General features: G+C 48.3%; 8 protein-coding genes and 1 long non-coding RNA gene across 18 annotated transcripts in view; 3 read left to right on the top strand and 6 right to left on the bottom strand.

The window, feature by feature from the left end:
• Positions 1-21800: 21800 nt before the first annotated feature.
• On the top strand, positions 21801-41204 carry RAD54L (RAD54 like). The gene is made up of 18 exons (XM_087732429.1): positions 21801-21903; positions 22040-22126; positions 23195-23314; positions 24080-24140; positions 25929-26064; positions 26845-26914; positions 29386-29674; positions 30147-30271; positions 32074-32224; positions 34141-34267; positions 36390-36464; positions 36893-37023; positions 37134-37244; positions 37390-37513; positions 37832-37910; positions 38006-38185; positions 39632-39795; positions 40990-41204. Exons 1-18 carry the CDS (start codon positions 21901-21903, stop codon positions 41189-41191), a joined length of 2235 nt encoding a protein of 744 aa, XP_087588555.1. The 5' UTR covers positions 21801-21900; the 3' UTR covers positions 41192-41204.
• A 1393-nt stretch (positions 41205-42597) lies between these two features.
• Positions 42598-51089, bottom strand: LRRC41 (leucine rich repeat containing 41). 6 transcript variants are annotated; one of them, XM_087732426.1, is made up of 10 exons: positions 50687-51084; positions 50508-50594; positions 49765-50003; positions 47952-49119; positions 47290-47535; positions 46226-46390; positions 45782-45880; positions 45166-45288; positions 44153-44228; positions 42599-42884 (listed from the first exon to the last, which is right to left on the bottom strand). In XM_087732426.1, exons 1-10 carry the CDS (start codon positions 50880-50882, stop codon positions 42650-42652), a joined length of 2634 nt encoding a protein of 877 aa, XP_087588552.1. In that variant the 5' UTR covers positions 50883-51084; the 3' UTR covers positions 42599-42649. The 6 variants fall into 6 exon arrangements, 3 of the variants coding, with proteins under 3 accessions (XP_087588553.1, XP_087588552.1, XP_087588554.1); XM_087732428.1 differs by having other exon boundaries at positions 49933-50003; positions 50687-51081; XM_087732427.1 differs by lacking the exon at positions 44153-44228 and having other exon boundaries at positions 42598-42884; positions 50687-51086.
• Positions 51090-51106: 17 nt separating this feature from the next.
• UQCRH (ubiquinol-cytochrome c reductase hinge protein) lies at positions 51107-52624 on the top strand. Its single transcript, XM_087732431.1, has 4 exons — positions 51107-51240; positions 51342-51365; positions 51685-51846; positions 52351-52624. Exons 1-4 carry the CDS (start codon positions 51199-51201, stop codon positions 52381-52383), a joined length of 261 nt encoding a protein of 86 aa, XP_087588557.1. The 5' UTR covers positions 51107-51198; the 3' UTR covers positions 52384-52624.
• Positions 52625-53901: 1277 nt separating this feature from the next.
• On the top strand, positions 53902-57839 carry NSUN4 (NOP2/Sun RNA methyltransferase 4). Of its 2 annotated transcripts, none has more exons than XM_087730152.1 (6): positions 53902-54039; positions 54752-55182; positions 55343-55497; positions 55663-55817; positions 56508-56632; positions 57413-57839. In XM_087730152.1, the coding sequence occupies exons 1-6, from the start codon at positions 53923-53925 to the stop codon at positions 57684-57686; spliced, it is 1257 nt and encodes a 418-aa protein (XP_087586278.1). In that variant the 5' UTR covers positions 53902-53922; the 3' UTR covers positions 57687-57839. The 2 variants fall into 2 exon arrangements, with proteins under 2 accessions (XP_087586278.1, XP_087586279.1); XM_087730153.1 differs by having other exon boundaries at positions 53911-54039; positions 54762-55182.
• Positions 57840-58414: 575 nt separating this feature from the next.
• LOC104015406 (vitamin D3 hydroxylase-associated protein) lies at positions 58415-74539 on the bottom strand. Of its 3 annotated transcripts, XM_087730151.1 has the most exons (18): positions 74074-74539; positions 72077-72252; positions 71101-71195; positions 68682-69606; positions 67206-67319; positions 66714-66857; positions 65623-65756; positions 65025-65231; positions 64501-64541; positions 64149-64273; positions 63386-63511; positions 62454-62551; positions 62179-62278; positions 61268-61311; positions 60743-60782; positions 60150-60258; positions 59651-59796; positions 58415-59005 (listed from the first exon to the last, which is right to left on the bottom strand). In XM_087730151.1, exons 4-18 carry the CDS (start codon positions 68889-68891, stop codon positions 58880-58882), a joined length of 1764 nt encoding a protein of 587 aa, XP_087586277.1. In that variant the 5' UTR covers positions 68892-69606; positions 71101-71195; positions 72077-72252; positions 74074-74539; the 3' UTR covers positions 58415-58879. The 3 variants fall into 3 exon arrangements, with proteins under 3 accessions (XP_087586277.1, XP_087586276.1, XP_087586275.1); XM_087730150.1 differs by having other exon boundaries at positions 68682-69241; positions 69359-72252; XM_087730149.1 differs by having other exon boundaries at positions 68682-71195.
• A 1753-nt stretch (positions 74540-76292) lies between these two features.
• On the bottom strand, positions 76293-80731 carry LOC148052107 (uncharacterized). Its single transcript, XR_015698534.1, has 4 exons — positions 79692-80731; positions 79474-79513; positions 77750-78150; positions 76293-77274 (listed from the first exon to the last, which is right to left on the bottom strand). It is a non-coding gene; the product is annotated as an uncharacterized LOC148052107 (long non-coding RNA).
• A 63-nt stretch (positions 80732-80794) lies between these two features.
• LOC104015534 (vitamin D3 hydroxylase-associated protein-like) lies at positions 80795-88797 on the bottom strand (the record flags this gene model as incomplete). The annotated part of the gene is given in 13 exon segments (XM_087730224.1): positions 80795-80879; positions 81524-81642; positions 82410-82535; positions 83315-83466; positions 83469-83683; positions 84014-84059; positions 84062-84146; positions 84481-84624; positions 84969-85082; positions 86061-86343; positions 87404-87519; positions 87658-87869; positions 88568-88797. Coding segments are annotated over 10 exon segments (1296 nt in total), but the record flags the coding sequence as incomplete, so codon positions are not given.
• Positions 88798-88997: 200 nt separating this feature from the next.
• Positions 88998-100730, bottom strand: LOC104015404 (fatty-acid amide hydrolase 1). The gene is made up of 15 exons (XM_009468143.2): positions 100220-100730; positions 98833-98946; positions 97976-98119; positions 97523-97656; positions 96254-96460; positions 95792-95832; positions 95102-95226; positions 94743-94868; positions 92269-92366; positions 91796-91895; positions 91456-91496; positions 90576-90615; positions 89914-90022; positions 89430-89575; positions 88998-89342 (listed from the first exon to the last, which is right to left on the bottom strand). The coding sequence occupies exons 1-15, from the start codon at positions 100388-100390 to the stop codon at positions 89214-89216; spliced, it is 1725 nt and encodes a 574-aa protein (XP_009466418.2). The 5' UTR covers positions 100391-100730; the 3' UTR covers positions 88998-89213.
• Positions 100731-134916: 34186 nt separating this feature from the next.
• Positions 134917-137786, bottom strand: part of DMBX1 (diencephalon/mesencephalon homeobox 1) — a 6882-nt gene continuing 4012 nt past the window's right edge. Inside the window, exons 2-4 of one of the 2 annotated variants that reach the window (XM_009468142.1) lie at positions 137332-137510; positions 135789-136143; positions 134917-135317 (exon numbers count right to left, since the gene is read on the bottom strand). In XM_009468142.1, coding sequence (XP_009466417.1) covers positions 134917-135317; positions 135789-136143; positions 137332-137510 — 935 coding nt within the window. Of the gene's footprint in view, positions 135318-135788; positions 136144-137331; positions 137528-137786 lie in introns of both variants that reach the window. The other variant, XM_009468141.1, reaches the window with a different exon arrangement.

The following is a 137786-nucleotide window of genomic DNA, read 5'->3' as shown; positions in this document are numbered from 1 at the left end:
GAAGCCAGGCATGTGTTTTTTGAACCCTTGAAATTCATCCTCTGGGGTGAGGAAAGGGAGGAAACTCAAGATTGGCCATTCCTTTAGCCAGAGCAGGACAAGCCTGTATCTTGGAGGCTTTAATGGTATATATCATTTATTTAATCATCCTGTCGCTCCTGGCAGAGATGGTCACCATGGCATGAGCGCCGTGGGGACAGGATGACATGAATCCATATGAAGCCAGGCTTCGTTACTCCTGCTTTCCAGAAAAGCAGTGCTGATGGTGCTGAGCAAACAGCCCAATGTGCATCCCAACGGGCACGACTCTGACCTGTGCTCATGACCCCGTGCCGTCCCCGCTGCACACTTGGGATGGGCAGCACAGCTCCGCGCGTGAGTGGGAATGGGGACAGTCCAGCTGGACCAGGATCGTCTCCAGATGGCTGCTGTTGTATGCTTACGTCCTTACATGGCTTCCAAGGAATAAGAGTGATTAAACACAACTGTGGAGGAGCCACATTTAACAGTGTGTTTCTCTCACCCCTAAGTAGGTACTTGAGGAAAAGTTCCATGATGTCAAGGGATGTAGGCAGTGGGTAGGTTCTTTCCCTCTTGGAGGAAGGATGATCTACTCAAAGGCACAGACTCCCCAGCCCTTACTGAAATAATTAATTTCCAGTTTTTAAGGCTCTGGGCTTTATTATGCACTCAGTAAAACAGGACTAACAATCTTTGGTCTGTGTATTTACACTGCAAACTTTTCCATGTCAAGACTATTCTCCTAGTTTGTCCATCTGGGAATTGGTGGTCTAATTTTCAGATGGAAACTCTGCACATACTGCTTTGTAACAAACAGTAAAGAACATTCCCATACGTCCCTAATGACTTGAATAGGCAGGATTATTCACTCCAGCTTCCACCCAAACAAATACGGGAAACAGCTGTCACAACCAACATACCTTTCAAGAGCTGCAAAATCTTTCCGAGCATGGGCTGGATTGGAAAGCTCAACATTGACTTTCATTGCACTCCCAAACTACTTAACTCTCAGCATGGGTCAAGTAGTATGTTTCCTTTAGATACTCTGATATGTTTTATTTTCTTTTTAGCTAGTTAACCTTTATTTGAACTTATATTTTATGAATTAAATTAATTGAATTAAAAAGATTAAACAATTAAATAAAAAATGCTGATGTATGAAACTGGGTTTTTTTATTTTTACAACCATTTGAAAAAAAAAAAGAATGTGGACTAAATCATAGTGGGGTTGTCTTTTTTTTTTCTTATTTGAGTCAAGATAGCTGCCTTCAGCAAGCTTTGGCAAACATCTGGCAGGGTGACCCACTTTTGACACTTTTCCCACCTGTAGACCCTCATTAGGACAGCCCGTGGAGTGGAGGAGAATGAAGACGGGTTCAGTCGTGGTACAATTTACCTACTCACTAGTAAACACCCGTTACTGATATGAAATTATTTCCAAGACTTAACCAGGACTTCAACTCAATGCTGAACAAGCTGCCTCATTTGCCAGACAGCACAACCCAGGAAATTCCTTCACATTCAAGTGGTAAATATTTAACTACTGGTTTCACCAGCAAATAGCCCCTGGGCCAAAAAGGGCTTGCTTGGTTTATTTGTTAGAAGTTTTCCTTTATTGAACACAGCTGTACAGAGAAAAAGGAGAAAACATAGCAATAATAAAGAGGTAGCTGACTGGATGTCCCTGGAGGATCCAGACTTAGAAACCCTCTCTTATCATCAAACAGGAGGGATTCAGATAAGAAACATATAGAAATTAGTGCTGGGAAGTTCTTTTGCTTGACCTTAGTGTCCATTTGCCCAGAGATGCCCACAGATGCTGGGGTTAGACATAGGGCAAATTAAAAATAAAAAATAAGATTTTTCCTGGCCAACCCAAGATAAGCTGTATTTTCTGGCATACTGTTTATATACACTCTCCTCACCCTTTGTAATCCAGCTCTGGAGGATGGCTCTAGCATATGCCTCTTTTGGGCCTCTGGTGCTGAACACCACCTTGGTGGGCTGGCTGGGACACATCTACCGATGGAGTGGATATGCCGCTTTGATCACAGGAGGGGACTGACTACATCAGGATAACCTGCCCTAAATATCGAGAAGGATGGGAGAGAAGCCTGAATGATCTTGAACAGCACAAAGAAAAGGCAATTAGTAAGTATATTGTGCTCCTTCCAGGAAAAAAATAGGGGCACCAGTGAGAGGATCAGAGGATTTGAAATAAGGAAAAGGACATACTTTTTCACACATTGTGTTATTATATTATGAATATTATTTCTCCAGGCAAAAGTGTAATAGATCCAAAAGCAGCCTCAGAATTTAATGGGAGCAGCATCCTTCAGGGCCTGTTAATAGCTGTGTGTCAGCCTCCGCTTCAGGAGTCCATCAGCCACAAATTCCTGGAAACAAGGAAGAAATTCCAGGGAAGGATCACTCCAGACTTGTGTTTTTCCCCGTAGACCCCTGGTAGAGTCCCCTGCCAGTGCCAGACAAAGGTGCATCACAAGATGGACTTCTGGCATATCTTTTTTGGTTTTATGCTCCTAATTGGCAATGCCTTAATTCCGACCGATGGCAGAGCTTTTCCTTCCACTAGGCTGGAATTTCTCACCATGATGTGGCCAGTCTGTTGGCAGGAGAAACGCCAAATAGGCTCAGACCACCAAGCCTTTGGAAGCCCAGGCCCCCAAGTTAAGGTTTTGACTTAGAAACCATGAACATTGAGCTAAGCTCTTCCTGATGACTGAACCAGGTTTTACCCAAAGCTTGTGCTGAAACATTTTTCTGCCCCCACAAGAGCAAGGAACTTGGATTTTCTTGCTATTAAGAGACAAAGAAGTGCCAGACCACTTTATACATATACCATGCACTGCAGGCTCCTAAACACCACCTTGGAACCAACCCAGCTCCTCTCTCGCTTAAGCCTGTTATTCAACTCCCAGCTGAAGGCACCCAGAGATACCAAGTGCTGTTCTCCTTGAGTTTGCTCTTCCCGTTTATCTCTCTCTCTGCTAAAGATACGCTCCCTATGTCTTATTTGCATTTGTCTGGCTTCATCTCTCAGCCATTGCCTCTTGTTCTGGCATTCTCTGATAGATTAAAAAGCTCTTTAGAAACTGGTGTTTTCTTCCGCTGACGGCACTTATGCACTGTAATCAAATCACCTCTTGACCTCCTTTCTGATAAGCTAAATAGACTCTTTCAAATTCTCGTTGAAATTTTTTCTCTTGCTCTCAGATTATTTGCAAGCTCTCTCCTGCAGCTCTCAGCCTGTACGCAGCACTCTTGGCCTCCTCCCAGGATGGGGAGGGGGGAAAATGGGTGTTTTAAAGAAATGGGAAAAGCTGTCTCATGACTGAGGCTTTGGCTTAGGGTCTAGCCTCACTGCAAGGGCATCTACCTGGTCCATAGTCTACCTGGTACCCATAGTCTGTTCCCCTCTTCATCTCCACATGCCAAAGCTCACCCTTCATGAAATTGATCACACTTTGCCCTCCTATTTAGGGCACAAATGGTCTCAGCACACGGCAGCCCCGATTCCCAGGCAGGAATGATTCTCCAGACAATGGACCAAGACCAGTGTACACCCACAAAACAGAGGTGATCTGCTGAACTGTCTCTTGTGGACTTGGGACAGAGCTGTGCTCCACCACACCTGGGTGCTTGCTGCTCCTCTCTTGGGCTGTCTCCTTCAAGAGCACATCTTCTTCCTCTCTTCTCCTCCACCTGTCACTACTCCACCTCCTTTATGGACCTGCAACCCTTCTTCTTGGGGCAAAACAGCAGCATTCTTGACTTGGATGTATCCCTTGTAGAGGTGTCTCCCCTCCCTCAGAGCCCTTCCTTTGCCGCAGGATGACCAAGCATCTTCTCTGCAGTATTATAAGAACTGCTGGGATGTGGAAGATCCTTCTTTCCACAGCCAGATGTTGTCAGCCTTTAGTTTCTAGCTCCGTCGTTATTAGAGATCCTCCACTGCTCCCACAGCTTCTGTATTTTTTCAGCGATGAAGCAAGGAGCCATGAATTTGAAGCCGTCCCTCAGTGTGTCAGACTTGGAATGACTCCACCGTCTTTTCCCACTGCTCGGAGGCATTCAAAAGGTATTTAATTAAGCCCACATCAGAGAGCTGTTAGCAAGCTTTCTCCAATTAGCAAGGTGGAGAGGACTACATGTCATGGGGGGAAATGAGCAAACATGAAATGGTTTTGTTGCCTATGCCTTCCTCAGTGTCAGATTAATTGGCACTTTTCTCCCAATTTGAGGCAGAGCTCTGGGCACAGAGAGGTCACAGCAGCACAGTGCAATCCCATCCCATTTTCCAGTTTCCTCTCTCTCTCTCTCTTTAAATATGATTGAAAATTTCCTTAGATGTGTTGGTCTCTGTCTGGCAGGGCAAACAAAAAATTAGTGACACTCAGATTGCTCCTAGATGTAGAGTTCTTTTAGGATCTCCACTCTCCTCTTCCTTACCTGTTCTGTGTGTGTCGCCTTTTTCTCTTTTAACACATGCCCCAAACTACGACTGGCTGTAAATCAACCTCATATGGACTTGCAGCTGCTCAGGCCCTCTCTGTATGGAGTAAGTTGAATTAGTCAGATGGTGATCCACCGTGACTGAGGACCTGCCTGCATGGATGTCAATTTGAACTTGCAGGAAGCCACAGGGATCAGATGCAAGGAGAAATGTCTCCTTGAAAGCAGTAAGAGGAGGTTTGCCTAGCAGAGGCGCTCCCCCTGCCTCCCCCAAGGACCTGCAGGCTCTCAGGATGTGCGTGTGATACTTGAGTCCTTTACATGCACTGTCACAGCCCGGTGCTGTGTCCCAGCTGGGGCTGGCACAACCCTGTGGTCACTGTGGGCCTTTCCGACTGGTTACAGTTGGTCAGTTCTGCAAGAGTCCCAGCTGTGGCACTGATCATAAGCTTCTTCCATGTCTGAACATCTCCAGATACTTAATGCCCCACTCATTATTCACCTATACATACTTGGGAGAAAATGCTTTGGAAGAGTTTCAGGTTTAAGACTGGGTTACTTCTACAGCTAAGGCTAGAAATGTTGTGTCTTTTCAGTAGGCTCAGTTCTTGTGGCATGTTTTGTCATGGGTCATTGGCACACTGCTGGTTTAGATCTCCTCTAGAAACCCATGCTACCTTTGGACTGTGGTGATTACACAAAGAGAGGCTTGAAAGGTGCAAGAGCCCTTCCAGACCTATGTGGCTCCCTATGTGGCAAGCACGGCAAAGAGCAAATTTAAGTAGCCAACAAGTTGGAGTGTGATCAGGGCAGCATTACGTGACATCACATGACATGACATCAAACCCCACAGCCTCGCATCCCACTTAGGATCCAGCTAGTGATCCCAGCGCACAGTGCCAGGATGACTGGTGGTCAGCACAGACTCAGAGCAAGGTGTGGACCTGTGGCTCAAGGGGCCGAAGAGAACCATGTGCTAGGACTGGTTAAATAACCAAAGTCCTGCTCCTTGGGCCATGCTGCATGAGTAACGACACAACGCTGCCAAAGAGCATGCTTCCTTTGGAAGGGGAGGGACCCCAACTCTCACTCTAGAGGATATAGAACCAAATTTAACAGCTCTTTTCTGTGACTTCCAAAATCAAAGTCAAATCTGGGCTGCATTTTCATCCTTGGAAATCCTCACAGGGGTGTCCTAAGGGTGTTGACAATCATCAGCTCCGTTTTCCCTCACACATTTAAATGCAGTTACAATTCCAACAACACAGCAAATCCTCTTCTATCAAAGCAGGGCACTGAGTTTTGTTTATTATTTGCAAATCACAAACAAGCACATACAAAAGAGCCCTACCTCAACGTGCGAGCCCACGATGGGGACATGCTGCTATGACAACAACATGAGGCTGAATCATCCAGACAGACAAGACACACATAATTGTGTGATCACCTGTTCCTGCTTGTTCAAAGGAAATTTTATTAGCGCTGCTGAAAATACATTAGAGAACAAAGCATAAAGCATCCACACATCAATCAGGGCACAGCTAATCAATGCAGGCACCGCCTGAGCCCGGTGCCTTACTGTTTGGCCATTCAGCATTTCACAGGCTTCAGGACAGCATTTACAGAAACTTGTGCTTGCATGTGAAAGATCAAGAAAAACTCAATTTCTACTAAACCGAAACATATATGGCTTTTGAATCTTGCTGAGAACACCAGATTTTTGACTGTAGGATGTTTGTGGTCAGTGGAGGGACAGTCTGGATCCAGGATGATGGTTAGAGAATGAGCATGACTGATGGCAAACATGCCTTTTTTAATATTTTAAAAAACCTCCAACAATAATTAAGAATGGCAGGTGGGAGAGGAGAGCTGGTCTATTGTGTTACAGAGAAACAGGAATATGCAGGGTCATAATTCACTCAGCCATACCTATAAATCCATATGTGTTTATTCTGGGCATTAGCCACAGCATCCATTTCCAGCTGGTGAGAGAGCAGTTTCACTTGGTTTCCTCGCTCCCTTGTTTCTCCTAACACAAGGGCACCAAAATCATGACTCCCGAATCTTAAGACTGCTTCATATGTCCTTTTTTAGCCATGTAACCCCTAGGCAGCAGAAAAATGGCTTAATGTCAATTCCAGAATAACCCTAAATGCGAGTGTCTGGCACTCTTTTTTATGCTCTGTCCTTTCCAAATCTATTGGTGGTTTTGCTTCCTGAAGTCTTTCATACCTTAATCTCGTTCACCCAGAAGACTCCAGCAGGTATAAAGGGCTGTTCAAGTGGAAAGAAGCCCATTGTATTTATTAATCACACTCTTTCTGAAAAGGTGGTCAAAACATTCCAAAGGATTTTTTTTTTCAAGCATTTTGTCAAGATTTCAACACTCAGTGACAAAAAAAGCAATTTCAATAGGGTATTTACAGCATTTGAAGATTTTCTACTGAAGCATCAATGGCATTTTTACACAACTTGAGGAGCTTTCTGCCAATGCTCCTTTCTAATACTGACCAAATGAATATCAGTCGAGTTCACCCAGAAGCTGGCAGGCAGCATTGCTGGCAGCAGCAATAAGAGCTGAGATGTTTTCCTCCACAGATATTGCATATGCATGAGTGTCTCACTGAGAACATTTCCATCTGCTCCATGGTGAACGGAAGATGTGGGTATTCCACGAGAGCCATGCTGAGACCACTCAATCAGCCACCAATAAAACCAGCCCCAGAGTAATCTGAAAACAAGAGCTTCAGATGCACAGACATGAAACACTGCTGAATGAACCCATGCTACAAGCCAGAGCTATTCGCTTCAGTGACAGAGGAAATCATGAAAAGCAGCATGTCTCACCACTTTCCTCTGTATGTGGCACCAAGGTTTAGCCAGGTGCAAGGAGGGACTGTTTGAAAGTCAGCTTCAAAAGGCAGTGAGGAAGAAAAAAAAAAGTCCCAAGAGGGAGGATAGTGAAGCATGACAACAGATTTGCAGACAAAAGCAAGACCTCTCCCTTGCAGGAGCTGAGCAGACAGTGAGGTGCATTGAAAACTGGCTGAATGGCCATACCCAGAGGGTGGCAATCAGCGGCACGACGTCTAGTTGGAGGCCAGTAGCTAGCAGTGTACCCTAGGGGTCAATATTCGGCCCAATCTCGTTCAACATCTTTATTAATGATCTGGATGATGAGGCAGAGTGTACCCTCAGTAAGTTTGCTGATGATACAAAACTGGAAGGAGTGGCTGATACACACCAGAGGGTCATGCTGCCATCCAGAGGGACCTTGATAGGCTGGAGAAATGGGCCGACAGGAACCTCGTTCAGGAACCAAGTTCAGCAAGAAGTGCAAAGTCCTGACCTGAGGAGAAACTACCCCAGGCACCACCAGTACATCGTGGTGACAGAGCACTGGAACCAGTTGCCCAGAGAGGTTTTAGTCTCCATCCTTGGAGATATTCAAAAGCCGTCTGGGCATGGTCCTGGGCAAACAGCTCTAGGTGGCCCTGCTTAATCAGGGGGGTTGGATGAGATGACCTCCAGACCTCAACCATTCTGTGACTCTGTGATTCTGTGGAGGTTTTAAAAGGCAGGTTCAACAAAGGTATTTTCAGACTGATTTAGGAAGACAGACTAACCTTGTGAAGGCTCCTCCAGCCCTGCCTGGATCCTGGCTGGGGCTGAGAGAACTACCTTCACACCTGGTTTAGGTCCACACCAGTTGGCAGTGTCTCAAACTGCCACTGGAGTAGATCTGGCAGCTGCATTAGGTGAATGACACTGTGCTGTTAACAGGAATCTTCAAGATCAGATGGTGCCGTAAGATTTCTGCTTAAGAATGGAGGAAATCTCGAATGCTCTGCTAGTATTTAAACCAAAAGTGATCTGGAAAAAAAAAAAAAGAAAAAAAATCCACCCTCTTTTTGATTTTGGATCCCCTCTGCAGCCATAAGATCTTAATTTCTCTGCATGGCTGCAGAAGAGCAGGGGGACCCATGGGCATGGCTGTCACCTCTTTGCATGTTCTCAGTGCTACAGATTCTAGTTAGAGAGACAAATTGTAAAGCAGGAACTACAGAGCCTCAAGAAAGACATCAAAAAGCAGTCCTATGTCCTTGCACTGCTTAGAAACCTGGGGGTGCCTTTTGATGGGGTCCCCTTGCCACAGGTGAGGAAACCTTGTGCATCAGGCTTTAAACTCAGTTTCCTTCCACGGCTTGGCAGACAGATTTCATGATTTGGAAAGGGCTGACTGAGCTGTAGAGAATGGATCTGCCTCAGATCTCTTCCTTGAACCCCTCCCCTGGCAAACAAAGCCGGTGAGGGTGCAGGTGATGGACACAGCGTGAAGTGTGGGGGTGGCTGTCATTCTGCTACATCATGTTATCGGTCATCTCCTCTCCCCCACCAGCCTGACTTCAGAGAGATGGGATCCTTTCTACCTGTCTCAGTGCACAGAGCCAGGCGAACACACACACACACAGAGCAGAGAACAAAAATAACCTAACCTGGCAGAAAGCAGACACGCTGTCACACCACCAAGGGGAAAATTGATACAGGCTCTTGCTTCTGTTTCAAAATCAATCTCAAGCTGGTTCCATGAAAGAAATGGCATAAAGGGCATTAGGTCTGGCAACACAGGCTGCTGTTCCCGGGATGATGGATGGGAGATGAGTACAGTTACCTGGACGCCAAGAGCTGGTACACAGCCTTTTCTGTTCAGCAGGCTCTGGCTGTCCTTCCCCATCAGCAGGAAGATCAAAACAAACTCTGCAGAGCCTCTAACGGGGCTGAGCTTGTCTCTGCTCCAGCTATCTTGGAGAACGGAACAAGGAGCAGCAGTGTCAGCTGCTCAGAAAGGACCATCTGTAACGTTTTGTCGAAGATGATGGGCTGTACAGCGATGCAAGGGAACTTCTCATGCATCGGCAACACAGTGCCATGGCTGCTCTCCTGCCCTCTGCTTCCCCCATCCCCTGAGCTGCTGGTCTGCAGTCCCGTACAGGGTCCTGTGCAGAGAGACCCTGCTGACAGCACTCTCTGAAGCAGCAGCCTGACCTCCCTAAATGAGAGCTGACACCTCCCAAATGGTGTACCCCATGTCAGCCTTCACCTTGATGGTGTTGATGTCAATAGCATCAGTCACAAACTCTTCACCGGGTTATCTACCAAAAGGTCCTTGTGAGTAAAAACATAGGGTTGTGTTTACACTAGTTGTAAGAGGTGATGTCAAAGTCATGCCCACATCAGTCAAGCATTGAATCTGATTCCTTCTTCCTGATGCCCTGGAGCTGTCCCGCTGCTCATCCCCAAGGCTTGGTTACACCAGCACTCCCAAAGGCATTTCCAGCATGGGCAGTCTGTTGGCAGCAATCCCACTGGTTCCCTACGCCTGCCATCTCTCCTCTCCTAAACTCACCATCCCCTTCCCTTCTGCACCTGATGAGAGGAGCAAGGCGGAAAATGCAAGACCAATTCCAACATGCACCCTCTTGCAGGTGCTACCTTCTTTCCTTTGGAGGCTCACCTGGAGTTGGCATGGACATTGGGGCCATCATGATCTTGGGCGGAAAGAGATGCTGAGGTCCTGGCACCATCCACACACCCAGTGCTTTGTGGACCACCCATGGGATTGCAGAATGGGGACACCTGCTCGCGGATCATATGATGCTCACAGAGTTGGCTGTGCAGCAGGGAGCTGGAAGAGGGCAGCCTGGAAGAGGCCAACATGATAAACCGGCTGTACACATTTAGCCCCGGATTTCACTTCTGTGGAAGAAGGAGACATGAAGGGGCACGGTAGGCAAGGGGTTGCTGCATTCCCCCCTGATTGGCAAGGGACTTCCACTGGCTTCTTAGCTCTGCTTTTGTTTGGAGGTCAAATGCAATAGGAAACGCCAGAAAGTGGCAATTCAGAAGTTGTCACCAACTGCTGGCTGTGTTTTTTCTTAGGCCTGTGAAAGGGCAGGGATCTATAACCAGCTTTAAGAGAGATGGGGACCATGGCATCTCATGTTATTTGGTGAAACTAATGAAGTCTAGTCTTTTTTTTTTTTCTCTTGAAAATTGAAATGCTTTGGGAAAACTGTATCCTCTGTCTTGTGGCTGCAGGCAGCTCTCCTGAATAAGCTATTGTCAGGCCTCAGAGATGTGAGTCAGAGCATCTTTAATCTCTGGGCAGGAGCGTTCTCCATGGCTTTCATGCTTTTGGAATAAATCTTCAGAGACATTCCCAAATTAAGCACGATTCGTTTCTAATCTCCTTGCACTTCTTCCTCTCACCATTTTATTAGCCAGGCTCAAACACATTCAGCATGGCCTACTTCGAAGCAAACTGATTAATGCAATCGCTTCAGGTTTTAGGAGGGATCAGTGCTTACAGAAGGGGAAAGGGCTCCTACTGTTGCTGGCAGCCCCAGCTCCACAGCGGCTTGGGAGGCTTATAGAAATCTGCCTGTGAGCAGAGCTGACAGCAGAGGGTGGCAGCAGGGATCACACACTCACACAGGCATCTTCCAAACTCCAGCGGGAGCCTGCTCAGTGTCCAGGCAATTCTCCGTGCTCTCGAGGATCAGAAGCTGCATCACGCTGCATAATGCGGCTGGTGCCTCCTGGGCTTGGGGGAGAAGGAGAGAGAGGAGCTGTTGGTCTGCAGAAGGGACGTGCTGTGCTGCTCAGTGGCATCCCTGCCCTGCAGCAGCTGGGTACCACAGCCTCCGCCTGCTCCTTCAGCCAGAGGCAGCTGCGCAGAGGATCGCAGCACATGCTGCTCAGATGCAGCTGGCACACATCTGGTGTAGGAGAGGGTTTGCATCACCGCCACGTGGGATTTGGGCCTGGCTGTAGGATGTGAAAAGCCTGAACTGGGGAGCAGTTGTCTGAATATCACGCTGCTACAGGACAGGGGTAGAGAGGGATGTTGAATGGGGGGTGGTGAAACGCTGTGGGAGAAACACTAGCTCTGCATCCCTATGTGTGTATTGATGTTGTTTGCTGGAGAGAAAACTGCTCCTCTTGGCTTTTGTGAATCAATTTTCTGATAAAAGATGCCATCTCTCACTGCCAACCTTGCCTGCATTCAGCTCATCCAAGTCATCTTCTGTTTGTCTGATGGAGGGGCTCCTCATGCACGGTGTCCTTGGATAGCCCCTAAGAGCTCACAGCCTAAATAGACAAAGGCTGTGCAATGATTAGCTGCATTTTACAGACGAGAAGCTAGAGATGGAAGAATTATGCAGAAGGGAATCTCCTTCTGCATCTGCAGTTTTGAAGCGACAGGATTCTGAATCCAGCTTTGGCGTTACATCTGCCTGGGGCTGGGAGATACGAAAGTGTAAGTGCTCTTTGATTTGTCACCAGGCTTCCCAGGACCAGAGTGGGCCAGGCTATAGTTTTGGACGGTGAAATGAAATAATAATTAAAATGCTGAACTAAATAGTCAGTGCATTTTGGATGGGTAACACCAAAATGGGACATTGCCTACAGAAAGCTGAAGCTCATGGAGCACAGTGGATGTTGATGTAGCTGCCTTTGCCTGCTTGAGTGGGGTGGCGAGGAGCCCTACCAGCTCCTGCCTTTGCAGTCTGGCCCATGTGTCTACAGTCTTGGTTTTTTTCTTGATTGACAAGAGTGGCGGACCCTCGTGCTTTAGTGAGTGTATAATGGCTGCCTTGATGTCATTTATTGAAGCTTTGGAATAGCTGTGCTTTCTAATTACTTCTTCCCGTCTGCCTGAAGAGCACCTTTTACTTTCAGATTAACTTCTTGCTGTCTCTTTGAACTTGTGCCTCTGTACTCCAAGCACCCTGGGTTTTGTGAGATCAAGGCAGGCTTGGTTAAGGTAAAAGGCAAACAGTGATCAAGGTTTTTTTTTTTCCTTTTCTGCACACGGACGTGCCAGGTTTGCTGATTAGACTGTGTGTGGCACAATCAGCTGACTTAGGGTCCTTGTGCCTTCAAAAGAGACTCTCCAAGAAGAATAAGTTAGTAGGCTGCCTTCTTCCCGATGTTAAGAGGGGCACTGGTACTGTCCAGCATGTGCATCCATATGCCCTGTGCATATATTTTGGACACGTGCAGTGGCCTCTTTGCTCTGGCAAGCAGGGAGATTTTTGGTCTGTGTGATAGGTGCTTCCTAAGTGAGTGCAGTTTTACAGTTCAAGCTGAAAGTGCCGATTTACTCCAGACAGTCAAATGTCCTGGACAGAAATGGCAAAGCCCAGATCCAGACTGAAAATCTCCACTATATCGTGGGATAGTGGTTTGGCCAAGTTTAAATTAGTAACAGTTGCATTGTTCTTACCAAACATAGATTCAGCAGCGCTTTTAAAATGCTAATTCACTGTAGTTCAGCTGTGGCATGCACGAAAGCCCCAAGGTTTTCCTGAATACAGATAGGAAATTTAGGCATGAATGATAATCTGGAACTTGCAGCATCCTTATTGTCCAGAGCAATGGGGCAGGAGTTGTCCTTGGGCTTTGTGCAGCACAGAGCACACCAGGCAAGCTGACAAACTGTCATCCTCACATCTAAGGTTTGTATCCTGCCCATCTGTTTCAGGCAGTGCATTAAGCTGCTGGTGGTCTCCTCACCGATGGTGGCTTCCTTATGGAAAACTAGAAATTAGGTCAGAAGGGAGGTCTAGGGGTCACATCCACCCAAAGCATAAACCCAGCTGAAGGGTGTATTGCTTGCTCTTAAAAACTGCAAGGGTGGAACACCATCCCTGTCCAGACAGGATTATTTTTCCTCTTGGCAAGGTTTTCCTTAATTTCTAACCTATATCCTCTTGGGCTGCAACTGAAGCCTGCCACATCCTTTCTCACCTGTTGTGAGCACAGAGAAGACTCCCTTCTTCACAAGAACTTTTTGCAAATTTGCAGATTGCTCTCATATTTGCCTTTTCTGAGACTAAACCAATCGCCGTCTTTTTCAGTCTCCTATGTTTCCTGTTTTCAAGGGCTCCGATAACACTGGTCACTCTTCTCACCTCATGACTCATTGAGACCGGGTATCCAAAACTGGGCATGGTATTGCAGCTGTGTAGAGAGGAAGGATGCCTTGATGCAACCGATGGCTTATGCCTGATGATACACCCCAGGATGTAACAGCTGCACATGGGGTGGCTCCAGCACTTCAGGACTAAAGAAGCCCTGAGCACAACCTCCTTCCATGCTAGAAATCAACTCTTTATTGCTGCTTGCACACAAGCATTGCTCCGAGAAAACGGCAAAACCTTGCCGTAAAGCAGGACAACTTACTCGGGAGACAGACGGGCTGAACCAGAGCAGCCCGTTTCCCATGGAGGCCGAGCTCTGCCTGGACTCCATGGTGCCCAGTAAATGAGATGTTTCATGCACTGGTGTGGCGGTCGACGAGAGGCATTTTGCACTAGTGGAGTTTCTCTCTGCTCTCCCCAGCTGCCTGTTTACTCCAGACTTGTCAGAACTGCACGTCTGGTCCCCCTGTGAAAAAATTTAGTGCAAGCAGCCAAAGGATTTAAAAGTTATTAGGAAAAAAAAAAATAGAGAACAGCGGCATAATTCTGCTTCCTTCAGAAATAAAGCTTAAAAAAGATGAAAGGTATTTGCCTTGACTCTCTGCAGGCTCTACCTTGGTACCCAGCTGGAGAGACTTTGGAAAAGCAATTCTAGGAGCCTGGAGCTCTTAGTGTCAGTAAAACCTGCTGCTGGGACAGCTGAGCTGTCTCACTGCAATCAGCTCTCCTCTGCTTCCTGGCAGTTTCAGGTTTTTTCTAGTGGTTTTTGGAGCTGAGAGTCCCCCAGTAGCTTGATCCACTTCCCATGCAAGATGGCAAATGATTGCCCACAAATGGCAAGCAAATTCCTTGCCTGGCAGTCCAGGTTGTGGCACTGAGGTTCTTCCTTTTTGTTTTATTGCTGCAGAGACTCATAAATGAGCCCCGTGCCCCCAGAAATGCAATTGCTAGCAGACTGAAAGTGGGGGGAAACAAACAAGGACGACAAACCAGGTATCACAGCTTTGGTGTACACCCTGGAGGATGGCTTGTGGTGGGGCTGAGTGTCCACAGCGTGGCTGGTTTGGATGAGGCTGGTTTGGAGAGCACCCACACTCAATTACTCATGTCCCTACTGAAGGCTGTGGACAGAGCCTGAAAGTTTCAAAAAGCTCTGGCCCACACCTCTTTCTTTTTTAGGCTCTTTCCCCTGTGACTGTAGATGCCGCTGCATATGCCAGCCCTCCTGGACTTCTTCCATGACAATCCCAGGGCAGTGAGGGGCATTAGGACATTTTTTCATCAGGGCACTGAACCTGGAGGCCGAAAACTTGGGCGCAATTTCTATGTGACTGGGATGAAGGTGCTGGAGTGTCCATCCTCAGAGATCTTCAAAGCTCAACCAGACAAAACCCAGATCAAACTGATTTAGTCTTTGAAGTTGGCCCTGCTTGGAGCATGGGGTTGGACCAGAGACCTCCAGAGGTCCCTCCTCACCTAAATGAGTCTGTGATTGCAGGCATGGTTTAGGGCAAGACTCATCTTTCTGGTCCTCAGGTCTCCATCTCTGGAAGAAGGAAAAGTCACCTTCCTGATTCTGCATTATCCATCCAGCCAAAATCATAAAGCAGAAAGTCAAAAATAAAATACCCAATCCATTTTTTCAAGGCTGGGAAGACTGTTGTGCTTGTCAGACATTTCATTTTTTATGACATTTTCACTGATTTTTTTTCTTGAAAATGTTATTGCTTTTTAGCTCGACTGAAAAGCCTGCTTTCAGAGAAGAGAAACTCTCAATAGCCATCTTGATAATGCTGTGTGGTTTGTTTTTTTTTTTTTAAATGATTAAAAGCACTCATTACAAGTGCTGAAAATCCCTCATAGTCTGCCTGTTTTGAACCCTGCAAAATAAGAACAACAGATATTTCTGTATTTTTCACAAAATAGTTTTTCCCCTTTATTTTTTAAGTCCTTCATTCAGGCTGTAAGCTTTTCAGGGTAAAAATTGCCTCTTTAACAATGTCATTTTCCAGCTCCCACCTCACCAAGGTTTTCAATTTGGATGGGAGCTCTAAGTCAGATAATCATTCAAGACCACAATGTCTCTGGTTTAAAGCAATGCTGACCATTTTAGGTCACAATTCCAAACTAAGACTTTCAGTTTATTAAAGAGCTACATTTTTGAAGGCTTTTTTTTTTTTCGCCAGTAGCTGAGTTCACTGGTGCCCTGCTTGTTTTGTAAACTATTATTAAAAAATAATTATTTTTTCAGGGAGACACTGTACGTTCTCTGCTTTTCATGAATTGCAGCTATCAGAAATTATTATCTTAGTGCCTAAGAGATCTGTCATGTCTGCCCCTTCCCTTAACACTTACAAACATGTATCATGTTGATGAATTTAGATGGTCATTTAAAGGCAAATTGCCTGTCCTAATTTTGCTTCTTATTGATTGTCATGTAATTAACTGATTCATTTCGTTAATATAATCCAGAGTGTCTGCAACCCACTTAATCAGCAGAGCCTGATCAGAAGACTACGGTTTAATTAGACCGCGCTAATTGCCCCAATGAAATGATGTTTCCTCTGTCCTGAGACATTACTTATAGGAGCCAGATATTTTTTCCTATTGAGATTTAAGCAGGAGCAGAGAGAATAACATTTTGCCTCCTGCCAGAGGAAAGACCTCTCTAAGCAAAGACAAAGCAGTTGAAGAGAGTCACAGATGGCTAGGGGCGACACTTCCCTTACTAGCTCAGGAGTATCTGGTTGTGCAATGTGATGGTCAGTCCGCCTTGTGCTTAAGGTTGCACGGTCCATACTGTGAGCTCCCAAGCTGGCCCTGGAGCTCACTGGAGCCATACAGGACCTGGGGCAACTTGGCACTGTAATGGGCAGGTCTGGGAAGGACCATGTGCTGCCACAAAAATAATTTGAAATCCCTGTTGCTTGTGTGTTATACTCAACCCCTGCCAGCCCCTCTTTAAATAGAGGACCTGAAGTGTTTGGGGACCGTGCACACTTCAGAAGATGACTTTTAAGAGACGTACCTCCACCACCCATCAAGCCCGTTTCCTCAAACCCAGGTCTCGGCGTAGAGGGCACCTCTGCTGCCAAGAAGCCTCGCTCCTGGCCCTTGGAGTTTGTATAAATCATGAAAATCATATGCAGGGGCCAAGCTGTTCTCACAAGGGAGCCAGTGCTTGGTTTCTGTGGAGCTCAGGCAGCAAGGAGGGAAGCAATTTCTCCTGCCCTGGAGAAAAACCCATTTGCAGAAAAGTCTTTCTTGGTCATGCAAGCTGATAAGCAAATATTTTTAAATGTGGTAGAGGGTGCTTGGTAGATTAACTGTTTAGAAAGTAAGTGTGTGCGTGTATATATGTTATATGTTCATATATATTCTGTCTTTCACACCCAGAATTACTATGGTGGGTGTTTCTCTGTAGATCATAAAAGTGATGTGATGGAGGTAGCCGTTGTGGGAAGATGGGTGCAATCCTATTTATTTCAGTCCTGGTCCTGCAACCGGACTTCCATAAAGGTGTATTCGTACCCACAAGCAGCACCCCTGAATGCAGCCCCAAATAATTCTGGTGTCGGTGCTGGGTGGTTGGTGAGGACCCAACAGGATCAGGGGCTGTCCCTTGTCCATAAGGCTGAGATCTGCCCTTGGATTTGTCCTACATCTCTCTGAGTGCTCTGTAAATGTCTGAGCTTGGCAAGGAAAATTGCAACTGATTGTAAATTTCTTGCAAAAATGGACCTTCAGCAGAGCTAAACCAATTTGCAAAATCAAGCTGAATTTGGGAAGTCATTTCAGCCTCCCCTCTTCCCCTTAAGAAACGAAGGATGTGTTTTTGGAAGTGCCAACACAGCTTGACTCTGACGTTTCCTAAAACCAGGCTTTTTAATGTTTGCAGGTTGTGTTGTTGGCTTGCCTGTGCTTATAAAGGTGAGGGAGATAAGACTGGCTAATTAGCTTGTAAACAAAATAGAACATTTTGCTTTGCATCAAATGAAATATTTCGGGTTGCTGAGTCAGACTCATGCATGCTTAAAAACATTTTGGCAAAAAAATTAAATTAGAAGCAAAGGTGGTGCGGGGGGGAAGTACCCCGTGGGGACAGCCTTCCTCTTGAATGAAGGGCTGGCTCTTGAAAGCAGTCCCATGGAGTGGGAAGCAGCTGAAGCACTCAAGTGGCTGATGGTTTTCTCGGAGCAGGGGGGGATGTTGCTTTGTAGGTGAGCAATGCGAAACCCAAGCTGGTGAGTGAGCCTCTGCTTCCAGATACTCTTTAGCCAGTGCCATGAGCCTGAAAAGGAATCAACTGCTTCATGTCAAATTAGGGACAGAGAGACTGTCATTAGTGCTGGACGCAGCAACAATGTTGAAGGAGAAAGCCCAGGGCTTAGTCCCTGGAGGAGATTGTTGCGTTACCTGGAGGCCACCAATCTTCTTATTTCCCTGTCTCTGTGCCACCGGTCCCTTCTCTACCTCATGGCTTTCAAGCCACGGCGTGTGGCTTAGCATGGTGCAGAGGTCTCTGGCTTTGAGGGGAGGTTGTCTTGATTTCCAGCACAGGGGCAAGAAGGTATTTGGAGAGGGAAGCAGGTGGGTGTGCAGCACTTCTGGGGCTCAGAGCTCACTGGAGTAGCGGCTGTGGAGATTTTTCCCTGCTCCTTTTGCCTTTGCTGCTTTAAGGAAATAGGATTTTGTGGGTCTTTTTTTGTAAATAAACAAGATTAGCAAAGATTTATTTTTTCTCTTCTAACAGTAATAAGGATTAGGTACCACTGGGGCCAAAGGGACAGAAGTCATAAATGAATCAAAAGAAACTGTGAAATCTAATATGTAATGCGTGATGGTGAAGGGCTCCAAGAGCGAAGCGGTCAGTGGCTGCCCAGCTGTACCACCCCGCTATGGGACACGAGAGCTGTGCCTTGGGTGTGCTTACCACACAGAGGGGTTGAGGCTGAAGCGAGTGCTGTACGGCTGCAAGGGAGGGTACTGCAGGGATGGCTGGGTGGGATGTGGGTCAGCCCCGTAGCCACGGCCCTTCGTACAGGCATAAGTGCTCAAGCGCTGTGGCAGCTCAGCAGCCAGACGGCCGGGGGTGGGAAGCGTGTCAGCCGCCCAACTCGCATCAGTCTGGGCTCATGACTCAGTTTTCTTTCGGGTGATATTCACGCAAACGTGCCAAAAGCAGCTGGGATCCTTGCTGCTGAAGCTCTGCCTCTGTCCAGCATGCAGCCTGGCTGCATGTTGAATGGCGCCTGACCTCCAGAAAGGAAAAAGATTTTTCTCCCTGAAGTTAATATTTTTAAAGCACTTAATGTTTCCTCTCTCAATAAGTGGCTTTGTTGGAAGGGCAGTTGAGCTGTCTCTGTCGGTGATGAAATGGGATCACAACTCCAGCTGACAGCAACTTGGTGTGACCGTACTCAGTTTCCCTCTCGTGGTTTGCAAAGGAATTAACTGGAAGGATATTTAACTAATTACTTTCCCAGCTGAATATGGCCAAACTATGCTGGTGCACAGGGGTCTTCATCCTGCAGTTCTGGTCCCTTCAGAGCTTCACCTGAGAAGATCCAGGTGGCACTGCTGAATTTTGCTAAAGCTCTGCCCTTCTTATCATGATTACAGATTTTCACCTCCACGTTTCATTGCAGAATGGCTGAAGTGGTTAGACGAGGTCTGAGGTGTCCTTCCATCAGGAGACATTTTCTCACATTATCTCTCCCTCATGCTGTTTTCTGCCTGCTACAAAGGTCACAAGCTCATTTGGGCAGGACCTGTCCTTATTCCTGCCTGCAAAGAGCTGGATACGAGACCCCAATTCCTGCAACACATTTCTTAAAAGTTTCTGTGGGAAACTGGGGAGGGCCTGTGCTCCACAGCCAAAGGAAGGACCCTCAGAAAAAAAAGGGGGGTGTAAAAGAAGGGAGATCCCACAAATCAGGGAGGTCACTGGAGAGCCACTGTGTTCACCAGGGTCTGGGTGGAACAGTGGTCCCACTGAGGTGTGGTGGTGCTTGACACCGAGGGAGCGCCATGAGTTCATACCATGGTAGTGACTGGAAGACAGGCTCTGTTTGATGATTTTTAATTTTTTTTGGACTGTTGTCTTGGCCTAATCCTGTAGAGTCCCTGAGGAAGATGTTTGGCATCCTCCCCTTTCCTTGCTCGTACTGGAGGGACTCAGCATCCTGCAGAGACGGCAAGGGAAATCACAGGATTATTCCCATGGTGATTACCCTATGATCTCTCAGGGCTGTATAAATGGGAGCTGATTACAGCTAGAAAAGGAGTAAATTGTGTAATTAGAAAGGGGGAAAAGGGGAGGACTTAACCTCTGCCTGAAGGTGCCAGTTTGGAGAGAAGAGTAGCAAAGAGAGCGCTGAGCGGTGTCTGGCACTGGCACCCACAGCACAGGAAAGGGCCATCGCTGGCCTTGTCCCTGGCTGCTCCTGTCGCCTCGGGCAAGCCCTTCAGTCTTCCCCTCCGGAGAAAAAGTGAAATATTTCTTTTTGCTGTGTCTCTTAGCCAGTTCCTTTGGGAAGAAAGGGGATCTCCACCGTGAATGCCCACCTTGCCCCAGGCTCGCAGCGTGGTTGTTTTACAAGTGGGCTGGCTGTGCTCAGGCGTTAGCATCACCCCAAATTTCCCCTGGGACTTGTCACGAATGGTTAGAAGAGAAAAGCTGCCGCAGGATGGAGTCCTCAGCAGTTCTGTGTTGGGTGTAAGATGACTAACATCTTTCTTGTCGCTCTACATGGAGCAGGAAGGAGCATTTTGCCTCCCCTTCCTCTTATTATTGACCCTGCCTGGCCTGGGCCAGAAAATGTGTCTGTTCCCATCGCAGGCAAAAAGCACACAGCAGAACTGCTCTTGAAGCTGGGGTGAGGGAGGCTATTAACGTGAATATTATTCATGCCAGGAAAAATAGCCAATTACCTTCCTATAGAACCACTCTCTGCCCAGTGAGCCAGTAATTGCAACATCTAGCATTCGTCATTGAGCTCTGAAAGCACTTCGGGAATAAAATACTGACAAATGGATTTAGACTGAAAAGAAAAAGACAGGGGAAAAAGTAAAGTTAAGGTACTAGATATTTAGGAGGTGTAAATGGCTGCAGGGAATCTATGCCCACTTGCACATCATGTCCTAAAGCTGCAAGAATTTGGCTTTGTCTTATATCCACTCTATTTTACGGTCCATGCTTTAAAGGTACATAAATGTATTAATATAGATGTTTAATAAACTGAATAGAAAAATAGCATGTAGCTTGAGGTGGGGATACTGCCAAAGGGGCTTCTTGTGTTTCTTGATGTTTAAGAAGGTTGGCTGTGCAACTGGAAATGACTGAAGTGCTTTTGCATTTAATTTATTTCCCGAGTTTACCAGTGAAACAACCAGCAAAGAGGAAAACCATCCTTCCCCTTCTCCTTTCCCTCCTTGGAGGAGGAAGGAAAGACAAAGTCCTTTTAAGAGCTGCAGTGCGTTGCATATTGAATTGTTTGCTTTGCTGGACTGCACCAAAGGCCACCTTCACTCCCTGCCTGTCCCCAGGTGCTCCACAGACAGCATCTGGAGATTTGACGAGTTTCCCAGGATCTATTAACGCTGCCAGCCGCTGAGGCCTCCGGGAACACACTGGCTCCGGAGGACGTGCTCCGAGTCCTGCGAGAGGCACGCCTGGTATCACGGGCTGTCTGGGAATCTCATCTTGAGGGTGCCTTCCCTGCCCGCCGATGGGAGGGCTAACTGCATGGATCAGAGAACTTGGCTTATTTCATGGAGTTATTTGGGGTTTCCTGTGTAGCCAGAAGGAGAATTTAGCTGGATGTCTCCAAAATGCTGTGGTTTTGCAATTTGTAAGAAGTCTGTCCTTTAAATTGCTTGGTGAGCACCAGCCCTCATTTATCGTGTCAGCTGTGACCCATGGAACAGGAACAGCCTCGCTCTTTCCCGAGTCCTCGCCCGCCCTTCTTTTTCAAGGAAAACAAACCTACGCTCAAATGGCTGCTGCTCTGAGGTTGCTTTTCACCCGGAGCCCCCCAAATACCCTTCTGGATGTACCCAAAGGGGTGTCTTTTTGTTCTGTGAGTGCGCAAGCTGATGCTGGTCCATTATCAAGGCTTCAGGGTCAGCCATACTCTGAACAGGTGGGTGTGTAAAATAACACAAAATTGTGCAAAAGCGCCCGCCTGTTTTGAAAGGTGACCGTAAAGGGAAGGCACCTCCCTCTCCACAGCTCCCTCCCTCCGCGGAGCCCCGAGCGGGTCGATACGGCTCGGCGCTCGCTTGGCCACGCCTGTTGCCTTGGAGAAGAGGCGGGGCGGAGCCCGCCCCAGCGCCTTTCGCGCCTCCCGCGCGGCGCGCGCGAACCGTTCCGCGCGCGGGACGTTACCGCTCCCCCTCTCCCCTTCCCCGTGAGGCGATGGTGAGTGCGGGGCGGCCGCGGGGCGCCGGGCCGGCCTGGTCTGGCCTGCGGGACTGCGCGGTCCCCCCGGCCCCGCCGTCCCCTCAGTGTGTGTGTGTGCGTGTGCGTGTGCGTGTGCACTGTGCCCCTCTTCCAGAGGAGGAGCCTGGCCCCCAGCCAGCTGGCCAAGAGGAAGGCGGGAGATGAGGAGGAGGAGGAGGACGAGGACCGGCACCCCCCGACGGTAAGCAAGGGGACGTGGGGGCCTCGGCAGCGGCGGGGAACGCCCGCGCCCCTCGGCCTCGAGGCTGGCCTCGCCCAGGCGGGGTTGGGGCGGGCTCGGCCCGGTGGGACGCCCGGAGCCTCGCCAGCCACGGGCAGGGGGATGCGGTGCGGGATGGCGGCGGACCCGCCGCTGCCCAAGTCAGTCCCTGGGGCCTGATCGGCGGTTGTTATCGCCCCTGTCTTCTGGGGATTGAGGATCAGTCCCCAGGTTTATGCTGTTTTCACCAGTTGGGCGAAAACTTGTGTCTGGGCATGTAGTTGGTAGAACTTTGTTGTGTACAAGGTGGTGCTTCGTGGTTACGGAAAAAGCTAGCCCTGGGAGAGCTTCCAAGTGTTTTGTGAGAGGGCTGTAACTAAGAATAGGTAGATGTTTAAGACAAAACAGAATGTTACGATGCTATGTTCTGTGTCATACAGGTCTCACTAGTGCTTTCTGTTTCTTTTCTCACTAGTCTTACCTAGTGCTTTCTGTGTCAAATCCCTTTTTCTATGCCAGCAGGTGGTTAAAACCATGCCTCAATCTGAAGAGGACTGTTAAATCAGGAAACAGATCGATGACTTACTTCATGCCTTGCAAAGTGTCTGAAATTTAGGTTTCAGTGTGAGGCCTTTCACCTCTGTAACAACAGATGCTGTGCGAGCCTCTGGGGACTTTCATGTAGTTTGTTCCATGCTATTGACCCTTCCTTTTCCTTCTTCTGCTTTTTTGGGGGTGGGGGGACAGGACAAATCTTAGCACAGACAAGCCTGCCCTTTTACAGTTTGGAAAGTGGTAGCTATTTTCTTAACTAGGAAAGTATTTCAATCTTTGCGCGGGTTAAACTTTAGGGCATGGTGACCTTGGTGGTGTTGCTGGCTCCGTCCTTTGGAAGTGGGTGTGAGTAATGATTGGGTCTGTTCAGAGATACTCAGCTGGCTGGGTGGATTGTCTGTGTGGTTAGGTGCTTACTGAGTGTGACAGTGATGCATTTATCTTTTGGTCTCACCAGCTGCCCCTGAGTTGTTTTGTCTTGATTCTGTTTTTCAGACTCGTAAGAGACAGAAGCCTGTCAGTGAGACGGAGAGTGGAGAATGTTACAGGTCACCTTTCAGGAAACCCTTGGCTCAGTTGACCAATAGGCCTCACTGCCTGGATAGCAGTCAACATGTAAGTGGGTGTTACTGCTAGCACACCATAGCAGGTGGGTTGCATATGGAGCTCATTCATCAAGGGAGTCCCAGCAGGGCTAAATTTCCATGGACCCATTTCATCAGAGGTGTTATGGAAGTGCCACACATACAGAGTCTTTAGGAGACACCTTTTTCTAGCTCTGACCATTTAATGTTGAAGAAGGTGTGGTGGGGGTACTTTCTGTAATGGAAATCCTGAATAAGAGAGTTCTGTGGGGGTCTAGGTGAAGGACAGTGCCCAGGGACATGGGAAGCTTTCTGCACAGATGGCTCAAGTGCTCTCTGCTCGCCCGGTTCTCTCTGGGCTTCCACTGCTGGAGACTGGGTGCTGAACTGGCTGGGTGCTTGCTGGTCTGGCATGGATGTTTCTACAATGGTAACCCAGCTCCTTTAAAGGAAATGAATTGCCTGACTGAATCACCAAGGCAGGAGGAAGCAATAGCGTTTAAAGAAATGAATAATGCCAGTGGATTTGAGAAGATAGGAATTATGAAAAATCAATTTCACACATTAGAAAACCCAAAGGGAAATAGTTTTGAAAAGCAGGGTTGGTGGGGGGAATTGTGCTGGTTTGTTACTTTCTTCCTTTTAGATATTATTGAAAACAGTTGGAGCTGACACTTGAATAGAGGGACTCTCAGCACTTGGCAAAATTGAGTTCTCAAAAAATGTCCTGGGCTTGCCTTCTTGAGCAATCTCTTATTTCAGACTTCTTAAGCGTGTTTTCTTTCTGAATTCCTAGGAGGCTTTTATCCGCAGCATTTTGTCCAAACCCTTCAAAGTCCCCATTCCAAATTATAAAGGTAAGATGAGGAGGTTTAAGGACTGTCTGTGTTGATTGCTCGGGTAAAACAGATGATGCTCAGGCCTGTCAAATATATCTGTGGGGATTATTGTTATTTTTTGCACTGATGCGTATGTTCCAGAAATCCTGACTTAATTTTGAAAGAAAAATACTGGCACATTAGCAAAGTCTTCATATTTCTTACTAGTGTTTAGTTTGGATAATCCTACATTTCAGAATTGGATTTTGTGTTCTGACTGCTATGTATTTGATGTAGTGCCAGAAGATTGTACACCACATCGCAAATACAAAAGCAAGACGAATTCCAAGTGATGAAGGTTTACCATCTAAATAATACCCTAATGATACTAACAGACAGAAGGCTGTCAGTGAAAAAGATAGTACGTGCCAGTTTTTCTTTCTACTTGGCTTGGTGTGTCGAGTCTCAAAGTGATCTTCAAAGCAAGGCAGTTTTGAAGTTCAAAGTCTCAGCCGGTTTGAATCAGTAAAACACAAGATCTCAGAAACAAATGGACCCGTTCTTGTCCCCTTTTTCCCCTTCACATGAAAAATTCAAATGCAAATCAACCAGTTTCACTCAAACTTTAGTTATAAAAATATGTCCGTAAGCAGACACTGACTATGAAATGACAAGCCCCAAAGGTGTTTGACAAAGTTAGTTTGTGGAAAAGCATATTTGTCAGGAGGCTGAAACAGAACTGTAACGGGGGAAGTTGTGTTCTGTGGCTGTTATCTTCCTCTCTTAATTGGGAGATGAGGCTGTTTCATGTGCTCTTTTCTCGGTGCGCGTGCACTGTTGCCTCAGCTTGTGATACACGCTTGTTTTGCAAGGAGCTTTAGCAAGCAGTGGGCAAATTGACCCTGCTTGAATCTTTCCCAAGCAAAATCAATCCTGGGAGCACAGTTGCCTGTGTTTTGGAAGGAAAAGGGATTTCCATGCGTGTTCTTTTTGTGTTCATCTCCATTCCAAAACCGTGACATCAAAATATAATACTAGGAAAAGGGACTCATGCTTGGTTTCTGCTTTTCACAGAAACTGGCTCCAAGGCCAAACATCTACTATTGCTCATCAGAGAGAAAATAATACCCTAGAGTAGGTAATGGCAGTATGGCGCTAACTATGATACTGTAAAACTTCATCACTATTAAAGATCAATTCCTGACCTTGCATAAAGGGTACAATTCTGGCTAAGTCTGGTTTAGCTGATCCAAAAAGAGGATTTGACCTCTTTGACCTCGGTATATACTATGTATGTGGGAAGGTATTTATTGAGCTGCTGAGGCGTACATTCTGGAACCCTGCTTGTCTTTCGGAAGAATAGAACAACCACCTTTGGGTATTAGGAGTAGCTCCAATGCCCAGAGACAACTGAGGGAAACATTGTGCCTGGTTATGGTTGGATGCCAGTGGCACAGGTCTGGGATGAAGCCATCGGTCACCTTGCAAGACAGCTTATACTGTTGTGTGTCAGCATATATGGCATCTGCTGCACCCAAGTCGTGCCCATTTTGGTGCGCGCAATGTGGCGGGCAGTGCCATTGCTCCATCTTTGCCTCTCTTCCTTTATTCTGTTCTTTCCTGCTGCAGAGCTACCCGCTGTGTGCTGGCAGAGTGTGGCCAAACAACCACCCTGCGTAGGTTTGCTGTCTGCACCAATTGTGCCTGCGTCTCCACTCCAGCACCCAATTAATTCACTGTTCCTAAATGTAATCAGAATCTTCTGCAAGGCTCTGCTTTCTTCCAGGAAGAAGTTGTTCTTTGAGTTGTGCCTTTGTTTGCTTTCAGGGCCACTGGGCTTGCGTGCGCTGGGTATCAAACGGGCAGGGCTGAGGAGTCCTCTCCATGACCCTTTTGAGGAAGGAGCTCTGGTTTTGTACGAGCCCCCACTGCTGAGTGCCCACGACCAGCTGAAAATAGACAAGTGAGTCATCACCTGGCACAAATACTTCAGCTCTGACCTCCTTGTATGTGTAGGTCTGTGTGCTTTCTTCCCAAATGTGTCTGAACTGGGGTCTGAACATCAAGGGGAGTTTGGTTCCAAGTATTCTGCCTTTGAATTGGTTCAGATATGGTAACAATCAAAGAAGGAATGTACCCATGCTGGATTGTTTGCGTTCTTCCACAGGCTGTTTCATCTCCCACTCATCAAAAATCTAAACCTGTTGCAGGGAATGAGGATGCACACATGCTGCTTAGAAAATCTCATGGCTTAGTCATTAGTCAGGAAACATCAGCATCTAGGGACAAGCAAAAGGACATGATTGACAGTCAAATGTTATGCTGCCTAATGGTTTTTATTCTTAAGTAGTTCCTTCTGTGTGGTTGTTATAACTTGCAAGGGCTGTCAGCTGGATCTTCATGGACAGAGGAAGGGGTTCCTCTCTCCAGTAATGCAGTTACATTATTGTTATTGAAACAAGGAAAATAATAATGACTTCTTAACTGTGTCTCTGAACCACATTCTGCCCTTGTGTTAACCACAGCTTGAATATGTGGTTTCACTGATGTTTTAGATTGTAGATCAGGCCTGTGTGACTTCATTCTCAAAACTGAACTAATCCATTTTTCCCTTTCTTGTTGGCAGTTGCTTCCCTCCTGCCACTGGGGAGTCCTCGGTATAGCAGTGAGATTTTTAAAAAACTAAACATGCTGTGCTGAGTTCATTAATCACACTGTCTTCTTCCTTGACTGCCTCCTGCAGGGACAAAGCACCTGTCCATGTTGTGGTGGATCCTGTCCTCAGCCGTGTTTTACGGCCCCATCAGAGAGAAGTAAGTTTTCCATCGGGACCTGAGGGTATGGCTGAAGGACCTGGTGCATTTCAAAAAGCTGCAGTTCCTCTGCTGCAATTGTAACCCACCAACTGTGAGGACTACGTAGACCTCACAGACTAACAGTCTGTGACAGCCTAACGGACTCTAGTCTGTTGCAAATGCAAAGTGAAACACTTGTTTTAACCATCCTCTTAAAGTCCTGAATGCTGCAAATATTCTCTGTCCTGTGTTAAGCAAGAGGACATGCTGGGAGTATTACAACAGTCCTGTTTGTCCTTAAAAACGTGGAAATTTACTGCTTTCTTGTGTGTAAGAACTTTCTCTTCTCTTGCCTCTGATCTGGCAGGGTCAGAGCACTCCCAGCCTAAACGTGATGCTGCCTAATGCACAGTTGTGTTCTCTGTGGGGTTGTAGGTCAGGTCAGCTGATAGTGGAAACTGGGGAGTTTCTGTGACCGTTGTGCACTGGTTGCACAGGTCTAGGAAAGCACATTGGCTGACCTTTGTGTCACCAATGGTACCTTAGGAAAAGACCAGATTCTGCAGGGAAATGGGATCTTGCAGAGTCAGGGCTGAAAGTCCAGCTTTTACTTATCTTGAAGTCTGGAGATGTAGCTCTGCTGAGTGGAACTCAGTGTGGAAGGGGATGGGATGTAGTTGCCATAGATGATGTTGCAGCCCAGTCTTGAGTTGGGCAGGGCAGGCTGTCCACCACTGTGCTTTGCTGGTCAGCAGAATTAATTGGATCTGCAGTCTTTGAGCCAGGAAACACTGAAGCTCTTCTTTCTGGTACCATGGTTCCCAACACGGTGTGGAGTAGATTCCTACTTCATTGTGTTTTATGTGGAGGCTACCCTTTGTGGGTGTGAGCTGTCCGTGACCTATGTAGACTTGGAATTCGCCAGTGGAGAGTGCCGAAAAACATTTTATGTTGTAAATATGTACAACATCACAATATCGAAGTAGTGTGTACTCCAAATATCTAATGTAGGTATCTAGACAGTTTGAAGTTCATCACAGATGCAGTATATTAACATTTAAGCCTAGAGGCAGCACAGATGGAAGCTGTAATTGCTGATCCTGCAGGCTAAGCAGGTCAAGCTGGATGTGTCCCTGCATGGGAGATCTTCAGATGGCTCTGAGAGTGCTGTAGGCTGCTCCTAGCTTGTACTTTTATCTCAGAGCTGTTACTGAACCTGTGACCCAGTGTAATACTCGTCTCTGGCTACATAGCTGGAGGCGCTCTGTTTTTGGGTAAGATACTGCCTGCTGGTGCTTTTGTCAAGTAACGATAGTGACGTTGGTGTCCTAGGCACACTGTTTTTTGACAGGTAGATATCTCTGATAAAGCAGTCTCTGTTCTAGTCTGACTAGTAAGTCTTTGCCTGCTAAGGTTCCTGTGCTGCTTTATTCAGGTGATGCTCCCAGACTTTTGTACAGCTTCGCTCCATCTTTGCCATGTCTTTTCCCCAGTTGCTGGGAGGTTACCCAACTGGATCCCCAGCCAAATGCACTCTTTTAGTCAGTAATGTATTTCATAATTGTTCAACTGGCTTAAATAAACTTCATTAATCTGTTGTTAACGGCCTAAGAAAGAAAGAAAAGGACTTGAAAGTGCTCCATCTTCCAGTCCTAAATAGGGGAGCACAGAGGGGTGAATCCATCCAGGTGTGTTTAGGTTGCATCCCTCACTCCCTGCTCTGTTGACACAACACGGGGAGCTTATATGTTCCCAGCACATTGCCCTGGTTTTCTCTGACTCTCTATCATCACATAATAGAGGAACGTTTTGCAGGGTCTATCTTTTTTTTTTTCTTCCCCCTTTTATCTGTCTTGGTGATGTGTCAGAGCCTAATGCAAGGCTGAGCTCTCCTCCTACCATGTGACGTGGGCTATAACCTCAGCCCTGTGTCTTCTCTGAAGCTAAATCTGCTTTGGACCTTGAGTCCCCAGGCGAGTCATTGCGCTTCTAGGCAGAAGCAATGAGGGCTGCTGAGGGTGTTCTGGGAGTTAGTCAGGCAGCGAAACCATTCTGCTCCCTCTATGATTCTATGTTTTTAAAACTACCTGATTGGGTGTTGTTAAGATGATTAACCCGTTTGCAGTGATGGATGCAGGTTAGCTGATGGGCTGGGCCTATCTAGTGCAGCCAAGGATAGAAATTTCTGGGAATTCATGTCTGGAAGCTAGTTATAATTGTACAGTTAAAATGTAGTAGGATTTTGTGCATGTTATGAGGTACGTCTTGGCACCAGTTATGTTGTTCCAAACCAGATGTGGCTGCATTTTAGCTGCGTCTCGGGTGATTTCCCTCTGTCTCATTAGAACACTGCATGTCCCTAGGGATGTGCTACACACATTTGCTGTTTGTTGTAGTATCAGTCCTGTGCTTTGCGGTAATGAAGCTGTAATGAAGTTGTCATTCTGCTGACGTCCCCATCCTGCTCTGAGAGAACACTTTTTTGGTAGGGAGTGAAATTCCTCTGGGACTGTGTGACGAGCCGGCGGATCCCCGGGAGTCATGGCTGTATCATGGCAGATGAAATGGGGCTGGGCAAAACCCTGCAGTGCATCACACTCATGTGGACGCTTCTCCGGCAAAGTCCAGACTGCAAGCCTGAAATCGAAAAAGCCATGGTGGTGTCTCCCTCCAGCCTGGTGAGAAATTGGTACAATGAAGTAGAGAAATGGCTGGGAGGAAGGATCCAGCCGCTGGCCATTGATGGAGGCTCCAAAGAAGAGATTGACCGTAAACTAGGTACAGAAATGTTTTCAAACAGTGCGGTTGGCTGGCTTAGGCCAAAATCTTGTGTTGGAAGAAGGCTACAGCAGCTGATGTGAACATCTCTGAGCTGTCATTAGAGCTCTGGAGACTGATGAAAGTCTCTCCACTAACATGTTTAGATCAGGCCCTTGCATTTTGGTAATATTGATCTTTTGGAATAATCCAAGTCCAGTCATGTGCTTAAGCTAGGGCAGTCCCAGTGCCTCTTTGCTCCAGCCAGAAGCCAGGAAGGGAGTGGGCAGAGGTGGGAGGGGGATGGAAATGGGGACAATTGTGGGGAAGGGAGCATGGGTATACATGGGTGGAAGGGATGCTACAGAGTAATTGAAGCAGACAGGTTTTCCTAGATTTTTAAGGTGAAAAGTTTTGGCTATAGAACTTGAACCCTTTTCTATTAGTTTTTGTCATCCTTTTTTTTTTTTCTTTTCCCGCTTTCCATCCGCAGTCGGCTTTATGAACCAGCGTGGCCTGCGAGTGCCTTCACCCATCCTGATCATCTCCTATGAGACCTTCCGACTCCATGCCGAGGCATTACAGAAGGGCAGTGTTGGGCTGGTCATATGTGATGAGGTACAGGGGAATCTTTAAGAAGAATCTGTTCCTGATGTTTTCTTGAGATCTGGGCAAAAGTGGCTCAGCTTTCTTAAAAGGGAGGAGGGCAGTGGGAAACAAGGTTTAGTTGTGGACAGCACCCATTCTGGTGTTCAAGAGATGCTGAGTAACTGGCTCATCCATACTGGGTGAGCCTGAACAAGAGAGGGTGTTTTCGGGAGCTGAGATATGAAGAAAATCCAGGTGGTGATAGCTGGGGCCACTTCATAGGTCCCTGGCAGGTTGGGGGCACCTACTAGGGTCCTCTCAGTGTGAAATATGTAGCAGAAATGAGGTCCATTGCCTGTCTCTGACTCTGAAAGAGACCTTACTCTGTTGGGATGGTAGTGCCCTGGCTCACTGGTCTGGTTTTCATTTGTTTGTGTCTGTCTTTGCTAAAGTGAGAAGTACTTTGTTTGGCCTGGCCTCATGTTCTGCCTAGTAATTTTTAACTTGGCTCTGTTTTGAGCAAGAGATTGGACTAGAGACTCCTGAGGTCTCTCCCAGCCTAAATGATTCTGTGCATGCTGTTGTGTGTGGTGTTGGCTGCTGTCAGCCAGTTTATCTGGCCATCTTATTCTGTGCTTGTGGGGGAGTTTGAAGGGCATTCCCATGGCAGGACCCTCTTCCTCTCTCTGTAGCCTCCTGCTTGGGGCAGAGGTAGGAGAGCTGAGTGAGGAGTTACCTCATATGTTTCTTGTTCAAGAAGAGACAGACCTGGCTTGACTCCCTGCTTGCTGACTGCTGGGTCTAGCTTTGCCAAGCCTGTGTTGTCAAGCTCTGCTTTCACATGGCTGAAATGGAGTTGTTTTTATCGTTTCCTATTTGTGGTTATAGGTAGTGAGAACCAGAGATGCTCTGAAGGACAAAATAAAACAAGTGCCCTCTGCCTCCTTGAAACGATCAAGCTGGGGCCCTCAGCCACTGTTGAGGTGTCCTCCACTGCCAGTTGGAGGGGATTTGTTAAATAGTAGTGCCACCCAGTGTTTTGGTTTTGTCTTTGCTAGAACAGTGCTGAGAGGAGCTTGAAAAGAGTGAGCATCCTCACAAGTGTAACTCCCACACCTTTCTGCCCCTGGGATGGGGCGAGCAGGTAGGGATGCTGGGAAAGCAGGTCCTTGGCCTTGTGCCTTCTGTAAGGTCCCAATAAATACTCAGCTCTGCAGTGGTCTGGCACTTGTAAAAAGCATCTCATCGCTTATGCTTTGTCCTACAGCATAGCACTCAGATGCTAATAAAGTTGCTTTTCCCCGGCGTGGGAAATGGGGCCTGTATTCAGATTACCCCTGTAAGAGGTGCAGAACCTCTTTTTATTAGTGTTGAAAGGCCTGGCAGTCCTGGATATAGCTGGTCTGCATGGCTTGTGATCTTGACCTTTGGTGATGCAATGTTACTGCTCCAGAGTTCAGTGCCTGGTAGCTGAAAATGTCCCTGTCTTTGAACAGGAAACAGTTCATATAGTTAGACCATGTGGTTGGTGGTTATTTTCATGGTAGGCCCTCTTGCCTTGGTGTGGGTCAGATGTTCCTAGTCTCGGAAGCTTGTAATGTCATGTTGCCTCATGTAATGGCTTCAGGTTTCCCACCAGATTCTTGCCTTTGAAAGAAGTCTGTCACAACAGTTGAATACACATACAACACTTAGTCCACTACCAGAAATGGGAAAAGTGGTGAGATGCCTTGTGGGAGATACGGCATGTCAGTGTGGATGAGAATCTTCAAGCTGCTTCCTATCAGGGCCACTGGATTTAACAGCTTCATTCCTTTTTTCTTTTTTCAAAGGGCCATAGACTGAAGAACTCTGAAAACCAAACATACCAGGCTCTCAACAGCTTAAATACACCTCGACGAGTCCTTATCTCGGGCACTCCCATTCAGAATGACCTGCTTGAATATTTCAGCCTGGTGCACTTCGTCAATTCAGGCATCCTAGGTAAGATGTGAATGTGTCGGAGACATGATGGAGGGGGAAGCTGCTGGCAAGGCCTCCCCTAGCTACCAGTGCCAGTGAAAGCAGCAACCAAGACATTAGTGAGAGGAAAGGTCATGTGCAGGTTGGAGACTTATTCTCCTTCAGTTTGTATCCAGAAAGTCTAGGTCAGAGTCCCCTGTTCTAGAAGCTGTATATCATCAGAGCTCTGTTTCAAGAAGATTGTAATTTAAAGTACACCAGTCTAACAGGTGTTTTGGAAGGGGAATTAATTATTAAGGTCAAATGTATATATAACCCTGAGTACTACATGGCTGATCTTTTGTAGCTATACTGGTCAGCCAAAATGTCCATGTAGGCTAGGAGTTTCTCTGACAATAAACCCTTGGAGATACTGCAGGAGTTGCTGGGCAGGAAGAGCCAGCTTGTAATGGTACTTCCCACAGTGCTCCCAGGCTGTAGAAAATTCAGAAATCTAAGCCAGGAATGATGTCTTTGCAGGAGAGGCTCTGTGGAGACAAGGGTTTGACATGACATGCTCTCTGCGTTGAGTACAGAGGCAGCCTGGGAGACAGCTTTTCCCTGCTCTCTCTCTTGTATCCATCTGGCACAGGAGGTTGAAGTGACTGGTGCAAGGCGGAGTGGTGTACTTTGTGGCAGAGTTAGGCAGCAAAGCCTGAATTTCTGACGGTCTGCCATCCTGCTTTCAGATAATCTGAGAGAAAGCTAAGGGTGATGTCTAGCATTTGGAGTTAAGACTGCTCTTGTTTTTTAAGGCAAGGGAGGCCTGTGAATATGGGGTTAACTAATCTGAGATAGAAGGAACAGAGCCTGGAGGAGAGATACTGATTAGTGTGAGTTTTCAGGATCAAACACCTTCTAAAATTGCTGGTAGCAGACTGAAATATTCTGTCTCTGGCTCCTATGCTCTGTTTATGTCTGCAAGCTCTGTTTTCATTTTAAAAGCGAAGTAGTCTTTGCATCCTCTCCTGCATCACTGGGTTAGGAGCAGGTCTACTGCTTTCCAGTGTGGAGCAGCTTGTCTTTGTCAAGAGAGGTAATTTTTTTTTCTGTCAAGGAATGAAAATAAACCAATCTGTAAAGAATTTCCTTGTTGCTGTAACTTGTCACCCCTGTTTGTCTTGGATTGTTTGGTGTCCAGTCCAAGAGGCTTCTCATTAATTCTAGTGCACGTACAACTCTAGTTAAACACCACTCACCACATTCTTAGTCTTACAAGCAACATTTGGGCTGTATCTTTTTCTGTTCAGCTGTTCTGCCCCCAGGATTTCTCAAGGAAAGGATGGGATGGTAGATGTTCTACATCTGCTTTTTCCATGTGCTTCAATTTTGGGTAGTTATTACAGGGAGCTGGTGTGATTTCCCCTGCCCCCTTGACCTGTACTTCAGGCAAGATTAGTCTCCCTGTACTTCCAGCTCATCCTTTCTGAGATGAGGTTAATACTGTAACTACTGCCAGCAAAGCTGCATGCATGCAGTAGTCATTTTTCCCACTTTCAGCCTGTGACCAGTATAATAAGCAACTGATTACAGGTAATTTTGCAACAGGCACACATAACACCTGTGCTGTTGTTTGCAAGGACAAAATCTGGGAGTAAAAGTATAGCTGGAATGTGAGCAAAAACAGTACATGCCTGACTGGACTCAGGTTTAAGTAAAATTGTATGACCTTTAGCAATGCATTGTTGTGGAGTACAAAATGATTTTTTTGTTGTACAGATTTGACTGTCTTGTTTGAATCTTTCCTGGCTAGAAAGGAAAACTAATCATACCAATGGGGTGAGAGTTTAACAAACTCTGCTGGGCCCCGTGCTTGTGGTATGATAACTGGGGTTGTGGGGTACTGATCAAAGGTTATTTGGTAGTAGTTGTCACCTTTTCACTTCTGTTTTGTACAGGGACTGCACAGGAATTTAAAAGACATTTTGAAATTCCCATCCTGAAAGGCAGAGATGCAGATGCAAGTGAAGCTGAGCGACAGAAAGGAGAAGAGAGGCTTAAAGAGCTGATCAGCATTGTGAACAGGTGAACTTCATCCCTCTTCTCTTTGCAGAGCTCTTGCATAAACCCTTGGTGTAGACTGGTATCTTTCCAAATTACAGTTGTAGCTGTAATGAATTCTCTTGCCAGTTATGTCTATTCAGCAAGTGATTGTGCAAGTATTTATTGCTTAAGAGATCTACATAGTATGCAGCTTTAGTTTGAAAAATAGCACATTAAAATGGCACGGTTAGCTGCAGTCACCCCCAAGCAAATGTACTCAGATACTGAATCATGATTTGACTCTTATGTTTCTGTTTTCTCCTGGAATCTGAACAGTCAGGCAGCATCCTTTTATTTCTGTTAACATAAGTACAGTGTAGACTGGGTCAGACTTGAGATCCATCCAGCCCAGATGTTGAGTGGCAGACAGAGAGAGTATAAGGAATGTCGCTCGGTTTTGCTGTTGATTGCCCAAGTCACAAAAGAGTCCAGCGCACATTTCAATAGCTGTGCTGGCTCTGTAGGGCTAATGGGATTAACCTACTAGTGTCAGAGACGTGACTTTTGATCCCCAAGAAGCACCTCTGTGATGTAAAATGCTGTCTTATTTCTCTTTGGTTGATTTTTGGTATTTGCTTAAACCTGGTTTCTTTTGTCTTCGTGAATACAACGAATTTATCCACATCTGCTGGCAATCGCTTGTCTCTATAAGAACTCTTAGTAGAGACTCTTTTGAATTCTCACCATTGCTGGTGTCTTCGTTTCTTTTTTCTTTTTTTTATCTGAACTTTTGCAACCATCACTAATACAATCCTGCAGTTCATAGTCATGGTAAATTGCATTTCACACTGAGTACAGCCTCTCTATAGAGACAGCCCTGACCTTGACTCAGGTCAGCTTACAGAAGCCTAGGAGAAAGGAAATGTTGGCAGGAGGAAAGCTTATTCCTTCTGGAGGTGCATTTATTTCTTTTTATAGGTGATGGAAAAGTGGTGTAAAAGTATATTCAGGAATGCTTGTGCCTGCCTATGTTGAGGTCTGTGTCCTTTCCTTTATTGTGCAACAGTCATGATACACAAGTAGGGAAGATGAAGCACATAAGTAGTAACAGATGAATCAGTTGAATTTGGTAGGAATTACAGATGAGACAGTGATGCAAAGATATGTGGAATCACAGGCATAAGGCTGGAAGGGCCCTGGAGAAGGCATCTAATCCATCTTGCTGTCCCAAGGTAGAAGGCGTTAGACCTTACTTAACCTGCACCCAGCACTGAAAACCTTACAAATTCCCCATGACACCTTTTCCAGGGCATCACTGTCTTTGCAGTTAGAAAATGCTCTTAATGTGTAACATAAATCTTCCTTACTGCAGTTTAAGCCTGTTACTTTTCATCCTACTGCTTATGGCTTTGGAGACCAGATTATTCCTTTCTTTAACAGCCTTTGACAGATTTTGGGGCTGTCATGTATCCCAGCTATTTTTCTTCTATAGGTTTCGTAACATCATATTTCTGATGTTTCTTGGCAGAATTGGGTTTCTGCACCTCTTTCTTATACTGCTTGCTCAGTTCAGCACTTTTTCTAGTCCATCCCATCTTTTCTGAAGTGTGGTAGAACTACTCCATGGGGCATTTCTAGAGCTCGAAAGGATATACCCTTTGCTGAAATCTTGGGGCAGACAATGAACCCGTCTTGGTTGAGGATGGCTACTAAGTTACTGGGGAGCTGCCTGCTTGTACTTTGGGTTATGTCCGTGGTGTGTGGTGGTTAATTCCTGTCCTTGTTTGCTGTCCATGCCACTGGTGTGTTGTAGCTCGAGTTGAGAATGCTGTTGGTAGTCTGAGGAAGAGATGAGCGTCTCTCGTAAGGGACTGGGCTCTGTTAGGTGGAATCATGCCTGATCCCTCCAAATCTCATGAACCAAATCTGGAGGCCTCGCAAAGACAGTGGGATTATATTGGGCTCTGTAGCACTGGCTGATGGAGCCTCTTAGCGTGGCTTAGTGTGGATGGTGGGTGTCTGGCCTTTGCCGTGTGTTGGACTGTCACAGGCTTTTGGAGATTAGATATCAAAGGGATTTTGTGTTGAGCTCATGAGGAATAATATTGATAAAACAGAGTTTTGATATAATCCAAGCATCTGATCTTCATTTCCCTCCCTGCAGGTGTTTAATCCGAAGAACTTCAGACATCCTCTCCAAATACCTGCCAGTGAAGATTGAGCAGGTGGTCTGCTGCAGGTAAAAGCTTATACTGTGCCTGGGGAAAGGGAGGAGCAACAGGAAGGACTAAAAAGTTGCAAAAATCTCCTCAGTGCTTATGGTGACTTCTTCCCTCGAGGAAAGAGATTGTAGCCATTGGCAATATGTTGCTTTTCCTCCTGAAGCAGCGACCGACAACCCACAACTGGTGGTTCTGCCAGCCGGCTGGCGTGCTCTGGGCAGCTGTGCACAGCAGAGCCCTGGACCATGCAGAGTATCTGCAAGCTTCTGTTCCAGCTGAGATATCAGTGCTCTACCATCAGCCTTGGAGGCAGTTCTAGGCTGTCTGTGCTGTAGCTAAAAAATTGAGCGCAGGAGCTAAAAGGAACACACTGCGTAGATGGAGGAGGAAGGATGGGGTTGGTTTGGGGGCAGGCTGAGACTGCAGAGCTCTTGTTCTGTTTCAGGCTGACACCTCTGCAGGCTGAGCTGTATAAGAACTTCCTGAAGCAAGCTAAGCCAGTGGAGGAGCTGAAGGAGGGCAAAATCAGTGTGTCATCTCTCTCTTCCATCACTTCCCTGAAGAAGCTCTGCAATCGTGAGTTGTTCCACTCATGTAATGGGCTTGGTTTTTGCACTGTTGGTAGCGTGTTTTTTTTTTTGCTCTCCCTTGTGCATTTTCCAGTCTGAGCTCTGTTTGCCCTCCAGACCCTGCTCTTATCCATGATAAGTGTGTGGAAGAGGAAGAAGGTTTTATGGGAGCCCTGGACTTGTTCCCTGCTGGCTACAGCACCAAATCTGTGGAACCCCAGCTTTCAGGTACTGTGGAACTCAACAGTACAAATGTGCTGCCTAACACAGGCAACCGTGAGACTGTATTTAGCATCTTATCAAGTGCCCCTCCAAGGTCTAGAATTCGGGAACTTCTGCTCTAGCTTTCTTCTTTTTTTTCCTTTTTATCCAGGAAAGATGCTGGTTTTGGACTACATCCTTGCTGTTACAAAAAGCACCAGTAACGACAAGGTGGTTTTAGTGTCTAACTACACTCAGACACTGGACCTATTTGAAAAGCTCTGCAGGAACAGAAGGTTTGTCTTTGAGCTTCATTTGTTTAATCCTGCAAGACTGTACTTGCAGCCTGCACTGTAAAAGAAACTGGCTATTTTTAAAGTTTCTATCAGCAGGAACTTGTGATCTGTCTTTTACCTCGGATGTTCCTGAATTGGAACTAATGTGGCTTGTGCTTTGGCTCCGGGGGTCACTCAGCAGAAAAGCTCTGGCCCTCTGCAAAAGCTCCTAAAGCCCAGGCCCTTGCTACAAGGCTGTTTGTGGAAGATTTTTCTCTTTCAAGTAGGATGCTCTAAAGGTCGCAGCAGTCTGGTTGTTGTAAATGCTGTATATTCTAGGTATTTATATGTCCGGCTGGACGGCACCATGTCCATTAAAAAGAGAGCGAAGATTGTGGAGCGCTTCAACAGCCCCTCGGTAAGTAGAACTTGCCAGATGTGAGCAGTTCTGAATGCTGTGAGTGAAAGTATGGCTGCCTCTGTAGTTTAATCCAAGCTTGCCTTTTTCCACAGAGCCCTGAGTTTATCTTCATGTTAAGCAGCAAAGCAGGTGGCTGCGGTTTGAATTTGATCGGGGCTAACAGGCTGGTTATGTTCGACCCAGACTGGAATCCAGCTAATGATGAGCAGGCCATGGCTCGTGTGTGGCGGGATGGCCAGAAGAAGACATGCTACATCTATCGACTGCTTTCAGTGAGTCTTACTCCTCTCACCTCCTCAACATGGAGTGCTTGGTGCCAGCCCAGACTGCAGCTGCTGTGATTGGGACCAGAAGGGGAAGAACTCTTCTGTGTTGGTGACCAGAACTGACTGGAACTTAGTTGCTTCCTACCCTTAGATGTGTTGCCATGGAAAACCATGAAGGTTCAAGCTGGAGGGTCATTACTGCAGGCCTTGGTTTCTAATGGTGACTGGCTTCTGAGGAATAGAAGCGACTGCAGCTTTCCAGATCAGATGCTCCTTTGGAGTCATTTAGGCATCTAACTTCTTTAATTTCGTGGGGTGTCTGATGCCGAAGTTGCTGTTTGTCAGTCTGGCTGCAGTCTGTTTTGGTTGGCTGTACATGTGCTTGATAAACAGCAACTACATTCCCAGAATTACAGCAGCTTTTGGAATGGGGCTGCCAGTTAGCAGGTGGGATAGCTGCTCTGTAAGGGAAAAGCACAAAGGAGACACGTCTTCTCAGGCTACTGTAACAATTTGTCCACCAGTGCCAGTAGTGACTACTGCTCAGAAATGTCACCTCTCTGCCCTTGTTCACCTTCACCTCTCATTAGTTCAGACTGTGGGGTTCTTTTGTTTTGGTGCTTTTTTTGTTGGGGTTGGTGGTGGGGGGTTTTTTTGTGATTTTCCTTTTTATTTTTTTTGTAAGCTTGTCTTCCTTGATCAATTATTATCTTACTTTAACAAAACAGATGTTCTTTGCCCATCTCTTCCTTATGGTGTTCCACTTTTTCTCTGACCTGGCCACACCTGGAAGTGGGGAGCTCCTTTCCTTTTAGAACTAGGAAACCAGTCTGCAACTCATGACTAATCATCCCCCTCCTTTGTATTACATTTGTTTGCAAAACAGACATTTTGCTCGTAGATTTTTGCCTTAAAAAATGTAGCATGCTGTACTTTCTGCACATCTGTCCTAGAGGTAGTCATCTCCTTCCAGACAGTGGATGTGATTAATCTGTGTGTGGGTGAACCAGCAAATACTGGTGATGCTCGTGTCATGCAGGGCTAGCCCTTATTGCTCCTTTTTGGCAGGGGTTGTGTTTGGGTGGTTTTGTCAGGGACCAGCTGTAGCTGCTCAGCTCCTTTCCCTTCCTTCCTGTCAGCACAACCTGGTGCCGTGTGTGAGCTCCAGCCACAAGTGGCAGCTCCACCTCTTCCTCATCCGTATTCCTGTTGGATCCACTCCTGTAGCCACAGTGAAAGACAAGAGAAGCAGAGTGGGGTTAGATCAGCAACCAAACAGGAGGTGGTTGGAGTGCAGCTACTTAACTTGCCTGCCATCTGTACTGGTCTGGCAAGACACTAAGTGGTCATGACAGCTTACTGCCGTTTGATCTGTGACACTTTCCCAACGTTGTGCTCCTTTAACACTAATGTCCCAACTGTGCTTCATCTCTGACTCTCTCTCTCATGTAGACGGGGACCATAGAGGAGAAGATATTCCAACGCCAGACCCACAAGAAGGCCCTCAGCAGCTGCGTGGTGGATGAAGAGCAGGATGTAGAAAGGCACTTCTCACTTGGGGAGCTGAAGGAGCTCTTCACATTGAATGAGACCACCACCAGTGACACCCATGACAAGTGAGTATACCGAATGACCAATGGATGTGGTCAACAAAGAAAACCCTTCAGAGTTTGGTCTACTGATTCTGGGGTTCCTCAGGCAGCAGGAGGAAGCTCAGAGAGAGAGGGCCTCAAGTGTCCCTGCTTGTGAAGCTGTTAACCACCCGGAGATGAACATTTGCTTGCTGTCCTCCCTTTTTATTGTCTTAGAAAAGCTGTGCTGGCTGGACAAGTGAGCAAACTATCCTGTTGCTGCCTGTGTTTGGAGGCTGTGACATACTGCCACTGATGAAACAGGAGAAATTGATCAGAACTGTTTAAATTGGTGGAACTGAGCTTGGTCCTTCCTTGCCGCTCTCCTCCTGGTGCTTTGTAATCTCCAAATGCTGAGCTACTTTCACTGCCAGGGCTACTCCATCTGCTAAGAATTCATGAGGCTGACCCAAGTGCTGTTCTGGGGACTAAAAGAATCCTCTTTTCCATTGTTTGCCCTTCTCCCCCATCCATGAGACCTATGGTATTGTAGCCACCAGAAAGAGGACAGGGAGTGCAGTAAAATGCTACACTGTGAAAGTTAAGACTCTTAGTTCAGGCAAGAAGTGAAGAGGATTAGTTTTAAGGTGACTCAAAGCTTAGGTCTGTGTAGGTATCTTGTCTGCACGGCAACAAGCTTTGCTGGCAGGGCTGCTGCTGCTCTTTGTCTCCTTACATGGCAGCTCAGTAGGGCATCTCCAAAACAGCCTGAGCAGAACCTGGTGGCGATGGCGGGAGCCAGGATGGAGCGGTTTGGAGCACAGTGTGCTCTCTTGAACTCAGGAAGCCTGATGCAGTGCGAAGAATGTGTTAGCAGTAGGGGTGTTCACTTGAGATCTGCTCTAAGCAACATCCCTCACCTTTCAGGGAAAACTCCTCGTGAACATCCTCTGGGTCCTGCCGGACCATTCCCACATGACTAAACATGGAGGGGAGTGCTGTTAGAAACAGAACCGGGGTCTCCAAAATGAGTCATTCCTTATCTGTCGCACATGCCAGAAGGTGGTTGTGTGTTTAAGTGAAATGTGGTAGTAATTAATCCTGTCTGAAAAACCAGTTGCCAGTGTTGCAGGTGAAGGGGAGTTAATCCAAATGTTACTGGGCTGCATTTTTTTAAACAACCCGTAAGCTAAAGAAGTGGAGGAACCTTGCACTGACCTTGTGCTGGTTCTGTTCCAGGATCAAGTGTCGTCGGTGTGTGAACGGCCACCAGGTACGGCCCCCTCCTGAAGGGTCCGACTGTACCTCTGACCTCTCCCAGTGGAACCACTGTGCCGACAAGCGGGGGCTGCAGGACTCTGTGCTGAAGGCTGCATGGGATGCTGCCGTCACCTTCACCTTCCATCATCACTCCCATGAGGAGCAGCGAGGGATTCCCTAACAGGTTACTGTCCCCTGTGGGGGCAAGGGCAGGCTGCTGTGGCAGTCCACCCCACTTTAATCCCTTTCAAGGAAAGGGGCAGTGGGTAGCAGTACACGCTGGATTGTTGTGTGGCTGTGGAATAGCAGAGCAGCATGGTTTCAGAGAGGCGGGAAGGCCCTTAGCGTTGGTCAGCCTACTGCAACAGCAAGGATTCCATGGCTTTTTCTCTGCTGTTGTATTGTGTGCCTGAAAAACAGCCCTTTGGGAACTAGCAATAACTGGACCTTGTGCGCTTGATCGGATTCAGCACTGGTTCTCGTGCTCTTGGTGTCTGTGCCTTCTACTCAGCCAAGTTTTGTCTTCAGGTTTAAGTTAAGCCTGCAGTTTTATAGTGCTTGATGTGCACAGTCATGTGTTTTTCCTTGACGGCTACAGCTTGCAGCTGCTGATCAGAAACTTGCAGGATCCATTTCTGTTGTGAAATGTGAACCCTGCTGATTACTCAGGAACAAAAGGATTTGTACAAGGGGAAAAAAATTTCAGCTTCTATGTTGAACATCTGGCCTGAAAGATCACGCAGGCAGTAGGAAATCAGGTAGTTCCATTTCTAAAACCACGTGCTTTGTTATGGGCAGGATCCCCTGATCTAGCAGAGTGTTTTAATTAGATGACATTACAAGCCAGTAATAAAATTCACTCTTTGGTACATTATGGGTCTTAATTATATTTTTATTATAAAAACGTTACAAAAGAACAAACTAGTCAAAACCTCTGTAAAATGACTGCAGACATTGGAGATGGGCAACATGATTGCAAATAAAGAGCAGGCTACTTTGTACATAAAGAAAGTTGGGTGGTTTGTTTTTGGTTTTGGTTTTTTTTTTGTATAAAGTAAAATTTTCCAAATGTAAAAGGTCAAGGGTGGGGGCTTTTTTTAGCTTGTTTTCTACTCCCTTTAAGTGGAGGGAGGAGTTCTTATTTCATAGATCACAGAATGGCTGAAGTTGGAAGGGACTTCAAGGTCATATTGTCCAACACCCCTGCTCAAAAGCAAGGTCACCTAGAGCTGCTTGCCAAGGACCACAACCAGATGGCTTCTGAGTCTCTCCAGTGATCTAGTTATTGATGAGGCATTGGCTGAAACAACATGAAATTTGTAACACCCCCCAGTGAAATAAATAACTGCTTGTCCAGAGATCTGCAGGAAGTCACGGAAGCTCATTTGATATCCATCCCACTTAAAATATTCAAACTGAGAAGATGGCAAGAGTTAGATTACCTGGAAGTACAGCTGTTGACCCGCATGGTCTTGTGTGTCACTTCACTGTGGTACCCCTTCTTCAAATGAACAGAAAAGTGACAAGAACAACTGTATACTGCTTGAACCAGGGGAAGAAAACCCCACCTGTGCTGTGAAATAAATCTTACTGGCCAGGGCCTGAACTGCTTAGTTCAAGCGGATCGGTCCTGCGGCCATCACATGACACTGATGTAGTCAGCAAAGGCCTGGGAGGAGTCCCACGAGTCGTTGACCACACTGCACACAGCTTTGAGACGCCGAAGGGCTTCTTGAGCTGTTTCAGCATCCTGGTCCAGCCAATTTTGGAAGAGGCGGAGGTGCGTGAATTGAATCTGTCCCCCTCTCTGCTGGATGTAGCCTTCCAGCTTCTTTGTGAACTCCAGAAGCCCATTAGGCTTGATGCAATTTGAGCTTTCCAGGGAAAGGAGGAGGAGAGAAAAAAAAAAAAAAAAAAGGCATTAAGAGTCTCGGCTATAATTTGAGCAGTTTAAATCACTGTTCCTTCTAGTAACTGCCAGTGCAGGTACTTGAGGATGTTTTAATGCAAAGTACAACTTTCTTCAGCAATACAAAGTGTGAGTGGTCTGTTTGTTTTGATGAAAACAAAACAAGCACAGTCATATGAAGGGCTGGAAGCTTTTTAAAATGAAGGTGGTAACCACTGACAAGTGAAACTCATTATCCTCACCTCATTACTGCTGACTTAAGTAGACCTAGCTGTGGCCTTAAAATGTTGCTGGACCCAGGCTGCTGGCTAAGCAGTGCCAGGAGCACTTCAGTCTCATAGCAGCTGTCAACTGCCTGGACCGAGGGGCCTGGCCCAGCCTACAGGTCCCAGTACGAGCCCCAGCAGTAAGCAATCATTTATCTCTTCCTTCTGACAAGACCTGGAGAGCATGTGTCAGCTCCTGGTGTTTCTAGGAGATTAAAAGGTCATTTTCCCTGCATAGAGGTGTAAATAAATATGAAGTTGCATGCTGAACTTAATCTTGTGAGAGGCACAGTAACAAGCAGGATTTGAGGCTGCTGAAGGAGTGGCCATGGTTAAATAAATTGTCATTGAATTAATGTAATTCCTTCTAATGAATAAATGCCACTAGGATGTAAAGAAGCGGGGGGGTGGGGACACATCAAGCAAAAAGTCACTAGCATTGCAGAAATGCCATCCTTCATGTGCTTCATGAAGGTTACTGCCTATCTTTATGGCCATGCAGGCTCAAGAATTGAGCAGCAGTTCAGGCTGAAGACCAAAGCTGATGAAAGGAATGCAGAGGCATTCACAGGATCTGACAGGGCCAATGACAGCCTTCTCCCCCTATTCCAGGGCAGTGGGAACAGAGCTATTCACGCTGATGCCTGAGAATAAATGTACATAGCGATGTTAGAACTAACCTACAGCGCAGGAAGGGCTTGCAGCACCCCCCAAGGGAGCAGCAAACCAAAGCTGCTCTTAAGATGGAGGTTGACTCATTTATAAAAGAGACAGAGAGATGCCACAGAGGCGCTGGAGGTCCCTGAGTTGTATGTGCCCCTTGCAGCATTTCTCTAAGCTTTTCTTGGGCACGTGTTCCCTTGAGAAAGGAACAAAACCACGCTCAGGCTTCTCCTCCTGTCTGAGCCCAGTTCAGCTCTGGCCCTCCCAAAACAAGAAATTCCGTGTGTTTGGAGCAGCAGAATACCTGACATCCAGCTGGCAAAGAGAAGAGGAGGAATCTTCAGAGAAAATGTCTGCAAGGGCAACCAGCCTGTGATTCCCTAAGATGGTAGAAATGTGGGTGTTAGATGCAAACTGGGAACTGTCTTAAATATTTAAATGGCCACAGGGCTGGGATAATAGTGCAGAAAGGAGGCTGTAAGCATGCGCACACAGCACAAAGGCCTCATCTCTGCACCCTCAGTGTGTCCCCCTCAGTGGCCTAAAGCAAGTTCACCCTCCTGAGCACAGTGTTCAAGGCAATGGAAACATTTGCTGATAGGGCAGTTTGTTTCACTAGAAAAATCCTAGTTTTGTTTGAGAAGTGATTACACAGCTTTTTTTTAAAAATGGCCAAAAGCACAGGGTTAAACACAAACTTTAGAGATTAAGCATATTTCAGGTGATCCCGAGCTTTCCCGTTTCATTTAATGAAAAGAACGGAAAACAATATTGTGGATTTACCTGAAAATCCTCTCTCAAATATTTCTACTTGGCCTGTGATCCCAAAAGCTTATCATTTCTGTAAATTCAGTTCCACTTCTTTGACGCAAACCCTTCCTTTACTTGTTCCCGTCCCTCCAGTGGCTGCCAACAGCTTTTAAGGCACAAAATGCCCAAACTTGGGCACAACCTGCACCTCTGAATGAGAGGCAGTGCATCTGCTGCTGGATCTGTTCCTGTTAAAGAACCTGCAGCAGATCAGTGTCCAGTCAAATCTGGAGTTCTGCTGATACTTGCTTTTGCTGCAGAGAAAGCAACTGCAATGCCTGCACAGCACCTGGGCTCTTGGTACATTGCTGAATGCAAATTAAATTCTGCCTTTAAAAAATGAACTCGGTGCTCTGTATTTTGTGAACTAAATCCGCTCTGTTCATGCACATGTTCAGTTCAGCGCTGAGGCCACCAGCTAGCAATGGTCCTAACTCCAACCCTGAAGTTACCTCCAAGAGAGCTGGTCTAAGGTCAAGGGCCCATAGCAACGTTCACTGTACGCACCAAGGCGATTCCCAGGCAGTTTGAGGCTCTTCAAAGATGAATTTCTTTTCACTGTGTTGATTATTTCCGACAAAAACTCAGTAGTAGAGCTTTCAAACAGCCGGCAGAAGGAAAACGTGATTTCTACAGAAGAAATGGATTGACAGGACGTGTCAGTACTCCCCGTGCGCTTCATTATTCCATAACTGCATCCTGCAGACAGCTCCAGCCCTTAATCTGTATGCAAGAACAAAGCTTCCCCAGCAGTGGATTGCATACAACAGGACCGCCGCTCTGCCACAAGAAGAGAGCAGAGATCACACCCAGGGAAGTGGTTTTGCCAGCTGCCCCAGTTAAAGGCTGATGCGCTCTGCAGGTTAAAAATCTTCAGTTTATAGCCAAGACTGTGGACTCTTCTCTGCAGCATACACCAGCTTTGCAGCTGCTTCTCTCTCTGCCCTGCTGGCACAAAGAACCAGACACGTTCCCACTCTGCCAACAGCTACAGACCTGCTCCAGGGACAGTGACGTTGGGCTAAACCTTACACATCCGAAGATCACCTCTTAAACATCAGCCAGCCAAAAGCAGCCACCTGCAGCATCTTTCCAAGCAACAGCTCCCAGGAGTTTGCTGTACCTTGCAGGACAGGATCCTGAAGCAAAAGCAGAACTTCTTTCTGGTGCTCAGCCAGGTTCACATCATGAAAGCTCAGTTTCTTCAAATTTGGATTACACTCTAAAAGCAAAGCAAGTTCTCAGGTAAAGTACTGTACGCTCGTGGGATAAAAATACCCTGACCCAACTACCAGCTAACGCCCAGAAACTGAGTGGGACTGTGGATAATTTGTGCTGGACTGTGGGCAATTAAAAAGGAACCATCGTGCTGTGCAGGATCATTCACATGCTCAGCACAGAAAGGGGGATGGCTGACACCCATTGCCTTTTCTCAGGGAACTTCAAGGATGTCCACACTGAAGAAACGGACCCGCCTAAGCTGGCTTCGTGCTAAAGGATGGAAGATCACAGCAAGGACGCTACTCTGTGTGTCACAGTAGACGCTACCTACAGGTTAGCAGAGTACCTCTGAGCGCCCCCAAAAGGAGCCCAAGCTCCTGAGAAGAGGGCAGCGTGGCGCTGTCAAGGGACAACTGCTGGAGGGACTTTGACGCCTTGAGCACTGGCAGCAGGAAGGCGGTGTGCAGAGGTTCCCTGGGGAATCGGATCTCTAGCTGCTCCAGGCAGCTCTCTATGGGAAGAAAAACAAACAACAATGAAAGAGCTTGGTCTGGAGGGCGTGTCTTCAACACAGCTAGGTCCTAGAGCAAGCAAGCAGTCCGTGTGCCTGACACAACCGTCATTTAGGCTGGTAGAAAGTACCAGCGCGACGCGCCCTGCCTCACAGAGCTCTATGGCAACTCAGACATAACTATGGTGACATAAATCACTTAAGGCTCATTTCAAGACTTCTGCCAAACCACAGGGCCACCAATTTCTACTGTATTCTGGCCTGAGAAAAGGTCACCCTTTACGCACAAAGCAGTCAGCGTCTTCCCACAGCACAGCTCTTCACTGACCCCGCTCCATACTCGCTCAGGCTTTTTTTACTGCTTTTCTGGTCATTGAAGGTCTAATAAGGGTGACGAGAGACCTGTGAGCCGAGAACACGCTGCTATAGCTCCCAGACTGTAATCCAGAGGCTCGGGCACTGCTTTGCCATCACCCGTGGTATTGCAATGATCAAGAGATGCTTTCCCTCTGCTTAAGGGTCCATCTAAGGCTTAGAGCCTCACGGTCAACAGGATGGACAAAGCAGAAGCTCCCAACCACTCTACAGATCTGGTGGGATACGCTGCCCGTGGGCTGCGTGGGCAGTCACTGCTAGCAGGTTTTGACTGGCCCTGTACAAAGCTCATGTTGCAGTAGGTTGACGTATAGCAATAAAACGCTTTGTCCAAGACTCAGGCTCCACAGAGCACATCACAGGCTGGAAATGACAAACTGCAACACCATCTGAATCAGAAAGGTGAGGCTGTAATCGCTTAATTACACATCACAGTAACAGCGTAGAGTTCAAATCTGCGTGCCAAGCTTTTATGGTTCTATCTGCCTGCCACGTCCTGGTCATCACTCAATGATGATTCCTACCTGGGATTTCTGCCTCACTGCAGCTGGGATTCCCCTCCGGCCTGTTCCCCTCCAGCTGGTTTTTGAGGTCGAAGCTGACTGAGAGGATGTGGAGCTGGGGAAAGGCGCTCAGGATGCAGCGAACAAGCTCCATGCAGGGCATGTGGGAGAAGACGTCGCTCACACGTACCACGCGGAGGTGGCAGTCCGAGTGGCGGGAGAGGGCCCGGAGCCCAGAGAGGATGCAGAAGATGTTAGCACCCAGGCCTGGAACAGCATTTGTACAGAAAGGTGTTAGCTGTGCCTGTACAGACACCAATGCGCCCGCAGCTGAAGCTGCACCAATGGCCAGGCAACCCAAGTCAAAGGCTAAACTCACAGACTACTTTATCCACACGTTCTTAAGCTAGACTGTGTATACAGGAGATGGAAATCTGGCTCTTCCCTTTGCCCTCTCTGGATGGTGTTTAAGCACAAGGCCGTTCTGGAGCAGAAGGGCCCCATTCTCTCCCTCAAACAAGTCCTCACGCTCATTAAACATCTCTACCGATGCCATCCTCAAGATTGGGTACCAATACTCTTACAATGCCCATTCCAGTAAAAATAACATCAAGGCAAACCTGAGCAGCAAGTCCGACCATGAGACCAAGGCCGGAAGGAAGCAACCTGTTCGCACCACTAACCGTTGTAAGACAGAACCAAGTTTTCTAAAGACACCCAGGAGCTCAGCAGGTTACTCAGCGTCCGACATGTCTCCCCAGTCAAAGGAATGGAGAACAATTCCAGCGTGGACACACTTCGGAAGCGGTGAGCAGCTTTCAGAGAAAAGATCCCAGCAGATCCTCCTCTTTTCTTACAGCCAGCATGGCCAGCACACAGAGATCCTGGGGAGGAACTAGTGCAGTTCTCAGTGTTTTCTCCCTCTATGGTGCTGTTTTTGTCGAGTAACCCTGAATTATCCTCTCTAGCAACAGTAAAAACAAAATCATACAGGTCTTCTGGGTCAGCATATGGTCCCCTCCTTTGTCTGAGGCAGCGACGTTTCTTTCCCACTGCAGATTTCAGCCGTCTGCGTGTCTTTCGAAGGACAGGGTTACAGGACAGCTGGTCTGAAACGTAACGAGGAGAAGATCCTCCCTGAAAGCTGGTGTGGTCACAGGGCACCTTGCTGCTTGCCTCATTGCACACTTGGTTTTGCAGAGGAGGGGTTCTCAGTCCGGAGAGGGCAGAGTTCAGGCGAGCGTCAGCCCCGCATCCGTTCACCTCCGCATTAGCCTCCTCCGGGGCCCCGGGAGATCTCGTCTGGTTCTCGCCATCGCTCCGCTCCCTCTCATCGCGAGGGCCCCTCTCTGCTCGCTCTTGCACCAACGCCTGGCTTTGGGCTTTGTCCTCCTCTCTGCAAAGGCCACACGGGCTGCTGTGATATGCGAGGGCGTTTCCCGAGCGCCAAAACCCAGCACTCATGCTCAGAATGAGAACGAGAAGAACCGTGTCGGGAACAGGCCAGGAATACATGGACACTTGGCTGACAGAGCCGTGGTGAATCAGCCGGTGAAGAAGTAAAACCAGCGAACGCCTGATGGACTGGTCAGAGGAGAGGAGGTGCTGGAACTTCAGGATCCGCAGGGAGGCAGCCAGGTTTTCAAGCACTTTCTGGTTGTGCTCAGCAGTGAGCTCCACCGCGCCCTGCAGCATGTTGCAGAGCGTAAGCTGGGAAACGTGTGGGGAGCTGTGGAGCAGCGGCGAAAAGTGATGGTCATTGAGACGCCAGTCAGAGGAAATATCCAAGACACCATGAAGAACGTTTGAGAAGAACGTTTCAAGGAACTTCTTCCTCCAACAGGTTATATTCTGCAATTAAACAACAGGGCCACATTAACAAAAAGTCAGCCACAGTTTTTCTTGTTCTTTTTAAGTTAAATTATTGCTATCTGCTAACCTGGTAAATGCGGTGTCCAAAAAAACCTGCCGCTAGCACAACTGAGACTACCTTTCTAGTTCTCAACATCCTTCCTCAGTGTATTTGTTGAAAAACTGAGGTACTCCCATTGCTCTCTCTTCATCCTGCTTCTGGCCTAATTTAAACATATTCAGGGGTTTGAAGCTAAGCCATGTTTTTGCCTATTAAAAACCACATAATCGGGAATTTTCTTCCCGAGCATCTATTTATAGGCTATGATTATGTTGTCCGTTAACGATTCTTTTGCAATGCTGAATCAATGGAGCTGCTTCAGTTTTCCTGCGTAAAACCATTCTGCCAAACTCACTGTCTCCTCTAAGTATTTTTCTAGTGCTTTCCAAGACATCAGCACATTTTTTTGCCGGCGTAGGTGTAAGCATGATGCAAGATACTGTTTTTATCCTCTGTTTCCCTAGGAATTACATCTCTAAAGACAGAATTTATTCTTTCGGTAAACTTGCTCTTGAGAGATGAAGGGCGTGGCTGTACACTATGGTTCCTTTTATGAACCCCGTTTCCCAAAATGACTGTAATACCATGGTCATGCCTTGGTCCTGAGCTCTATGGACGCTTATAAACAAGCACCAGCAATCACTCGGAGGTGGCCAGGAGCACCGGCAGGCTTCAAAACCAAACCTCACGGAAGATGTTGGCAACGGGGCGCCTGCGTCGTGCCCCTTCTCGCACCGGCAGCATCCCCTCACCTCCGAGTTGGGCGGCCTGGTTTTCATCACGTCATCCCACAGCTTGCGCCAGATGGGCTGCGTCGAGAGGCCTGGGGGAAAAAAATAATCAACGGGGCACTTTCACCCCTTCTCCCCGTCTGAGTGCCCTGCCCCGGAGCTCGCCGGGCAGAGAAGGGGCAGCGCAGACCCAGACCCTTGCGGCAAAAGGACGGTGCTTTGCGGTGAGGGGAAGACTGCCGCCTTTTGAGGGACGCAAGTTAAAATATGGCGGGTTTTGTGGGTCCTCAAAAGGAGCGGAGTTCACCCTGCCTGGGTGTGGGACGGGGCTCAAGGTTTCGGATGCAGGGGGTGGCCAAGCCCCGGTGGCCGGGTGCTCCGGGGTGTCCCTCCGTTGTCCCCCGTAGACGGGTTCACCCCTCCGGCCCGGGGCTCGCCACTCCGGTGCGGGTTCCTCTCCCCAGCCGGGGGTCCCTCCGGTGCGGGGCTCACCCCTCCAGGTCGGGGCATCCCCTCCCGCCCGTCAGTTTTGGAGGGGCTCGTCCCTCCCGCCCGGGGGTACCCCAAGGGTTTGTCGCCGTCCCCGCCGGTGTCACCTGCTCTCCGTGCGGCGCCCTCGGCCCGCTCCAGGCGGAAGACGGTGAGAAGCGGCAGGAGCGCCCGCAGGAGGTGCCCGGGCAGCGCTGCGGAGAGCCAGAGGGAGACGGCGGCAGGGTGCGGGCAGGCCCCGGGCCCCACCGCCCCGCCGCGCCGCCCCGCCCCGCCCGCGCCTTACCCCAGACGTCCCGCTCCAGGGCCCCCATGCTGCGGCTGACCGCCGCCGCGCTCAGCGCGAACAGGCTGCGCGGCCCCTCCGCCGCCATCGCCCCGCTCAGCTCCGCCCCGCCGCCACCGCTGCCATCTTGGGAACGGACACCCTCTCCCGCCCGCCGCCGCCGCCATCTTGGGAGGAGGAGGGAGCGGGCGGCCATGTTGGGGAGGTCGCGTCGAGCCGCGGGGCCGGACAGGCCGGCAGCGGCAGCCAGGCCGAGCCGGCTCCAAGGTTGCGATCCCCAGGAAGAAAAGCAAAACAGAAGGGCGGGAACGGCGCGGTAGCCATCTTGAGACGGTCACGGGCGCAGCCGCCGCCGGCTGCCATGTTTGGAAGGGAAGCGCCCAGGCCCGAAGCACCACCCTCGGAGGGAGAGCGGTCCCAGAGCGCCGCGGGCGCGCTTCCGCTTCCGGGCCGAGAGCGGCACTTCCGGCGGGTGACCCTGGCGAGTCCTTCTGGGCGGCGGGAGCGGAGCGATGGGGTTGCGCGACGCCGTCGTTCACGCCGGGGAGCCCGAGGTGAGCGGGGCCGGGCCGGGCCGGGCCGGGCCGAGGCGGGGGCCGCCGGCAGTCGGACGGTCGATGGTAACGGCTGTGCTTTCTTTTTTTTTTTTCCCCAGGAGGAAGAGGAGGAAGAGCTGGTGGTAAGACGCGGGGCGGGGCGGCCTGGGCCGCCCCTGTCCGGGGAGCTGGCAGCCCTCGGCGGCGGCGGGGGACACCCGTAGCCTCCGCAGCGGCTCGTTGCTCCCAGGGGAAGAGGCCTGGTGCCTTCCAGCACTGACAGACAAATTGCTAGGGGCTGGGGCCGCCGTCGCCGCTTTGTGCTGCGATCCAAAGCTTAGCGGGGAGGCGGCGTGAATCCGGGCTTCGGCGTGGATGTATGGCTCCCTGTCAAAGCAAGGGCCTCGGGGGAGAACGGCGTTTCGGGGTCTCCCTGTTCTGACAGCAGCCCCGTGTCTGCAGGATCCTTTAACCACGGTCCGTGAGCACTGCGAGCAGACGGAGAAATGCGTGAAGGCGCGGGAGCGGCTGGAGCTGTGCGACGCGCGGGTGTCCTCCAGGTCCCAGACGGAGGAGCAGTGCACAGAGGAGCTTTTTGACTTCCTGCATGCCAGGGACCACTGCGTAAGTGCAGCACCCGGGGATGCGGCCTCCCTGCTGGTGCTGGGAGCAGAGCTGCCTTTAGCTGCGCTTCTGAGAGCGCAGACAATTCAAGCATGGGATGTGGTAGCTGTTCAGTCGCAGTAAGCTCCGAAGAACTGTGAGCCTTGATCCTTTTTCCTGTTAAATGTTTGGTTCCTCCTTGTTACAACAGTTCCAGCTGGGATTTGGTAGGTTACTAAACGATTAAATAAGTCAAACACATTGCTTCTGCCCAGCAAATGACACTTTGCTCTTTCAGTGTCGTATTTGCCATTTTAAAGTTAAACCTTTTTAACCTGAAGTGAAACTTTGTAAGAAATGTCAGCTTGTTAGTTTTCTTGAATGACTCGTTGCAAAACGATGAGACGAGCGGAGGGCTGCGGGGCCGTGTGTGTTAGTGGCCTGGAAAACGAAGAGGTGGGTGGTAACACCCTCCTGATTTCCATCCCTAAACCGTGAGTTACCGAATGCTCTGTCTCTTTTCAGGTTGCTCACAAACTCTTTAAGAACCTGAAGTGAAGGCGGGCGTGATTGCCCATCTGCTTCCACAGCCCGTCTCGGCGGTTCCTGGATTCCCAGTGCCGCTTCCTGCCCGTTCATTCTCCACACCAAGTACAAACGAAACGGCTTCCTGGCAGCGACCGAGCGTCAGCCTGTCATCGCGCCTGTTCTCATGGAAGATGCGCAGCCACGCAAAAAACGTGTTGATGTTCTGTAATTTTCCATATTAAATATTCAGAGTTCCCATGGAAACACCCTCCCTTTGTTTCTGAGTCCTTCTGCTTCTGACTTGTACTGGGTTAAGATGGAATTAGTGGGGGTCAGAGCCCAGTTGGTGGGGGGAGACTTTTCCTTGCTTGTGGGTATGTCCTTTTTGCACAGCCATGATGCGCAGTGGCTGGAGCGCGATCCCACAGCTAAGAAGTTTGTTGGAGCCACAAAGTTGTTTCCAAGCTCCATGAGACCGATATTGTTCACACAGTAAGTTCTGACTAAGTCAAGCTAAAGGGCGTGACCCTTTTCTGGGAGAGAGGTTTCCCCGCTTTGGGGGCAAACTGTCAGCTGTCCCTCGCTGTCACCTGCTGCTGCCAGTGGCTGGAAGAGCCTTCTGGCCGCAGTTGGCTTCGTGTTCCTGCCCAGACCGCGTGGCTGCGGACGGGCAGGGTGGTGGTTCCACCTGCTCAAACCCCGAGCAGAGCATGAAGCTGGTGAAGGGTCTGGAGCACAAGTCTTATGAGGAGCAGCTGAGGGAGCTGGGGTTGTTTAGTCTGGAGAAGAGGAGGCTGAGGGGAGACCTGATTGCTCTCTACAACTACCTGAAAGGAGGCTGTAGCGAGGTGGGGGTCGGTCTCTTCTCCCTAGTAACAAGCGATAAAATGAGAGGAAACGGCCTCAAGCTGCGCCAGGGGAAGTTTAGGTTGGATATTAGGAAAAACTTCTTCACCAAAAGGGTGGTCAGGCATTGGACCAGGCTGCCCAGGGAAGTGGTTGAGCCTCCATCCCTGGAGGTATTTAAAAGACGGGTAGATGTGGTGCTCGAGGACATGGTTTAGTGGTGGACTTGGCAGTGCCGGGTTAATGGTTGGACTCGATGATCTCAAGGGTCTTTTCCAACCTACCCGAGCCTGTGATGCTGTGAACGGTCACCTGGGGGAACTGAAGCCCTTCAGCGTGGGTCACCAGCCCCTGCTGCTGGCCTGGGACTGTCCTGCGGAAGGGTCAAGTTCACGCTCTGCCTGTTTTTCTTCCAAGTAGGACGTTCAGTAGCAGGAAAACCGATGTTTCACAGGGCAGCAAATCCTTTCTCGGCTGGTCTGCACGGTGAAAAAGCCCCTTTTGAACTGGGCCGTTCCCTCTCGGTGTGGCGGGGTTTCAAGTTTAATCCCTAGTGGACTGAAATGGAGCTTTGCCAGGGTAACCGTGCCGTGTTCATTTTAGGAGTTTTGGGGTTTTTGCAGCGCGGGGTTGTCCGCGGGGGGGGGGGGATTGGCGGGGGGCGTGGCCGGGGGCGGGACGGTGTCGGCCCCGCCCCGGAAGGCCCGGCGGGGAGCGCGGGCGATGGCGGCGCTGGGCGGCCGCGGGCGGGCGGGGGCCGCGCTGCTGCTGCTGCGCCGGGGGCCGCCGCCGCCGGGGCTGGGACCGGGGCCGCGCCGGCACCGGTACAAGGAGAAATGGGTGAGCGGGGCCGGAGCGGGTCCTCGCCACGGGGGCTGGCCTGCCCTCCCCGCCCGCACCCCCTCTCCCCCCTCGTACGGCGTTGCACCCCCTCTTTTCTCCCCGCTAACCCTTCTGCGCCCCATTGCACCCCCTTTCTCCCCCCCACCCCTTCCTTCGATCGTTCCCCCGCTGCCCCCGCCCTTCTGTCTCCTCTTTCCCCCTTACACGCGGGTTATGCCCCCGCTGCGCCCCTTCCTACCGCCGTCCTACCTTCCTCTCCCCCGTCCCACCTTCCTTATGCCTCTCCCCTCCCCGTTCCGCGCCTCGTTGCACCCTTTGCACCCCCTTTCCCTCCCCATTTTACCCCAGTTCCATTGCTATTGCAGCCCTCTAATCCCCTCGCGGCACCCCCTCGCACCTCTCATTGCACCCTGCAGCACCCCCGTACCCATTGCGCCCCCGTTACAGCGCTCCGTTCCCCTCCAGGCATGCCCACCCCGCGCCCCCAGCCCCGTTCAGCCGTTCCCAGTCCTGACCCCTCCCCAGGGGACCACCAGCCCATGGGTGTCGGGGGCACGGTCACTTTCTGGGGCTGCAGCAAGGCCCCAGGGGCTTTTGGCAGCACAGAACACGGTGCTGGATTCTCCCAGAAAAACCTTGAGGCTGAGGGGGACACTGGGATGTCAAGGCATTTTGTCTTTTAACATCTCCGGTATTTTTTTCCCCCGAGGCTGCCACAGCCCCCCGCATCCCGCCCACGCGGCTGGCCCTGCACCACTTCGACGTGAACTACAGCCTGCAGCTGAAGGACCTGTGGCCCTCTGTCCGCGCCGGCCTGCTCTGCGAGCAGAAGTACGGCGCTCTCCTCAACAACTTCTCTCCTGTCGACCACGTCACCCAAGAGCTGGAGCTGCTGAATGCCACCGATTTTGTTTCCGAAGCCCCCAAAAAGGCGCAGCAATCGCAGCGGGCTGCGGCTGTGGAGGAAGCGGGGAGAGGGGAAAGCAGGTCCCAGGAAGGGTCTGGCGAGGGCAGGACAGTGATGCAGGCAGAAACGATGACGCAGGCAGAGATGTCACTACCGCTTCATGCCTCCATCAGCTCCAACATCAAGTGTTACACCTTCCCCAGGGGTGACATCACGCGCTTTCGCCCTGCACGGTGAGGTGTCCCTGGGACAGACCGCCCGCTGTCATTGCCAGCCCCGGGGGCCACATGTATGAGCACCTGCTGCTTCTGTATGCCCCCATCCTCACTCCCAACTCCTGTTTTCTTTTCCCCTCGCACGTTTGCTTTTTTTACGCAAACTGGTGATTTCCAGGCCGGATGTTCTGGGGCTCCTCGACTATTATCTCATGGATGCAGCATCTCTCCTGCCCGTCCTGGCGCTCAACGTGCAGCCGGATGACTTTGTCCTCGACCTCTGTGCGGCTCCGGGTGGCAAGACTCTGGCTCTGCTGCAGACTGGGGTTTGTGGTAAGTGGAGGTGGGTGTTCCTTCTTCCCGTGCGTAAAACAGGGCTGGGAGTGTGCACTGTCCCCCTTAATGTCTGACCATTAATAATTTCTGGTTATGAGGGTGCAAAATCAGTTGTGTTTTTGCAAGAGTGACATTCCCAGTATGCCTGTTTTGTCCTCTTAGGGCATCTGGCAGCCAATGACGTCTCTGTTTCCCGGACGAAGAGGCTGTACCAGATTCTCCATAGCTATGTTCCCAAAGAAATCAGGGAAAGTGTGAGTGTCACGTCCTACGATGGAAGGGACTGGGGGCAGCTGCAAGGTGGCACTTTCCATAAGGTAGGTGATCGGGAGCCGGTGAAGATAAACCCATCTAGTTCACTTTTCTCCTGTTTCAGAGGAAGGCAGCAGCTTATCCCACAGTATAATTGTATAGTTTTCCATAATCTTAAATGCAGAGAAAGAGAGAAGACTAAGCCACATATGGAGTAATATTTCCTCCTGCTATACTCTTCCTGCAGGATCTGGTGCATATGGGCATCTGGAGTTGTACCTTTATTAACCTGTGTAGTACCCCTTAAAAATCCTGTTCTAATCCATCACCTGGAAGGGGTTAAATGTGAAGATCAGCTACTTCTTGTTTCTCAGCCATGTCCAGCCGGGTTTGTTACTCTGGGAGGCGTCACTGCAGGAGCTCTGGCCGTGCGTGGTTGCAGCCATAGGTGCTGCAGTGACGCCTACCAGGAAGGCGCACAGAGTAGAAACGTTAAATGAGGACATGCGTGAGAGTGTGATGTTATCCACCATTTCTGTGTCTGTTTGCACATTCCCAAAATGCAAAAGCAGCCGAATGAGTTACAGTTCAGTGTGGGCGCACACCTGCGCTCGGGCAGCATCAGCGAGGCAAGGTACCGAGAGCTGCTTGGTGCGTGGCAAGGGTGGAGGAGTCGGGCAAGGGGCAGGTTGCGCTGTGAGACTCGCTGAGCTTGCCCTGGGCCCAGGACTGATGCAGGACCTCTGCTGCTGCAGGTCCTGGTGGATGTTCCCTGCACGACGGACAGGCACTCTGTCATGGAGGAGGACAACAACATCTTCCACAAGAGACGAACCAAGGAGCGTCAGATGTTGCCCATGCTGCAGCTGCAGCTGCTGATGTGAGTGACCTTGATGTTGTGTTTTGGTGCTATTTGTGTTATGGTAGCAGCTCTCCATGGCCAGCACTGACACCTCTTCTTACTTTATGTGTCCCTGACTGGGAAATGTGGAAACCATGTGTAGTTTTCTGGCATGGCAATAGTTGAACACATCAAATCATAGTAGGTGTAAGAAGGTGCAAATGTTCTCGGTCAGATCAAATGTCTTTCCTGTCCCCAGCAGCAGCCATAGGAGGCAGGGAGGAGGGTCTAAGGAACAGGATGGGTATAGTGTCGTCCTTTTGTGTGATGATCTCCCAGGTCCCGGCAGTCAGCCCTGGAGGATTCCTGAGTGTCCACATCCCCCAGCACATGGGAAGGCATGGGAGTGCTTTGTCACCCCATTTCGCTGGGAAGGCTGGATGGGCTGACTGCCAGCTGTGGCAATAAGGAAACAGATTAGAGAGTCCCATGGCAGCGCTTGAACTGCAAGAGCCTCTTCCCCTGTACGTACTCTTATCCCATTCCCTTGGAGGAATCCCTCCTTCCAGCTGCTCTCCAGTAGCGTCTCTCCCATGTTAAGTACTTTATCAATCTAAGCATCTATTTGACCCTTACTGTCCTGGTCTAAAACAGTCCTCACGTTGCAGTGACACAGCTGAGCCTTTGGAGTTCAAGGAGATTTGTCTCTTGCCTCCTACAAGTTATGTGCTGGCTTCCCAGTTTTGGTGGGTGGGAATGCTGGTGTCCCACACAGCCCTCTTCTTCCCGTTACAGTGTGTGTGTTAATCCTTCCTGCAGGGCTGGGGTCCTCGCTACCAAGCCGGGAGGAGAGGTGGTGTATTCTACGTGCTCCCTCTCCCCACTGCAGAATGAGTATGTGATCGAGAGAGCAACAGAAATTGCAGAAACCCAGTTTAACATCAGGATCCACGTTGAGGACTTGAGCCACTTTCGGACACTGTTCCAGGACACATTTTCCTTCTTCTCAGATTGCCGGCTGGGGGAGCTTGTTCTGCCTCACCTCACAGCCAACTTTGGACCTATGTATTTCTGCAAATTACGTCGGATATAGAAGGGGTGAGAGACTATGTCTGCTGGCTGTCAGGAAATACCCCAAACTTCCAGGGAAAGCAAAACTGCTTTGTATTTATTTTTCTTTTTAAAATGTCTGAAAGGAAGCCTGCTTTTTCACTGCAAACCTAGAGAATAAATGAGAAAGACCTGCTGTGGAGTCTCCTGAATATTTATCTGTTTGAGACTGAGGTGTTTAATCTAGGAAAGAGAGAGAGGTCTTATCAAAGGGAGCGATTTATCTATCCGTCTCAGGACGGGGTAAATGGCCCTGTGTGGATGCTGCTCCCTCCCTCCTGTCTGACTGCTTTGATCCTACATGAGCCGGTTTGGGTTAACGAACACCATCTGGGGACCTCCGCCTTTCTGTCCAAGATGTCATCATCTGCATAATGGAGCTGCATCTGTCTTTGCTTATCTCCTACCTTCAGAAAGAGCAGCCCGAGGTACTGAAATAGGTTCCGAAGAATGCCCCTGCTGTGAGGTTGGAAGTGTGCTTGGGATGCTTGAGATCTGGTGGTGGAAAGAGCTTGGTGCCATGGAAAGGCCAGTGACTGTTGCCATCCCTCACGGATAGGAAAGCTGTGGCTGAGAAGTGAGGTGTGAGTGCTCCCGTGCTAGGTGCCGTTTAATGTCTAGTGGGAAGGTGTGTGTATGATTCTGAGTAATAACCGTGCATTCATATAATCATAGCCATCAGTGAAGGATTACTGGAGTTTATGACAAGAGTTGCTTAATAGCTACATTTTTATTTTTGTGAGCAAAATGCAGTGATGGGAAGGGTAGACATGGCTGTATTCCTTACAGGGCAGCCCATAGTTACATCCATATGAAGTTACTCCAGTGCCAGCAAGAAACTACTATTGAGCTTTTGTAATCCTTTTCTCTCAGCATCACCCCGCTTCTGCAAGAGGCAGCATAGATGAAAGTGAGGGTCCATCCATGTCCATCCTTCCAGGAAGGTGCAGTTCATAGATTTATCATCATTTGAACCCAGCCCTGCCTTCTGCATGGCATCTTGGTTCCTTACAGGATGGGTGCTTATTGGCAAGGAGGGGGGTTAGGAAATGGCTTTTCCTTCCTCCTTCCCCCCTCGCTGTAATCTCTGCACTGCTGACTGATTGCAAAAGTGAAGTTGTGCAATGCCGTCCCTTTCACCTCGCCTCTGGCCTTGCAGGCGTGGGACCGTGGAGGCTATGCCGCTCTCTTCCCACGGCTGAGGGTCTCCACCTCCTTCATGAACCGGAGGCACAGCTCCTCCTGCCACGGCAAGGCCACGCACTGCACAGCCACCGGCAGTCCCACGGCTCCTGCCACAGCCTGCAGCGGGGGCACAAGCGGTGAGGGGTTAGCCAAGGGGCTCAGGCCTCCAGCAGCTTTTGGAAACTTGGTTTAGGCATGTGGCTCGTCCCGGAGAGTGGGGAGATAGGAGCTGAGCCCTGCCATTCAAGCAGCGTTAGCACACTGGGGCAGAGGAAAGGTTCTTGCTGTTCTCATGATAGAAATGGTTGCTAAATCTTGGGCAGTGTGTTTAAGACATCCACCCCCCCAGCCAGCTCTGCTTTGAGCCGTCTTGCAGCCAGATCCCTTTTCCTTCAGCATCCTCATTCCTGATCCATGCTCTGCTGACAGCCTGGGCCTGGTGAAGGCGTCATGGACCAGGAGGAAAGCGCAGTCCAGTGCTGTGGCTGTCACAAGGACCTACTCAAAGAAGCCTTGCTGCATGGCTCCTTTTTGGTTTCAGCCTATAATCTAGCCTGGGGGTGCTCCCCCACTTCCCCCAAAGCTTAGTGACTTATGTTTTTTAGGGCTTGGGAGAAAAGGGATTTGCAAGGGGTGTATAAAGAGGTGATTTTTTTTTGCATTGTGCCCATATTGACGGAGACATTTAAGAGCCCCTGATCTCACTTGAACATCCATCAGCAGTCCCTGCTCCACTACTCTGCTACTTTCCATGTTGCATACCTGTTTCAGCGTCTGGTCCCAGGGGTCATCACAGCATCCTCGGTAAAGCTTTAGCTCTTCCTCATCAGCTTCTGTCACCGTGCTGACGGGTACCACCCCAGCGGGGAAGTTCAAGACATTGTACAGCATCGTGGAGGAGATGGCAGCTGAGAGAAGCAGAAGAGAGAATGCAGGTAGTCACAGCCTCCTGTCTTCCTTCAAACTTACACATTACGTGTTCACTGAAGCCCCTGAGAACCAGCTGCTGCTGGGAGGAGGGATTGCACAGGGCTGGTCTTCTGCAGGTCCAAGTTCTACCGCAAGAAACAACTGCCATCAGATCACTTCATCCATGTGTCTGTCTCCATCTGCTCAGATAGCTTTATGGTAGTTATTTTTCCTTCCTAATGCCTGTAAAATTCTTACGTAGGTGGCAAAGCTCCACAATAGTGGATGTTTCTGTCCAGTCTCAACCACTGTGGTCCTCTGCACTCCTGGGAAGGTTCCCAGACTCACTTACTGAGGAGTTTCCCGGGGTATCCCGTGGTGAAGGCAGGCCCCAGGACAGGGCACAGCACAACATCCAGCTGGAGTTCCCTCCACCGGGCAATGAACTCAGTGTGGTACGCCTTGGAGAGGAGAGAGGAGATGACATGGAGGCCACGTCCACGCCTGGAGCATGTCTGCTTCTTCAGGGTATGCACCAGGCTCTGGCATGGCCAAGGAGGCAGCAGCAGGCAGCTGTGCTCGAAGGAAGAGGCCGGGGAGCGTGTAAGTGTCTGCCTCCACAGCACATGGCCAGACTGTGGCCAGGAATTGGAAAGGTCCCTCTTTAGCTGTCCCCACTCCCAGGACAGCCTTCATTGTGGCTGAACTGTCGAACGTGGGCATTTGGGCATGAGCACTGTGGGCAACTGATAAAGTCCTGGCTGGGTTGACCCAAAAGTCTGTCTGTCCCATTCTTCTCTCTCTTTTGTGCCTTTCCCTCCATCTTGTCGCCTCCCCAGCACCCCCTGCACAACCCTTTCCTAACTCATGACCCTCTGACCTGGGACTTGCCATAAAGCCTCAACTTATAGTGTGATGCCAGAGAAAAAAGTCCTCAAAGCATACCTCTATCTGATGGTGATGATTCCACATCTCCTTCACTGACCTGCAAGTGGAAATCGTAGCAACGTTTTTAAGCTTTATCAAGGAACACTTTTAAGAGGAGGAATTGCTTAAATAATCTTCCACGTTGATAAGCCCCAGCAATTTTAGCAATTATTTAAAACAATACTTCTTTCACAATTTGTCTAAAGTTTATTTTGGCATTTGGCCAAGCAATTAAGCAACAAATGCCTGGAAGCGGTAGAGAGGTTTTTCCTGTGAGCCTGGATTTAGTACTCATCTTCTCCACAGGCTTCCTGTATGACCTTATGCATGCAAGTCCCTCAGTCCTTTCAGGGTAACACTAGGGGCAGTGCAACACTGGGGAGATGTGTTCCTAAAGGCTGAAGCCATGTCCAGGATGGAGGGACAGACCCTGCAGAAAGCAGGTCAGAGCCTATCGTGAATCCAGTCCCCCCCACCAAGGACACTTAGAGGAGAAGGTACCATTCATTTTCATGGACATCCCTGGGGGTGATGCCATCTTACCTCATTCCACCCAAGGCACCCAGGTAGTCAGCCAGGCGGGGAAACTGGAAAGGCAAGAGGTTGCTGTTAGGGACATGACATGGGGGTGCAATAACTTATGCCGTCCTGGGAAACCCCTAGTCCTGTCCTGCCTCCGTCCCTGGGGATGCTGCACTGAGGGTGAACAATGATGATTAAAAATGCTCCTCATCGTTCTGATTTTACTTTGCTTCCAACTTATGGTTGTTGGTTCCCAATTTATTTCTTACAGCCCAGTATTTCCTGCTCACAGAGGAATGCACTGACTTGAAACAAGTTGCCTTTCATTATTTTTGATAAATTAAATTTTTTTAGCTTGGTATCTCACAGAAACGAGACCTCTGCAAACACTTTGATTGCCTCCCACTCGCTGCTACCTTTTTGATCCTGTCAGCTGAGAACAACCCAACTGGACAGAAAGGCAGAGAAAACGGAGGATGGAGGAGAGAAGCCCTACAAATGATGCTCACCTGGTGAAAAAGCTACAGTGAGGACCATCCCTTATTAATCACCAGGAGTCCCCATGAAGATGTGATCTTTGGGAGGCCTCCAACGCAGGGACAGAGCTTCAAATTCGAGTCCCCCTGGTGCAGTAATCTCAATGCATGAATCTGTAGGAAACTGGGCACTACTAGGTCTAGCATATGAAGAACCACTTGCTGTGGGCTCTGCATTAATCTTTTACAGCTTTTGGCTGGTCCTTCTCTCATTTCCCTTTGCACTGGATAAATCCCAGCAGGGGTCTAGAAAAGACCTTCCAAAGTGATAGCGTGTGCCTTGGCCTGAAATCCCAGTGTTTCTAGTTAAATGTGTCTCTCAGTACCATCACGCTTTCAAGCATCTCAAGGCCTTGCTGACACCACTCTGCTTTGAGCCTGAGGCCAGGGACTCACCAGAGGTTTAAGAATCAGAGCCAGCAGCTTCTTCCCCAGCCTTGGGATCTTGCAGCAATTCACCTGTGATTTCAAGTTTGGATCTACAATACCTCCTGTGCTGAGAGATGACAAGAGGAGGGGATCACGCCAGAGAAGCTGTTTGACCTTTCTCAGAAACCTGAGTATTGCCTGTTTGGGGTGGGAGACATGGGCTCATTTTGCCTGTGTGTTGTGCTCATGGGCGAGGGGATGGAGGTGTTTTACAGCACTGCTGCCAGAGGGCTCCTACTTACAACACGTTCAACCAAGCACGGCCTCCATCAGCAAAAAATGTCTTCAAAAATAGTTCATTCATAACATAGTGGATCCGAGGTGGAGAAAAGGGCACCAGCTGCACCAAAACACAAGATTATGTGGCAACCTGGGGACGTGAATAATTTCCAAGGCCCGACTGTGGATACACTTCAAAGGCAGAGCAGCACCTCCCTGGGCTCCACACGCCAACAGAAGCCCCAGTTCAACCCTTTACCAGCCTAGGCATCTCCCCGTGGGATTATTCCTCCCTGACGGCCATTTGGCTCAGCTCTGAGATCTCTCTAGTGCTGTTTCCTCCTCCATCCTGCTCCAGGCAGTCACTGAGCCAGAAACTGCACCAGTTTCCCGCCTGTTCCAGCAGAATCAACACCTGCTCGGATGTGGACACACTTTGCTATGAAGAGCACCACTAGCATGTTTCCACAGGGAGAGAAAGGTGTTTCCCATCCCATGTCCCACGGTCCTTTTCCCTCAGTGGTCCAGGAAGGACAGAATTCTCCATGGACATTGGGGAGGAAGGAGAAAAACACCTCTCAGAGCCCTGCTGGGGAACAACAGACCTAGAAAATGCCGTGGCAACCTTCGAGAGTCGAACACAGCACTTTATGGATGCTGCTGTCTGGTGTGGACCACAGCCACCAGATCAGAGATGGATTCGTTACACCCCTGGCCCCTTGAAGGTACAAGCTTGCTAATTGCTAGAGCTGTTTCCCCATGAGATGCACTGCTACCCCGGATAGGCGTGCGTCTGCATTCTGTTACATGGCTGTAGTCTCTTAATCCCGCACCTCTGGTAGGTCATTTATCCCACAACTGGGCTTGGGGTGTTGGTCTCTGAAGGGTGATTTCAGCAGTGAGGAGCAAAGCTGGGGATACCTTGGGGAGAAGAGCGTGGGGTGGTTGTGCTCACCTGGTGCCCGGCTGCCTGCAGAGCCTCCTTGGTTTCCCGCACCGCCCGCCGCATGCAAGGGGGCAGCGGCATGTAGCCATCTGTGTCGTAGTACCCAACCCGCAGGGGAGCAGAGCTGGAGTACACCTGCAGCAAAGAGCCATCAATTAAGCATTTCCAACCCTCCTGGGGGTAGGACTGCCCCCATGCTGAAGCCCACTGCAGAAGGGGATAAAAGCTCCAGACGTTAGAGGGTAACTAATTTTCTGGTTTGCTGCTTATAGTTTCCATAGGTAACCCTTTCCAAATGTCCACCCCTGCCTTTTTCTCCAGCCTCTCCTTCATCCCTCCCTTCAGACAGAGCACAGCCACTCAAGACCAATAGATTCAACCATTGCTACAAAGGACGGAGGTGGAAAAACCTCCTGAAATTCATCTGCTGCAGAGGGAAAGGAAATGTCCTCAGTCAAGAGATTTGCTGCAGGAGTTTCCAATCTTGTCTCATCTTCCCCTAAAAATCTCCAGCTTTTTGCCCCTGGTGTTGCCTTCTTCCCCACTCTTTTCTAGTGTCTCTCAATCTGCTAAAACACACACCAACTGAGAAGGCAGAAAGACAACTGCTTATTAACCTGTTTTTTTCTAATAATTATGAATTGTGCTCTCAAAGAGAGCTAACAAGTTACTGAAAAGCAGTACTGCAAAGACAACTGGATCCTTAAAGAACGCATACACTGAGCGTGCAGCACCCTCAAAAGAAGTGGGGCTTGCTGACTTAAGGACTCACCTCCTCATCGAAGGGGATGGGGGGCACGGTGGGGTCCAGCTGGAACATCTCCTCGCAGAGCAGTGCCTTCATGCACAGGGCCAGGCTGTCCACGTCCCTCGCCATCGGCCCCAGCGCGCAAGGAACTGGAGTGGGATGAAAGCAAACGTCCACATTAAGCAAACGGGTGCACCAAACACTGGTCCACCTCTCTGCACAGCCACGTTGGCTGCAAGGGATGATCAGGCAATGAGGTGGGATGTTTCAGAAGGACCCTGGACAGATCTTGGTTGTCTCGGGCTTTCCTCAGGCCTACAAGAGGACATAGGACTCTTCACAGCATATAGAGAAAAGCAATTAAAAATTCACGTACCTGCAAGGATCCCACTGACTGGGCCACTCACTCCGGACAGGCTGTGGGAAAAGAAAAAGAAGTATATTTTCATTTCAGTAATGGTGAGATATTCCCAAGATGTTTGAACAACATGGTGGCGTCTTCAGATCAAGACCCAAACCAGAAGGAAATTATTAAAAGTATTTTATTTGAGTCAAGTGAAACAGAAAATTTTGATCAAAATGAAGGAAAAAACTCAACTAAACCCCAACAAATCTTAGTTTTGGTTTAACCAAAGATGTTCCATTCTGGCATTATTTAACCATTTTAGCCCCCTTTTCCTTTTAACTCCAGGCCAGATTTACAACGGAAACTTGGTCATTTCCTCACAAAACCTAAAAACACTGCCTCTTGGGAGAGGTTTTGAGCAAAGCAAGCCAGCCTTTAAGAAACTGTCCTCTCTTTCCCCCTGCCAAGTACTCACGGAGTACCTTGCCCCTTCTGCTGAGTTTGAGAATTAGCAGGCTCCTTGCAGGGTGGGAAAGGCAGAGCCCAGAACCTACCTGAGCCTTTTGGCTGTGGGTTTGAGCCCACACAGCCCGCAGAAGCTGGACGGCAGGCGGATGCTGCCACCGATGTCTGAGCCAATGCCCAGGATGGAGCCTCCCCCTGCAATCAGGGCTCCCTCCCCTCCTGAGGAGCCCCCGGGGCTCTTCTGGTGGTTGAAGGGGTTCAAGGTCTGGCCGAAGATGGGATTGCTGCAGTCGTAGCTGGAGAGAAAAAAAACAGCAAGCGGGCTGTCAGGAACAGCCTAATGCCTTGAGTTTGTTGGCTCTTCCTTGCAGTGAGTTTATGTGGCATAGCTAACCCCATCCTTCCATCCCATAAATCCCTTGGGACACAGCTCATTCCCATGAGCCTCCTCTCTCCCTCCCATGCACAAGTGCACTTGATTTCTCTTATGTCATGGTAGGTTTTTTTTCCTCTTAATCTTATCTGAAAGCTATTTTCAGTTGAACTGAGATTGTTGGGAGCTGATGGAAGAGGGACTTGTCCCAGCACCATCTCAGGAGACAGGAAGGAGCCTGTCCTGGGACCTACAGGCTGGGGTTTAGCTTCAGGAGCACAACCAGAGGAAAGATTTCTAATGATGTATGTTACTTGAAGAGGGATTGCGACACGTTGGTCATTGCAAATGGGATGGCCCCCTGTCTCTTCAAAACCTTGACTAGGACGCTGTCCTCCTGCACTGGAGTGCCCAGGCATTGCACAAGCCCACAGGTCGACAGATGCCCCTGCAGAGAGGAGAAGTGACAACGGACACGGTCAGCACAGTTCCCCTGCAGTTTTGGAAGGATGATCTGGTGTCCCCTTTGGGGGGGGGGCGGTACTAATCCACTCCCTTGCAAGCCCTTGCATGAAGGGCCAAGGACTCCCTCTCCTTCCATCCTTGGCAGAGGGGTGCCAAGCACTTAAAGGGTTAAGGCTTCTCCTGTAGCCATCCTTGCTCTTTTCCATGCTATATCTCTCCCCTGACCCAGATGCAACTCTGTAGGTATGCTAGCTCAGGATCAAACTCAGTGTCCTGCTGTCCAAGTGAAGCCACCAGTGGATGTTCAGGGAGGGAATATACATCCCAGGCAAACACAACATGATCCTTTTTTAGTTAGCCTTGGTGTTTGGGGCTTGCTTTGGGCTTAGAGCCCTCTTAACTGTGTTGCTAAGTCAACATGGAGGAGACTGCCTAACAAATTCAGCTCAGGAGTGTGTGGTCAGTCCTCATCAGGACATGTCTGTGAGGAGGTCCCTGGTGTGTCTCATGCACAGGCTCTTTGCTAAGGGGCTCAGTGGCCAGGCTACAGCACAACAGGGATTCGAGGTTAATGGTTCCTGCTACTAATGACTTTCTAGAAGTTGAGCCATGTTCTTATCCCTGGTACTGCAAACCTCTGAGCAGAAGTCTGAGTTATGGCCCAAATGACCATGTAGCCCAGCCTGTGCTGTCTCACATATCAGAGAAGAAATCATTTGGGTGTATAGCTATTCACCCCTTGGGTTTTTTTGCTGATGGAGACTTCTAACTGTCAGGGTTGCAGCTGCAATGAGATGTGGGGCCTCAGCCTCAGACCCAGCCAGGCTTCCTGTGGTGTAAGCAGGGAGGGATCAGGCCCCTTCCCCATTCTCTGTGTCCCATCACTTCACCACCCAGCCCAGCTCACGATGGAACAGTTCACAGGCATGAAGGGAAGCACCTTGTGGCCGATGTGATCCTTGATGCTGACAGGGATGCCATAGAGCAGCCCTTTCTCCTCCTGCTGTTGTATTTCCTGGAGCTGCTCCTCACACTCTGGGATAAAATGTCGCAAGCAGTTTGTCTGCTGGGTCACTTCCAGGGCCTTTGCCGGACACATGGAGGAAGAGGTGTTAGTTAAGAACAGCATCATTACACAGCTGCATTCAGTAGCTACCTAGATCTTCAAAACAAGGGCTAGTGGCTTAGCATGAATGTTAACCCCCCGTCCCCAGAGCATCCCAGCTCAAGCCATCTCAAAGGACTGTCCAGTGACGGGTCTGACCCAGGAGACACAGAGATTCCTGCCTTTTCATATCTTTCTCCTGATATCTGCTATATTAAAGACTTGTCATAATCACCAGCTTCAACAAGTCTTCTCAGCCACCAGCCCACACACCATGGCATGGAGAATATAAGTGATTTGCCCATCACACTGTGGACAGGCACTCACCTTCTCTATGTAGGTGTAGAGGACAGTCTTGGGGGACAGAGACCCTTCCTGCAGTTTCCCACTGAGTTCCAGCAGGGGCAGGGACAGGATGGAATCCGTCTGGACACTGGGGACCTGCAAGGGGAAGAGGAAGGGGATGCCAGGACAGCAGCTCCGGTTACCGTTTGGCTCAGAGGGTATAAGTCTCTTAAGTTTTGCCAGCATTATCAATAGAGTTTGCTGGAAAGGCAGATCCTGCATGTGGGGGTTCAGACCTTGAGCTGCTGAGCGTTTCATCCTGAGTTTGGATGTCATGAACGTGAGGCAAACACAGGAGCCCAGCTGTCTCTGAAGCTGTAGAAGAGCTTCAGGCATCCACTGCAGCAGAGGACAAGGCAATGCCTCACATCAGCGCCTTCCTCCTGGCACTGTGCGACTTTTACCCACTGACCAAGAGGTAATCTCAGCTGAGCAAACGCCAGCCTGGGCAGAAGGTACCAAAGTCCTTGCACACAAGTCTCAGCCTGGCCCTTCACCTCTCAGCCCGGTCTGATGACAAACATCTAATAGCTGAAGCCCAGCAAACTGCAAAGAAGTCCGTAGGGACTCACAGGTGGGTAAGGTCTACTCAGGTGAAGATGACTGGCAGTTCTCAGTGCCACCAGCTTTTTTTTAAGGTTTTATATTATATTTATAGATACATATATTTAGGAAAACAGGTTGTAAAGGTATGTATCACTTGTAGCTGGCATGCTTCATCTCCAGGTACGTTACCTGTGTAAACATGAGCTGGTTTAACCAGTACCTACTCAGAAGTGAATGGAGCAGGAAGGAAAGGTGGTTAGAAATCAGTGTTGCAGCAGGAATTCAGGGCCACATCCATGCTGACTGGGTGCCTGCCTCATTCATCCCCATGTCATGTCCTGGTTGCTCCCAGGGGACACTGAATGCCTTGTGCTTCATTAGTGTCAAGTTAGGCCAAGCATCTTCTGGGCAGCCTGCTGGGCTGGGAGGTCTCACTTGCGGGGAACCCTACTGAAAGTTCTTTTGAAGACTCTCCAAGAGCCATCCAGAAGCCAGGTTTTAGAGATAAAGATATAGGAGTGTGGACAGATGTGTAAACTTAGAGTTAGGAAGAGGAAAAAGCTTTCTTGCTTCTACCCATAGAGGCAAGAGACATTTCTAGATCCCAAAAGAACTGGGTTTTGGATCAGTGAAGGTCCAGTGCTTTGTCACCTGTATTGTCCAAAACCTCTTCCCAGTGAGTAATTCACATCTCCCTGGCTGTAGACTCCCACCACAACTCATCCAGCTTGAGGAGAGCAGTGATCTCCCTTCCCCCCAAGGCAGCCTTTCCTCTTGTTGAGGGCTGCTGGCACAACTCCCCTGGACTCCTTGTTATAAAAGCTATGGAGGCATGAGGTGGAAGGAGGAGCTGAGGAACAACATCAGCAGGCACCGTGGCAGAACTCAGACCCCCGCAGAAGGACGGGTTACCTGCTCCCTGAACTGCTGGACAGCCTTTGCCATTTTCTTCACACCCTCATCCCGGGTCCTCCGAGCCTCTTCCATTTTCTTCTGGATCTGCCTTTTGCCCAGCCATTTCCAGGCAACCACAGCTGCCGCCGAGCTGCAGAGCAGGACGAGGGCAGCAGAAGGATCCACCTCCCTCTCTGTCAGGAACTGTCTCAGCTGTTGCTGGATCATAATGCGGCCTTCTGGTCTCCAGGGATGGAGTGAGAAAGAAAAGCAAGGCAGGAGCAGGAGACCTTCCCTGCCTCCTCAGGCCTGTCCCTCCTCCCAGCACCCCTGCCTCGGGTCAGCAAATAGTTCGTAAGTCCAAACTGACCTCTGCAAGGCTGCCTTCAGTGGAGCGTGTGGTGGAGAATGATTGACTAGGAAACAGAAAACATGAAGTTTGGCCTGTGAACCTTGGTGCATCAGGTTTATAGGGGGCTTTCTGGACTGCGGGAAAGTCTCTTGTGGGGAGGAAGGGCTGTGGGATCAGCTGAACAAAAGAAACAAGGAAATAGCTGCTCTCCTATTTCCTGCATAGCCTGAGAGGACAATGGGAGAAGGGGAAAAAACAGCTTGAAATCACAAGAGTTCCCTGCACAGGAATGGGGAATGGTATGACGAGAGGATGCATAGCTGTGGGGTACCCACTCACTCACCAAATCCTTTAGCCTGTGCCGCTCGCATGGTGGCCAGAGACTGTTTCAGGAGGCCTGTGGGATAGGGCTGAGCACCGCCGTGATGTCTGCGTGCACCAGAAGGAGAGGCTCTTCCACCCCATGACAGAGCACACTGGTATTGCCTTAGGAGTGGAAAATCCCACAGGGTTGCAGGCCAGAAGCAAACTATTTCCAACAGACATTGGGACAGCTAGTGTCTGAGGTCTTTCCAGCACAGATGCCTCTCACTACAAGCACACAAGAACCATTCACTGAGCTGAAGGCAACAACCCAGCCAACATCAGCCCCAAAACAAATGCCATGGTCTGTCTGTCATCTTCTCTGCTGGTTTTGGATGGTGGGTCCTCCTACAGATCCTGCCTTGAAAAAGGTTTTTGGGCAGCTAGACTGTGCATTACAAAACTTTGCAAGGTTGCAATGGCCAGGGGCCCATTGCATTGATGGCCAGAGTCCCAGAACCTGATCCTGCTCCAACGGAGTGTGGAACTGGATATGGGAAGGAAGGTAAAGAGCCTTCTCCCATCAGGGCTAGGTAGTTCCCTAATGCTTGATTTTTCATTCATTGTCATGTCCATTCTTAGGAGTTATGAGAGTTCACTGTTGTTTTCTCTAAGTTTTTGTCAGTAGGGAATGCTCAGAGGATGCCTCCTCAGCTAAGGCACTGCTGGTTTTATGAGAGCAGCGGCATGGGGACATGCCTGCAGCCCATCCAGCTCCTGCTCCTGCCCCATGGTGCTGGCTGCAGCAGGTGCCTCTGGAAGGGGCATGTGAACAGGGTCAGCACACAGCAATACCCAGCCCTCTCCCAGCCTCCGGGAGTCCGTGCAAGGGCTTCCCGAGGCAGAGGTGGGCTCTTTGCCTATGTGACAGCAACATAAGCTCTACATTGGGCTGAGCAGATGTGGGAGTTTTTTTCCCTGTGCTGGGAAATGTCAGGGCATTCTACATCCACTTCCTGCATCCACTTGTGCACTGGGACCTGTGCTCCGATCTTGCCCTTTAGACGCTTGGCAAATGTTTAACGGAGACAAAGCCAGCTGTGTCCGGACTGACTGGGCATTTCAAAGAGCAGCTTTATCAACAGGCGCAGCTGCATTTCTACATGGCCGGATGCTGCTGAGGAAGCCCCTTTCCCTATCAATGTGCAACAATCTCCACCTCCTTCATGAACCGGAGGTATGGCTCCTCCTGCCACTGCAAGGCCACACACAGCACGGTCACGGGCAGCCCCACAGCTCCTACCACAGCCTGCAGCAGGGACACAGGCAGTGGGGAGTGACTGGAGGGAGAGAAGGTTGAATCCAGCCTCAGGACTGGGATGGTTTCAAAATCCAAGCCTTCAAAATCTAAATCCACTCCTCTGAGTAGGCACTCCGAGAACCATATGAAATTAAAGAGTTCCTGCTGCGGAGGGGAGCAGCTACACGGAGGCGGAGGGGCTGGGTCACAGTGGGTAGCTTTGTGTGGACCCACATCTAGGCAAAGGGGAGCAAGGGGTGCTTAGGAAAAAGAAGTCTGCTGAGAAGGAAACCACTGTCCCCATGGGGAAACTGAGGCAGGGAACAAAAGGATGTCCCAAGTAAAATCTTAAGTCCATAGCAGAGGAGACAGACCTGCCTGACTCACAGGTCAGTGCTCACTCCTCCACAACCAAGGCCAAGTGCAACATTTTTGCAATGTTTTTCTTGCCTGAATTGATCCAGGGTCAAGGTCAAACTCACAAGTGGAGTTAAGATGAAAGCCAAGATCCTTTTCACAAGAGGAGTCAGCCTGTAGCAGCTGGTCTGGGATTTCATTGTGGCACCCACGACATCTCCTTCAGTTTGCACCATCACAGAAAAAAGGCAGTTAGACCAACTCAGATGACTCCTGTCCCCAGCAAGAGCTGTACCATCTTTGCTTGCGAAAGCAAAACTGCACTGACTTAATGCCATCACACTCTGTCCAATACCTTCAGCTCTCAAGCAGGCTGGGTTTTGACAGAAATTTTCTATAAATAAACTGTCTTGCCTCTAAATTGGTAATAATTCTTTTTAAATCGGCTTTGACTCCATTTTGATTAAAATGACAAAGAATAAATCCTGACAGTTGTATCTCATGTTCATGTTTTTGGAACCAAACGCTCCAATGAACCTTTTCAAAACAATTTACAAAAAGAGGTATGTTAACTATGCTGCTCTGAAAGAATTTTAGAAGTCATTTCTCAAAAAGCTGAAATTACAGTGAAATGGGCTGGTTGCCTCTGGAGAAGTTTTTCCAGTTGGGTCAGAGGGCTGAATAAATGTTTTATGGGAACTCTCCAGTTTCTGACTCATTTCAGCCTGGAATATCTATTTGAAGCATGAGACTTTCCTCAATTCCAGTCCAACTCCACCAACACTCACAGAACATAACAGCTGGTAAGAAATTTGCCACTACTTAATCTACACCTTTCCAACAACCAAGAACATCAGTGGAGAGGTGAGGGTCTGTTTCTATCAACCCTTTTTTGTGTTGCTCAGCCAGGACCCTGTTGGCTCTCCCCGAATAAACTGCAATAGGATGGGGAGAGAAACCTCCGATACCAACCCTCACACCTCTGACAGCAGGGGCTGCTTTCTCTCCTGACCATCCCTACATCTTTCCCACTTTTGTGGGTATTGCACTATTTTCCTTGGGCCTTCCCATAGCCAAGTGGGTTGTATGGATCCTACTTACAACTTCTCCAGCAAGGTAGAGACGCCATCAGGAAAGACGCTGCAGAGAGCTGTTAGTTCTTCACCAGAAGTCCAGGAGCATTCCTACTTCTTCCATCATGCCTGGTGTCTTCCACAGGTCTGTCCCCACTGAGTGACGGCAGAGACTGTCATGGGCAAGCAGGGCAGGGGGAAAGCCTGGTGATTTGAGTGCAAAGTAGGAGAACAGTAACAAAAAAAAAAAAAAAAAGGAAAGAAAAAAAAAGAAAAAAAAAGAAAAGAGCAGATTGAGACTGTGCTTGGAGAGATGAGGATTTGTGTAGCTAATAGCTGTTTCAGAGTGAAAGATATACCAACCCTAATTCTGGCATTTTTGTGTTTCAAGGATGAGCCTTGCTACATCAAGGTGTTTCATTTCACCTATTTTTTAAACATTTGCTTTTAGCTGTTTCAACTACCTCCTCCCTTGAAACTGGTTTGAAATAAATGTCTGGGATTCTGGGGAAGCTGGTGTTTCTAATGCCCTCTGCCACTTTCTGTTACACCAGAGAGCTCTGTTTCCTTCGGGTACTGTAAGAGGCCAATTGACCTGTCCTACCAACTCATGTTCTGCTGATATCAGTTCTTCTAGAGAGTTTTATTTGCCTCTGATGTTGTGACTATGTCCTGGTTTCAGCTGGGAGAGAGTTAATTTTCTTCTAAGCAGCTGGTATAGTGCTGTGTTTTGGGTTTAGGATGAGAATAATGTTGATACAATGATATTTTGGTTCTTGCTAAGTAGTGCTAAGCTGTTGCTAAGTAGTGCTTACACTGGTCAAGGACTTCTCAGCTTCCCATGCTCTGCTGGGTGCACGGGGGGGGGGCTGGGAGGGGGCACAGCCAGGGGGGCTGACCCGGACTGGCCCCAGGGATACCCCAGACCATATGACGTCACGCTCAGCATATAAAGCTGGGGGAAGAAAAAGGAAAGGGAGGACATTTGGAGCGATGGCATTTGTCTTCCCGAGTAACCATTACGCGTGATGGAGCCCTGCTTTCCTGGGGATGGCTGAACACCTGCCTGCCGATGGGAAGTGGTGAATGAATTCCTTGTTGTGCTTTGCTTGCGTGCGCAGCTTTTGCTTTACCTGTTTAACTGTTCTATTTTATTTTACTTCAATTATTAAACTATTCTTATCTCAACCCATGAGTTTTCTCCCTTTCACCCTTCCAATTCTCTCCCCCATCCCACCAAGGGGGGAGTGAGCGAGCGGCTGCATGGTGCTTAGTTGCTAGCTGGGGTTAAACCACAACAGACTATACAAAGTCTAACCTGCAAACTAAAGAAGAAACCCTGCAAAATAAAGTAAAACCAAATTAAAAAACTGGATTGTCTGATGACTCAATCTCTCCACCTTGATCAGTTACTCATCTGGCCACAGAATGAAATGTGGGTTGAGCAGAGCAGATTTAAATTCTTATTAAAATCAGAAGGAAGGAGGAAAAATTATCAAAGCAAAGACTGCAGCCAGGATATTGTGCTGGAGATGCGAGAAACCAGTAGAAACAAAGCCCTTTTGGCCCAAGCAGCATTTCTACCTAATTCTCCGAGACAGACCAAAGCCTGGACTTTGGTCAGCGCCAGGCAGCTGGACAAGCACTCTGCAAACACACAGTGCAGGTCTGCGAGGGCTGCACAGCCTGAGCCAACAGCTTATGGTGAAGGAGCCATGGAAGGGTTTGAAAGAGAGCGGCACTGTGCTGGTGGGTGTGAGAAGGAGCTGACATCCTCTTTTCCAGCCCAGAGGAGGTCTGGAGGAAGAAGTCTCCTGCAAACCTAAAGTTATACCCTACCAAAGGTCTTTCCCTCCTTGAGTTTCAGTGCCTGAGCTCACCAGACTGTTCTCAGCATCACCGCCTCCACTTTTCCCCCACATTTTTGCATCACTGCCAGCTGACGTCATGGACAACCTGTCTTGAGAAGGACCTTGAGCTTTACTCAGGAAGGTGCTTTGCTCTCTACCAAGCCAAGGCACTTACCTGCTCTTTACATTCCTGAACAGACCCCTACATCTGGTCCAAACCTGCCTCTTGTTTCCCCCACACCTCGTCCATCTTCTTCTGGACATGTCTCCATCTCATCCACTTCAGTGCCAGGAGAGCTTTGGCTGACCTGCAGACCAGGGCTGAGAGCACCCATGCAACTTTGCTTCAGTATCTGCTGGATCATAGTGAGAATTCTCTTTGGGTGCTGGGTCCTGGGAGCTAATGCTGCGGGATCCTGAGATCTAATGACTGGCTGGAGGCAGGAGAGGGGAGAGCTGGAGGAACAGTGGATCCCTTCCAGAGCCACCCACAAAGACCAGCTGGAATGCAGAGCACAAATATGCATAGGGAAATTCTTTTTAGAAATAGAACCCTTTCACTTCATTCAGCCTTGCAAAGTTATGGAGGGATACACGAGCAAAGGACACTGTCCTTTCCTTGCAAAACAAGGTCTGTGCATGCTAAGATCTAGCCAGGAATACTACCTGGGCAGGTTACTTGTTTAATGGTGAGGTCCCATCTTCCCTATGAGAGGATAGCTAAAAATCCTTTGCTCCTGGCCTGAGATAGTCACGGTCATTTGGCAGACTCCCATCAGGCAGGAGCTCTGTGGCTGCAGGGCATCTTCTGGGAGCAGGGCTGTGCTGTGGACCTTCTCGTGCTCTGTGCTGAACGGAGGACAGTGACTCAGGTTGAGGAGCCAGGACTCTCCGTGTGACTCAGACCTGCTTGTGACCATGCGAGGCTGCTGGATGACTGCAGCATCCCTGCGCAGCCCCAGGGAGGCAGATAAATAACAAAAGCGGTGTCTCCCCTTGGCCCCATGGCTCTCTCCTCCTGTTGGGGAAATACTGCCTCCAGCCCTGGTGCCTGGAGAGATATGCAGGCTTATGGCCAATTAAAAACCCCCAACCTTCTTTTGCCCTTGCTTAACTGGAAGAAACAATCAGGAACAGGAGTGAAGACACACCAGTTTACCAGTTACCATTTCTCACAGCTTATGCTTAAAGAAAATTAAGCTTTCCACTACTCACTGCATGGTTAAACTGCAGAGCTCGCTGCCACCAGATGGTGTGGAGATCAAGAGGGTAAATGAGTTCAGGAAGGGGCCCAATAAGCTCATGAAGGAGAGCTTTCTTGGCAGCTATTAAAAATGGTGGGCTGACTGCAAGTCTTTGCCACAAAGTCTCTTAGCCAACCAATGGCACAGCCAGAGATGGAATCCTGCACTTATCAGGTTATACACTCTCCCACAAACATCTCCTGCCCACTGTTGGAAGTAAAATATTGATGTAAACAGCTCTTCAGTCTCATGTCATGCAACAGCTATCATTACACTATAGTTATTGGACTTCTTTGGTCCAGCATTAACTCTCGTTCCTTTCTTTTGGGTTTTTTTTTTTGACTCAATTTAACTCTAACGAAGGAAAATTTGGACAGAGCTGAGATTTTTGCTGACTGTTTTTAAACAGCATTTATTGCCAGTTTATTAAAATGGTGGTTCAGAGTCTGCAGGTCACTATCTACTTTGCTTTGTGCATCAGGTAGAAGGTGGCTGGCGTGAAGGGCAGGGAATGCAAAGTCATCATAGTGAAGGCAGGTTCCCAGAAATCACACATTTCTTTTCGGGCTGTGGGCAAGTGTCTCCACCTCCTTCATGAAGCGAAGGCATAGCTCCTCCTGCCATGGCAAAGCCACGCATTGGATGGCCACCGGCAGCCCCACAGCTCCTTCCACAGCCTGCAAAAATTAAGCATGGTGCTGAGTCAGAGCACCAGAGCACCTGGGGAGGCACAAGAGACAATGCTGTCTTTCGACATTATAGGAAGAGAAGACAAAGGAAGACATGCACAGGGACAGTTGTCAGGCTGATGTATACCAGCCCAGCTGCACCACATGAAGGGTAGTAACATGCTGTATGCAAACTGCATTAATAAACAAGCTGCCACTCTCATCACGAGATGTAGACAAGCCTTGGGACAATGTGCCAGAGGTGTCACTGTGCCAGTCATAACCTTCTGCTAAGACTTACGCTCTTTCCCCGCTGACCTCTTTCAGCCTCTTCTCCTGAGGGTCTCCGTAGTGCCCTTGGTAATGCATCAGTTCTTCTTCGGCGGCTCTTGTGACTCTGCTGACTGGCACCACCCCAGCAGAGAAGTTTAAGACATTGTATAAATTGGTATAGCAGGTTGCAGCTGGAAAAGATCACAAAAAGCATGTAAAATGGAAAAAATTTAGTTTGCTGGGCCAGCAATGACTTTCGGATGATAACTTGGGTTGCAGGAATTGTAGACTGGAGTTGGGGGAACTGAAGAGACCATGAAAACATGCTGCTTCCAAAGGGACTTTTGATGGAGAGGTTTGAGGGCCACATGGCTGCTGAGACCAGAGAGAGACCCATGCCTTCACCTGCCGGTTGGGTGGAGGTTAGATCTGCTCTGGGAGAGACAGATGCGAGTATTTGATCTGATTCAGAGTCTGCATCTATGTTTCCCATACCCCAGGGAAAAATCCCAGCTATCTTTTGAAGATAATCCAGATGTCTAGTTCTGTAACACCATCTTGGGAATTTTGGATCCCAAAGGGCCATTGCTAGAGAGATGGAGGACCCTGACTGTTTGCTGGAAGCTATAAAAAGTTGCCTTTTTCTGCAAGTCACAGGCAACGAGCCTTTCTGCTATTTGCAAAGTCTTGGGAAATGTGAGATGGCCACATTCAGAAGAGCCTGGCCTTGTACTAAGGTCTACGGCCCCTCTGACAACTATGCTTGCAGCCACGCTCTGCTGTACGAGTAGCTCTTGGGCTTTCTACAGGGCAGACGAGGCAGGGGAAACTCACCCGTGAATGACTGGGACAGATGTGCCACTAATTGCTGCCCCATAATAATCCAAACACCTGCAGCTCAGATGAGGTAGGGACGTAAGAAGACCCACCCAGAAGAGACCTCTCCTTTTCTTTCTTCCCCAGAGGGAAGACCAAGCACCGCACATGGTTTGGGGAATGTCCAAGAGACCAAAATATCTTGGTCCAGGTCTGCCCAGAAACACCACCATGGATGCATCCAGAGACACCTCAATGGAGATTACCAAATAGCTTCCCAGCGTAGCCATGGTTAAAGGCTGGCCCCAGTGTGGGACAAAGAATCACATCCAGCCTTAGCTTCCTCCATTTAGCAATGAATTCAGTGCGGTAAACCTAGAAGGAAAGACAGAGGGGATGACAAACAATGTCTCTTGGACAGCAGTAGCAGATCAATGCCTACAACATGGGAAAAGGAGGAAAAAACCCTTCCTGGATACAACTGAAAAATCAAATAAAATCTGAGCTGTGCTTTGAAAGAGCCAAGGGATTTTGTTCTTCCACCCTTAGGTTACCTGTCAGAGTACCGTGTGCTGCCCTGACCTAGACATTAATGCCAGGTGGGCATTTCAGAGTTGATTTCTTTGAGTATTAACCCAATCATTCCTATGAACAGTTTTGTCTTTGAATTTTATTGGATATCAACAATAGTTTGAAGAATTACATCTAGCTGCCTAAAAAGTCAAATTTCCTAAAAGCTTTGGCTATTTTGGTAGAAGAATCTAGAAGACATGAATGCAAAATATTTTCACAAAACCTTCTTTAATTCTGCATCAGGATACAGGTAAGAAAAAGAAGCAGCAAGAGACACCTAGGCAAAGCTGAGGTCTTCCTCCCACAGTGCAGGAGGCACAGCTTCAGGCTTGTACTGTAGATCCAAGAGAGATCTAAGTTTGTAGTCTGGTTTACCGCAGCTTTGCTGAACATCAGGCAATGAATGAATCCATCCTCAAAGAGCTGTTCCACTTTGTCTTAGTAAATAAACATGGATGGACCACAAAATGGCTGCTTCTGCAGCCATATTCTGGTTAGAGGGACACATTTGTCCCATGGTCCAGCCCCTGTTCTGCACAACTCTCTCACTCCAAGTTTTCTGTGCAAAAGAGATGTCTTCCAAGAGAAACGCCTTCCACATCTCCCACGAAAGCTCCAGCCACGAGGCTATTTTTCAGTCTGACTTCAATTTCCATATGGAGTCTGAGATTCTTCCTGCTGAAAGTTGAACAAATGAGATGGGTTTCCAGGAAATACAGTCACTGTAGCTAACCTGATTGTTTTTCTGAGAGGAAAGCTGGTCGCTAGCCAAAAGTTTTGAATCAGCTCTTGTTTGCAGTAGATGAAAAAATGTGAATATGGTTTCACTGAAGAAAAACAATTCAAAATATCTCAGAGGCCAACAAACCTTTTAAGGAGTTTTCTTTTTGGTTGGGTGGGGTTGGTTTTGGTTTTTTTTTTTTGCGGGGGGAGAGGAATCTGTTTTCACCTAAAAAAATTCCCAAACCCATTTCCTTCCAAACACTCCCATCAGCCCAGTGACCAGGCAGGTTTGTAGGAGTTTTTTCTCTGCCCTGTAATCCATCAGACGTGCTGCAAGTGAGCGTGCATGTCCATTGAGTGACTGGCACTGATGGAGGCTGGGTGGTGCAGGCTGAGGGCATGTTTCTTCTCGGGGGGGGGGGGGGGTTGTGAGGGCGTCCCAAGGAACACAGATCCTGCCTTGTGGGAGGACACCAAAACAGCTCAGCTTCTTCAGCCTTGCAAAACACCAGCTGAAAGGGGATACAATTGCACTCTATGAATAGATCAAGGACGAGGGAGGCAGTGGAAAATACCGGAGAGGAGAGGTGCTATTTAAGCTCAAGGACAGGAATAAAATGAGGATAAACTGGAAGTGAATGAACAGCACGGGAAATGTGAAGTTTTCCAACCATCAAAGCAGGGAGGAGAGGAGTCGGACGATAAAAACAAATGCAAGCATAAAACTCAATTGGTTTTAAAGAGGAACCCGATCAGTTTGTGGGCAGCACTGGACCCAGTTGTCCAGAAGAACGCTTCCTGTCCTATGTTCCTGATCCGAAATGAGTTCATACAAAATCCACCTAAGCCAAAGAGTTCACAGCCACAATTTTTGACTCCTAAGGTCTCTGCTTGATAGTTCAAGCATGGTCTTAGCTCATGACAATAGCACCTAATGTCTGAAATGAAGGATTTGCACCAAGAGATAGAAAGAAGAAAAAATAAAGCCTCATCTTTAGTGGCTGTTCTTATGCTATTTCTGCTTAGAAAATGCAGGGCTAAGGATAATTTTTCTTCCCCATCCTCCAGTAAGCAGAGACCTCCACATGAACATCTATTGCCTTGAGCTCTTATCACTTCTTTCAAAGTTTGACTTTCAAAGAAAAGCCTAGCTGCTTTATTTCCACATGATCCATTTCCAACCCCGAATCCATCACAGAGCTCAAAGCAATTGCTTAGAAGCTTTAGGGATCTCTCACTATATTTAGTAAGGATAAAGAAAAAAAAAAATCACATTACCGTCACTGCTCCATGCTGATCCCAGAGGTTTTTGGCAGACCTGGAAAGGTGGCAGAATTAATCAGCTTTGGGACCGTGGCAACAGAAAACAATTAACAAAATGCACAGACAGCCCATTGTTATGGAAACTGCATGAGCCTTCTGGGAACAAGCTATAGTATCACCCAGCTGATTCCACTGGGTTCACACATGCTTACAGGTACATCAAAAGAGCTTACGTTAAAAGCACGCCACCATGTCTAGGTGCTCTGGCACCTAGAGAAAGATCATAGCAGTCTTCCAAATGCACTTGCTCCCAGTTTGGTGTGTCTCTGTCTCTCTTGGAGGACCAGGTACTTCACACCAGCCTGCACCTGCATGCAGAGACCTCTGCATTAACTTGGTACATGATGCTCTGGGTACCAGAATCCACCTGATGGGGCAGCCTGTATCTCTCTGTGCTGATCTCCATGGAGATATCCTATGATGCCCTGCCACAATGAGGATCCTTGAGCTCTTAAAATAATCTCTGGCTGCATAGCCCTGGATAACGCTGTGCTAAGTCCAGGTGGTGCTGAGGCAGCACATACTCATCTGGCTTAGGCTGTGCTGCACAGCCCCGTGACAGGGCTTTGCACAGCAAGCTGGCATCTACCTGCATGAACTGGTGGACACATCCATGCGCATCCCCTTTCTCTAGAGCCACTTCAGTGCGTCTTACCCCACTCCACAGAGAGCGCTGAGATCCCGAGCGATTCATGGGTACTTTCAGAGGGAAGAGAAAAACTTGGGATTAGTCAACAACAATGCAGCTGAAATAGCTGGCTACCATGTGATCGCATTTTGGGCACACTTCTTGTCCTAGCAGAAGTGGCTCTGAAGAACAGATATGGTTTCCAGTGAAGTGGCTTTACTCCCATATTAATTTATACATTTAATCACAACAACCCATGCCAGTAAGGCTCTAGACCACACTGCTAGCCCTGGAGAGCATCTTCTGGATGTGGAGATGCTTAGATCCTTGCTAGTGATATCTATTCTCTCAGAGCCTATTGCTGGTTGAGCTGTATGGCTCATGGGTTCCTGAGAACGGATCATATTTCTACCTCCCCATGCAAAATTCCCATAAAAGGCTGTCAGACCCACTTGATAAATTCAGCCTGGGTTTAGGGACTAAGTGTATTTAAGTGTATTTCACTATGAAGCCCATCAGGCACTTAACATGAAGTGGCAAAGCACTCCCAGAGGGGAGCAGCTTACCTCCCTGTACACAGAAACTTTCCCACCTTGCAGATTTCCTATAACACAGACACGTCCACACATTTACTATGAGTTTCAAAATGATAGCCAAGATCCTTTTCACCAGAGCAGGAAGCCTCTAAGTATTGAACTGGGATTTCAGGTTGGGATCCACGATGTCTCCTTTGCTGGAAGGGCAGAGAGTGAAGGAGAAGTCAGGAAAACCATCTGTGCCAGAGCTACAGCAACAGCAGTGCTGTTTCCAAAGCAGGGTTTGTCTTAGAGGGGAGTTGCTAGAAGACAAAATCTGCCTGTTTCAACCCGAAACACTGAACAAGAGATGCTCGTATGGGGTTTAGATGCTCAGGTGTAAATGCTCACTGCAAAAGTTATAGAGAAATAAGTACTTTACTGCCTATGTTGTCAATGCCATAAAGGCTCTGGAGTGCTTTGCAGGGCTGGGGCCACATCCAGCCCTGGGCATGTTTCACCTTGAAGTGAGCAAGCGGCTGGGTGGGTGTTTGGCCACTAGCCAGGGCTAACTCACTGCACCTCCCTAGGAAGTTCTGTAATGTGTGATGTTTCCCATATGCCATGGGCTAATCACACACATAGAACCAGTTGCCACAACACTGCTGACACATAGTATCTTATTACCCTACCGTGTTGCCCATGCATGTGAACTGCTCTTGTGAACTAGCTGCTGCTCATGCTAAATTCATCCTTCCAGAAATTGCTCCTCTGCTTCTCATTGTCCAGTTTGCACCCACAAGAACATAAACACTCTGGATGCAACCACTAGCTATACAATGCCAGATCTCATGGCCCACACTGAGATGGGGGTTTTACTCATAAGCAGTCCACCAGGTGAGCAGCACCATCCGAGAAAATTCCTCTGGTGAACAGCTTGTCTACCATGTAGTCAATCTTGGGTGGCGCAAAGGGAACAAGCTGCAATAAAACCATCCCCGTTCAAGAGGCGACAAAGATGAATGAGTCATAGAGCCCTCTGTGAACCTCCCTGCCTCACTAGTGAGGTGAGTGGGAAGCGGTGGGAAGCTTAGGCCCTCCTTGCTGCTGTAGGACAGCAAGACCCTATTTTCAAAAGGATCTGGGTTAGCAGCATCTGCCCACTGTCCTTTCCCATCTCCAAGGCATTAATACATATTGTAACCTGGCACAGGCCCAACTCCTCCACACGTTAGAGAAGAATTTTTAGAGGCTTCAAAACACCAAGTATTTTTAATTCATTTGCATCATTGGAACAGCTCCCATATAGAAATCCCCACTGGTGGAACCACAGAATGATTTAGGCTAGAAGAGGTCCCTGGGGGGCCAACTGCTCCAACCCCCTTCCCACTTAACCACCAAGAAATCTGTAAACTGCATTTAACAGCTGAGGGATTGTGAAAACTGTTGTGAGTTTGATATTTATGGGAACACCAAAGGTGACGGAAAAAAACAGTGCTTTAGAAAAGGGGTGACTTGGAGATATCTGAAGGTGATTCTCCTGTCTGCTAGGCCAGGAATATAAGCAAGATTACTTTTGTTTGGGAAACAAACTGTTGCATTTGCCTTCCTTCCTCTTTGTGACCCTTGCAGCAGGGAGGGATGGTCCCTGTTCTATGGGCAGCAAAAGCAGAGATGGGAAGTGACTTGTCCAAACTCTGTGAGGAGCAGGATAACAGCTGCAGGCAACCACAGGCATGAAAACTCACCATATGCCCTGCATCCTGGAGGAGCTTTCTTGTCTGCTGGATGGCCCGTTTCATGCTGGGCGAGGGCTGGAAGTAGCCATCTCCTTCATAATACCCAATCCGAAATGTCTTTGAACTGGTGTAAACCTGTGAGAGGAGTGTCCATCACTTGCACATGAGACGTACAAGATTGGACCATTCTCAGGGAGGCAGCAAATGAGGTCTCCTGGGTTGGAGGAATGATGGGAGCAATAGGGCTGATGGAAAGCAGTGTTGTCCAGAACATAGGTCTGCAGCAGTGATCCTTGGTATGGTCTTTCTGACATCACCTCCTGCCCTGCGAACATGTCCCAACTTTGAGATAGCAGGTGTGATAGCGCCTATACAGACCACATGCCTGGGATGCCTGGCTATGGACAGAGTTCAGGGGCCTGTTCCTCGAGGGTCTGTATTGTCTAGGTGTCAGGGACAACTGAAAGATCCTAGGATCCTAGGACCTGAGCCAGAAAGACATGATCAGATGGTAGAAGCAGAGAGGTAACGGCAAAGGGCAATGATTTCTTAGGTCAGTGCCTGTTAAATCAGGCTCTCTAATTAAGGGTGTGAGAGGTGAATTCCTCTGAGCAGTAGAAAACCACTGCTTTAGGGATTGGGCCAGGATGGAGCCAACAAGCTTGCTTTGGACTTTGCTGGGATGGGAAGGGGTCAGTATCTGGCGGGTCTCATCAGGGCAAGCCAACAGGGGCCTGCCAACCCCACTGTGTGGCTGCTTCTTGTGGTTGCTCATTCCGGGTGTCCTCTGTTCAGAAGGACACTTGCTTCCCTGGGTCCTTCACTATCTTGAGACGTGAAACCAGATAGGAATCTCCCAAGATCTCACTTTGTTGCTGGGCAAATGGAGATACGGGATTGCCTCTGAGCCTTACCTCCTCATTGAAGGGGATGGCGGGCACAGTGGGGTCCAGCCAGAACATCTCCTTGCAGAGCAGCGCCTTCATGCAGAGGGCCAGGCTGTCCACGTCTCTTGCCATTGGCCCCAGCATCCCTGCCACGGTGGGTGGAAGAAGAGGACAGATGTTGGGATGTACCTGATCCTGTTGCCTGTGGGTTTGAGCCCACACAATCTGCAGAAGCTGGATGGCAGGTGGACGCTGCCAGCTACAGCCAACCCAATGCCCAGGATGGAGCCTCCCCTTGCGATCAGAGCTCCCTCCCCTCCCAAGGAACCCACAGGGCTCTTCTGGTGGTTGAGAGGGTTCAGCATCTGGCCGAAGGTGAGGTTGCTGCAGTCATAGCTGGGGAGAAGAAGATCAGCAGGTGAGTGAGGTACTTCTGTCTCTGCAAGCCATAAATACAGGGCACAGAGCATCCGTGCAGGGATAAGTGTGGAATTAATCCCAGCAGGTAGAATCAGCATGAAGTAGATTTGTTGGGACAGCTGAATTTAAGAAGAAAGAGGCATCAAATATAAAAGAAATAGTTTCAGATTGAAATGAGGAGGCAATTAACTCAACATGCATGATTAGCTTGGACAAGGGTGGGAGCTTGTGCATGTGGGCCCACCCTCTCTCAGATAGCAAGAGTCACATGTCATAGCGTTTTCACAAAGGTGAACACGCGATTACTTTATCATCGTCTGTGGGATGTTGGTTTTCACGAAGGGGATTACCTCTGGCTCTTTAGAACCTGGACAATGACACTGTCTTCTTCCTTCACTTCGCCCAGAAACTTCACCATCCCTCCAGAGGAGACATGGCCCTTGGGGATGGGAAGCAAAGCTCTTTAGGTACCAGGAAAGATGCTGTTTGGAGCTGTGACATTAACAGACGTAAGTCCTGATGCCTCCTGTGACAAAGTTCCCACCTAACTTTTCTCACAGACAGAACAGGACCTGACTACTCCAGATTGGAGTAGGTTAGAAATTTCTGCAGAAAACAAAATTTTCATCAGAAGAAAGGCAGGTTTGCTGGTCCCACAATATTGGGTCCAGAACGTCCTTGTCTGAGGGAACTCTTAGCGAGTCCTGATGAGGATAGGACATCCTGGCCTGTTCCCAGCGCCAGGCCAAGAGGCAGGGGAATTAGGGATGTACCTTGCAGCTAATATGGTCCTTGATGCTGATGGGAATGCCATAGAGCAGCCCCTTCTCCTTCTGCTTCTTCAGTTTCTGGAACTGATCCTCACAGCCATGAATGAAGTCTATCACACAGTTCACCTCCCGAGTCACCTCCAAAGCCTCTCCAGAACAGAGAAGAGCAGCAAGGCAGATGAATGGACAGAAGGAAGGAAACAGTATTTAAATTGAGTTTTCAAGCTGAAAATTCAATCACCTCAATCCTTCAGCATTCATTAGTCAGACCTTACCTATAAACTTTAGATGTTTCTTGCTGGGATAATTTTCTGCCCTGGATCTCTGCCCTACTTATTTGCCCATAAGCCACCCTTCAGACATCACAGAATTGACAAATTGTAATCCCCAGCATTGCTGGTTCTTTCAGCAAATGAGCTGGTTTTTAATTTGAAAGCCCCCACAGCCCAAGAGCCCCACAGCATCTCTCCCATGCTGGAGGTATCACTCACTTTGCCAATGTAGGAGTAGAGGACACTTTCTGGGGACAGGGACCCCTCCTTCAGCTTCTCCACCAGCTCCACCATTGTCAGCAAGAGGACATGTGCAGTCTGGGTGCCTGGGCTCTGCAAAGGGTAGGAAATGGGGTGCAGAGGGAAGAAAATGACAAAAAAGGCTGGTGTTGAGGCTGCAAATACCCAATTCTAACATCTGCCTCGCAATTACCTTGAATGGAGACTTTTAGGAGACGTTCCCTGTAGAAATGCAGACCTCCCACATAGCACTGCCTGTGCTGGAGTGGGGAATTTGCTGACGGGGAATTTGCTGAGTCTTAGTTCATGAACCAAAACAGGCTGGAGAGTTGCATGAACCTGCAGGAGAGGTTTGACCTGTCTTTGTTTACTCTCCTGCAGGCCTTCACCCCCCCTTCTGACTCATAGACAATGTGTTGAATAGCAGTTCGACCAGCTAAAGTTTTACAAAATTTATTATTAACATGGGAAAAAAGAAGTGTGGGGGCTCTTTGTAACCTCCTCCCCAAGAGAAGAATAGCAGTAGGTATTTATTATGGTTTTAAGACAAATCCCAAATCCAAGGACCTGACCTCCTAAAATCCAGGTGCTTCTTTACCTGGGCATGGGGAGGAAGAAATGGCTTTTGGTTCACAATGTGCAGATGTTGGAGGGATGTGCAGCCCCCCCCCCAATACTTTGAGGATGATGGGGCAGACAGGTCCCTATGGAGGGGCAGAGGTAAGGAGGATGGGAGAGGAAAGGCTTGGCAGTAAGGATTGATGAGGAAAAAAGGGCATAAGGAGGTGTGGAGTGGTGATCTGATTCAGAGGGTCCCAAACTCTGATCCATCTTTTATCCTTAGGATTCCCTCAACAGGTCTGTATTAAGAAATAGTTCCTTTATGCTGTCTTTACGGGAGGTTTTTTTGTGACAATGGAAGCTGGTGACCCTCAAAAAAATTGGAGATGATCCAAAATGTGCACATGCCCTAACCACCATTCAAAGAGGGATTGATCAGCACTCCCCCATTTCTTTGGTTACCCAAAATACAATCCCTTCCTCCCACACACACTCTCTCTCCCGAATTACCTCTTGCTTAAACCTGTGAGCTGCCTTCTCCATTTGCTCCAGGGCCACATCCCGTGTCCTCCTCACCTCGTCCATCCTCTGCTGGATCTGCCTACGTCCCAGCCATTTCAGTAGCACAACAGCTGCAGCTGAATTGCAAAGCAGAGCCGAGAGGGTGTGAGGGTCTCCCCACAATGGATCTTGTATCTGCCACAGTCGCTCTTGGGTCATGATTTCTCTCCCAGTCCTTCCTGTTCTGGTCCAGCTGCGGACACCTGGGGCTCCCACCTTCTCCTAAGGAGGGCTGATGAATGCAGACTATGCAATTGCCTGCTGTGCAAGATCAGCTCTGCAGCAGAGTTGCATTAACAAAGTCTAGGAATGGACTTTTTAGACCATGGACTTTGAAAGGGTCTGCCTGCTGGACGAGCATTGTGGGTTGTGCTGCAAAGCAGCTCACACTGGGTTTAGGGGAGTGGCCCCCAAGGCTGTGTCTCCCCAAGCCACGGGCTGCTGCTGTACCTGGCTACACACAGGAGACAGAGCTGATTGACAGAGCTGAACATCTGCGAAACCCAGATCTGGGCTATCCCTACTATACCCACACCTAATAATTAATTAGCACTTAAACCCATTAACTAGAGGTGCTCAGCCATCATCTCTGTCCCTCAGGCAGCAGCGTGCGCAGCCCTTTGAGCCTGGGACAGCATAGCTGTGCTTGTCCTGGGGAACCTGGTGCAGGGGGTGAAATTGCACTTATTGGAGAAGAGGGAGCTCAGGAGAACCAAGAGTATGAAGGTGCAACAGGACACAGTGACTCTGGAAAGGCAGTGGGGAAAGAGCTATCTGAAGATGCCTTCAAGGAGTATGAGCTCTGTGTCATTTTCAAGCCAAGCCCCCCAAGCATTTTGGCAACCCAGATCAGGGGGTGAGCTCTTTTGGGAAATCCCCTCTGATGGACCCAGTATTATATCTGCTCTCCAGTCTCTAAGTCATCTTCCAGCCAGCACAAGGCAAAGGAGCTGGAATATGCAGCCTTGCCAGCCCCCGGAGCTGCCCCTTGCCGCAGGTGCTCCCCACCCAAGGGACTGTCCCCAAGAATACAGAAAGGAGGGACTGAAAATATCAAACTTCTCTCCAACCTCAAGCATCTGCAAGCCTACAAGGAAGGAATAGATGTCTCTGAAAATTCATTGCCAAGATGCAAGGCAGCGTTGCCATATCTGGAGAGATGCTGCCTCTGCTCCAAGTAGGGTAGCAGAGCTTGTAAGGAGGCTGCATCCAGGGTAATCATTGCTCTCTGGTGGAGACGTCTTGTTTGGGGACCAAAAGCCAGTGATCATGCTGCTATCATGTTGCCTTACCTGTTGCAGACACATCATGTGGGATTATTCCTGTGGCAGCAGGGAGGGAGCTTGGGGAAGAAGCAAGACCTCATAGAGAAATTGGTTGCTGACTGGAAAGGCGAGGAGGACCCTCCCTGTTCAGCCAGGACAAAGAGCAAAAAGAGCCAAGCAACTCAATGTGGATGTCACCAACCTCTCCCCACTGACTGTGGGGATGTGGTCTTCATTGCCCCGTCCCAGCCTTAAGCTTCAGTGCTGCCATTCACACTGACCTCCCTCTGTCCAGGCTGGGCTGGGAGCAGCCTGCAGCTGGCCCTTTTTGGCAACCTCAAGTCCACAAAGCCACACAGCAGCTTTGGCCGTGCCCGGTGCACTTGTCTCGTGGCAGTAGTCATGGCTCGCTGGAAGTCTTCCAGTGAGAACTGTTTAGTGGTTCAGGTCCACTGGTATCTCTGTCGTTTGGACTCCTGCACCCTGCCCACCTCTGTGCCAGGGAGAGAGCAGTTAAACTGAGTGACGCAGTGCTTGGCTCTCCGAGACCATGGGCACAGGTGTCATTGTCTCTCCTGGGACAAGCTCCTCCAGGCTTGAATTTTAAAATGCAAACAGATAAACCCCACCCAGCATTTTCTGTGTGGGCAGGGAGCACCTGCAACTGGTGAAAAATGCTATTCAAGCTCTTCTGGGGCTTGGCTTTACATATCATTCAGCCCTGGGATGCCTGGAGCTCCCTCCCTCTTATTTTCAAAGCCTGCTGATAAAGAATCAGGGTCATGGGGGCTGCTTTCTCCTAGGCTGGGATAAAACTATCTGCCCAGCCCTTGAAAAGACCCATGCTTTTGCATAACTCTGGTTCAAACAACACTAATACATTAAAAAAAAACCCAGACATAAATCTGCCAGAGCTTTGTTACAATCTGCTTGTGACATTGCTGCATTGGGAAAACGCTTTTGCAATGTGGTATCCCTTTCTGGAGCACCCTTGGAAACCTGCCGGGAGCAGGGTGTTGCCAATCTGGGTGTCAGCAGCTGCAAGCAGCTGGAAAACCTCACTGGAAAACCTGGCATGGCCCCCTCTGCCAAACGGGAGGAGAGGGCGTGCAGGGCAGGCTGTCCAGCTGGCCATCTGACCCCAGCATGCTGCCTTATACATGCAATACTGTGAGCTGAAGCACTTCATACCTCTGCTCTGGGGAAAGCAGGAGTAAGTGCCTGAAGATGGGAGTAAATGATCGCTCCAGACTTCCCCTCCATGGCATGCAGGGTGCCAGCAGCCTTGTGCTGTGGGAAGCGGTCCAGCTCCCTCCCTGCTTGCCAGAGTCTGCAGGCAGGCTCAGATTCGACCTTGGATTGATGGTTTGACCTCGGATTGATGGTTTGCGGCGGGGAAAACACCAGATTTCGTCCTCAGGGAGCTGAGAAGGGAGAGGAAAACCCCTTTTCCTACAGCACTCCAAGAAGGAATCTGAATGTCTTGGACAAAACCAGGCCCTGTGGCCCAGTTTCTCCATTTGTAAGAGAAAGATCATGTTCTTGCACTTCCCTGGGGAGTGTTGAGAGGATTATTAAAATCCACCCCAATGCCCTACACAAACACAGACCTGAAACAGACTTCTGATAACAAAAAATACTGTATTAGGACAACGATTGGAAGTGCTCCACCACTGCAGAGCTCGCCTTGCTTTCCCCTTGCACCCCAAAGCCAGCAGCCAGCCCAGCCATCACTGCATCCTTGCGGAGGGGAACATGAGTTCTGCGGGCGAGTCAGACCAAAGGATGACCTGTGCTGATGTTAGCTGGGATCCTGCTCCGGGCAAGTGTGCAGGACTCAGACGAGCCTGGTTTTCTTCAGGATGAGTGTCTCCACCTCCTTCATGAACCGGAGGCACAGCTCCTCCTGCCACGGCAAGGCCACACACTGCACAGCCACCGGCAGTCCCACGCTGCCACGAAAAGCCTGTGGCACAGAGAGGGAGAGGGCAGGGGGATGTCCAGGGGAAGGGATGGGGATGCTCACGCCCCTGGGGAACTTGGCGCCACTCACCTTTGCCAGGGTCCGGTCCCACCAGTCCCGAAAGTACCCCTGGTAGCCCTTCAGCTTCTCCTCATCCTCGTCTGTCACCATTGTGACAGGGACCACACCAGTGGGGAAGTCCAAGGCGTTGTAGAGCATGGTGTAGCTGACTGCCACTGAGGGAGAGGGGAAGCTCGCAGCGCCAGCCCACCACAGGGAAAGCCTTCACCCCCCTCCGTGTACGTGAGCTTCCAGCTAATGGGGTGCTTGCACTGGGAACTCAAGGGCTGCAGGATGGAAACCTGCCCTTGGCTCCCACATGCACCAAGGGGGTTGTCCTGGGTGCACCCCACAAGCTGGGGCTGCATCTGCCCCAAGAGCCGAGCTCTTCTCACCGCTGGCCAGTGCCTTGGGAATGTGAGGGGAGGAGGAGGAGGAACACTTCTCCTTGATACTGGTGGAATGCTGCAGCAGGGGCACGCTGGAGGCAAAGGTCCCCCATCGGCAGTCCTACCTGAGAGCTTCCCAGGGTAGCCGATGCCAAGAGCCGGGCCCAGCATGGGACAAAGCATGACGTCCAGATTCAGCTTTTTCCACTGGGCGATGAACTGGTGGCAGAACTCCTGAGGAGGAAACGCAGTGGTGGTTGGTGGGTGGGTGGATGCACTGTCCCGTGGCTGCTGGCTGAGGCTCTCCTTGGGTGCCCAGCCTGGCTCTTGGCCCTTCCCCAGGAGCAGCCATCAGGCTACATCAGGCCTGATCCTGCTAAAATCCAGCAACTCTTTGCTGCTTGGCCAACAGCCCTTCCAGCATACAAAGCACCCTCCCCCCTGCTAAAACTGGAGATGGGGAAAGATTGAGTGTGGGGGCACATGGAAACCTGGGACATGGGCATGGGTCTTGAGAAAACCAGAATGGAAATAAAGGCAAGTCTGCTGCAGCTGATGGCCTACGTTTTCAAGCGTAGGAGTAAAAAATTCAGGTCTGATTCGGGATCATGAATGTGTCTACATGTCGTCCTAATCTTCAATGTGAGATCTGTTGAGGAGTGACGTATGTTCCTACCTCACATCACCAGTGACTTGATCATCTCCTAACCTTGGCGGGTACTGAATCTGCCTCTTCCCAAAGAGAAATAAAACACTAACTATCCAACTCCGAATTGCAATACCTTACCTCAATTTCACAATGAAGACTCCAGACTTCATCCACTGTGCTGAAAAAGGAAACCAAACCAATTAAAGGCATCAAGAGGTGCTGCAAAGAGCAGCTTTAGGGGCAGGGAAGAGCATCAAAAAGCAGATGGGCACACGTTAGCTCTGCTTCTGGAGCTGCAGCCAAGGGAAAAGAGGACATTGGCAAAGTCCTGGCTTTCCTCTGAAGGGCTGGGGGTCTTATTTCTGCTTCTGCCCATGATGGAGGGCTGAAGACGAAAGGCAGATTGGTGCAGTGCGGCTTTGGCCTGACAAGTGTCCAGCCCTGTTACTGCTGCTGTGCTGAGGAGGTGGAAGCCTAGGCACATCATTTCTCAAAGGCCAGGCTGTGTGAGGTGGACTGATCCTTTGATGTGGGGACAGATGTACTGCCTTGGAGGCACAGCACAAAATACACCCTCTCTGCTACAGGATTTGAGTCCTTTCTCACCACTAACTGCCCACCACTGTCATCGCAGCAAGGAAGAGCAAGCCTTCCCTGTGCATTTACCTTCCTTCTGTCTTACGGGGTCCCTACCTCGTGGCATGATGGATGGATTAACCAGTGCTGAAGCCAACACTGTATTTCACTCCCACACACTTCATCCAGTTCCTAAGCAAGAGGCTGTGAGCCCCTGACCTCATTCCCATCCCATCCTCAGTACTAGAACAGTTTGCCAAACCCTGCAGGGTTACGGTGTTGACATAAACTGCTCTCAATTTGCTCCCAGCCTTGTGTTTTCTGTCTTGTATTTTCTCAGATGCATGCAGCTGGGGCAGTAACCCTAATGTAGCAAACACTGCTGCTCTCCAAAAGAGAAACCCAAATCTTCACACATTTGCTCAGGCTCAGATTTACTCACTTTGCTCTCATACTTCTTATGATACTTGAAAATCGAGGCACCTGAGAAGCAGAAAGTAAAAAAAGAAAATAATTTACATTAATCCCAGCCCTGTCCTCTGAGACAGCTCTATCACAAATACAAACTGTTGACTCAGTGCTCAGGCAGGACTTGTGGATCTTCCCCAAAGTGAGGAGAGGAGGAACAGAAATAGCATCACTCTGGTTTGGAGATGTGTCTAAGAACAGCCAGGAAGCAATGCCTAGAGACTTCTCTATGGTAAAGCCTTACTGCAATGGGAGACAAGTTATTCACCACTTATTGCTTAACTCCATCTACGCTAGAAAGAAATGGACCTTACGAAGGGTTTGGCAATCCAGGAGAGGACAGTTTTTAGCCAGTGTGGTGACTTCGCCAACCAGAAGAACAGCCCCATGCTGCTTTTCTCCAGCTCCCCTTTGCTGAAAGAGAAGAGGATGTTTAGCTGAGCAGTGTTAGGAAGCCATCACAGTAGATCAGCTTTCACAAGGCCAGCAGCCCCTCTAAACAGCATATCTAAGTGACAAAAAGAGGTTTGCTCCACTCCTCTGGGCTTCTCTGATTCTCACGGTATTTATAGGATATCAGCACCCAGTTTCCTTTCATCTGTCAAGGCTGGTAACAATCCCAAACAAACCCAAGGTTCAGCTGAATCACTTGATGGTAAGCTCCCCAGTAAATCCTAGTGCATATCAGGCACTACCTACATCCAATAGGTCTGCTACCTGTATCCATATGCTAGCCAGACCCTAGGAACGGCACCGATCACACCAAACTGTTCCAGGCTATACTTACAATGTCTTGAGAAAGGAGGCAGCCCCATCTGCAAACATTCCCCTGACGCAGAAGTTAAAGATCACATAGTCCACATTCGTGAGTTCGAAGGGCACCAGCTGGAAGGAATGGAAGAGGAGTCAGTGGCACAAGCACAAGCAAACTGTGTGGGAGAAGCCATTGGGGGCTTGCAGTGGGCCAAGCTGGGCTGAGGTTTTCCTGACAAGCCCTCAGGAAAGCCTCTAGCATCGGAGGCCACCAGGTCCTCCCCATCCCATCCATTCTTCCCTGAAAAAGCAGTTTTCCCTTTGAACAACAACTGATGAGTCAAAAGATACAGGATGGGAGTCCTGGTTTCGGCTGGGGTAGAGTTAATTTTCTTCCTAGTAGCTGGTATAGTACTGCATTTTGGATTCGGTATGAGAATAATGCTGATAACACACCGATGTTTTAGTTGTTGCTAAGTAGTGCTTACACCAGTCAAGGGCTTTTCAGCTTCCCATGCTCTGCCCGGTGCACAAGAAGCTGGGAGGGAGCACAGCCAGGACAGCTGACCCAGACTGGCCAAGGGTCTATTCCATACCATATGACATCATGCTCAGTATATAAACTGGGGGGAGTTGGCTGGGGGGCAGCGATCGCTGCTTGGGGACGGGCTGGGCATCGGTCAGTGGGTGGTGAGCAATTGCATTGTGCATCACTTGTTTTGTATATTCTTTTATCATTATTATTATTATTATTATTATTATTATTATTATTATTATTATTATTATTATTATTATTATTATTTCCTCTTCCTCTGCTGTCCTATTAAACTGTCTTTATCTCAACCTGCGGGTTTTAATTTTTTTTTCCAACTCTCTCCCCCATCCCACCGGGTGGTGGGGAGGGTAAGCGAGCGGCTGTGTGGCGCTCAGTTGCTGACTGGGGTTAAACCATGACAATGGGCTTGGCTCCCTGATGCCCAAGCAGCCGCAAGGCACAAAGGTCCCTCCAAAACTGGCAGTGGGTTACAGAGGGCATGAGTCTGTTCTCCCCACTTCACTCCTGATCCTTGTGCATGCAGCCTGTGACGGATGCACTCGACCCCTTGACCAGACTGGCGGTGGTTTAGTGCACACTCCAGAAGAGGTAAAGGCCTGAGCCATCGCTGGGCCGTGAACTCCTCTAGTTTCAATCTGTTCTCTGAAAACCCACAAAGGAGCAGAGCAACAGAGTGAGCATCGATGCATATGAGCTTGGAACACCGATCATGCAATTAAGACATGAATAGCAGGTGGCTTTTCCAGGACTCATTTATCAAGGAACAAAGAAAGTTGTGGGCACAAGGAGCCTCCTGCATACCTTTTCTATGGCACGTAATTTGACTACAAGCCAAACACTTTATCCTATAAATATGACAACCTAATGAGCCTTCTTTGAGCTCTCCCTGCTAGGCAACGTGGCTGCATGATGGTGATATCCCCTTGAGCTGGGACACCTCACAAGGTTGCTCATCAAAGCAGAGAGACCTTTTACCAACAACAGATCTTTAGTAATTGACCGATATCATGCATAACCTTGTAGTATGGCAATTTGGTTTTGTCTTGGTAGCTTTGATTGCATGCTGAATTGATGCTAATGAAACATTATATAAACTTTGCATGTACAATCCCTTAGACATGAACCATTGACCAAGTCTGAGACTAAGATTAGACTTAGCCACACCTAAGTTCCATCAAGAGTTTAGAAAGCAAGGGGGCCTACTCTGAACCTCGTGACTCAATGGGAGGGCCTTCCTTACTCTTTGCATCTCCAGTCTCTCTGTGAATCATTCTAACTCGAGCGTAACTCAATTTTCCTTTGTATGATTCTTCCATGCAGTAATTAATAGAGTGAACCTTGCCATTGAACTTTGCTAAGTCGCACTTTCACAACATCATATTAAAATCATTTTTGCTAATACCTTTGTCAGCGATTCCTTAAGCATTCTAAATCACCCATTCGTGACGCAGCCACGACCATGCCTCATACACAGGAGATGGCTTGCTGAAATGGCAGAGAGGATGAAGGAGACAAGCTCTGCTCTGCACCCCGGAAACTTGAGACCCTAGAAATGGATCTGGGTCAATATGGGACTGCTTGGCTACAAATGATCTGCCATCTGCAACTGCCCTTTTATTTTCTCCTTAGGTCCTTGTTTCCAGATACAAAAACAGGAGGTGGCTGTGGAACTGCCTGCCAAAGGATATGATGCAGAAGACGTGAAATTGGTTTGAGAATAGACTAAACAAATACTTGAACAACAGCTTGTCACAGCCAATGAAGAGAGGTGAAATCAAGTTGCAATATAAAGAATTTCTCTTTCCCAGAAGCAGCTATCTACTTTTATCAAAGCTGTGGGAAGATGAGTGGATTCCAGGCCCTCTTTCCCTGCCAAATTTGCTTGATGTTCACACACAGGTGAACAGGAAGAATAGATGCAGCATGACTGTTGGGCTTGTGCAACATCCTACCGTGTGGCCAGCATCCTCCAACAGCTGCTTCGTCTCCCGAACGGCACGTCTCATGGCAGGGCTTGGCATGGTGAAGAAATCAGTTTCATAGTAGCCTATGCGGAGGGGCTGTGTGCTGGAATACACCTGCAGAGGAAGGGAAAGCGTCAGCTGGCAGGATGTCAGCAGGGTCAGGAGCCATCAGTACACCCATGCTGCAGGGCGAGCCTGGAAAGCAGCACTTCTCTTGCCCACGTGCCTACCCACAGCATGTGGCAGGTAGGAAAGGGTCCTAGAGGGCTCCCATGAGCCACTGGTGTTTTCAGCCTGAGAGGTGGCAGCTCTTCTCAGAGACCTTTGCCCCCTTTGAGGTCCTTTACCTCTTCGTTGAAGGGAAGGGGGGGCACTGTGCTGTCCAGGTCAAACATGTCCTCGCACAGGAGCGCCCGCATGCACAGTGCCAGGCTCTCCACGTCTTTTGCCATTGGCCCCACTGCTGCAGCCACTGGAAGAGACCAGAAGAGAGAGTTCATGGATGGGGGTCTTTCAAGGGCATGTCCTGCAAAAGCAGGACCTCTTGGCATCGTTTTGACTTAGTCTAGTGTTGGCAACAGTTCCTCTTTGAGAATTGGGGTGGGGATGCGTACAGGTGCCTTTTCACCAACAGGCCCATGGTTACAGACCCAGAGTTGTTATCTGTCAGTATGTGCCCTGACATCGCCATTTCACAACTTACAAAATTAAACAAAAAGCTTTGTCGTTCACAACACAAGGACAACATAAGACACCCCCATTGTCTACTAATCCCACCTCCCATGAAGCAGTGTCAGACAACGCAGCAACCTGGGGGTTACAGAGTGTGTTGAGGTTTATGTGTTACACAAACTGCCCTTCTTGGCTCATGCACATTCCAGTTTCTCAAGAATCACAGTATGGCTCTCTGAAAGAGTCCCTGAAAGGGAACCTGCTTCCCTCCCTGAACATGTTGGAGAAGGTCCCCCATAACCAGCTGAGCGTCCTTCTCACCCCTGCCCTACTGCCCTCCCTGGGGAACAACCATCAATTCCTACCTGCCTTCTGCCCAAGGACACCAGAAGTGATTCCTTTTTTACTGCGAAGAAAAGACACACATAAAATACAGCAGGTGAATAGTTTTTGCAAAAGGGAAAGGCTTTAAGCAGTAGCAAGTGGTAATGAAAACACTGCCCTCCCTTTTCAAATGCAGAGGTTGGCAGAAGGAAGGGCTAAGGGGAAGGCCAAGAGAGACCCAACCTAGGCCAGAATGATTTATGTCACTCAGGAACAACCACCCCTTTAGCATGCAGATGGAGAGGTTTCTCGTCTCCATTCTGGGGGAAACAAGGCTTCCCTCCATACAGGCCCCAGATAATGTCCAGGCAGGAGGGAGAAATGAGCCCTTCCCATGTCCTCCCAGGTTTCCCCTTGCCGACAGAAAGCAGGAGCATCCCAGGACAGCAGTTGGTAGGGTGGGTCTCACTCAGAGACATCAATCGCTGCATTACTTGCAGTACCTGAGTCTGTTCCCGGTGGGTTTGAGTGCACAGATCCCACAGAAGGCAGCGGGGAAACGCAGGCTCCCTCCTACATCTGTCCCAAAGCCCAGGATGGACCCACCTCCTCCTACAAGTGCCCCTTCTCCACCAGAGGAGCCTCCGGGGCTTCTGGTGTAGAGCAGAGGGTTGAACGTCTGACCAAAGATTAAGTTCTTGCAGTCATAGCTAAAGAGAGAGAGAGATTGCAAATGAGAGGAATTTAGTATCTGCTGATGTGGACCCCGGTCACTACAAAAAGACCTTCAAAAGGTAATTGCATAATTCACTAGTTGTTACATTGACATCACTTAGTCCGAGGAAGCTTCCCAAAGCTCCCATGAAGACCACCAGCCTTTCCATGGTGGTCCCAGGACCTGGATTCACTGCCAGCTAATTTCAATGTCGTCAAGCCTTCCCCAGACATAGCCTCTGGCAGCACAAATATATCAAACCTCCTGGAAAAGCTCCCTGTTCAGGCGATCCCAAGGGCCAGAGGACATCCAAAGCAGCCCACCTGGAGCAGGTCCAGGCCCCCCCACCCTGGGAGGGCATTGCTGAGCCCCTGCTTGGGAACAGGCCAAATGCCAGCTGCAGTGATATTTGAACTTCGGACTCCCCCAGGAACTGGTGCAAAATCTGATAATCCCTGGGGCAACCTCTTGGTGTCGCTTTTTTTAAACATGGTCAGTCATTGCCGTGTCACCTTAAGACAGGCATTTCATATGGCTTGGGCAATAGTCATTCACGGAGGAGCTTTGCCAGTTCACTTGGCAGGACCCAGGGACACTAGCAGGGTGGCTGTCCAGCAGAGCATGCCTGACCTCACCCGTATCAGTGGCATCAAGAGTGGTCTTGCCAGATATGGCAGGAGGTTTGGGGGCAGCATAGTTTAAGGTCATTAGCTTAGCTAGCTAACTCCTCCATGAATATGTGTTTGCACTGTATAATTAACACGACCACCTCTGAGGGGTTAATTTAAAAAAAAACAAACAAACCAAAAAGTGATTATAAAACATACAGCACAGGAAAGAAGGGCAGTGATTTCTCTCCTCTTCTTCTCCTCTTTTGCTTCTTTATTTCATTTGGAACTAGAGTTAATTTTCATCCTTAGTGTAAATGTGTTTACTTTTTAAAGTAAAACTTAAAGACGCTAAGGATGGGGAGCAGGTGTTGTTATTTAAGAAGTGGGAAATGAGAATTAGACTTGATAGAAACCCACCTGAGATGAGGAAGGGAGCACCCACTTACCTGATGAGGGACTGGGGAACGTTGGTTTTGACAAACGGAATTGCCCCCTGTCTCCTGAGCACCTGCACCACCACGCTGTCCTCTGCCGCGGGTTTATTGAGGTTTTTTATAAACCCTAACGTGGAATCATGGCCCTGGGAACACAGGACAACAACATTTCCAAATGGAGGACTGCAATTCCCCCTGCCCTCGTATTTTTATCTACATATATAAGCATGTGCATGCACCTCCAACAACCCATCCATCAAGCGCGCATAGTGTATTGGTAGTAAATCCGACCAGCTCTGTTGGCTCATATGGGAGATGAGCAGCAAACACCATCACCTGCCAGGGCAGGCCATCCCACATCAGCTATGACAAAGTCCAACCAGATGCTGAGGTCAAACCTCCCCCTGCCACCAAACTTCAAACCAGAGGGATCTCAGGATACACGCGGTATCGTGCTGGTGGTACCTGGCAGTCGATGGAGTCTTTGATGCTGACAGGCACCCCGTAGAGCAAACCGAGCTTCCCTGTCAGCTTCGCTTTCCGGACCTGAGTCTCACTTTCCTGCAGATACTCTGTGATGCAGTTGGTTTCTGTGGCGATTTGGAGGGCCTTGGGGAAAGCAGGCAAAGCCCAGAGGTGAGACACAGCCCGCAGCGCTGCATGACAGCCTTCTGTTTTGCAAAGGACAAACTACCGCCTGCCTATTCCCCCTTTTTCACCTCCCCATCTGGGCAGTCGGTATCAGGGCAGCCCTTTCTGTTCTTTTCTAAGACATTTTCATGCCAAACTCCAAAACATTGTCTGGACACAGCGGGGGCATAGCACCAGCTGGTGCATGATGAAGAGAGGCACTCAGCCCAGCAGAATACCGAAGGCTATTCTCTTGCTTCAGCTTCTAGGGTGGCATAAAATGATAATCCCAAAGTGGGAACCCAGGAGGTGATCAGGGCATTATGGCAAAAGTAGAGAATGAAAGTGGACACCAACCCATTTGGAAACGGAGGGGAGACAACAGCAGCACTCTGCAACTACCTGCCCCTGGGAAGCTGTGGGCTCTCCTAGGAAGGTATGGGCTTTCCAGATGCTGAGCTTGCTGCTCCCTTTTCCTCCAAACCAAGCTGAGAGCCATGGCAGGCAGATGCCCAGCTCTCCCCTCACTCACAGAAATGCACAGAAGGGCCCAGCACTAACCAGCAAGCAGTGATAGCTCAGCAGCATTTAAACCAGGTTTGAACCAGTGTTTGAACCTTGTGCTGGGCTTCTCCCAAAAAGAGCCAGCCCCACTGTGGGTGAAACGCTGCCCCACCACCCTTGCTGCTCACCTTGCCCACGTAGGCATAGAAGACGTGCTCTGGAGGGAGGGAGCCATCCCGGAGTTTCTTGGAGAGCTCCGGCAAAGGCAGTGAGAGGATGGAGATCATGTTCACAGAAGGATGCTACGGGAAAGGTTGAACAGGCAATGAGACACCTCTGTCTCAGCTGGTGGGTTCTTCCTCTCCCCTTGGTGCCCACTGTAACCCATCCAAAAAATATCTGCCATTTAGTGGCCAATTGCAATATCTGCCTCAAGACCGCAATTCTGCTCCTACCTGATACCAGGGAGCATGGCGTGAAACCTGCAGGGCCAGTAGTAAACCAGGCTGTTTAAAGCCTTGTCTTCCTGGCCAGACCGGTCTCACCAAGCACCTGCTGTTTAAGAGAAAGCCTTTTGTGCAGCCTTGTTCAGACAGGTCTTGGCCAGGCCTGGCGGAACTGCTCGGTGCAATGTTCTCTCTGTATTACAGTGAGAATTGGTGGCATGGTTATAGACATTGCTCCAGCAAGAAATGAAACCAGACCCGGTGACAGCTCTTCTCCTGGCATCACCAAGATATCCTACAGCGAAGCGTACAAACCAGGGAGCCCCTCGGCTGACAGCAGACAGGTCATTTTTTGGGTCAGCAGAGATTTCCTTGCCACCTACTAAATACCATGAAAAAAGCATCAAACCTCATCCCCCAAGCTGGACTCTGAATGCAAGCGAGTCCACTCCAACCAGAGGTCGGGATCGGAGGGGACAGAGGGCGGTCGAGCCGGATTTCTGGGCACCGCGCCTCGACACCGGTGGCATCGCATCTCGTCCCTGCGGGCAGCGTCCTCGGGCTGTGCAGCTGCACTTTGGCCTCTGCTGATAACACGCTGCCTCTCGCCTTTTCCTGCCACCTCCTCAGCAGCCAGGCTGAGCCTCCTGCCATGGCGGACAAGGCCGGGAAGCTTTCAGACGAGGGGCAGGGATTTTCCTCTCCTCGCTGCCGGCTACTGCTTGCTAGCGCCTGCACCGCTGCCCGTTATCCCCCGCTGCACCGGCTGCCCCGGGAAAGGTTTCCTCCCCATCCCTGCTACAGAGAGGATCGCTGCGTTGCTGGGGCGGGGGGGCGTGTGCACGCACACATCGATTTATTAAGGCAAAAAATAAAACGAAATCCCCGCAGCTCCATATTAGGAGCCGGGACGCCGTCTCGCAGCCGGGCCAGCTCTGCGAGAGCGGCTGCCCCTTGCAGGGAGACACCCCCCTGCCCGCGGGGAGGCTGCGCGACCGCTGGCCCCGGGGGATGCTAAGGGGACGGGGCCAGGGTGAGGAGCCATCGCCGGGCGGGCGCAGCCGGCTTTGCCCATCCGCAGCCTCCCCGCCCTGGTGTGGAAGGGAGAAGCGCGGCTTATTGCACCCACCTGCTCCCGAAAGCGCCGTACAGCCATCTCCATCTGCACCAAGCTCCGCTCCTGCCTCTGCCGAGCCTCCTTCACCTTCCTCCAGAGCCCCCTTCGCCGCCGCCATCGCAGCAGCAGCAGCAGCAGGCTGAGGGCCGAGCCGCCCAGCAGGGCGGGCAGGGGGAGCCGCATGGCGGGGCCGGCCGCCCGGGCGCCCCGCTCCTCCCGCTCCTCCCGAGGCCGGCGCCTCCCGGCCCCCGGCCGGGTCCAAGGCCACCCGCTCGCCGATGGGGAGGTGGGGAAGAGGGAGGCAAAACCTGGGGAGGACTCCTGGGCGGGAGAGGGTTGGGCTCGCTGGAAAGGGATTTAACCAGTTTGCTGCTTTGCGAGCAGCAGCGCGGGTAGGGAGGAGGAGATTTGGGAGCAGGAAAAAAGCTCCTGGATGAAAACTACTCACTCCTTCCTGTGCTAGGTGGCCTCTCTCTGATAGGGTTTATTTATTTTGCCGTTCCTGAAGTGGGGCTTTGATCTCCCGGTAATTTTTCAGTCTCTCTGGGGATAGTCTTGGCTAGGAGCATTGAAGAAGCAGAGGGGAAGTCCCAAAGATAGCCAGCTCCTTTGTGTTTCCTGAAGCCGAGCAGCTGTGTGGGAAAAAGAAACAATAAACGTCCCAGGCTGTGCCCAGCGGAGTCCCCTTCATCACTGACAGAGCATGGGCGTGCCTGCGCTTTACCAGGTGCTGCAGCCTCCAACACAGAAATCTGGCATCCCTGCTCAGGCAGGGGAGTGCTTGCTGCAGCCTTGTGCTCAGTTTTGAGGGAAACTCCAAAATAATGCCTTTGTCACCAGCCCCACATGGGGTCTGTCCTTAAAAAAAACCTTCACTGCTTGCAAAAGTTCATGAGCAAATATTTCAAGCTATCCAGTTTAGGTGCTGCCCATAGGATTGTGGAAAACTTGTTGGGAAGGATTTGGGATGTCTTCTCTCTCCCCCTGCCTCCCAGCAGGATGAGCTGTGCCTAAGCTGTCCCCAGGCAGATGCGGAGCTAGAAAATGCAACGGAGAGTTCCATGCCCCCAGACCTGATTTTCCTGGCATTATTGCTCAGGCCACTGGCTTCAACCTTCAGGCCATGGGGGCTACTTTAGCAGCACCTGAGCGGCTTGCACCAGAGCCTGGCTCCCCTGGAGGGAAATGCTGTGCTGTACATACACAGCGTCCTGGGGCTCTTTGCTGAAGGGTGTTGAAGCCTCAGAAATATTCAGCCCTCACTGAACTTGTGACCTATGGCTTCTTGCTCTGTATTTAAGGATAAGGAGCTCCCTGTTATCTGGGTCAAGGAAATTACATGCAAGAACTTCCCTTTTTCCCCACAGCTTTTTTTTTTTTTCTTCTTTTTTCTCCCCACTCCTCCCCCTTTCAGACTGTGGGGCTCAGAGGATTATACAGTAACGCGAGCTTCCAAGGGCACTGCAGTCCCGTGCGTGCAGAGTACTCGAAGCACAAGAAACTGCGAGGGGAATGGGGTTGGTGGGAGTGCCCTTGCACTGAGCCAGGGTGGTGGAATCGGCTCAAGGTTGGTGAGAGCAGATGCTGTGATCCCTATCTCCTCCTTCCATCTTTCTCATGCTGGAGGCTTCACGTTCTCCTCAGCTGCACTGATCTCACCCCGTCCAAAACAGGGCTGTTTCCCTGCAGGCAGTAAAACCAGGCAGACCTGAAGTCTTTTAACAAGAGAACAAGAAAGGGGGTGAACTTTGCAGAAACAGAAGTTAAAAACTAGTTCTGGCAGAAGGCAAAATTACTTCTCCAACCCTCTTCCCCCTAGTTTAAACCCTGCTTAAAATCTCTCATGCAGGAACAATTTCGAACTTCTGCAGTTCAGCTTGTCAAAAAGAAGAAAACAAAATATGAGCTTTATGCCTGGAGCACCTGTGCCTCCAGGAGCTGCTGCCGGAGAGCCCCCTCCTCCCCTCTCCCAGGTAAGTGTACGGGGGTGAATAAATGGGGTTGAGGCATCAGGCAGGACAGTGGCAAGGCTTGGGTCTCTGCTGGGGCCAGCCAGCTCCAGGAGGTTAATCCAGGGCATGGGAAATCCCAAAATGCAACAGGTCTCTGCTGTGACCCAGCTGCCAGCAGAGATGGGGCAGGGCAGAGGACAGGCAGGTGGTGGCTGGGGACACCCTGTCCAGGAGGATGTGCCTGGCACCGCCTGAGGGAGGTAAAATGGGTCTGGCCTTGCTCCCCATGGGCTGGGGTGGGGGGCCAACTGCTGGCTTGTGGGGCGAGTGGTGCCCTGATGTCCCTGTGGAACACTGGTGTGTCCTTGCCAGGTGAGCAAGTGGAGCTTTTCTGCTGTTATGTCCATAGGGCTGCCCGCACACTGCAGCAAAGGGGGCTTGACTCTTGGGGTGCTGGAAACGAGGGTGGATCCTGCCCCTGCACCTCCTTCACTGCCTGGTAGGGATGGAGCCTGCAGCTAATGGAGGGCAAAAGGATCAGCTGGATCCGTGAAGGCTTCCTTCTCCATTGCCCACACCCTTCCATGTGTCCACAGAGCTGCAACTGGGTGGGTACCACCACACCCCAGAGATGCTGTAATCCTGTGGCTACCAAAGGAGGGGCAGAAAGCTGTCATCTTCTTTCAACTGTGACACATCACACATGATCAGCTGGACCGGCTGGGACTGAAGGACCAGCTAGCCCCCACTCTTCTGACACCCGAGCAGATGCCAAGAACGTGGCAAACACACAGCAATATTTTCCTTAACACTGTCTCCTGGAGTCCAGAGAGCTGTGGCTACTCAAGCCAGAGGTTAGGTTACAGTGACTAATAGCTGTGATCATACAGATATTTCTGGTGTGAAGCAATCTGATTCTGGCACTCACAGCGTCCTGAAGTGGGGAGATCCACAATTTATCCACATGCTACAGGGAAGCAACATCTCCTGTTTGCCACCCTCGGCTGATTTCATTTGCTGCCTCTTATTTCAGAAGAGGCAATAAGAAATTGTTCACTGTTCACCTGGGAATTTATACACTTCTGTTCTTCCATTTCACCCTACTGCTTTTAAACTGCTTACCAGAGGTTAGCAACCTGCTCCTGCCACCAGCTGCCAGTCACCTCCTTCCTGGAGTCTGACCCTCTGGAAGAAGATCCAAGCTTCATTTACAACAGCCAACAGTCCCTTCTTGCTTCATTTCTGCTCTCCTTGTAAGTTCCTGACTCTGGAGTGGGATTCGTCAGCATGATCTGCAAGAAGGTGAAGCAGCTCCTCTCAGAGCTGGAGTTTAACCCCTGCAAGAGGGTTGTCTGGCAGCTCAGGCAAGAGGTAGTGTCATGTGGGAGCAATTCCTTTTGTCCCTGCAAGAAAATTGCGTGTTTCAACCAAGTTGTTCACTTGGTGACACCTTTGTTGTTCACCTCTGCCTGCAGAAGATGCTTGTCCTTCTCACTGATTGTGCTTCAGAGCTCTGCCAGTGGCAGGGCTGGTTTTCCCAAATCTGCTTTAAGCTGGAGTATCTGAATTACCATAAGCAGATTGAACACATAGTTTCTGCCATCTTTGTGGACTCTGCTCTGGAGCAGATTAGGGAGTGCTCACGTATTTCTCCACCAGCAGACCAGAGGAGGAGATGACCTGTGTCCTCGTTTTGGCTGGGATAGAGTTAATTTTCCTCCTAGTAGCTGGTATAGTGCCGTGTTTGGGATTTAGTACAAGAATAATGTTGATAATACACTGATGTGTTAGTTGTTGCTAAGTAGTGTTTATGCTAGTCAAGGACTTTTCAGCTTCCTGTGCTCTGCCCAGTGCACAAGAAGCTGGGAGAGAGCACAGCCAGGACAGCTGACCCAGACTGGCCAAGGGGCTATTCCATACCGTATGATGTCTTGCTCAGTATATAAACTGGGGGGAGTTGGCTGGGGGGCAGCGATCGCTGCTTGGGGACGGGCTGGGCATCGGTCAGCGGGTGGTGAGCAATTGCATTGTGCAATTGTGTACTTGTTTTGTATATTCTATTATTATTATTATTATTATTATTATTATTGTTGTTGTTGTTGTTGTTGTTGTTGTTGTTGTTATTTTCTCTTCCTCTGCTGTCCTATTAAACTGTCTTTATCTTAACTCATGGGTTTTAATTTTTTTTTTCTGATTCTCTCCCCCATCCCACCGGCGTGGAGGAGGGGGTGAGCGAGCAGCTGTGTGGTGCTTAGTTACCGACTGGGGTTAAACCATGACAGTCCTTTTTGGCGCCCAACGTGGGGCACGAAGGGTTCAAGATAACAACAGATTTGATTGGAATGTGCTAGATCGGATTTATAGCTGTTATTGCTGTTTACCTATTAATAGGCAGGCATCTGTGCTTGCCACAGGGCTTGTTTGCCTTACTGTATATTAGAGTCTAGTGCTCATTAGTGGCTGCTTTTTGCTTTCACTGCTTGCTGTACTGCTGTACTGCTCATCATCTTACTGTGTTGTGCCTGGGAACATTCTGGTAACAGCAATGGCGATGTGCCAGGGCTGGCAGATGGCCTGGGTATCACTGCTGTTTCTGTGCTGCTGTACTGGAACTCCAGTGTGAACTCCAGTTGAAGGGACTGTGACCTGTGGATGAGTCCATGCGCAAGCAGGACACCCCGAAGCGTCTGTGGCCATGGATGAGCCCATGCCAGAGCAGGTATGTCTCAAAGCGTCTGTGGCCATGGTTATATTTGTGCCGCAGCAGGTGTACCTCTGAAGGGATTGTGGCCCAAGGATAAGTCCACACTGGAGAAGGTACACCTTGAAGCATTTGCGGCTGTGGATAAGTCCATGCTGCAGCAGGTACATGTTGAAGCATCAGTGGCTGTGCATGAGGTCATGCTGCAGCACCTCAAAGCATGTGACCATGGATAAGCCCCTGGAGGTACACCCCTGGAGGGACTGCAGCCATGGGTAAAGCCATGCCAGAGCAGGTTTACTTCTGAAGGCATTGTGCCCATGTAGAAGGCCATGCTGGAACAGGTGCACCTCAAAGTGACTGTGGCTGTGGATAAGTCTATGTCACAGCAGGTATACCTCTGGAGAGACTGTGGCTTACAGACAAGGGTCCACTTGGAGAAGGTAAGCCCCTAAGGGACTGCAGTCTTTGGATAAGTCCAAGCCAGAGCAGGGGCAAGGGGAGGAGTTCATTGCAACATTAAACCCTATAACCTGGCCCAAAGGGACCAGGGATGGAGATTGTAATGGAAATACCTTTCAATTGTTGTAACCCATGATTTGAGTTGCATGTTATAGGAATTACTATAGCAAGAATCACCTGAACCAACACAGGAGAAGCCTTACAAAAAGCAGTGCAAGCGCAGCAGTGACCTGACCTCAGCTGGCTTTGGTATCCAATAACTCAATGCAACACACCACCTCTCCTGTCCTGAGTGACCACCATAACAGGTGGAGCCCAAAGTCATGGACTAAATTAACTCAGTGGACATTTTGTGGACATTTTAAAGACATTTTACAGACATTTTACAGCAGTGATCCATAGACTAGGGGAATGATATCTGTGTGTTGTATCAAGGGATGGGAAGCGGGGTGGTGGTTAATGAGGTTGTATTGGATAGTGGGGGACCTGAGCATGATGTAAATGGTATGGAATAAGGGGTGGAGAGTGTGCTGGTTTTGGCTGGGATGATAGAGTTAATTTTCTTCACAGTAGCTAGTATGGGGCTATGTTTTGGATTTGTGCTGAAAACAGTGTTGATAATACAGGGCTGTTTTCGTTATTGCTGAGCAGTGCATGCACAGAGTCAAGGCCTTTTCTGCTTCTCACCCCACCCCACCAGCGAGGAGGCTGGGGGTGCACAAGAAGCTGGGAGGGGACACAGCTGGGACAGCTGACCCCAACTGACCAAAGGGATACTCCTCACCATATGACGTCATGCTCATATGAAGCTGGGAGGAGAAGAAGGAAGGGGGGACATTCAGAGTTAGGGTGTTTTGTCTTCCCAAGTAACCATTATGCGTGATGGAGCCCTGCTTTCCTGGAGATGACTGAACACCTGCCTGCCGATGGGAAGCAGCAAATGAATTCCTTGGTTTGCTTTGCTTGTGTGTGCAGCTTTTGCTTTACTTATTAAACTGTCTTTATCTCAATCCATGAGTTTTCTCACTTCCGATTCTCTCCCCCATCCCACTGGTGGGGGAGTGAGCGAGTAGGTGTATGGGGCTTAGTTGCTGGCTGGGGTTAAACCATGACACCTGGAAAAGGACCGTGACTTGCACATGCAACTTGCACTTGCACAAACTCTCTTGCTCCTTGTGTACCTGACAGCTGTTGCGTGGTAGCTTGATGGAGAGTAAGGAAAAGTTGAAGAGATCATAGCAGTGGGGTCCCTAGGATGGGGGGGACCCTTTGGGAGATCCCTAAGATTGCTGAAGACACCTTAAGCAAATAGTTTCAGGCTCTGAAAACCTCCTTTCTATACAAATGAGGGAGTGGGGACTTATTTCTAGTAGTGCCTGTGTTACAGCAACCTAAGTCCAAACAACTTTGCATTTCATGTGAACATTAAAAAATAAGAAAAAAAAAGAGAGAGAAAGAAAATTTAAGTGGGTAAAATTACTCTGGTAGTTGTTTTACACAGCTGAATGAAGATAATTGTATTGGCAATTGTGAGTGATTACAGTATTATCTGCCATCAAAAAAGTTATTTTTTTGAACGCTAAAGGAATTAATGATACATAAAACTGTGCTTAGATTGAGTGCATTCATCAGCAGAAATGCCTCGTGCTGGCACTGCTACACTGTAATTACTCCAGCCGCTCAGAGAAAGAGAGCAGGAGATAGGGGGCTATTGTGGATACTGTCAAAGATTTACATACATTTACACGCTGAGCAGCTCTGGTGCTTGAGGAGGGGGGAGCAGAGCCAGGGCAGCAAAGCGGATGGGGGGGGACAAGTTTCGCCCCTTCTTTTTCTTTATTGTGCATTACAGAGTGAAGAATGGGGGGTCATCTCTGTGTTTAAAACTTTACAGGGTGAAGCCGGTAGGGAGAAGACGGTTAAATGCTCCTCAGAATAGCAAGGAATGAGCCCAGGCTTTATAGGATGCTGCCTCATGGTGTGTTGAATTGATAAAACCAATCCCGGGGTCACAGGTAGTCATTGTCGAGCCTTGGGAAACAGATGATGGTGGTGCCAACGGCAGAGATGGTGTCCTCAAGGGACATCTGCTGTGCCCTGCACTTCAAGTGAGCCCATCATGCTGCTGCGTTGGTGGGGCTGGGACACTGGGTATGTCTCAGTGGAGACAGGGTGAGGAAACCTAGAAGAAATGCTCCCTGGCTTGCTCCACACCTTGTGGTCCTTCAGCAAGGAGAGGTGATATTGGGGGGATGTTTGCAGACTGGGGCAGCCCAGGAAAAGCTGTTGCAGGGATTGTGAGCAATCTGTGCAGAGCAGCAGAATGCTTCCCACGATGCAAAGAATTTGGAGGGGCTTTTAGAAGAAGGGCAGTGGGTTGCAGCCCCTTTATGGAGACCATGGTCCCTCTCCAGCGACGGACCGATGCTCCACTCAAGCAGGGAATCTTAAAACCTTCCACAATCTGCATCTTCTTGTGCACAGCTGCCTTCTGAGCTGTATCTTGAGCTAAATTAATAAAGAAAGAAGAGCACAGACACTTTCCAGCCCATGAGGGAATGCCGGGCCAGGCACGGTGTACATCTCTTGCTGCTCTGAGAAGACATCGCTGCTGGATGCGTTTGGCCTTTCGGGTATGAGCCACCAGAGAGCAGGATTGAGCTGCTGTCCTAGCAGAAGTCTCACGCTCGGAGGCTTTTGCGCCCTAAACCACTGCACTATATACTATGAACTTGCAAGCAGTGTTGAATGAAGCAGAAAGCCCTTTTCTGGCTCTTTGGATGATAGGACAGCCCGAGCTTTTGTGGTGAGCAGTGCTTTGATTTCAGACAGTTTTAAGTGCTCACAAAATGATGGGAGTTTTGCTGTTGGTCTGTCTGGGCCAGGTTGGTTTTTCTAAGGAGGACATCCCCGTGGGGCTTGATCCTGCAAACTGTCAGTGCTCAGAGACCTGCAGCTCTGCTGCTGCCAGGATTTGTTGCAGTGTCCAGGACCATGCCTTGAATCTGGCAGGCTGCCTGCACTTCCGAATGAGCAGGGGCATCTCTACCCTCTGTGACTGCATATTGCAGAAAGGGGGAAACAATATTATTTGTGTTTGAACCCCACAGGCTAAGTTTTGAGGCTAACAGAGGCAGCCCCAAGTTTAATCTTGACAGTCTTCCCCCAAAGCAATGTTCTTCCATAGTTTGGGGTCAAGATTTAAGTGGGGTCCTGAGTCATAGCAGCGTCCTGAGCCCTCATCCATCTTTGAGTGTGACTGGGCTGAACCCAGACCTCCTTGACCACTGGTACTGTGGTTTTCCTTACCTGGAAAAAAGCACACAAACCCTGAATTTTCTTTTTTTTTTTCCTGAGAGCTCTGCTTTCTGAACAGGCCAGGAGAGGGAGACAGCCAGCCAGTTACTGCACAGCCCAAATGTCCAGCTCTCCCTGTTTGCCGTGGGATGGGAGCAAACACACTTAAATATACACATTGATTTTTCCCAGAGGGAAGGTTTGGTCTGTGCAGGCCCCCGGGTGACCTGCAATTTACATTTACACAAGCAGGCTGAGCATCGGGCAGGAGGGGAAACTGAGGCACAGAGCAGGCCCATGCCTTGGTGGAGCTGGTTGGTGGCATCCTTCTTCTTGAGGACCTCCTGGGTCCTGTTGCAGGTTGTGATTGCTCTGCGTCGGTCGGTGTAAACCGCCCTGTGCTCTGGGTCTGGGCTGAGCCCACCAGGTGGACTATGGGGGGCCATTTTAGCATGGCCTCGGCTGTCACCCCTATGTGGACACACAATTCGCGTGATGCCAATGCGCCTCCTTCCCCGTCCATGCCAAGTGTCTGTTCAGTGTCTTGCACAACTGCAGCCGGTCCCTGGTTCAGACCCCCTGATGGCGAAGCGGTGGGGACCCCCACCTGTGGGCAAGATGTTGCTGGCGAGCTCACCCCAGCACGAATACACACAGGCAGCAGCAGAGGGGCCCTCTCTGACTCCTGCGGTATCATCTTCCCAGAGCAATCGGAAAGCCGCAAAGCATCGCGGCCCGTGCTCACAGCAAACAAGTCGATGGATCGATCGGTCCCTCCCGCCGCCCGTGTTTTCCCTCCCCCTCTCATCTCTCCTAGGCCAGCATTACCGAAGGACTGGTGAGATCACCCCTGTGTTGAAAAGAAATAAATAAATAACCAAATAAAAATGCTGACGTGGAGAAGTCAATCAGCTTTGTGTGGCCTTGTAATATCTCATTTTATCCGCGCCACGCTTTATTAAATTCTCATAAACCTGTCAATGAGGACAGATACCATTTCAGTTTACCCCATTAGTTCTACACAATGACATCGGGGGAGAGGAAGATGGGGAGGTGGGGGGGAGGCACTCGGCGCAGAGAAAAGAGGAATGAATTTAAAGAAAGAAAAAAAAGAGAAACCCAGAGCCCAACTCAGCTTCGTGACAATAATGTAATAACATCAGTGCCCAGGGAAAGTAATTGAATTAAGTGGCTTTTGTTAATGGTCTTAAGATTTAGAAATGTAAATAATAGTTAGGACTCTTTAATGGGACTCTGGTTTTAGGTAACTGCAGCCTTGAGAATAAGAAATGCTTTGCTGTTTAATATGATGTCAGATAGTTTTGTTACTCCTCCAGTTTCATGCCTGCAAAGCATATTTTGCAGTTTTAAAGCCGGGTGTGTTTATCATCTTTCCTTTCTAACTTCAGACGGAGCTTAATTCAGGAGTATTTGCATGAACCCTTCTTAGCCAGTCCCTATCAGTTATTTGCACCGCCAGGAATAAAGCATTATTTCTCCCGAGCTGCTTTGGAGAACTTCCTGACTGCAGGGTTACTCTGCTCCGAAGCCTCCCGTCTATTTACATGTTCATTAAAGGCAGGCGGCAGCGGGTGCTCTCTGCGGCAGGGCCGGACTCGGCTCCCGGGAGTAACGCCGTTGGGAGCACTGATGTTACACCGGGCTTAGGCCAGTGGGGATGGAGAATCCAGCCGACAGGTAGGATGAGCTGGACGATTTAGAAATGACTTTCATGGGAACTCGTTCTGCTTAAAATATTATTGGATTTTCATTTAGGAACCTATCAAAGTGCAAGAATAAAGTCTGAGCTGCCTAACCCACATAGGTCTAAACAAACAGTCCTCCCTTCTGCTCTGGCATCTGACGGCTCGCGGATTGGAAAGGGTCCTTCGTTAAGGCATGGGCTGAGTCTCAGGGAAACCCACTCTGCCAGGCAGAATAGGGGGCTTTGCATTTATTCAGGCTGAAAATCTTCTCTTTTGCAGGATGAAGGCACTCCCTGGACTGTGCCGCAGGGATGCTGCCTTCCCCGCTTGTCCCCTTAACTCTGCCCACTGCTGCATGGGCAGTAGCGCATGGGGACCTGCAGCTCCACTCCTGTCATGCAGGGAGGCAAAAGCTCTCTGGTGGCTTCTGCTCCAGTCCCACAGCAAGTGAGCAGCTCTGCATACACCAGGTCACTCTAACATGTCCTCGGGGGAGCTGCCTTCTGGTTTAGCGATCTCTGCTATTGATGGCTTCAGCTCTGCTTCTGTGGCTGGAGAGCCTGCCTCATGGCTGCAAGCTGTGCTTCCCATCCAGTGGGATCTCAGGACCTACACAGCCTCACAAATCTTCCTCCATCATCCTCATAAGCCTTCTCCCATCACCTTCATAAACCTTCCCCCATCACCTTCATAGGCTTGACTGGAAAGAGAGCCTAAAAGCCCCAAGCCCAAGCCACACCTGACCCAGCTCATGTGGGCAAAGGAGAGAGTTGTCAGATTGTAAATACAAAAGTAAAGGGTTCAAGTTACACATTCCCCCCCAGGGGGTTTCTTAAGTAGGTTGTTTGCAAAAAAAAAAAAAAAAAGAAATAGTTTGGTTCCTCCCAGAGAATTTGAGAAGAGGTTTCTCACCGCTGTCTATTTCCCATATTGTGGTACTTTAAGCAAAGCTGGGGTAGAACAGAGGGGTTTGTTTCTTCCCTTATGGAAATAAAATAAGAATGAGAATAATAGTGCAATTAAAAGAAAAAATGCTTCACTATTCTCCCTGCATTAGAAAAGAAAACCCAACCACCCTATTAATGATCAAATTCTTAAAAACAGCCCTTGACTTAGCAATTCCTCTCTGACACGTCCCTTTTTTCTGACCACGCTGCCGTGGCCCCTGGGCTCTCCTGCAGGTGCTGCGGCCTCGTGCGGGGTGCTGGGTCCCAGCACAGCCCCTCTCCCAGGGAGGCTTTAATGCAAACGGAATTGGTGGCTTTCCGTCCTCTGCAAACAAGAGGGGGCCAGATGCTTGGAAATTTGGGGGCTCGGTGTTTTCTGTGTTTCACCATTTCCCAGCAGAGGTGGGCTGCAGGCTCAGGACCTGCCTTTCCTCTTGGCATCCCACTGGCATGCTGCTGTGTCCTCAAGCAGGACTACAAGACTTTTCTCCGTAAGCCAGAATCCTGCTGTCCTGCACCCTCCCAAGGGAACAAGTGACCTCTGTTGGGGGAGAAAAGTCAGGGACCTGGGAGAGGGCTCCTGACCCTCTCTGCCTCCAGCAATGCGAGGGGCCATTCTAGCTCCCTGCTTGGAGAGATGGGACAGCTACGGCTGTAGCTTGTGGCTCTGCTTTGCAAGTTGGGGTGCTCAGCAATGCGGCAGGAGAGCAGCTGGAAAGAGATTTACACAGCCCTGTAGACAAGGAAGGACTATTTAATGCTTGGAGAGCCATTAAATAATTTGCCATGATAAGACCCAGGCGATGCTATTTTCTGCAGATAAAAAGCAGGTTATTTTTCATTAGCTGCAAAAAGGCTGTTGGTGGCGGCGAAACTTGCCACTGGGTCTGTAGCTCGACACAACATGAGCAGATATGAGCAATATCCTAAAAAGAATTGAAATCCACTGAGGGCTGTGTTGAACTGCTTTTTTTAAGTGCATCAGGCAAAGCAATAAAAGGGATGGAATGACCCTGACACATTGAATGGGAGATGCAAGCATGCTGCAGCCACTCCCAATCTGCTGAAACTGCGTGTGGATGGGACCCTGCCCCTGGCTGCAGCATGTTGTCCAATCAAGACTGAATTGCAGGTTTTTTTGAGGGACTGTCCTGGGACAGTCTTCACCGACAAGCTCCCTGCTCAGCCAGGAGCCTGTTAGAAGCAGATGAGGGAAGAACGCCCCTGAAGAAATCGGACTCCAGATGATTTACATGGAGCATGAGGGGCACCAGAAGGGCAGCCAGCCCAGAAAATGAGATTATAAACTATCATCCCCTGTTACACGCTGGGATGTGGCTACAGGGTGGCCCTCTGGCATCATTCAGGGAGGCAGCCGTGGTCTAGTAGTGAAAGCAGAAGGCTTTTGTCTCCTCAGATTGGAAAATCCCCCATCCTGAGGAGTGTCTGAGAATACATTTGGTTTCTGCCTTCCCTCCTTCAGCCCTTTCCTGACCTGTGTGCAGTGCCTGACACCTTTAGACGCCACAGGAACATCCTAACTGGTCACTGCCGCAGCTTGCTGTCCCCATGGCATGCTCTGGAGATGTTTGTGAAGTCAATGTGGGAGTAGTAGTCTGGTGGACTGAGATGGTGGAAGAGAAGAAGCCCTTTCTCCAGCTGGCCAGGTCCTACAGAGCGTAGCGCCCAAGGTGGACCTGCTCCTGCGGTCAAGGTAGCAGCTCTGGGGCTGGTGCTACCTGCAGGACATCACTCTGAAGTAGTTTAAACATTGCCTCTTTTGGGGAAAGAAGAGGCGAAAAGAACCTGGAAAAGGGGTACAGGAGCCCTAATGTGGATGCACCAAGCTGCTTAAAATGATTTAGGGTTCAAGCAAGGCCAGTGTTGCATCTGAGCCAAGAAAATGCAAAATAGCCCATCTGCTCACATAAGTGTGAAACCCACTGGTAGAGGCTTGGGTGTTTAATGTTCTTCACCTCTGCGATGTGAACCGATAGGAGGGGAAAAGAAGCCCTAAAAGGAGTCCTCAGAAGAGGCAGAGCCTGGTGTTCAATCTGCACTGGCATGGAGGTGGTTAATGAGATAATCTCTGGGCCCTCTAACACAAAGAGAAAGTGAGTTTTCTGATCCATAAAGGATCAGTCTGCAGGAAGCCCCATCAGACTCCTCAGCGTGAAATTACACCACAGCAGGGGGGTACAGTCCTGCTACTGTACAACATTAAAGAGATGAATTAGGACTTGACATTCATGTGCTTAATATGCCTATTCCCGGCATTATCCCACAAGGACCAGTCACCGCCAAGGACTTACGGTCACCGGGTCTAGGAAGGTATTTAGGGTTGCTCATTTGCTTGCTTCCAGAGCCAGCCTATCTGGCTTCCCCATCTAATCTCTCGGCATTAGGAGCAGGGGGGAGTGCAGCCTGGGTCTTCTATCTCACAGCAATCTGGTCCAGTGAATAAACACTGGGTGCACCCTTATTGCTCAAATAAATCACAGCGATCCTCTGGACTGGTGAGCATCGAACGAGAGAAAAAACACAATGCACATAAAATCATGACTTGGTCCTCAAGAGGCTGAGAAAGGGGGAAAGAGCCAACCCTGAAAGCATGTCTCTCAGATAGTTGCTGTTAACAAAAAATAAATATTTACTAGAAAGCAAAGCCTCAGCAGATCTATATTAGAAATTATTCAAACTGGGTTAGCTTCCCCGGTCTTAAACTGGTTGGAGGTGTGCCTTGGACAAACGTGGGCACTCTGAGCTACTTTACTGAAGGGGCTTTGCCAAGAAGCCAGAGCCTTTCCAAGCCACAGGTCTGGGCTGTGTGAAAATTCCCTCCTGTTTGAACTCCGAGCCAGAGCAGAGTGCTTTTGGTTTGCTTTTTATCCATGAAATATTTTTGTTGAGAACAAAATTTTAGGGGGAGGGGGAGAATGTACTTCAAATTCTGGAAGAAATAAAAAGGAAAATGTTGGCTACAAGACCAAATAGTTCTGGTTTTGAGCTGATCATTTTCCAAGAGAAAATCCAATTTTTTTTTCAGAAAGTAGCTGTCCTGCAGGAAATTCCTGATTTCACGGGTGTGCCACATTTCTGGCAAGAGCACTTGCAATCAAACTGATTGAAAAGCCATTTGATTGGAACTGTTTTAAGAATGAACTAAAATTTGGCAAGGTTAATGGGGGGAAGGATGGACAGGCCCAGGAGAAATAAATGAGAAACAGAGTCCTCCCAGAAGCTGATTTTGCAATGGTCTGGCATGGAGAAAGGGTGAGAGCCTCCCCGGCATGAGGACATCCTTGCGGCTGTGATCACATTGCGCGGCACGTGGGTGCTTTGCAGCCCACAAATCCTGCTCCTCTGACTCTCCTCTTCAGCCCCAGTTTTCCCTGGGGAAAGGGGAGTGGGAATATGGTGGGAACCTGAGGCTCATCCAGACATGGAAGTGGTGCTCAGCCTGAATGTACTGAGCATGAACATGCACGATCGGTCCTGATCCTGGCCATACAAAAGCATCTCTTATGTTGGACACAGTGGATGCCCAAATTTGTAACCCATTTCTACAGCACTTTGAATATGGACACATTCTTGCTTGCCCCTCTTGAGAAGGGATATAGCAGAGACGTCACTAGGAAATTCATGGAAAAAAAGGTGAACTGGGACTCTAAAACACAAAGCTGCGGTATTGATACGGGGACTGTACCACCATGTCCCTTTTCTGGTTTCTCCTGCTCTCTGTTAAGCTCATGGTAACCAGCCCATGGGGGTGGAGATGAGGATTTCTATGGGTTATTTTTTACCTTAGGCACAGATTTTGTGAGAATATTTTTCTACTTAAATGTAAATCAGAACTAACATTGTTGTGGGTAAAATCAAATAACAGTTTATACCCAGACACCTTTACTCTTTTCCATGTGATGGAAGTTTTGGTGCTGGGCTCATACATCCTGACATCAAACCAGGCATGGAGGTGCATCTTGGACATATAGAGCAGTCTCTGTTGAATGCAGTTGCCATCAGATAAACAAGAAATGGAGTTAATGGTTGAGGTGGCCGAATACCCCATCTCTATGGATAGGATGTTCTTCCCCCAGTTGTTTTCTCTGCCTAGGGGCACAATCTAGGCAAGTGATGTGTGGTCACCACCCCATCTCCCAAACCTTCAACAAACTAGTCCTCAAGTCCAAATAAACACTTTCAGGATGAAACAAGAAAGGAGCCTTGGATGCTGAAAACTGCCCAACGTTTTGGTTGTCCCATTGTCCAGACAAGGCAGACACAAAATGATCCCAGACCCATTCTGTTGATTTAAAATAAATCCCAAGAAAAACATCCCTAAGTAAACCAATGTGTGGAGGCTGAAGGAGCACTTCACACCTGAATGATAAATCCCCATTCTCCAAGAGAATGACAATTTTTTTAGTGTGCTTGGCTTTTGTCTCCTATGAAATTAGAAGTCTCCCGCTGAGGGTTGGGTTTCATGTCTGGGTCACAGGTTCTACAGAAAGGAATTTTCATTATGGTCTTGGAAACACTTAAGCCTCCCTGTGCAACTGATCTAGCTGAGCTTTTCATTACCAGCAGGACCATGGATGCCATCAGCAATCAGGGATGAAATCTCAAGCAACCTGAGAAGGAGATATGAGCCTTAGGATGAGAGAGGATCTCATAGCAAGATTAACATGGACTGTGAGGGTAATTAACCACAGTAACTGTTTGCTGAAGGTGAGGTGGGGGCTACCTCCTTGTTGGCAGACTTCAGACCAGAGGATGGATTCCCTGTTTCAAGGGGAAGTTAATTCACCGAAGTCCTTTGGCTTGTGATGTGCAGGGTGACAGACTAGATTATGAAGCTGGAACAGGGGCTTGGGGACTGGTCTAGCTATAGCTGAGTCCTCAGGCCACACAAAGTGTGAGACGTAAATAACTATTCCCAACATATCAAATGACATGGGAGAGAGAGTGTATCCCAGAGAGATATGAGATCTAGGAACTTCTCACAGGGCATAAAACCCCAGATATACTCTGATCAGCAAAATTCAAAGAATATATTTGTAAGCCTGGGGCTTGCCCTGTTCTCTGAGGACATAGTGAAGGGACCAGTTTCTGCTCTATAACAGCCCTTTATGTAGTTAAAGCAGGCGTATATCTGAAACTCCCTTTGCTTTTCTCTCTCCAGGTTACACAACATCAATAGTCTTAATTTTTCTTTATGGATGCTGTTTTCCAGTTATTCTCATTGTTTTTCTCTGGACTGTCTCCAGCTAATACACATCCTTCTTGAAGTGGTGCTCAAAATCAGACATTTTTTCCATCTCAGGTCTAACCAGAGATGAGTAGAGAGAAGATGCATCCCAATGTCCTATGGGCTCTATCAGGGTTGTCCATGGTTGTAAAAGTACCTCATGGGTATCGCATGGCTTAAATCAAGCAGTTACACCGAAAATCTGTGACAGCAGTTGTGTAGGCTGAAAATGGCACATTCTTTTGTGATTTTTCCCTCTTGTTGAATGCAATGAAAATGTGGAATGTGTCTCCTCCCCCCATGCAGCTTTCTCTGCATAGGCGAGTTGCCAAAACCATAAAATGAGTTAAAAGAAAGCAAAATAACTGTTGTAAGGTGGACCTCTCCATCAGTGTGCTGTATTCAAAAGTTTTCTGCATTGAATAAAACAAGTTTTGACATATAATTGCAAGAGAAAAGAGCTGTAAAAACTCTAGCATAGCTCATACCCTGATAAGGGATGATGATCCATTGCAATCCAGCTGGGCTCTTGAGGTTTGGGGTAAATCTGATGAGCTGTGAATCTAGAGCATCAGTGAACGTACAAGGGTATTCAGCCTCCTTTAACAAACAGGAAAACCAGAACCAAGAATGTGAAGCCTTTTCTCCAAACCACATGTAATGGGGCAGCGGAGACAACAGCAGCGAGACAGGCATCTTTGACTTGCTCAAGGTCAAGGCTGCCCTGTTTCTTAACTGAAAGTTAATCCTTTAGCGTGGGTGGTGGGAGCTCTATTTTTATGTCTCTCTATTCTTTTATAGCTGATCAGATTTTTACCTCCTGGAAGCTGCTGCACAGTCTCACAGTGCTGTTCTTGCAACAGCTTTTTTTCAGAATAAAACTGCTTTTTAAGCATTTGGCAACTGAGCAGTATGCTTGGGTGGTGCTGGGGCATCTCTGGGCTCTTCAGAGCTGTTGCCAACACCAGGTCAGGCTGGCCATGGCTGTGCTTACCCAAGTTTTGAAAAACTCCAAGGATGGAGATCCCCCGCCTCTCATGTCCTGCCCCATGGCTGTACCACTGTCACCATCAGGAATTCCTTATGTTCTGTCCAGATCTTCCAAGCTGCAAGTGGTGGCTTTTGTTCCTTCTTGTACCATCATCTTACACAAGAAAAGTTTTGCTCCATCGTCTTTGTGCCCTTCTTGGAGCAGCTATCAGCTGCAGCTGCTAGAAAGGGCTAGGAAGAAAGTGCTGATGGAGGGAGTGTGAACGCAACTATGAACCAGAGCCAGCATGAAAGATGGTGATCCTGGGAGAGTTAGTAAGGGGATACTTTTGCAGTGCTGGGTATAACTTAGCTCTCTCAATTATCTGCACTCTCTTTAATGACCCAAATTTTCTGCACCTTGTTGTAAGGCAGTTCCTCTTGAATCACATTCTTTAGAGCTATAATTTGGGTTGGAAGGGGTCTTTGGAGGACATCTGTCCATGCTTCACCTTGGTCGTGCTAGGCAGCATCTGAAGTTGAGTTTGGTAGGAGCTCATCCTTCTTCATCAGCTGTACAGTAAGCAGAAAGCACGTCCTTGGTTTCTAGAGGACTGAAGTGAGACAGGATGGAGAGACTGGCATTGTCCTCAGAGTCCCACCTTTTCCTTAGCCCCAGAGGCGTAGCACACAGTGCTGTTTTAATTACACAGCAGAGGAGGCTCACAGTCGTGTGACAAATATGAATGCTTCTCAGGGGCTCAGATGGAGGCTCCTTCCATGCAGGAGTTGGCAACCTATGTTGGGAAGCTCTTCAGGGCAGGCTATGGGACTTACATGTCTCTGAGTGCTGAAGGCTTCTGCTTCTGATGGGAATTATTGGGAGCTCCTAAATTATGTTCACTCATTTAATTTCTACAGCAGACTTCGTGAGTGCTGCTGGGCAAGTCCCTTGGTGTATCCCCATTTCTGCTTCCTACCAGGAAAATGTTCTCTCCTTCTCCCCCCTCCATCTTCTCCATTTAGGTGATGCATGACTCTGAGGAAAGGGTTATTTTTACACACGATGGCTACGTACAGTGCTTTGCACCACTGGACTCTCATCCTCTGGAGGAAAAAAAAGCCTCAAGCAGGATAAAAAATAAATACTAAAAATAGCACGCTGCTGAGCAGGTTTGTGGGGCCGGTCTGTGGAGAGCCAGTGAGGCAGTCCTTAGGAATGCAACCAGAAAAGGATGCAAGGCAAGGGGAGAGACAGCCCTTTCCACTGGCCCCCACCTGCCTCTCTTTCCCCTACTGTGTGAACCTACTGTAGATTTCTTGAATTTCCCTTTGATGTTTATCTCCCCCCAGTAATTCTATTTGGGGGATTTGCTGAAGCGACGGTTAGAAGAATACAGCCTGGAATAGGGCGGCCGAAGGGCCAAAGAATGTTAGAAACAGGATTAAGATCATATTCTACAAGCGGTTGTCAGCTGCTGAATAGGGCTAAAGTTTCTTATCGGGCCGGGGTGCCAGAATGCCTTTGGATTCTTCTCCCCTCTTTCCCTCCCCTCCGCGCAGGGCTTTCAGCGTGGCGGGGAAAGCATAATCATCACCCTGAATGGGGAGGTGGGCCCTTGCAAACTTCGCCCCATGGAGCAGAGGCTGGGAGAGGGGGTCAGGGGATGGCTGTGGGTGTCATGGGCTGGCAGCCCGGTTGCTTGGGAAAAATAAAAAAAAAGGCAATGGTGGTTAATGCTGAAGTGGCTGGAGGATTTTAAGGTGCAAACCTCTATATTAGGGGGAGACTATTCTCTTTTGAAAGTCCCGAGCTCAGTTTCTTGATTTTTATTTTTTTGTTCTGTGGGATTTCATGGCTTTCCCTGGGCATTCTTGTTGTTGTTTTTTCTATTTCTCCTTTTTTCAGGTGGATTGGCATCCTGGTGGGAACTTAATTGGAAATATTCAGGGCTTGCTTCTGAATGTTCCAGATGATAGGAAACAGAAGTTCCAGAAAAGCAGAAGAATTTGGAAATAAGGAGGGAAAAAAAAAAAAGTCTATTTTGTAAACCAACAGAGGCAAAAGTACTTCTGAAAGAGAAGAAATTTTGGAAACTTTTGAAGCTACTTTCATATAAAACAAAAATACAAACACACTGATCTTTCCTGAGCAATTCCCCAGGGAAAGAGTCGTGTGCTCATTTCAGAAAGCTAAGTGCATACAGGCTTTTGATGTTTCCACCTGTAAGATGCTTGTGCCTTTTTTACAGGTTAGGACCTTATAATAGAGAAGATTTTGAAGGAGCCAGTGTCCTCACTTTTCCCAATCTGTGACACAATAGATGGACTCATGTGTATGTTCCAGTAGAAAAGCAGTGTTTCTGGTAAGATATTCAGATTCATTCAGGAAAAGCTGGGTTTCGTTTGACTAATGTATTTAGACTATGCGGGTGTGGAATGTTTTTCACTTGTTCCCTGCAAAGCAAACAGAAACCTTGCCATCATTTCTGGTTTGTGTTGAAAAAGGAAGTCTTGCAGGTAGTATCATTTCTGGGTTGATCAAAACAGCTGGGGAAAGGAATAAATTAGTTTTCTGGATCATGACTACATGTAGCTACTCCATAATGAGGGATTGTATTTTTCTGTAGCCCTTGCCTGTTTTAAAGTATCAGGAGAACTTTGTCAAGAGACCTGTTGATTAGCAAGTGCTCAGCAGAAGCAACAGAAATCCAGCAAGAGGAACTGTGTCCCCGGAGTTTGCAATATTTGGAGAGGGAGGGGGGTGAAAGCCAAAGGTGTTAAACCTCAGCTCCTGGAGCCCTGTGAACATGAAAGCATCTCAGCTTTTAAATGAGTTTCTTCCTTGTGATTTACAGATATTTGACAACTGAATACTGAAGTCCTTTGTCTACATGACAAAATCTCATTAATTATTTTAGGGACTTGAGAGTACCTTTCTTGATGCTCATGGTTGGCAATACTGTGAAACTTGAGTGAAACAGGGAGTGAATGGCATTACCATGTCCAAAAGCAATGAGGTTCAGGAAAGTTAAATAGCACACGCGAAATGATGTAAAATAAATGAGATTTTTAAAATTATTCCGTTTTTCATAGTCCTTAACAAATAATGCTTTCAAGTCAAATTATGAGGTTACATTCTATAGTTCTTATTGATTTCAATTGGAACTTTGCCTAAATAAAATGTGCCCGCTTTTTTTTTTGACTCTTTAAATCCATCATTCCTTGCTATTACTCCTAGACTTTGTCGCATTGCTTCCCGCTACGATCAGCCCTTGTTGCGTGAGGGCAATCTGCTTGCATGCCATAAGAGCTCCTGCCCCAAGGAGCTGACAAACTGCTGTATTTTCACACTTAAAACTCATGCTTCCAATAATTCTCAGTCATTTAAAGTACCAGAATATGAACAATCACTCCTCGTTCAAGGCAAGTGCAAGGAGACGCGCTTGTGGGAGCAGAAGGGAGCATCACGAGGGCTATTTGGGCAAAAGATGCTCTGTGGTTAATGTCCGCGTGTATTGCTCACATATTCCTTCTCCCATTCTGCTCCTGGGTCAGTGTTTTTTACATAACTCAAGGGTTTATACAAATGAAAACATGATGAATAGATTATGCGAGTTAAAGGTGGTGTTATTAGCTTGCTCTCACAGCTGGGGAACACAGAGCACCTTCAAAGCCATGTCAAAAAATTTCAGTAACTCCACTGAGGTGAGCCACATTAATGCTCCTTCCCCAGCAAACTGCTCCCCAAGGACATGCCTGAGGCCAGCCAGCCTGCTCCTTCCCTCCGTTTTGCATTTGTCTGTGTTTGTACCAGCATTTCCTGAACACCCACTGCCGAGTGTAACGGGGAGACGTTGGCGGCAGCTCTCCAAGGTATTTTCCAGGAGAGCAACACAACTTTTGGAAGCCAACTGAATGCAAAGCAAGACTAGATCTGGCTCCTTAATACTCGTAATTCCAATCTTGCACCAATGCCTTCACCTTGTGCAAGGGCAGCTTCATGTCCTGTCCCACCCTGCGACTCAAGCGGATAAAGCAATATCAAATATTTATTATAAAACACCTAATAACGTATGTAATCTGTTTGGCCCTTTTCATCTCCTTTCTTTTTTTAATCAAGGTTGAGACATCCTAAAACAAGGGATGGTACCTTTGAAAGAGGAGAAACCAAGAATCACTGGGAGACGGGCTGTTACCCCAAATCCATAAAAGAGAAGAAGATCAGCAAGAAATTTGCTTCTGCCTCATAAATTTATGACGCAACTGTCTGCCATTATCTCCTGGTTGGTTTGGCACTGCCAGTATGGTGCAAAGCGCTCTTGATTGCATGACTCGAAGTAACCTCAAGACTTGTACAAGTAGAAACCCAAATATTGAATTTCCTTCATCGTGATACTGGCCTGTACCATGGCCATCCTGGCTAAGGCTGATGAGCTCGGTGATGGCTACCAGCGGCAGCAACTGGCTGTTGCTCACTGACACTGGGTGACAGTCAGGGTGACAGCTGGGAGCCTGTGAGGGGGACAGGCAGCTCTAAACACATGCTTAAACATGACGCTATTTGCCCAATAATCAGTAACATCGAGAGGGCGACATTAAACAAAATAATAAATTGTACGCTGGGCTTCAAATTGGATCCCTTTTTTATTTGATTTTGCTAGGATTTATTCCATTTGACAAACCATGCTGTTTAGAATACAATAGTGGCATAATCACAGCCCGGGGCCCTCATTCTTCAAGATAATGGGATACTTATTCATCTAAGGCAGGTACAAGTCTGTCCTTGGCTTTCATTTTACAAGATTACTTGTATTTCTGTCTCGTTTGCAATAGGTGATATCTGTCAGAAGGCAATTTTCACCCAATTTGGGGTTCTTAATATTTTGTCTTTAAACTCCTTTGTTGGTGATTTTACCTTCCCCCCACCGCTTGACACGCATTTGGCAAGCAACCTGCGGACAAGCCGGCTTTTTTTTTTCCCCTTTTAAACAAATAAATAAATAAATAGCATCCCCAGCCCTGTTTACATAGCTTGACAATTTATTAGTTAAGCGTGACAGCACAGGAATTTTTCAATGTACAAGACGTCCTGGCTGATGTGTGTTCCACTTCATCCTTAAGAAAAAGAGAGCCGCGCTCGCTTTTGTTTGGCCTGACAGTCTGAAAGTTCAGCAGATAGGAGCCCCTCGTCCCCCCAGAGACGTGCCAAAAAGCGGTGTTTTAAAAGCCAACTGGAGAGGACTCAGCTGAGGTCCCGATTCAGGCTTCAAGGGCTTAACTTCAACATTTTTTTTCAAGTAAAGGTGAATGAAAAGCGGGTTATTTTTTTGGCAGGAGCACAGTGATTTTTTTCAGGTATTGTTGGGAAATGAAAAGAAAAAAAATTAGTCCACTAGCAAGGTTCTGCTTAGTGCTAAAAAGAAACATTTGTTTTTTCAGTTAAAAATGAAGTGAAATGGGGAAAAATACGTGATAATCTGTTTAGACCTAAAAAGTATTTAGATAAAATTCTGCTGTTTGGGATATCAGCCCTTCCAGATTCCCTCCATGAAAGGCTCTTCTCATGGCCCTGCTTTCCCATTTGCCCTTGCTTACCCTGGCAGCCCCCTGTGCTGCTTTTGGGTACCCCAGGTTCATTTGTCTTCAAATTTCAATTCTGAAAATCTCGGTTGATGTTTTTCTTTCCTCCCTTCCCTCTCATCTTTGCTGAAAGCTGCAGGAACATGGGCAAATGTGAAGCCCCCTCCCAGCCCCAACTCTTGTGCTGAGACCTGATGGAGATGTGACACATTCCTGCAGGTAACATAGCCTTGCAAACGTCCTGGGAGGTGGAGGGACTTAAAAATGCAGGTGGAAGCAAAGCAAACAAACAAAATTGGGGAAATGGGGCTGAAATCAAAAGCATGTCTCTCATCTCTCTTTGTTTAAGCTGGTTAGAGGAGCTCCGTGCAAAGAGGTATTACTTTGAGGCAACTCAGACACCTTTTCTCTGTGGGTGTCTCTGAAGGCAAAACTAATTCGCTTCTTCTGCTCCATCAGGTCTCCCCTCCATTGTTGCCCACTAATGTAATTTTTTTTTTTGTCTTACTTCAGAAACATTCCTGCCTGAGTAATTGTCTCCAGCACAGAGAGCAAGGAGAGGAAATTAAGATGTTATTGAGGGTTTGAGAGATATCTCGTGTTTCAGAGCGGATCAGAAGGCCTTTCTTTTTCCTTTAGGGTGCCTGTTACAGGGAGGTGAGGCAAATGTTGGATGGCTTAGGTGGGGGGGAGAGGGCTGGGGTGGAGCGGGGCAGGTCTTCAGGAAGCTGTGATGCTTCTGTCTTCTCTTGAGACAGCAATAAATATGTCCTTAATTCCACATGCGGGTCTGTCTACAGCAGATAATCTCTCAGGGGAAGAGTTTCATCTTTGGTGGTCTCCACAGGGCAATCACAAGAAGTTTTTACTAGATGGTGCCCAATTTTACTTGGGGAGGGGGGGAGGCTGGACAACAGGAGGTGTCAGATGACTTTTTTTTTAGTGACATGAAGCAAAACTGAAGCTGACACATAACTTCTGAGTGTTTTTTTTGCCTCAACAACCACAAGCTGAAGGGAGCTGAGCCACTTCCACAAGGCGAATGATTTATCTTGTTATAAGAAAGTTCATTTTTTAACTAAAGAACCAGACCATACACACGGAAATCCATCAGCAAATGTTTTTTCAGGGTAACACAGTGGATTTCATTTTTTTCCATGTGTTTCCCATGGCAGCTGTGGACACCCGCATGGAGATTTTAAGCTAGCTTCAGAACTGCTTTGTTTTTCTCTGCTCCTTTTCATGGAGTCCTTGGAGAGATGGTCTCCTGTCTCCAAGAGCCACTCTGGCCACGGCCACCAAACCGCTGAGATGGGCTACTTGGTTTAACTCACAGAGACTTTGTGGTGCTCGTGACCTATTAATTGACTCCATAAGAAAGAAATAATGGGGAAATTAGCATAAATATTGCACTTGTGATAAAACTGTGATTGCAGGTGCCTTTGCAGTAAGGGGTGGCATAAAGTTTACTGTTCAAAAATGATGGCTCCAAAGTTGGTCTGGGAATTGCAGGTGCCTCACCTGAGCTTCCTGATGGTGGTGTGACCCCATGGGCCACCCCATGGGCATCTTTTCATATGGAATAGCTCCAGTCAGATCCCATCCCGATGTCCAATACCATGTAAGTTTTAGCCTCCCATTGTCCTGTGGAAAGGAGTTCCCCCAGCTAATGAAGCACTTTTTGTCAAACGGGACCTCCTTAGTTTGCTTTGCAGGTGATGGAGTGACCTTGGGTTTGTTCATTCAGCGCCCTGGTTCTCCCCAGTGCAAGAGGAACACCACAGTTTGGGACTTTGCAAACTGTGGTGAGCTGTGCTGGGAGCTGGACAGTCAGAGCACGCAGTGGAGTGGAAAACAGTGCTGCGCAGATGGTGTCACCAACATGGAGCACTTTATGTCAGTTTATATCATTTTTTTGATATGGCTATTATAAACCTACCCAGATTTCTCAGTCATGCCCTAGAGTGGGCCAGTCATTCTGTGAGGTGTTTTTCTATTATGATTCCTATAAAAAAAACATAAGGAGGAAGTTTGATCCCCAAGGAGATGAAAAATCCTACCAACGTCATCTTTTATTGGACCTTTCACTATGTTTATAAAAATAACCTCACACCCCTGTTTATCAGTTCGCCCATGTGTTTTCTTGTGGATACAGTGTAATCCAACGCTCTGATATTTTGCTTTACTAATGCAGAGAGAATGTGCTTGAAAGAAAGCCAGGCTGAAGGAAATCTGTACCTTGCTAGTGGACTGGATATACTTTTTGCCTCTGTGTGTGAGTGAATTAACTTCGCTTTAGGTCCCTGCATTCCCTGCTCAGCACTTGTCAGGAAGGTGGTTTGCAAAACCCTGCAGAGTGGATGCTGCTGAAAGCTGGAAGGTCTGCGAGCACGGCCTCTCGTCTGGTGGCTTCCAGGAAAAGCAAAGCTGAGAAATGGACTTGGCTTGTTCCAACGCTGCCCTTCTCCCAGCAGGAAAACAACTCACGGCGCAAGTTTGTGAAAAAGAAGCAGTATTAGGGCTGCAGGGGCACAGTACAGACACCCTGCTCCCAGTCCTGCAACATGGATGTGAGACAGGGAGTAATCGCAGGTCTTGGCTGAACTGCCCAGATGAGTCCTTGTTGAATCAGGACTTGGGGAAAACTATTTCATTGACGTCTGTTGATTTCTGTGGAAGTCAGACAGCTAAACACCTTTCAGGCTCTGGGTCTAATCTGGGAAGCCTGGTGTAGGTAAGGTATGGTTCTACCACTTCTGCACTTGGACACTATCCTGCCACAACAGGAATGAAAGTATTTTCCTCCATCAATTGCAAAAGGCAAAGGATCAGCTGCAGTCTGATGGTGGGGAGGCTGGGCTTTACCCCCCCGGGCAGTCATGCTCGCCTGGGGATGCTGGACTGACCATACGTGGTGGTAGGAGAGATCAGAGGAATGGAGCTCAAGAATTTCCCAGGGCTGGACAACAAGCCAGCCTTCATCAAAAAAAAGGGCATCAAAAAAATCCTGAAGACACCAAGTAAAACATATGCAAAAGCTTCAAGTGACATATGGACAAAAGTTGCAGGTATTTAAGTCACTTATGTGTTATTAATATTTGCTTTGTCAAAGATGAGATAGGTTTCTCTGACATGTGCCTTGCAGCAGGTTAAAATAAAAGATCAGCACGGTCCCTTCTGGACTTGCAGCTCCTGAAAACAGAGCCAGCCCCAGTGTGTAATAGGATCTTCACTGCTATTCTGGGGCTTGAATAACATTATGGTGACTTTGCATAGATTTTTGCCCTTAATGCAAATAGGGAAATGATTTTCTAATCAGGTAAGATAAGGCTGAAACATGATAGATAGAGTTGGGCTTGTTAATGAAACACAAAGAAGTAGCCTGTAGCTCCATAAACTATTCTTAAAAATAATGCAACATTTAAAAAAATTAGTTTCTTTGGCTAACAGTGGTGTGAGAGAGCCTTGATGCAAATCTTTGTAATGAGTGCATTTCGACGAGCATTTGAAAAATATATATGTATTTATTTGCATTGATCTGTTTATATGGCTTTACATATCAACTTAGTCAGGAAAAATTGAATAAAATGTCTCAGGTCTGGGAAATGAGAAGAGATTATGAAAAGCAGATTTAATATAGCACCGTTTTTTGATGTTTGTGGCACATTTCATCATATTGCCAGAGACACCCAATTACACAGCTTGCAGAGTAATCAGCAAATGGGGGATCCGAAGGAGAATATTAACTGTGGTCTTTTTTTTCCCCTTCCTCCTCCTCCTTCTTTAGCAAATATTATGTTATGCTTTATGGAAATGGATCAAAATGCCACATGTGCAGTTAATACTGAGCTCTGGAGCTCTTTCAAATCTTATTTTTCCCCTCACATTGTATTTTTCTGGAACAAACCTCCCGATAACTTTTGGACATGGTTTTTAAAGCCAAAACATCACCTTGAACTTCCTGCAAGTTTGGGTTCCACTTTTAGCGGGTGGCTGACTTTACCTCATTGACCTTGTGCAGGGGGCAAAATCAGGTCTCATTGTTAATTGCAGATAACCACGTGTGAGGACACGATTGTGGCTCATCCGTTCATTTCCCTCTTGGTGGAGGCAGGAATTCACTGGTCTATTTGGTGGCCTTGAAGGTCACAGACTCTCCTTATCCACAGAGTTTTTAATATTCAAAGAAAACCTGTAACTGCAGTAAGAAAGGAAATCTAATGATTAATATTCCCCTTATTGTGGAAAAAAAGTAGCAATGGTTGCAATCTAGGACAATTGTGGCTGGCTGATATTTTGGGTGCGTGGGATCAAATGGTCCTCGAAGGCACTGGTGGAACCAGGTCAAAAAAATTAGAAAATTAAAAATATTGCAGGCAGGTGTGTTCCCAGGCTCTGCTCATATTCCCACAGCTCCTGGCTCTCTTCCTGGTTTAAGAGAAAGTCACTTTTCCTAAGAATGTCAGAAAAGTTATTCATCATTATTGCAAATGCACTTGCTTTTTCCTCCTGGTGACTTTTCCCCTGCTATCTTTTTCCTCTACAATATTTCAACAGTTGGGAAAAGAAACTAGGAAGTCATGTTGGTGGGAGATGACATTCTGAAACAGAATAATTTGATTCTTTTTCAAGAGCTTCATTATCGGATGACTTCAGGAAAATCTCAATAAATTCAGAAAAAAAATTTTTTTCCATAGGCTTCATCAGGCATCAAATTAGGCCTGTAGCCTAGATAGAAAGCCCTTGACATCTCTAGCAACTTCTTGCCCAAACAGAAATTTTACCATGTAGGTTATGTTCAAACTAACCCTGAGAGAGCAGCAATGTAGAGGAATGAGCTTTGTAAAAGCATCTCTGCCATATTCTTGAGCACAGCCCACCCTGGCTTGCTTGCCCTAGGAAAGGGAACAAATCTTCCATCAAAAGAGCAGAAACATCTCCAAAATTGCAGGAAAGCCCCAATCATTTAAGAATAGTCAAATTTATCTTGCACCACTGTCTTTAAAGACAAGCTCTCTGGTCAGGTCTTTCCCATCACCGCCCTGTCAGGCATGACTTTGTCTATCTCCTGGCTTGTGCTGGAAGATGATGAGAGAGCAGACCCCTTGTGCTTGTCTTGCACAAGGTGCTGCAGCAATTGTTTTGGTGTCCTGCAGCCAAAGGGGGCTTTTCACCTGCCACCCCAGCTGGAAACAGTGACCCCAACAGCAAGAAGCTGATTATTCTGCACCTTCTCGTGCAGACCTTTCTGTGTGGTCCCAGCCTGCCCTGGCTGACACGCAATGGCACCCGCCACCATCGGCGGGGAGGTGGCAGTGCCGTGGGGCCAGGCAGGAGAGCACGATGTGGGCACCGTTACCTGACCCACACCCTGTGTCCAGGTTTTCTGCACTAGAAGACACCTCATAACCCACCAGTGACACGACTCAGGTACACAACAGGTCACTCTACTTGCATTGATACCCCTGCTGATTGGCTTGAGTAGCTGATAATGAAGGATTCGCAAAATAATTTTTCCTTGATTTTTTTTTTCCTTTTTTATTAGCGGAGTATGAAAACAGGCAATAATTTTACAGAAAGCAGGACTGGCACAATTGGTACATAGCATCATGCTGCAGCTTTTCGGAAATGAATATAAACTCTTTTTTTTTTTCTTCTTTTGCCTACCAGAATAAATAAATATGATACACATTTGAGTTCCTCGATAGTGAATTCTCAAGCACAAGGTCTTACACTAAAGCTCAATTTTACAGCAATCTGTACAGTATATTACTTTGATTTCCTTTTTGTTCTCCTTTAAAAGCCTTTGTTCCTTTGCAAGATAGGTTTGACACACAAACACGGTTACACTTTGGAGCTGACTGTGCGCCTTGGGTCAGAAGCTGGGAAAAAAAAATAAATTGATTGCCTCCTGGCATGAGAAAATAAACCAAAAAGTTATTTTCCATTGCACAGACACATCTAAACTTCCCCAGGATGAGATGGCCCTGCTCAGTTGCTAGAGCTGTTAGAAAAGGCTTTGGCCATTTGTAGGGCACCAGATGCACTATTTAACTTGCTGTGGGTTTAATGTGTGTCTTTCTCACACAGCTTTTGCTGAGGGCTTTTAGCTTGGACCCCAGGCTATTAAAAAAATAGTAAGTTTTTGTTAGTATGTGAAAATCTCATATTCTTTACAAATTAATTCTGGGGCTACATTTTGTCCTTAGTTGTGGCATTGCTGCACTGAAATCAGTGCAATTATTCCACTATGGTATCACAGCAGTTCAGAGCAGTGGCTGGGTCTTACTTTATGAGTGTTGGCATTAATGAGAGCCTTCATTAATGAGAGGCACCCATACACAGAAGAGGTGACATTAGCGTGTCAGCTTTTGCATCTCTTCCCCAGGCAGCCTGAGAAAGCAGGGGACAACAACGGACGCCGCTATCTGTGCAGCTGGGAACGAAACAACGTGTCCGCAAAGTCTGTGGAAAACAGAGGACATTAATCATTATTGGGCTGTTTTGTAACATGGTAGGAAAATCGAACACACACATCAGAGTGGGGGATTTTTTGTTTGATCTTGTTTTCCTGAAAATTTGGTTGGTTGTTTTTTATTGCACCAACCTTTTCTTATCCCTCTGCTATGGATTTGGATTGAGAGCAGACCTACTCAGAGAAACAGCTTTTTTTCACTCGATAAAAAACACAGGAGATGTATTGTGTTGCTCTAGAACAGATCATAAAAAATCAGCAAGGGGCACATGGAGGGTTAAGGAGGGAGGAAAAGAAAAATCAACACAGCTTGTAAAAAACAGCAGGAAAGTTCTGTAATTGACTTTTTTCAAGCTTAATTGAGTTATGTTTCATAGCTACTGTAATTAAACTAATAGAATATGTTGGATTTGAATTTGCATTTCCTTTCTACATAAGTTTATTTAATCCTTTATGTATGAACTCTTCAGAAGTGTCCTGAAATTGCTCAAAATTGTCGTGTCAATGGAAGTACCACACATGGCACATGGGGACAGAAATAGCTCCAGTTCCCTTCTCTGTGTTCACCCACTGTGGTGTTTCTTCAGCAAAGATGAGCATCTCTTTGGCTGGCTGTGGTGGCAACAGAAACCTAGAGCTGGTTAAAAATCTCCACATGGTGAAATACCTAAATGAGAAATGAGATGGGGGGGGGGATCTGTTTGTTGATGATTATTTTCATGTTTGGGAGTGGTTTTGTGTTTCCTACACAGCAAATGATGATTTTTGGTTGGGGAAATACAAGCAAAACCTCTCTGTCTCTTTATTGCCCTATTCACCATTAAGGATATTTTCACTTGTTTGCCAAAAAATAAAAAAGAAGAAAAGAGAAAAAAGAGGTCCCTTTTTTGCCTCCCAGCATCATTACTGGATCTTTTCTCATGGGAATTAAGTATTTAGTATTTCTCCTGCACTGTTTAAATACCTCCTTTATTTTATAAATACCTATCAGACTTCTCTTGCAGAGTAGAAGGAATTTAACTGCAAACTCTTACCCTGAATATTGTGACCTGTTTTCTCCTAGGCCCTGATCCTGCAAGGACTGTAGCTAAAACATTTAAAAATTCAGTAAGTAGTGTTTGGAGCCGTAGCTGGTTCACCAAGGAGAGACAACAAAAGCAAAGCCATAGGAAGGGGAAAAAAACGGCAGAAGAAATCTCCAGATACATAACCTGGTTCAAAATAGAAATTAGGGAGATTTTTTCCCAGTCTCTCCATCACTGTGTTCAAAGGACCAGGCATATCCTTTTCTCAGCCTCCATGCCATGCTGTGCATTTATTTGGCATTTCTTTCATGCATAAAAAATCAACTTGATCGTCTGCATTACAAAACACAAAATGTTGCTTCTCTTTTTACATTTATCTCCCTGCGGCTGAAACCGTACCAGGGACGCCCTGCCCTGGCACTAGGTTGGCGCAGCATCCAGAGAAGATAGATAGGGGGTTTTTTTCCCCATAATAGTTCATCTGCCTGATGGGGTAGGATCTCTGGGTTACACTCCAGGCATTTTATGCCTGTGATGGAAGAAACTGTGTTATATCCAACTGCAATGTTTGTTAAAATGCATCATATCTCTGCCTCAACAAAGAGGGGAGGGAAACCTCATTCCATTTTGTTTCTGAGACTTCATTAACAACAACCTCATTTTAGTAAATAGCCGGGGCTGTCGGAAGGAAAGGGAACAAGCAGACCTCACCTTCTCCATCGCAAATCAGGGGGGATTTGCAGGAGTTCTTCCCGCCTGAAAAAAATTTCAGGTTTGTGAAGTTCAACGAGGAATGATGCAGAATCGCTCCATTCGGTCTTCCCACTATTTACACAGGCTTGAACTGGATGGAGAGTTTCTCCCTGTGTTTTTTCTTTCTTTTTTTTTTTTTTTTTTTTTGTCAGAAAAAGCCCAAAAGCCCAGAGGCATTAAAACATTTTGCAAGAAAAAGTCAGTTTTCACAGATAATTCATTATTAAACTTTTGCAAGCTGGAAGCCTAAGTTCTTGCTTTTTTTGCATTTCCAAATCAATTTTGGCTTTACATGTCAGCTTACTCCCATTGTGGATGTTTGATTTTGACTATAAGAAGATAAACCCCAAACTTGACATAAAATACTTCAGGGGCTCATATATATTTAAGGCAATCAATTTTTTCGTTCGTTTATTTTTAAATTTTAGATATTTCATCCTGATTCAGAATGGGAGAAATAATCTCCACACAAGAAATATTCTCGTGCCCTGGTCCAGGACCAGCTGCACCTCGATCAGCTGCTGCAGCACGCAGAGGCAGACAGAGGATGACACTGACCAGACATCCCTAGGGAGTGATGGAGATCCGGACCTCTCCTCTCCCAGTTTGCTTTCTGGGCTGTGCTGGCCTCATCCTGATGTCTGTGGTTTTAACGGCGTGCCAGATGCTCCGGCTCCGTCTGGGAAGTTCCCAGTAGCTGCTCCAAGCTTGCTGTGAGGATGTCAGCAGTACCACGGGGGACGAAGGGGGTCAGGCCCCAGGGTCAATTGAGAAGTGTGAAGGTGGTGAATGTTAAAATGAATTTTTGCACTGAGGAACAGGGAAGAGTTTCCCTCCATGGCTCGGTGGGGAAGGTCTCTTCTGCCTCCAGAAGATCACGGCAAATCTAGTGCTGGATCAAGTGAGCTTATTTCCTGCACTCTCTGTCCTTGCCTTGCAGAAGCAGGGCATAAATCCACATGTTTTGACCTTCCTGTGGCAGATGCTGTGGTATCCATCGTGACCTACAATAAGGCTGTATCATCTGCCCTGCTCAGAGCTGATGTCGCCTTTTCCAGCCCTGTGGCACCCAGGCAGAGGAGAGATGCCCGTCTTACCTGGGATGGCACAAGAGCGACTACAACCCTCTGTTCTCTGCCTGAAACACCCACTGACATAAGTTGCAGATTCATGGGCATCTTTTATTACTTAAAGAAGAGTTGAAGTCCAGATCTGGTCTCACTGCCAGTTACCACCCTTGTTTGCTTCATCAGCTCAGTCTAGACTGGCAACAGGGAACAACATCAGGAGGGGCATTAATTAAATTTGCAGTTGCTCTGCTCTGGCAAAGAAATTCCATAGCCTACAAATGTGCTGAGGTTAGCAGGAGGCAGAAAAAATAAAGGTGAATATAGCTTTTTGAGGAAGGGGGAGGAGAAAAATTAAAGCTTTGTTTTGGTGTCCCTGGTTTGGGTGACAGACTACAAAAAATGAAAGCTGGGACTTTCAGAGGATCTTTTTGGAGACAGTAAATGCACTTTGGTGGTCTTAATTTAATCAGATTCCTTTGAAAACAGCAGCAAAAAGTCTACTTCCTATGAATACATTTAGTTTTGGAAAAGTGGAGAATTCTGCCAGTCATGGGGGCTGATTTGACAAGTCAGGAAAACTAAAGCAGGAGAGAAAACCCCAGGACTGAAGTGCTTTGCACAACAGAAATATTTAAGGAAGATGCTCCTTTTTCCTTGGAAGCAGGTGTGGACAATGAACTGCTCTCTCTGGAGGTCTGCTCTTGCTACAACTCTATGAGGGATAAAACATAATTTCCCACCAATCTTGGCTATTCTTACATCTCTATTTGCAGGAGTTAGATGTTTTTTTCAAGAGGCATTAGTGGAGTTGAAAACACCCTTTCCCCCTGTGTTTTAAGAAGTAATTTGTCCCCTGGCTTCTGCCCTGGTGTGAAGTAAGGTGGGAGCAAGAAAAGCCGTAGGCTATGTGTCTACATTTCATGCTTAAATCAAATATGGACCAGCTGATCATCTGAAGTGAATTAGCACAGCTCTGCTCAGCGTGTTAGTGGCAGGCCGGGCTGACACTCTTGGGATTCAAACCTAGCACCTGCCACCGAGTCAGTCTGGATTTTTTGGTCCTAGGCAACATTAGAGATTAGATCTGGATATCATCCCTCCCTAATGCTCAGGATAACAGCAGCGGGTTCAAAGGATTTATTTGGTTTGGGGAAAAAAAAAAAAAAAAAGTGATTCGAGTTGGCAGAAACATTGCTTCTCAACAAGGAAAACCACCCCAGGTTGAATGATGGGCCACTCCAATGAAATGAGGCTGAAACTGTTCACTGAGATTATTTTGAAGCTGGTGAATTTTGATTACTTGAAAACCTTGTACTTTTGGCAAGTTTATCTACTCCCTCCCAGCTCCAGAAAATATAAAGAGAATATAAAGCCCCTGCTTATCACCTGCTTTGCCTCCAGCATTTCAGCATTTTTCACTTGTTACATTTTCACTTGCTAACCAGTTTCTGAAGCTGCAGGGCTTAAGGGTAGAATTTGGTGATCAGAGCTTTTTTCTAGACACAGCTTGCATTAATCAAGTTTTTGTCAAAGAACCATATAATTCATGGTGTATGAACACACCAAGAGTTCATACAAAGTTTTTATCATTCTCTATTGTCAAAGTTAGACCAAAATCCTCTCCAAAAAGAAAACCCTGTAATTTGTAAATAGAGGAGTTTACGCTTCGCTGAAGATCAAAGAGGAAACAATCTAAATCAAAAATAATCCTGTGAATTTGGCTTTCATTTTTCTCCCCAGCCAGCAGCATTTGGCCAATATTTTGTCCTCTGTCTTTGAACAAGTGCTATTAAAATGTAAACGAAACATGTTTGCCTTATAGGAAGTGCTTAAACAGGAAATTCACCTTCATATCATTTCCCGGCTGTTATAAAATTAACTTTAGCAGAGAAGGGAGAAGTGGGGTGGTGAAGTGCACAATCGTTTCTCTTAATCATAAACACCTTTAGGATGCTGACCCAAGAAGACCAGCTAGCTATGAGCTGAGGTCAGGAGGATGGCTGATTTGTAACTTTGATACTAGCTACTAAAATTGAGAAGGAAGGGGGAATAAAAGCAAAAGAGGTCACAGTTCTGTAACACTGACAGGAACACACAGGTGATGGGTGCTGTCAACATTATAAACTATATACAAGACAAAGCAGGACTCTTTCTTTTTCCAAAGAATGCAACAACAACAAAAAAGGTGTATATAACACAGTTGGCACATTATCGCAGGGATGAGGAAAGGGGGATTCTCCTGAATGTTACAGGCTTAACACATGGCGGTCCAGAGGACAGTTCATCTGTCTAAAGATACATCCTCTCCCCCTTCCTCCTTAAATATTTAGCGAAGACCAGGCCAGTAGCAATGTCTGATGCAATTGTGGTGCTAATAAGACGTTAATAAATGCAAAGTTTTCCCTGAAAGGGAGCACCTTACTCCAGGAAGAGAAGAGGGTGGGTGGGGGTTCACGGAGGGACATGGCTAGTGCCAACCTCTGGTGCATCTTCTGGCGGGCAATGGTGGCTCATCTGGCAGTCAGTTGGGTAGGGTGTCAAGCCCAAGGGATGCTGCGTGTTGCTTTGCCCGGAGCCTTAGGTTCTCAATACTCGTCGTTTTACTGTTCAGGCTTGGAAGGGAGCTGGAGGCCTGCAGGATGGGGGAGGACCAGACCTGCTGAGCATGAGAGAGCGACTGGTAGTACGACTGACAGTGCAGGGAGCTCAGTGGTGCCATGTTGACGTTCATGCCCAAGTAGGGCATGGCAGACGGTGTCCCCATTTCGAAGGAGGAGTAATGGACCAAGTTGTTGGTGGCTGCCATGTGCTGGCGGAATTGCTCCTGCAGGCGAAAGAGGCTCAGGGGCGAGGAGGAGTAGGAGTGAGTCTGAGCCAGGCCACTGCTGGATGAAGGCGTCACAGTCGCGCTGATGGGGGACTCTGTAGCAGGGAACAGAGGGGATGGGGGTTATTTCTACAGGCTGGATGCGGGTGCTGATCTGCACCCCAGTAGGGTTTGGACTGCAGCGTGGGCTTCTCTCTTGCATCAGGAAGGCAAATGAGAGGAGTTGTATTACCTCAGGAGAGCTAAACGTGTCTGTTCCATACTTAGCATCTTACAGCATAGAAATGGGGCTGACCTCTTCACTATGGCTTTCCTGCTGCTGCTGGGCACTGTTCTCCCCAAGCTCTAACCTGAGCAGCAGGTCTTTGCTCTTTCTGTGCTCCTGCTACAATAGACATCATGCCCTCTGTGGGTCCTGTTTAGAGCTGGGGACAAGAAGACAAGTCCGGGCAGCCTACCTGCAAGCACCCACGCCATAGGGAATAAGGGACTATACCCAACCACCAGCATACCCCTTAGAAATGCCAGGTCCTGACACCAACCCCCATCAAGATGCTGCCCCTCACCTGCTTTTGGGCTTGCTCTCTTGCAGTTCAAAGCCTTGCTGTCCACACCAGGGTTTTTGTCCACTTTAGTCTCCTCCAAGGTGCTCTTAAACTCCTCCTCTCTGTCGGTCTGGTCCTCGGGCGCTGACTCGCTGGCCGACTGCTCCGACAGGGTTAGATTGAGGTCCGTGCCTACCTCGCTTGGGAGGCTCTGGACCTTCTCGGTGTCTGGGGTGGTGGCCTGGGTCTCCAGCATGGGCGGCTCTGTCTTTCCCTCGCTGTGGCTCCCTTCACAGTCCTTCTGCTTCTGCAGCTGCTCCTTCTGCAGGCTACGCTGTTTCTTCCGGAATTTGGCTCTCCGGTTCTTGAACCAAACCTTCAATGCCACAAACAGCAAGGGGGAAAACTGGTGAGAATCCTGCTTAGTGCCAAATTCAGCATCATTCAGCCTGGGAGCTTCAGGGGAACCCCAAGTAATGAGGTGCTGCAAGCCCACTGTGCCCAAGTGTCATTCCACTTTGTTAGATCTTAGAGCTCTACCTGTTTTCAGTGTTTCTACAAACAGCACAACAAATATATTTTTTAAAATACACAGCCTTTATATTGATTCTTTAAGCCACTCCACTGGTGGTGTTTTCTGGGTTTTGGTTTTTTTTTTTTCCTAAATTGTTCAGGCAGTTGTCTGGTCTTCTGTCCAACCAGAATGTCTTACAGCTGAGTCTGATGACATTACATTGGCTTACGGTACAGTGCTGTTAGTTTCTAAAACCATTTGGTTATAAGTGTACCAAAACTATGGCAGCAGCACTCAAAATAAGTCATTACAGGCATAAGCTGTTATCTGGGAACCGAATTTAGGGAAGGAGGAGAGAATCCATAATTTTTAACTTATATCAGTAGACATGGATTGGAAGAAATATATTTGCAAATCTCGTTAGTGTTGTTTGGTTAGTGAGATGAGGAAACAAAAATTTTGAAGATCAAAATGACATTTATATAAAAGAACTATTTTTTTCTACTACTTATCCACTTCACACTGAAGAACTTGCTATTTAGTCTTTTAAAGCACAGCAATGCAAGAACCTCCGCAGCAGGTTATGAAGCACATTGTGCTAGTTGAAACTAAAAAAAAAACCACAAAACCAAACTTTGGCCTGAGATGTTACAAATATTGACACTGGTAGAAAAGAGCAGCTGGAATTACTTGGGTTTCTGGTCTTCTGAGAAAGCCGGAAAAGCCTTGCAAATAAATAAATAAGTAGACTTCTGTTGGTGTTTCTAAAATTTCCCTCAAAGAAATGTGAAAGAACAAATGAAAACCAGTGAACACTTCAGACAATCCTAAATTTAAAAAATGTGCGTGAGGATTAAAAATTTCTTTAGCAGATGTGTGACTTCAGATTATTTTATTCCTGCCCTACCCCCACCTTTGACAGCTTTACTGCCCCAAAATCTTTGGTTACACTGGAAGAATCTTGAAAGGTCAAGGGAAATGTCAACCCTCTGGGAACCCCACTATATTCTTTTAAACATCCCCGCTCACAAACGCACAAAATATCAGTACCTGGACTCTGGCTTCAGGTAGGTTTGTGCACATAGCCAGCCGCTCTCTCATCACCACATCTGGGTAGTGAGTCTTCTGGAAGGTCTTCTCCAGCGCCTCGAGTTGTTGGGCGGTGAAGGCCGTGCGACTTCGCCTTTGTTTGCGGTGCTGGGATCCATAACGTGCCTCCAAAATGATGTCTTGAAATGTACAGCCGTTGGAAAACAAGAAAAGTGGCCAATTTAATTATTGGAATTTGTATGCTGACAGTTGAATAAAGCACTTGCTAACACCAGATGAACCTACAAAATGTTTTTGTCATGGCTCTAGATCTAATAAAACACATACACGCATTTTGCTGGTTAATTGAGGTGTCCGAGGAGATAAAACCTCTAACTAGAAAGCCTGTTCTGGAGAGGCAACCTCTTTCTGTGGCAGCTGTGGAAAGTGTTGAGACTCCAATGCTAAATTTGATT

The sequence above is a fragment of the Nipponia nippon genome, unplaced genomic scaffold (genome assembly GCF_047370975.1).
Source record: "Nipponia nippon isolate SJK-2023a ecotype South Korea unplaced genomic scaffold, ASM4737097v1 scaffold_5, whole genome shotgun sequence".
NCBI lineage: Eukaryota > Metazoa > Chordata > Aves > Pelecaniformes > Threskiornithidae > Nipponia > Nipponia nippon.
The sequence above is the reverse complement of the archived record's forward strand: the minus strand, read 5'-3'. Positions and strand labels throughout refer to the sequence as shown.

Bases quoted from the DNA above. Each gene is read 5' to 3' on its own strand.
- LOC104015406 (XM_087730150.1), bottom strand. From the start codon at position 68,891: ATGATCCAGCAACAGCTGAGACAGTTCCTGACAGAGAGGGAGGTGGAT. The intron at 65,757-66,713 runs GTGCTTCCCTTC...TCCTCTCTGCAG, and splicing joins AGGATCACATCGGCCACAAG to GGGCATCTGTCGACCTGTGG. The intron at 64,542-65,024 runs GTAGGTTCTGGG...CTTTTCCCACAG, and splicing joins CCCACAGCCAAAAGGCTCAG to CCTGTCCGGAGTGAGTGGCC.
- LOC104015404 (XM_009468143.2), bottom strand. From the start codon at position 100,390: ATGCGGCTCCCCCTGCCCGCCCTGCTGGGCGGCTCGGCCCTCAGCCTG. The intron at 98,947-100,219 runs GTGGGTGCAATA...CCTTTCCCGTAG, and splicing joins TACGGCGCTTTCGGGAGCAG to CATCCTTCTGTGAACATGAT. The intron at 92,367-94,742 runs GTAGGATGTTGC...CATTCCTTCCAG, and splicing joins TGGAGGATGCTGGCCACACG to CTGGTGCCCTTCGAACTCAC.
- LRRC41 (XM_087732426.1), bottom strand. From the start codon at position 50,882: ATGGCCGCCCGCTCCCTCCTCCTCCCAAGATGGCGGCGGCGGCGGGCG. The intron at 50,004-50,507 runs GTGACACCGGCG...TTTTTCCCCCAG, and splicing joins GGGCGCCGCACGGAGAGCAG to GCCTCTCGACGCAGCCCATC. The intron at 42,885-44,152 runs GTATTCTGCTGC...TTCCCTGGAAAG, and splicing joins CTTTGCCAGCTGGATGTCAG to CTCAAATTGCATCAAGCCTA.
- NSUN4 (XM_087730152.1), top strand. From the start codon at position 53,923: ATGGCGGCGCTGGGCGGCCGCGGGCGGGCGGGGGCCGCGCTGCTGCTG. The intron at 55,498-55,662 runs GTAAGTGGAGGT...TTGTCCTCTTAG, and splicing joins GCTGCAGACTGGGGTTTGTG to GGCATCTGGCAGCCAATGAC. The intron at 55,818-56,507 runs GTAGGTGATCGG...CTGCTGCTGCAG, and splicing joins AAGGTGGCACTTTCCATAAG to GTCCTGGTGGATGTTCCCTG.
- UQCRH (XM_087732431.1), top strand. From the start codon at position 51,199: ATGGGGTTGCGCGACGCCGTCGTTCACGCCGGGGAGCCCGAG. The intron at 51,241-51,341 runs GTGAGCGGGGCC...TTTTTTCCCCAG, and splicing joins TTCACGCCGGGGAGCCCGAG to GAGGAAGAGGAGGAAGAGCT. The intron at 51,366-51,684 runs GTAAGACGCGGG...CCGTGTCTGCAG, and splicing joins AAGAGGAGGAAGAGCTGGTG to GATCCTTTAACCACGGTCCG.
- RAD54L (XM_087732429.1), top strand. The intron at 29,675-30,146 runs GTACAGAAATGT...TTCCATCCGCAG, and splicing joins AGAGATTGACCGTAAACTAG to TCGGCTTTATGAACCAGCGT. The intron at 36,465-36,892 runs GTAAAAGCTTAT...GTTCTGTTTCAG, and splicing joins GAGCAGGTGGTCTGCTGCAG to GCTGACACCTCTGCAGGCTG.